Genomic DNA, 144,179 nt, shown 5'->3' on the forward strand with positions numbered 1-144,179 from the left:
AGCTTGCCCGCAACGTCACTCATCAGTCATCATTAGGCGGAGATTAGTGTTGACTGTTGATTCCCGAAAGTAACTTTCACGCAGTGGGAAGGCTAGACGAAGCATTATCGAGACCCCGCACTGCTGTCCGATGTCAGTGTCAAATCATTGTAAAGGCAAATGTTTTATTCCGGCATTCAACATTTTCTAATGGGTACATCAGATAACGAAGACTGCGGATCAAAGTTGTGTTGAGCAGTTTTGTGGAGGATGTTTCTGAAACAAAGTGGTATTTGCGAAGTATGTAGATGCTAACATGACACTCCAGTGTCCACCAGTCTTCATATGGCCTACATTATGCGAGAGGGAAATACTGATTCCGGCTTATTTTAGAAACAGCACATGTGACATGTGCCATCAAACGCGCACTCCTGATGGTGAGCGAGAAATGGACTGCATTTTGCAATTTGGACCTACAAATTCTGGCTCATCTGAAAAAACACTTATTTGCAAAGGGAAACTAATGGCACATACGTTATTTTAAACCGGGCCGGAATTTATAGGTCCAAATTGCAAAATGCAGTCCAAATAGTATAGTTCCTCATCGCAAAATGTAATTCATACATAAAAAAACCCGACGCCGTATGAACATTCGACAGTTGCCAAATTTCCTTCAGTAAAATGTTCATTTTTGAGGAAAGTTATGAATATTTTGCCTTGAAATTTTCAGGAAATTTAGGTAAAATTGCAAACAATATTATTTGAAAAATTGGAAGAAAAATATTCATAAGTTTACCAGGAAATTCGTGTTTTATAAATGGCAATTTGGCAACGCCTGAAGGTTCACACGGCGTTTTTTCTTCGTGCGGCAGTGTTGGAAACTGGACTGTTAAAGAGTGAGAGATATGAGGAGGGGGATGATGAAAAATTTCAAAATCGACAATCACTGTTTTTAAGCGTTTCGTGGCTTCGAGAATGCATCCCCAGAAGTTTCAATACATTTCATGAAATATCGTGAAATTTCACGCGAATAAATTTCACGGAATTTCAAATCCCTACTCTGCCGTGCTAAGGAAAAACGCCGTATGAGCCCTCAGACGTTGCCAAGTTTCCTCCGATAAAAACCGAAATTACAGAAGAAATCGAGAATATTATTTCCCCAATTTTCAGACAATTTTGTACACAATTTAAACTAAAATATCTGAAAATTTCAAGGTTAGATATGCATAATTTTTCCCAAAAAATGCTGGTTTTATCAAGGTAAATTTGGTAACTCCCGAATGTTCATACGGCATTTTTCCTCAGCACGGCAGTGCTCTGGACTCTCTGCAAAAATACCCGAGTTTCGACGGCGAGAGGCAACGTCCGCAGAGGGGGGCTGCCGTTGGGCCTCCTACGCGCGGGAATCGGCCGGGGATCGTGGATCGTGGCCGCAGGGCAGTGGGTCGCATGGTCAGTTTCACCGTACGCCGCGCCGTGGCGTCCGACTAGGAACCCCGACCGGTAGATGTCGGGCAGTAGCACACCTCACACTCCGCGCGCACTCGCATCACACACAGCGCGTCGTCCGGTTGTGAGGACCGCGCTGGAGCGAGCTTTTGCCCCCCCCCCCCTCCTCGTCCCCCGGTGCCCCCTGCCCCCGCCCCTTGGGGCCCCGATTCGTGCGCGGAGTGGGACGCAAGGTGCACCGCACGCGAGAGGAAGGAAGGAAGCGAGCGCAGGAAAGAGGACATGCTTGCCAGATAGTCCTAAAAAATTAGCCCTTTTCCCTAGAGTCCCTTTATACTGAGAGTCAAGACAATGTGAATCCATTTCTGATTGGTTCCTGTATTTTAGGCCCGTCACAAACGGGAATAAAGATTACATTTTCACCGATTGCAAAGATTCTAATCTGGAATGGACCGGGGAATTACGGGTTCGGCAAGGAACAAACGGAATGAGAGAAGGGACGGAGAGAGGAATTTGAGAATGGGCCGATCAAAGATTACAAAAAACCAACAAAAAACGTTCAATCTCTGTAATCTTTATTCCCGTTTGTGACTCCATGAGGGGTGTTGTCTTGACTCTCAGCGTAAAGGGACTCTACTTTTCCCCACATGAACCGATTTAAGCTGTACATATTGTATCGCACAACTTGGCAACCTGGAAAGAGGATGAGACGCCGTCGTCGGAGAAATAGTTCAAGAAACTATGCGCTCGCGTGCCCGTGCCTAAGCTCCCTTACGTTCGCGTTGTCGAACGAGGCGAAAATTTAGAAATTTCGCTGTTTTCCTAACAAAAGAACGTAAGCGCATTCCGACGGTGTGAAAATCCCAATAACAAATTGCATTTTTCCTCGGAAATTGCCGAATGGTTCTAACTAAAAATTTTAGTTATTTTTCCTCCGACTACCTACACAAAAAGTCGGGAAAATTTTCGGTGGAAATTGCATGGTTATATTCTTGTAAAATGTTGCATTATTTTGGTCAGTTTTGAAATCTTGGGATGAAGTTGCTTTTCTTTGTCTGGGAAGGGACTGGTTTGCCGTTGAAATTATGAGTAAATTCGCGGTAGATGAAGTTGGGGAATGGAACAGCTTAAGACGTTGATCGCCATTGAAACGTCATGCAGATCACGGTTGGCATTTTATTCGGATCGTAACGTCACGTCAACCCGTGAGAGAGCGTGATCACTTCGCAGGGTCTTTGTAAAGTTCGGCTAACTTTTGAAGAGATATCCGTCGAAAAATCGGGGTCACATTCCACTAAGAGAAAACTTATAAATCGTGGTCTGAACCAAAATGTAAAAAGACGTCGGTTGAATAAACTGAGGATACAGATGATACGGTCACTCAGATCAAGAGTAGGGTTGTATGAACATGAACCCAGGGTCTGACTGACAAGGGGGAGGGAGGGGGGAGGAGGTAAGTCCAGTCTTTATGAAGTCCACATGATTTAATGTCCAACCATGAATATGTTTAAAATTGTCCAATATATTGTCCATATTGTGGACATGTTATGTCCACATTTTTTGCCTCTCATTTAAATGACAGGAGCCACCTCAAAAATAAATGCATACTACTACCACTACCTTCATTCTTAAAAAACATTTCATTCATGAATCAAGTCATGAAAGAGAACAGACTCTGAGAGCAGATAAAAACATACGTTCATGGTACACTGTACGGATATGATAAGATGGAAACCAAAGCGGGAGCCTAGGAAACGCTCCAATGCCAAATTAAACATTTTTCAGTAACAGATGCAGTCAAAATTGAAAGTTCTCTTTAACTAGTTATTTCGTGCGCCTTCAATCTTGTAGGATACTGTGCAACGCCTCTGACGCGAAATAGTTGCTTAAAGCGTTGCGGCGTGGCGGGCAACCAGCGTGACACGCGCATAGGCGCCTACAAACCTAACGGGATACTTCACGCGTTGCGCAATGCGTGAAGTATCCCGTTAGGTTTGTAGGCGCCAGTGCGCGTTCTGCGCTGCTAACACGCCGCTCCGCTCTGTGTTAGGCTCTAATATTTAAACTCGCGGAGTGGCTGAGGAAACGCTTCAAACTGACGCTTGAATTTGATTTTAGTGGACTTTACATGTGTGGACTTAACTTAGTGGACGTTTAAGTAATGGACTTAACAATAGTGTGGGCTTTAGAACTGTGGACGTAAAAATTGTGGACGAAAAGTCTGTGGACGTAAAAAAAGTGGACATACAGTCCGTGTACCATCGGTACTCGAGCCCTAACGGTATCACTTGAGTTTACCTTCCTCGACGGGAGATTATACCTATGCTGCCGCCGTGCTGAAGAAGAACGCTGTATGAACATTCGAGAGTTGCCAAATTTCCCTTGATAAATCAAGTTTCTGACGCAATTTAAATAAACTTTCCCTCGAAATTTTCAGATATTTTAGATCAAATTGCGTACATAATTGTCTGAACATTTTGGAAAATAATAATCAGAATTTTCCCAGTAAATTCGATTTTCATCGGAAGACATTTGGCAACGTCTGAAGGCTCATACGGCGTTCTTCCTTAGCACGGCAGTATGGACTAGAGTCCCTTTATACTGAGAGTCAAGACAATTCGGCTCATGGATGTCACAAACGGGAATAAAGATTACAGAAATTGAACGTTTTTCGTAATCTTTGATCGGCCCATTCTCAAATGCCTTTCTCCGTTCCTCCTCTCATTCCGTTTGTTCCTTGCCGAACCCGTAATTCCCTGGTCCATTCCAGATTATAATCTTTGCAATTGGTGAAAATGTAATCTTTATTCCCGTTTGTGACACTGTGGAGGCCTAAAATACGGGAACCAATCAGAAATGGATTCAAATTGTCTTGACTCTCGGTATAAAGGGACTCTAGTATGGACTGAGGCATTGTATGCATGGGATGAGCTCACACTGGGAAGTTGCGGGCGGAGTGGAAGTTGTGGAGCTTTCTTCCCCGCGAGGTGCTTTGGTGCTTGCCTCCCCCGCAGCCTGGGGCCTTGCTCTTGTCTTGGGCTCGGCGCTTGGGCCGATGGAGCCGGTGATTGGGCCGATGGGGCGAATGCTCTTGCTATCGATATCGCCATCCGAGCGGGCGGGGGGCGCGGACGCGGGGAAGGAGCGCGGACAAAAGAGCTATGAATGCGGATCTTCCCAGGAGCCCCCGGCCGGACCAGACCCGATCGCCACTCCGGTCCCAGGCGCCGCTGCCTCTTCCACCCGAAATCTATCAATTTTAACGCAAAATCTGCCGTCCTCGGCGAAAACGCCGTAACTCCAGTCTAAATTTTTTCAGCTTTTTACCGAAAAAAATGATTTATTACCGGAAAACTAACGAGCATTCATCCTTCTTAGTTCTAAAATAACTGCGACATGCCACTGAGAATTCAAATTTACAAAATGGAGCATCTTAATGATCAGGTTTTCTCGTAACAGCACAGTATGTCCGGAAGAAAAATGCAGAATGTTAATTGAAGTAACGGCGTTTTTGCTGTGGAAACTTGCTGTATCTAAACAATGGCATTGCCCTCCGCCGATGAAAAAATTATAACCGCACCAGACGCTCTTGTTTCTTAAGAAAATTGTCTAACACCATAATCAGGCCATTGAGTTTGCAAAATATTTTCACTTAGAACATAAAGAAAGTTGTTTTTAAATAATGTGTGTCTGTTTAGCGAAATTCTGAAAGAATGTTGTCAAAAATAGCACTCAGAGGAAAAATTGATAATTTTTCTAAAAATATGATAACCGCGAACCGAAGTTCGAGCCGTGCGACCGAGAACTTTCGTCACCCGGACGAAAAACTTTGGCATTCCAAAAGAAACCAAAGCCCTTTTCTCCTTGTAAAGCCACTCTCATTTGCATGCGCGGCGGTCCGGTCGTCCGGACCGTAAAATCCGGCGCCATCGCTTGCGTCTCGCATCTCGCGGCTCGCCATCTCACTTTCTACACGTTACCGCGGGACCGTGATCTACACCCGTACTACCGTCCGGGACCCCGTGCCCCCCCCCCCCCCCCCCCACGGGGGGCCCGGGGCCCTCGCTCCGCGGAAACGGCCTCAGTCAAACACCGCGCGCGCAACCGCCATCGTCCGAAACCGCGATCCGAACCCGGCTCGCACGTGGGGGACCGGCTTTCGACTCGGAAATCCGAGTTTAATGGTTCCACCTGTTACTCCGCTTAAACTGTTCGCCGACCCGTGCTTGTGATCCCTGCGCTTTCTACGTGTGGACCCGCCCTGGTTTTCGAAATGACGTGTGTGGTGCGTGCAGTGTGAACGGGGCTTGGGTCAAAGTCGGGGTTGATTATGACTTACGTCTATTTTGCTCGGAAAATAACGCTTAAGTCTCTTAAGAGCGGATCCTGAACCCCTGTAGTCGTGAAGTCGACTGAACGGCATTTATCTAAATTTCAGCTTGAAAAACGTGACAAAAGTGTTTACATTGGAATTGAATCGTAAAAAAAGCAAATCTCGTTTGGAGTTTCATCTGCAGTTCAACTTTTTTAAGCAAGATCTGTTTTTTTTTTTTAGAAAAATAGGCATTATATTGGGTAGGATTGATTCGTCCTTGAGTTATACGTACTGTGAGAAAAAAAGTTCGATCACATCAACTGAATGTAACGTGTTCAATATCGGCCGTATTGTTCGGATCATGCGACTGCACTCTTGGTTCTGAGAACCGTATCTTCGGTTCGCGCAACCTAGTTTTTTCGTTACTTTATTCGGTTTGAATGATCGGTTGCATCAAACGAGGATATGGTTTCTACAACCGAGAGTGTGGTCACATGAACCGAACAATAACGGCCGATATTGCACACCGTGGTTCATAAGACCGAAGTTTTTTTCTCATTGTAGCGCTCAAAATTGTCGTGCGAGCATTAAACTTACAAATTATTTCAGTGTGTGTTTATACATAGATAGAATAGGACACTCATGAAAACCCCACATTTTTATTATCTGGAAATGTTCATTTATAAACATTCCGAATGAGGTTTTGCGAAATTAATACTTTTCTACTCGGCCTTTTTCACAAAGAAAAAAAGGGATAAAAGTTCTTTCCGTTTTCAAAATGGCGCAGTTTATTTATGTTTTAAAAAACTTGCTGATTTTGTGACAATGTGTTGATTCAGCATGATTGAAAATTCGATATTTCCCCCCTATAACTATCCACATATTATTGAGATGCAAAATTTCAACATTTTAGAACATGCTTTTGATAAATTGGTTTGCACGAAATTAAGACACGTTCATTTTCAAATGCTATATTTCAATACCAATATACAAAAGAATCCAGCATCGTTTGCATGAATCTTCACAAAACAAAACGTTATAGACCATTTTTGCTTTTCATTAACCATGTATTTGAATGTGGAAGATTTCTAATTTTATCGCTAAAAGTGAACCTATCTTCTTGGAACAAAATCACTGAAAAATATTTGTATTTTTTCAAAACTGAACGAACTTGAAATAATTTAGTGCACGCACATCCGCACGAGCGCAATGATTCAAGTTCACAGAGCATTTCTATTTGTTTTCCAGAAATATGGGTGGTAATGTATCGGAAATAGGCCAGAGCGGAAATGGGTGACCTCGCGGCGATAAAAGAGCACGAGAAAAAGTTACTGGGTTATTTATTTGATAGGCAGTAGTGATAAATTGGTTGCGTAAACCCCAGTAACCTTCAATTGTGGAGTGAGTCATGAACTGACATTTGGACGATAAATTTAATCAACCGATTCAATGATAAACTTAAAAGATGTTCGGTTTGATAATGGTTGTAAAATACTCGTGCCCGTATCTTTACTCGCGAATGGACTTTTGGCAAGTGGAGTGAAAAACATTTCAAGTTTTCGTGGAGCCTTTTACGGAATGAATAAGTTAAAACGCATGTTGATGGATTGAAAGGACTTTACCGAGTTCTGAGCATGATGCATGCACAAACCGGTTGTGTATAAATCGAGAACATCCAGTTCCGAATGGTGTTAAATTCAGCGATGCAGGTGTTCGAATAACAATGATTTGGGAGTCTTAAGGCCATAGCCCCTAGCTACCACAACGAAGAAGATGCTTTGGGATTTGGACCACGGATTTAAGCAGATGAATTGACGACAGTAGTTTTGAAGGTAAGCTTTTTTCTTTTTTATATTTTTTAATGAGACATATTATAGGTACCACTTTTCTTGACAAACAAACACAAAATGAGAGAAAAGATTGCAGGCAAAAAATTTTGGCGGATCGATTGTAAGAGCATTACGTAGTAATGCTAAAAAAAAGTAGACACTATTCTAAGCATGTTATGAGAATTTTTGGTTGTTATTAAGCATAAAACATGTATTTACAAAGAGAAGAACAAAGGAAAAAGGATTTATGATCCTGAAGTGTACTTTAGGATGTTGTTTTGTTTCAAAAACTCCTTTAAACCGCGTGTGCGTCTGCCCTGCTTAATGACGTCACTCTGACAACCATTTAACTAAGTAAGCATGATTGTCTATTCTGACGCTGCGCATACCGTGCTCAGAAAAAAACGCCGTGTGAGCCTTCAAACGTTGCCAAAATCTTCAAAAGCATATTTCCGGGAGAATTTTGATTTGAATTCTGTTTGCAATTGAATCCACTGTGTAAGTGATGCCAAGGAAAAAATTTCAAAATTTGTCAAAAAAATTAAATTTTTATTCATGAAAATTTTGCAGCGTTCGAGTGTGAATAGGGTGTTTTTCCTTAGCAGGGCAGAATTAGGCTATTTATGTTGCGCACGTAACAGCATAACGTCAACCATAACAAGCATTCTCTTGACACCATCGTTTTTTGTTTTGTTTTTTTTTTTTCAATTGGTTTTTTCTAACTCCAGTGACTAACTTTTAGCCGGAGGAGTTGCTTTTCAAAATTTCCCTTGATATGAATGATATTTATACTGTGTTGCGTGAGTGGGGGCTGCTTATGGAAATATTCAGGTTCAAATTTTGTATGCCACCCTTAGCGAGGAATTGAATGCTGTCGATCCATCGTTCCATCGATTCATCGCTCTCGGATTTGCAAATTTCGCTCAACACGTTTAAATGACGCTCGTTGACGATAAATCAACACATTGCCTCGCTGAAATGATTTGGCGCATGCACGCACTAATGAACGGCACATGGTACCTATGACGCAATAGCGCATATCGTTTGAAATTACAAACGCTGAAGCTCCTCTGATAAGCCTCTGATTGTTCTTACTCTTAAAACTTGCAGGAGAAAAATTGTAATTTTCAGGGAATATTGACCCTAGCGGTTCAATGACGCGAAAAAGATGGTTTTAAAACACCTCTAAAAAGGATGAGTAAAGTTCCTCACAAATTTTTCTATGAAACGCGGTTTCTTAGCAAGATTTCTGGCGTACCTTGGGTGGCATGTACCAATAATGGTCCAAATTAGAGACTTTTGAGTTATTTCAGAACTAGCATACTTGACGTTGATTCGGATACACAGAAAAATGTTTATGTAAGTTTGCGAGTAAAGTCTCCTTCCTCATGAACGTTGTCCAATAGCACAAATAATCAGAAATTCGATTTTTTACGTTATTATGAAAAAAGTCTATTATCGATGAAAATCCCATCTAGGTATAGATAGACTCTTTCTTCACATGAATGCATTAAAAAAAAAAATGTATGGAATCTAAAACTACTACAGCCTTTTGGACACCATTTGGACCGAGTTAAGCAGAGAGGAACCAAACCACATCAACTATTGCTAAATTTACTCGGAAAATTTAATTTTTTTACATGGAAACGGTTGTGTGGATTTTTGTGCAAATTTCAGAGAATTTTCTGCACACTACGAAGCAAATTTTACAAAACTTTCAAAGGAATCCGCACAAATGTTCTCTTGTAAACATTTAAATTGCCCAGTTAAATTTAGCAATAACTGGTGTGGTTTGGTTCCTTTCTACAAAACGCGGTCCATTTACGCAGTGAGTTGCCGCTATATCGCACTTAGGCGTTCTGCGACACCTAATCGTCACGTGTGCCACTTTTCGAAAATCTTTTGGGCAACTGCCATCGTAAAATTTTTTCGTCGACACCCTGCCGCCATTCTCTCATTGGGCGTTCCATCGCCTTCTTCCAGGAAGAATCTAATTCAAAATTTGTTAGGGAAATTGCTCATCCGTCTTTCCTTGCACATGCCCATACTAAACAAACCATCTGATCATGACGTCATGCAAGATGTTACTTTTAACCCTCAATATCCCACGAATTCTTCCATTGCGGACACGGTCTCCAGTTATGATACTGGTACAGGGTCGGACTGGCTCACATCTGAGGGCGTAGAACCTTGGCTGGTTAAAGGGGTGTCATGTGATATTTCCTGGAAGGGCATCCCCTACGTGGAGAGGAGCTCAGACAATTTTGGCAAAGCAGCACTAGTTTACGCTATTTTCAAGTTCAAAGTTTATTAATCGTACAGAGTAAAAATTGCAAAATTGAACGTATTGAGGTAACCGACACACTTACTTAATGAAACCATTAAAAATTAAAGGCACTAGACGCATCCAAGCACCTTTGTTCCCAAGAGAACCGAGCCAGTGCTGCGGTTTACACGAGCTTAAGACGTGGGTTTGCAAATCCATCCTGAAAAAGAATCGGACGTGAATCTGAAAAAAGAAGAAAGAATCGTATCAACACAACCGTAGACGGAAAACACGTATTCGGGCCTCTGTTTTAACTTTTCTTCCGAATCTGAGTGACACCTCATTGACAGCATATGGCAGAGCATTGAGAGCTCACTCTTCGCGTCATCGCGCCTTCAATTTTTCAGATGCAGCATGGACGTCCATCAAGTACGAATAGTTGTATCTCTGCGCCGTCGTAAACGCGCATCTTTTCCCTCCCTCTATTTCCATTTTGTGTTTGTATGCGCTTGTCTTATTCGTAATGGTGCTTCAATCTAGTAACATAGAGCAGAGCATTGCGAGTTCACGACTCACGCCATTGCGTCTTACATTTTTCATATGCAATGTGGACATCCATCTTCCGCAAATAGCTGTATCGCGTTTACACTTTAGATTTCTCTTATTTTTGAATTTCGGGATAAATTAAAGTTACACCAAAAACCAAAAAAAAAACCAAAAAACTCCGGCTCTAGGAGCCGTAATTACGGGCTGTATAGCACTACCGTGCGTTGCGGGTTAGGAGGCCGTAAGTTCCGCACTTAGGAGCCAGAGCATCGGCCTTTAAGCCCGGAGCTATCTTTTGCTACGGGTTTGGAGGCCGTTGCTACGGCTTCTGAATGCGAGACTTACGGCCTCCTAACCCGCAACGCACGGTGGTGCTGGTGCTATATAGCCCGTAATTACGGCTCTTGGATTCGGAGTTTTTTTTTTTCAGTGTAAGTTTGCCCGAGATATGCTACGATATGTTCAAATCAATAGTCATTTTGAAAAGAAAGAAATATGTTTAGAGGTCTCCCAAGAGGTCTATAAAGGGTGCGTTTGTCTAATAAGGCTGACTTTGCAGTATTTTTTATAATTTTTTTATGCTATTGGAAATCGCATAAAAATCGATTTAAAATTGAGAAAATGCACCGCTTAGTGAAGTCATCTGGCGGCATTTCCCGTTTAAACACGTATTTTAGCAGGTTAGATCATTTTGTCATATCTCCTCCAATAAGTGTACAATTTATGAACCAATAGTATCCTCGTGTTCAGCTCACTTGGTAGAGTCCACTTAATCACGGAACTCATCAAATTTTCAGACACCTGCAAATTCTCCATTATGCTGATTAAAATAGGTGGTCCAAGAGTTCTTTCTGTGATGGAGATTTTGCGTGCAAATTTTCTTTGCTTCATCTGGAAGTGCTGAGTTCACAGTATTTTTTATAATTTTTTCTGATATGGGAAATAGTATAAAAATAAATTTAAAAGTGAGAAAATGCACCGCCTAGTGGCGTCATCTGGCGGCACTGAAAAAATTGGAAATATTTCTTTTCCCAATTTTTAGAGAACTCTACACGCTATTTTGCCTAAAGTATCAGAAAATTGTAAGGAAAAATATTCATAATTTTCCCGAAAAACGCATACTTTCTCGGGAGAAATTTGCCAACTTTGCAACTTTGGACTTTGCAACTTTGAATGTTCCTACGACGTTTTACCTCGGAACATCGGAATGGGAGTGCTGCGGACACAACTAATCACCACCGCACGAAATATTCCATGTTCCATTCCAATGCTGTTTTCGGGAATCACCCTCAACGGATGCCAAGTCTGGCACTCGCCACCCTCTTGGCGACGAGGGGTAGCCAGGCATCCAGTTCCACCAAATCGCGGTCGCGTTTGGGTTTCCCCGGTGTCGGATTTTTCCGTGCGACGGCGCGGCGGGGCGGCGCGGCGCCTTGGGTCGGTGATGAAAACCTGGCCGCGTTTTGATTGATCATTACCATTGATTTCTTGGCGTTCTGCATTCGAGGGCTACGACATCTACCTCCCGCCAGGCCATGCTCCGCTACCGGCTCCCGCATTCCCATTGTTCCGCTCTTCCGCACTAAGGAAGAACGCCTTATGAGCCACCAGACGTTGCCAAATTCCTTTCGAAAAATCACGAATTTTCAGGAGAATTACCGAATATTCCCCTTGCGTTTTTCGAGAGCGTTCGTTCTTAATTTACTCCAAAAAGTCAGAAAGTTTCAAGGCAAAATACTCATAATTTTCTACTAAACTAACTATTATCTGGGAGGAAATTTGGCAACATTCAAATGCCCATGCGGTGTTTTTCCTCAGCACGGCGGCGCTCCGCTCCGTTCTCCCGCGAGGCGGCAAAATTCCGCTTCCGGAGTTGCCGAATTGTGTGAATAATCCGAAATTTGGCGGAAGAACCAGGAATGGATCATAAGTCAGGGAGAATAAGAGCTCTTGAAGACCCATTTCCTCCTTAAAATTCCATTGAGATGACGTTGAAAGTATGAAAAACGTCCAATATGGACTTATCGAAGAGGCATTAAGGTTTGAAGAATATCTATAAACGTTCCGCTCGCAAAAAAATGACAGCGCAGGCCAAATGAACCTTGAAAAAAACCTGTGCGTCTTGACAAATAAGTCATGCTCGTTTCCACACATTTCATTCCCTCTCTGGTAACCAAAAGTCACCTCTCAGCAATGCTTTTCTACAGTTAAAAATACCGAAATTAGTTTAAACATGTGTTTAATTTAAGGTTTTTGTGGATGGGAAGAAGTGTGAATTGCCGTACACAAATGACGCTACTTTCTCATTTAGGGGTAACATTTAGAAATTGTATCTCACGCTTAAGCCCAATTCACACTATCAAACTTTTCATACGACATAATTGAGCGAAAAGCTGGATGGAAAGTTGAGCGAAAAGTTTAATGTGACGTCACATTCAAGTTTCCATTCAGTTTTTCATCAAATTGTCGTTTTCTCGCGTCAGTATCACACTATCCAACTTTCCATTCGACAAGTTGCATTCAAGAGTTGAATGAAAAGTTTGATAGTGTGAATCAGGTTTTATCGCAGTGCCAACAAAAAACGCAATATGAGCATTCGGAGGTTGCCAGGTTTCTTCTGATATGATATTGATATTTAATTTGGCGAAAATTTATGAGTATCTTTCGTGAAATTTTTGGATACTTCAGATGAAATCGCAAATAAAATCCTCTACAAATTTAAAGAAAAATACTCTCAAATTTCACTGGAAATTTGTGTTTCATCAAGGAAAATCGGGCAACATCCGAAGGTTCATGTCGTCACCTTCCAGGCAAAGTATCACAAGCGCCATGCGATGTTTAAAAATTTCCGCCGCCATTTTATTTCTTTACTGAGAAATTGTTGGTTGAATCTGTTTGGAAATTTCACTAAATATTATCGGCAGCACAAAAAAAATTCAGTGAAATTTTCGGACAGCTTCGTTGAACAATTTCTCTGTAAAAAAATAAGATGGCGGCGAAAATGTTTAAACGTCGCATGGCGCTTGTGATACTTTGCCTGGAAGGTGACGATGTCGCGTTCTCCAATGACATGTTAGCACAGTAGTTTGCTCAGGTCACGATGACACACTGAAGTTAAGCCGAATCACTTTTACTTGAATTTCCGTGTTTTTAACTTGGTTTTCTCCCGCGCTGCGAGGATTCCGCAAAAGCGTAAATGGAAATACGTGTTCCCGAAGCTCCATCGTCAAACCGCGAATCCAAGATTCCCAGGTCGCACAGTGGATCGAGTCAATAGGAGAGCTCGGAAACTATTTGGAAACTTTCAAAACGCATATACTGCCGTGCTAAGGAAGAACGTCGTATGAGCCTTAAGACGTTGCCAAGTTTCTTCCGATAAGAACCGGAATTACTGGGAAAATTGTGAAGATTATTTTTTAAAATTTTTAGACAATTTTGTACGTAATTTAATCTAAAATATCAGAAAATTCCAGGGAACAATTTGAATGAATGTCGTTTACAATACCGTCACCTTCCAGGCAAAGTATCACAAGCGCCATGCGACGTTTAAAAATTTCCGCCGCCATTTTATTTTTTTACAGAGAAATATTGTTCAACGAAGCTGTCCGAAAATTTCTCTAAATTTTCTTTGTGCTGCCGATAAAATTTAGTGAAATTTCCAAACAGATTCAACCAACAATTTCTCAGTAAAGAAATAAAATGGCGGCGGAAATTTTTAAACGTCGCATGGCGCTTGTGAAACTTTGCCTGGAAGGTGACGATACATGTTTTATCAAGGGAATTTTGGAAACTCTCGAATGTTCACATGGCGTTCTTCCTTATCACAGTAGTATAACTCCGTTTACACAAAACCTTGAGGTTTTAAAATTGGTTTCATTAATTTTCTCGTGTGACTGTCCTCTACAAGCACCCCTTATTCAAAATATGACGAAATAAACATCAAAATTTGTAGTTTTAGTCAAAAATGTAATGTCCAACCATCTGATGGAATCGATCCACTGTTGGGCCGTGGCGTTGCACAATCGGAAGCGGCGCCTCATGGATCCAAAAAAAGAAGAACAGCCGTTCCCTCGTTCCCCAGTCTCGGCGAGGAACTCGCAAAAATAACCAAAAGCGGCGGATCTCCAACAAAGTCCATTTTTGTAGAACCAGTAAATAAACGTGTCGCTACGGGCGGAGCAGAGAGGTTACGGGGCCATTCTTTTCTTCGTCGGGAGGGCGGTGTCCCGGGCGGTGATTAAAGCGCCAGTCATCGGCACCTGCAATTAGCCAGGGACAACTGATTCAACCAAATATGTCCTTTACTCGATAAACCCTGGAGTGTATTCAATATTGCAGAGATCACGGCTCACTCGGAAATTGACGTTTGGAGTCAGCGCCCTCTTCTATTAATATTAAAACCAAACATGTCCATTATCGAATGAGCCCTAGAATGTAAGCACTTTTATGGAGATCCTGGTTCATGAAGAATACCGGAGAGCAGCATCTCCATTTGGATGTGGTCCGCGGTGAGCACGTGCTTTTATGTACTTGGTGGCTCAATCCAGGTTGGAGTTACTGCAGCGACGAGGGAACAGGCGGTCGGCTCGTTAAGGTGCCAACTCGTAATCGTGACAAATCGGTTCCGGAGTCGAACCGGGGCCCTCCGATCCGAGAGCCGGGCCAAACTGGAGCAGGATCCGGGGTTCCGGGCGCCGAAGCCGGTCTGATCGTCGCTCGTCGGATGACAGGAGTCGCTCCGATTCCAACTCGGATCGTTGAGTTCAGGGCACGGCCTGTCCTCTGTAGGGCTAAGTAAAAACTCCGTATATGCATTCCAATGTTGCCAAATCGGATGCCCTATGAAATTATTCATTTTTCAAGAAAGTTATGAATACACCGATAAAAACATCACAGGCAGTATAAGATAAATGTATAAACATATACATGTATAAACATGTATAAACATACACAACGATAAACGTATAAACATAGATTTATGATAAATGCTGGTCTGGTTAATCTTATTAAAAATTAGAATAAAAATAATTCAAATTGACAAATTAAAAGTTCAAAATGATAGTTCAACTAGGAACTGCAATTTCTGGTTCGTTAAAGAAACGACATATGTGCCATTAGTTTCCCTATGCAGATAAGTGTTTTTATCAATGAGCTAGAGATTTTGGTTCCTTATTACTAAATGCAGTCCAAATAATCAAGCAATCTTGAACAGTTTTAGCGTACAAGGCTCCAAAAAGCGTTTGGAGAATTCTCTTAGCTTCATGGGGGGGGGGGGGGAGAGGCGGTCCTGAGGAATTCCCCGGAAAATTTTGAAAAACTGAGTCGTCTAAGGAGCAATTTTGAGCTATTCTCACCGAAAAATTGCTCCAATTATAGTTTCCAAGATGAAAGCTATGTCATGCACTTAGTCTCAGCAGAATCCCTCAAAGTTCTTGGAGGAGGCCAATTAGATTTCCGGTGGTGCCAGACCACCCCTTCCCACTCCTCGACCCTCCATTTCCGTCACGGGTCTCCCTAGAGTTTTCCACTCAATAATGTATCACATGAAAACAATCTGACGTAAAAACAGTATTTCTCCATCACATACACAAAATCCGCGTCCGAGAGAGAAATCCAATCGGCTTAATAAGCAGTTTGCCGAGGCGGTTTGTCAAACCACTTCTCCCATCAATCATCATGAAACAGAGATGAGTGTTGAGTGTTGACTGTGGATCCCTAAGGGCAGAGACTAGAGTACCTATATTGAGAGAGTATGGCCACTGGGTCCCATGGAGAGGCTTAGGACCCAAAAATGGCGGTGCTTTGTTTTGGTTTTTGAGGATGGGAGGGGGGTCATTGCCAACTTTTGACGGTTTTCACCTGGTTATCACCAACCGCACTTGCTGCCAACCTTACTACATCTAAGATCATTTTTCTCAAAAATTGCACACGATTAGCCTTAAAAATATGTAAAAAAGTCGCAATAGTGCATTTGGGTAAAGTTCTCGTTACAATAAGCAAAGACAACTACATTTTGAATCATTTTGCATTACATTAACTTTATGGCGTCCGCCATTTTTGGGTCCTAAGGGCTCCATTCAGCCTAAGATGGCTGAGCCAATCAGAGGTGGTAACTCCAGTGGCCATACTCTCTCTTAATATAGGTACTCTAGCAGAGACAAGAGACCCTCCACTGGTATCTTGGCGATGGTGGAAGCTTTTACTTTCGGGACTTCAACAATTAACTGTTGACTTACCTACATGGTTGATGTTTAACAACGTGTTGGCAGTTTCGTTTTGCAAACAAGCCAAAACAAGTCGAAGTTTGGGAAACTTGTTTGGCTAATGATGTCACCCGACGCTCATCATCCACCATGTAGGTCGGTCAACAGCCGGAAAAAGAGTGATGACTGTTGCTGTCTTATAATTGTCCATAAGGAAGCGTTGAATCCCCGAAAGTAAAAGCTTCCACCTGTCGCCAAGACTGCCGTGCTGAGGAAAAACGCCGTATGACCCTTCAGGCGTTGCCAAATTTCCTTTGGTAAATCACGAATATTCGGGAACATTTATAGATATTTTTCTTCCAATTTTTCAGATAATTTCGCTCGCAATTTTACCTAAATTTTCTGAAAATTTTAAGGCAAAATATTCATCAATTTACTCAAAATAAACATTTTATCGTAGGAAATTTGGCAACTCTCGAATGTTCATACGGCGTTTTTCCTTAGTACGGCAGAAGAGGCCAGTGGAGGGTCTCTTGTCTCTGGTCAAACCACTTCTGGCATCAATCATCATGAAACAGAGATGAGTGTTGAGTGTGGATCCCTGAGGGGGACTTGTGTGACGTTGCGGCGGCCCTGTCGGCTACGTAACGACAACTCGGATGGATGCGGGAAGTGGAGTCGAACTGGCTGGAGGTATCGGAGCGTGGTCATTGGCGGTGGCGGTGTATCGGATCGGATCGAGTCGGGAGCCGCGAAATGGGAGTTTGATTGCGAATCGCGAGTGCCGCATTTCACTTTCCGCGTCAAAATAGACGCCAGAGAACGGCGCACAGCGGATCGAGTCAATTAGAGAGGTCGGACATGAAATTTTTGACTAAAATTGCAAATTTTGATGTTTATTTTGTCACATTTTAAATTATAAGGGGTGCTACTGATGGGAAATTCCACGAGAAAACCAATGAAGCCACTTTTGGAACTTCAAAGTTCCATATAAACGGAGTTATAAGCGTTTAAAGTTTCCAAATTTTGTCCGACTTCTCCTATTGACTCGATCCACTGTGCGGCGCCCGCCATCCACGTCGTCATCGTCGCATTGTTCCACTCCATCGTTGCCGGCTACGCAAATCAAAGCAGCACACTGAAAAAACATTCTCGGCGTTTTTACCGAGGTCCGTTGGTGCCTTTAACATCTCACTTTTTTTTACCAATTATTGGTAATTTTACCAAGACAGACTGGCAAGCTTACCTAAAAACCGGCATTTTTACTGTTATTTCCAGGTAAGAATACAACTTTCATTGGTAATCAATTCCCGGTAACTTCGTCATTTTATCTCGGTAATTCTACCACAGTCGATAAAAAATATTGGCGTTTTTATCAAGGTCCAGAAAAATTACCAAGAAAGTTCAATAATTTTACCGAGATTTCTCGGGAAAATTACCAATTCCATAAATGGTAATTTTACCAAGGAAAACTGGGATCAAATAGAACCCTGAATTCTTGGTAATTTTACCCTTTTCGTAGTAAATACACCGAGATTTTTTTTTTCAGTGCAGGCATCCATTTCATTGAAACACTCTCCTCTACGCTAGCTGCCGTGATACCCAAGAGAGCAGTTAGTGCAAAAATCAACTTTTCAGAAAACGGGCTTGGAAGCGTCTTACTGGAAAATTTTATTCCATGAAGCCTCCGTTCTTTATCAAATTGCCACTAATCATCCGAAAGGCTCATAGAAATCGTTTGGATGATTGAAAATCCACTTTAGTTTGCAACTCCCTGCCGAGCTGATTGAAGAAGTTAACCAAATTCACTCGCGGATGTTGTCCTAAACATGGCCAGATTTACCTACTTGCCGCCCTCTTCTCATTCATTTTGAAACATCAATAAAAAACCATCAAGTGAACGTGCCGGAGGGAGAAGGGTGCATAAGCAGCGTTCACTCGTGTTGGAAACATTTTTTGCGTAAGCCCTGTCAACACTCCTAGCAAAAGTTCACGGAACTTCGCGCGAAAGTTCAGTTCCGTAAACCTATCTCTGTGTGGACAAGGCCTTTCATTTGTAAGAAATGAACTAAAAAATTAAGAAAGAACAAACATAAATGTGGTTTAATAATTTTAACTTCCGCCGCCGTACCGCACTGACCACAATGTGTTTGGCGCAATGCGTGAAGTATTCATGTAGACTTGTAGGCACTGTGCGTTTCACGCCGCGCCGACCGCTGTTGACCGTACTGTGTTTGACGCAATGCGTGAAGTATTCGTGCAGTCTCGTAGGCGCTAATATGTGATACATGCCGACCGCCGCGCCGAGGGCTTCTCCTTTTCATCTCAAGTCCTCGTCATCATTTCTCTCTGTGCCGCGCCGCTTCAGGCCAAATTACGTGTTTGGTTTCTCTCTTAACTCAACTAATTAAAGGTGCGCAGTCTTTTGTAAAACCGAAATACGACAAAATTAGAAATTAATGAACTCTCAGGAAATGAGAGATTTGGTCACCTTTTCTTGTATGTAAGCAGTTCAGTGTGAGCATACGTGCGGGTGTGTTAGCTGCTACCGCACAATCGATGGGAGGGGGTAGTCTGCTTGCACTTACGGCAAAACTTACGCGTTATATCTTGTTTTTGTCTCTTTTGACTTTTATACTTTTCTATCATTCACAAGCACCTTACAAACTACTTGCAATTGCTATTGCTTGGGATACATCCATTGATTACTAATTATTAATTGATTAATTTTTTAAGGCCCATGTTGATCGTTGCATCAGAGTACCTTTGTAAGGAGAGTATGGCCTCTGCAGGGTTTATTCCTAATTTGTTCAATTTCGATCAGTTTGGGATCCAGAAAGCTACCGGATAGGTACCGGAAGGACAGTGGAAGTTGCATTGAAATGATTCGGAATGCCAGAGAGGGAGCTTGCGTTTGCTTGTAACATCGTGGATTTTTCTCAATTTATAATATGACCCTGCAAATTCTGCAATGGCCTGAAAACTGTACGATTAGAATGAACAGACACTATACAGTATTGTAATATCCAAATCCGTCCATGCACTGAAAAAAAAAGAATCTTAAATTTGCCGCCAAGAAGTATTTCTTCTTAAATCAAGGGGTTTGCTGGTTAATATAAGCTACTTTTTAGCTTAACCCAAGCATTATTTTTCTTGTATCAAGAGAAAGTCAGCTTAAAGCAAGATGAAAAAAATTCTTGGCGGCAAATTCAAGAATAATCAAGCTTGTTCCAAGCTACTTTTTTTCCAGTGTGGTTAAAGCCCCAAGTTTACTAGCTCGCCATTTGCGCAGAGGCCTGGCAACATCGCGATAGGAAAGTCTGGGGGTACTCTGCAACAGTTCCAATTAAAGTACAAGGTGGTGAGTTCCTTAACGGCATGCCTTTGGTAATTCAAGGAAGCCGTTTTCACTCCCCTAGCGTAATGCAATTCCGCTCGGCAAGTCTAAAATCGATAGGGGACTGATTACAGTCTTATTCTTTCAGCCTATATGCTGCACTCTGTCGATGAGTAGCCGTTGAAAGCATGGGCTGAGTTCACAGAATCTTTAGGAATACTACCGTACCGTGCTAAGGAAAAACGTCATATGAACCTTCAGGCGTTGCCAAATTTGCTTTGATAAAACGCCAATTTCCTGGTAAATTTATGAATATTTTCCTCCAAAATTTTCAGATAATTTAGTTCGCAATTTTACCTAAAGATTCTGAAAATATAAGGGGAACATCTTTGCCATCTTCAGTTTTTCATTTTTTAGTTATTTCATTTTCCCCCTATAGCTTTTAAAATACTTACTAATTTGAAAAAAATATTTATTTGCTGAGAGAATGCCCATGAACCGAGGTTAAATTACGACCCCGGTGATCCCCCCCCCCCCCTTCAACTCGGTAGACGACGAGAAAGCGTGATGCGCCACCCGAAGGAGGGCCAGGATCAAGCGTGAAGCGTCGTGTGCGGCCGATGTTGTCAATTAAATCTTAATTTTAACGATTTTGCAAGAATATATGACGAAACGGATCACTGAGAAAATTGTACCCATAAAAATGCACGTTTACTAGAGTTTCGTGTATCTCCTCATTCCCACAAGAAGGCAGGCCATTTTTCATCAATAAAAACTGTTTCTTTCACATTTTTCGGAACTTTGAAGCCGAGGAAAATATTGTCCGCAAATTGCTGAAAAATACAGCATTTGCAGGTGTCTGAAATTTGATGAATTTCGGGTTTAAGTGGAAACATACTGCGAGTGAACTGATCACGAGGATACCCTTGGTTCATGAATTGAACAATTATTGGAGAAGATATGACAAAATTATCTAATCTGCTAAAGCGTCCAGCCCACCTTCAAGCTAGGGGCTTCAAAGAGGCTCATCGATGGAACTGTTGACTGTTGCCTTTCAAAGATCGTCGGGCCGACGATCTTTGAAGTTAACCGATGTGTTCGAGACACATTACAGATCATATCTTGAAATTTTCGAGGAATTTTGTGCAGAAATGACCGAGAAATTAAAGAAATAATGCTAGTTTGATAGCCCCAGTTTGCACGTGGGCTGGACGCTTTAAATACGTGTGTATAAATGGGTTATGCCGCCAGATGACGTCACCAGGCGGTGGATTTTCTTACTTTTAAATCCATTTTTATACTATTTCCCATATCAGAAAAAAATTCTAAAGAATACCCTGAAATCAGCTCTATAAGCACTTTCAGATGAAGCAATAATAAATTTGAATGCAAATTCTTTGAAGACATGGCAACACTGCGCTTGGGACATGGATCACAGGTATCGGAACCGTGGTTGTATGTACCTTTACTTCCGATCTAGTGTGTGTGTCTGGCGCCGCGACGCGACGGACGCCGACGCCCGCGCAGCTCTAGTCATGACGTCAGCATAAGTCACCGAACTATCAACCAACATTTCCTATCGCCGCACAATCGAACGAGTCAATTTGAGAAGTCAGACAAAATCGAGAAACTTTGAAAGCTTATATTTTCGAAAACTTGAAACAAAAAAGTGGATTTATTCGGGTTTTCGTGAAATTTCCTTTCAGAAACATCCCTTGAAATTGAATTTGTGATAATATAAACATTGAAATTTGAAATTTGAGCCGAAAAATTCATGTCATGACCTCTTCTATTAGTTCGATCCACTGTGCGCCGGCACCGTATACTGCCTTGCAGAGGAAGAACCCCGTATGAGCCTTCAGGCAATGACATATTTCCTTCGATAAGAAGTAATTTTACCGCGGAATTTGTGAATATTTTCTCCTTAATTTTTTCAGACAATTTTGTTCGCAATTTAAGCTAAAATATCCGAAAATTGCAAGTTAAAATATGCATAACTTTACTCTGAAATGCCTCTTTTATCTGGGGAGGTTTGGCAACTCTCGCATGTTCATACGGCGTTTTTCCGTAGCGCGGCAATATTAAGCCTTGATACGGCGAATGGATCTATTCAAAGCCCAAGACAGAAATATTCATTCGCCTAAAAGTTGGTGCACTTTTTGTAATGAGGAACTACTGATTTAGGCTCATCCGGCCCCTGCACCCCCGATCCCTCGCTCCGTAAGTGATTATGGAACTTTCAAGAGCGTATATTGAATGTTTCGGATTTTTGGTAGGTATCATCTGGACATCAACAGCTTTCGTTCGCAACAAAAATCAAGAAAATCGGCCAGGCAGGCGGTTCCTCAGAAGTAAGGATCACAGGGTTTCGACCCTTGCAGTTTTATTTTGGTAGATAAACAATATGAAAATCAAGATTGGTGCATAAGCAAGACTTTTTACTTTTTATTTAAAATCTACTAAAATTTCGGTGAAATGGTGCGATTGTAATGTAAAATCAATATAATTCCCCTCTAACTAATTTCCGTTCTAGAATAGGACAAAGAAGCTGGATATGATTCATTGGCGTTTTTGCAAAACCAACAGAATTCCGGAGGCCACAGGAAACATTGTCCTTGTTTTTCCCAAAGTACTTAATTTTCGTCGAACGAAACAACCTGTTTAAAGTTTTTTCCCTTTTCTTTTTTTATTATATGTCTCAAAAAGCTTCAACGTACCTAAAGTCACAATGCTGATGTGACGAAAGACCCACTAACTGCAAGACCAGCTTCAGCATCGAAATCGCAGGAAATCCGATTTAGCGGCTAAATCCTGTTTTGACTCCGAGCTGCCCTACTAAAAAAATTATTACTTTTTATCCTCAATGCATAAGGCCCCCGGCTCCTGCCCTCCCCACCCCGCCGGCCGTGAGCCCTGATCAAGTGGCACTCCAATTGCTGTCGTCTACAATGCGGCGACGCGACACAGCGGACAATGGGCGAAAGTATTAGTATTGCACACTAAAGATTTATGCACAATTTTGATAAAACTTTTGAGGAAAAAGTTGCTTTCAAAAGTGGGCTACTTTAGGTAAAAAGGACTATGAGAAATACATACGGCGATATTTTTTTTAAATGAATGGAAAAATAAACTTTTGAACTCTGAATAAAATTGATACGAAATGCACAGTTTTTGGATGCCTGTGCGGCGAGATGATACGGCTACGCATAAATTTTATCGGACGGTCTCTGCATATTTTTGAAAGTTAAAAAAAAGAAACGAAATTTGCTGAGTGGAGCACGCATGCAAAATAATCTCAATAGGATGCAGTTTTTTGAGCAAGCGGTATAATATTTCCTTTTAAATTACAAAAGACCACTCTTAATTTTATTATCACCGCATGAGGAAACTGAGGAATCTCAAGATTGAGTTTTTGATCAAATGATTACGACTTCAGCCTCATCCCAGTGATAGAGTGAATACAAGCCAATTACAAGCCAAAAGCACTAAAAATGTCACCATGAATTTTAAAATGCTTTAAATCCAGGCAACTTTAAAAACAAATAAAAAGGATGGGGTAATTTCCTCTAATAAAGCAGCTGTAATCATCGATTGTCCTAAAATTCTGACGCGATTCGCATAAGAAACCTTCCGTCAAAATTTTGGAAATTTTGTGTTTGGCCCCAGTTTTGTAAAAAAAAAAAGACCTTAAAAACAGGAAAAACACAAATGAAAGTCACTCGCCTACTGGACATCACGCTGTAAAAAAATGCGTGATACAACTATTTCAACTCCTGAGCAGATCAAATTGCATCCATAGAATTGAAGGCGAACTTCAAGGCGATTTCTCGTTCCCGTCTGTGAGCGCGAGAGTAGGGCTTAATTCTAGCTTTTCAAACTTATTTCAATTTCTCCATCCAAATATTTTCCTATCGGGAGATCTTAGTAAAAGTTACTGGACTTTTCGCTGCGATGGTCATTAAATTAATAAGTTAAGGCGTGTAAATGCCTGCGAATGGGTTGTTTTTTTTGGAAAAAAGGAAAAAAATATATGGAAAATATGTTTAAAAAGTTAAGAAAATATTGTCAACAGGCGAGGTCCCTTTCCTAATGACTCATAGCAGCTCTGAGCCAACCAGTTGAGTTCGATCTGTTTCAAATGGTCCTCTCTCCAACATGGTAGTGGTCCTCAAGAACAAAAAGAAAAATATTCTTTTGGATCAATAGGCATTCAAACTATTAAGTCTCTTACGAGAATCCTGGTTGAGTCGACAGGTAATCTCCTTGTTTCAAATAAAACGGTATTAACGTTATGTCCAAAGCTCCGTCCTGTCACTTTCATTGGACGTATTTGTGCTAAAAGGAACTATGTTACACGCAAAACCTATGCACATAGTTCCTTTTAGCATAAATACGAATAAATAGGTTACGGTTGACCCAACGAAGATTCTCCTCAACTGGAAAGTGTTTTCAGCGAGCCGATTTTATTTCCTCCGTTCAAAGTAGCGTCAACAGGATGGTTAAAATTTGAAATGTATCGATCCGCATTAAACTGCTGAACCTGCGGGCTGAGTGTTGAAATTGATAGACAAAGCTATATAGAGAAAGGAGACATAAGGAATATGGAGCGATCTTATTAGTTGAAATTAATTGAAATTCTTGTAGACTAAGGAAGATGGACTAACTGAAGACGGACGAGAGAAGATGGACGCCTTTGTCCATCGCAACTACCCGCTTCCACCAATAGGATCCTTACGTATCCTGATCGTCTTCTTTTTCTATCGCTTTGTCTACAAATTCCCACGATCAGCCCGCTGGCGATCTCTCTTAAAATTGTGCTCTCCTCAGATTGAACGCATGAGAAAATAGGTAACCCCGCGGAAAAAATTGAATGTTGATGTAGCGTCTACACTGTTAAAAAAATATGCGACAAGTATCAAATGCTGATTTTAAATTTAAAAGAGATGCTAACTCAACATTGAATTAGTTCATTTAACCGTGGGCGTAGTTAACATAGGCGTTTTCTTATTGTAAAATCAGTATTTTTACTGGTCAAACATTTTTCTGATAATTTAAATGCTTAAAGCAACATTCAATTTTTCCCCATGCCGCCGATAGCCGATCATCTCATTCGCGAGGAGCTGCAGAAGGAGGCTACACACAGACGTGAGTAAATGGCGATACACACGAAGTACAAAACGCTTGCGGCGACGAAACTTCCGCTGTGTGCAGGATCACGATCCTTTTCTACTACACCGTGCGTGAGGTGCTCCGGAACGGAGGAAGGAGAACGGTGTTGGTTTGTTCTTGACTTTCAAAAGCGCCAAAGTCCCCGTCCCCGATCAGGAGGGCGATCAGCTCTGGCCGACCGTCGAGAGCCGAGCTGACGTTAGTGGGCCACGCTGACGGCCAAGTCCCGTCGCAGGGTCCGGACCCAGCGCCAACCAGCCGCATGCGCAGTTGTCACCTCCTCCACAGTGCCCACGTATACTGCCCTGCTAAAGCCCTATTTCCACGATCCAGGTGGAGTTCCAAGGCCTCGATACACGATCAAATTCCTGAGACGATCCCCATCCGAGTGTCATTGGTCATCAGTCCTCAAATCGTTGATTTTGCCGCGATCTCACGTTGAATGTGGGAGCTGAATGTGGAAAGGCCTCGATAGACGATCAAATTCCCGAACCAATTCCGATCAAAGTAGCATCAAAGTGTCGGGAGTCATCAGTCTTAAACTCATTAATTTGCTTCATATTGAAATGAAAACTTGGCAGAAATGTTTCTTGTGCCAGGAAATGATGAATGGTGGCACTCCGTTCTGATCTTACTATGAACAAAAAAGTGCGGCCCGTCAAAATTTGATGGTAGATGGTGACCACCAGTCATCAGTATGTCTACTTTGATCGAAATTTGTTCGGAATTCGATCGTCTATGCAGGGCTGACGTCATCGGCCCTCAGCCAACCATCTCAGCAACCTCAGCAACCATCGGATAATGTCGTATTTGTATGAACTATCTGAATAGTTTTGATACACATCTTGATGAAAATAACTCGAATTTGAGAAATTTCAGCTGTCGAGCGATGACTCTTGACTTCCATATTCAGCTGCCAAATTCAGTATATGATTCCGGCATTTGCTTGATTTTCAAATGAAAACTTGGCAGAAATGATCCGTGCGCCGGGAAATGAAGAATGGAGGCACGCCGTTTTGATCATAATTGGATGGCCGTTCAATTTTGATCAAATAAGATGTTGCATGGTGATCACCAGTCAACAAATGGTCTATTGCGATCGAAATTTTTTCTGCATTTGGTCGTCCGTCGATTGAAAGGCGAGACTGAATACGACATTTCACGGGAAAAGGGCTTCAATCCACAAAAACTCAAAATTGAATTTCACAGTTACTTTGGTCTGGGACTCATTGGGAGATTTTTTGTGGCAAGAAAGAAAAGACTCAATCTGGCACAACTTTCCTCCAGAAAGAAATGCGGATTGTTGGAGCACTAGTTTACATATAGGTACACAGTGCACAATTGCAGGCTTTCTGATACAGAATTGATTGCACGATGGCGGAAACACTACCTTCTCCTCTGATCTCAGGTCAGGTTTAAAATTAGGCCACGTTTGATAAGGTCAAGCACGACCTGAAATAAACTGCTGTGACAGTCAACTTGCTTCGATCTATAAAGATCTATAAAGGCGATATAAAATCTGAAATTACCTCCGATTAATTTTTATCCGTGAAAAATTTAGACATTGAGACAGCAATGCCTTTTTAGTTCAGTCGCGGCATAAAAATCGCTTTGATCGCAGAGACCAAGATAGTTGCAGTCAAAATAGTTATCACTACTGCGGAGTGGAGGTAAAACCTCCTAAGAATAGGTATCCGAATGTTGTCAAATTTCTCGCGATAAAATATTAACTCCCAAGAAAAGTTTTGAATCGTTTCCTTTGAAATTTTCAGCTACCGTACTTCAAATTGCGATGAAAAAAAAACTCCAAAAAAATTTGAGGGAAAATGTCACAAGTTTCTCAGAAAATGTGCGTTTTTTCAGATGAAAATTTAGCAACGTCGGAAGACTCGTACGGTGTGCTTTCTTAGTCTGATAGAATACAATCCATACTGCTTTTTTTTAATCGTACCTAATTATTTGTGACTTCAATTGTTTCATTTTTTGTATGGCAAGAAAAGTCAGTAACTAGTCAATCATCGGGTGGGTAATAAGTATTCCAGCTAATAAGGAATGAATAAGATTAGCTTCCAGTTAGGTACGTAATTGTTTAATTACCAAATTGTCCTATCATCTCATCGGAACAAAAACAAACATGCCTTCTTTCAGCTTCCACCATGACCCATTTTTTTCGATTTAAGTATCAATATTACAGTAACGCTTAAGGTATAATGATCGATCGATCCAGGCCAGATGGTAATTGGTCAGGCTACTGCGTGATGGAATGATTTAGTGACTACGTCATTCGATTTATCGTTATTTTATTGTGCCGCTCTTAAAAGTGGTGATAAGCGATCTACTTCAAAATAATTCATTTCTACCATGTGAAGGAAGAACGCCGTATGAACATTCGAGATTTGCCAAATTTCCCCGGATAAAACATGTATTTTTGACGAAATTTATGTATATTCTTCCTTAAAATTTTTAGATATTTTAGATTACATTGCGGACAAAATAGTCTGAAAAATTAGAGGAAAAAGATCTACAATTTGCTCAATTCTTTCGTATTTTATCAGAGGAAATTTGACAACGCCTGGATGTTCATACGGCATTTTTCCTTAGAACGGCAGATTTGCTCTGGGAGGAACCATCGAATGTATCGAATATATCGAATGGCGGAGTCACGAAATCAATCCATATTCAACGATCGCAGAGCGAAACTTTTCTGAACACGTTACGAACCAGGGAATACATATTATGAAAGGTCCAAGGCATAAACATGACAAGTAGCAGTTTTGGAAAAATTGAGACACCGATTATTTCGATTAGAGCCAAGCCACTTGAACTCATGATAAATATTGAAAGTTGTGACTCATCTTTCATTACTTGGTAACTACGTTAATCTTTTTTTAATGTCATTCAGCCCCATGTAATATTTCAACTTCGAACCTACCTTTCTCGGAATCACAAAAATGTAAATCGACATTTTCATTTCCGGGACCTTTGAATCGCAGGAACGTCAGAGATTTTGAAAACTGACAAGCTTCACTATAGACCAGGAAGTCGCTGTCATTTTGGTGTCCCACTTGGAAATGGACGAAATTTTCAAAAACCGACAGGACTTTTCATCCTGTTTCCGAAAACAAAGTTCTGCCTGGTCGGACCCGCTGCAGTCAGCCAAAATAGGGCTCCGAGGGTGCCAAAAATGCGGGGAAAATGTAGGTATCATCTGGAAATGAGGTAGAACTCTTTTTTCCAATAGAACATTTCATCCTGGTTCTGAAACGAAGTCCGTAAGACCGGAGCTGGGGCATCTTATCCAGAGTTTTAAAATGAAATTTCAACCAAAAACAAAAAGAGTTTTTCGAGATGGCGGTCGGGTGAAGTTCAAATCGGCCGAAAATTGGCACCTCAGTTTTGCCGATGGATTTGCCTGAAACTCGGTATCCGTGGGTTTTCTGGCATTGGAACAACAAATTTTAAAATTTCCTTCGCAAAAGACGTCACTCGCCTCTGACCTTTGTCTGTTTGTGACTTGCTGATAGAAATGCGGCCTCAAAAAACGGGACACATCGGGGATTTTCACGATTGAACACCGTCATGTCACGTCCTGACCCACTGACCTGTCGCGGATGCGACATTTCCATGCGAGGTTACTGATATATACGTCATGTCCGGCAGTAATTAGCTATGATCATGGAGCATACAACTATTGTGACACTCGGGGAGCTGATTTTCCCTATGCAATAAAACGACGGCGCATCCCTAGGAATCTCCAGAATCCACATCTTGGATTTTCTGTGTTAAAGGACTGAGCAGGACCGTTTGGGGAAATGGAACTTGCGTGTATTGTGTTGCTAGATTTTGCAACTTTACCGTTATCATACCTCAAGAAAAATGCTCTTAACCGTGCAAAAAATATCCAGGAATACACATGCTCTTCCTGGTAGGCCTCGCGTCCCGGAAAATTTGAGATCCTCTTGACGACCCATGATGACCTTAAACTCGGAAAATCGGGTTTTATTGGCACAAATAACTATGTTGCGATTTTTTTCCGCGCTGTGAGAGAGCGGATTCTGATCATACACTGAAAAACTAAGGCAGCGAGAAAGTAAAAACCTCCGGCCGTGGAAGCCTTCTTTCAGGGCTATATAGATGTACCGTCCGCGTTCCGGGCTTAATGGCCGGAAGTTCCGGGCGTACCACCCGGAGCAATCGTCGGTACGGCTCCATCACCCGAAAGTTTTGGCCTCTAAGCCCGGAATGGACGGTATGTCTATATAGTCTGTATCTTTATGTTTCGGTGTATATATTCGATGAATCGAATGACTTAGGCATTTAATTAATCAATTTCTGTATTCTTGAGAGCATCGCGGAATTTTTGGCAACGTCCGTCGCTAAATTCAACACACACCGTGCATGTTCTCACCTGTCGTCGTCACCTGACAAAGGCGATTCGTCCTGGCGCCCTCTCCGCCCGTCCCGCCGGTCGCGAAAAAGGGGGAAAAGGGAAAGGTGCGCGTGTGTACAAACGACAAAAAATAAGCTCTCTCACCGGCTTCATGCAGGTATTAATAAAACTAATGACACAATTCCGGGGCGCGAAAAAAAAGGCGGGAAAAATAAAAGTTATTAATTTGTAGAACCTGGCGTAACGTTGTCTCCGGGAGGGGCGCAAAGGGGTTTTCGGAGCGCGTAGAGGCTGTTGCCGATTTTTGCACTAAATCGTTGTATTCCATTCGCTTCAAATTATTGCACCCGACGAAAAATATACATTCACTACACCATGTTGCGTCTGGGCGCATCTCCAGGTGGCTGCACTCAGGGAGTCGTAAGTCTTAGGTGGACGTATTCTTGCTAAAAGGAGCTATGTTCCATGCAAACCCTATGCACATGGTTCCTTTTAGCATAAATACGGCCAAATGAGTGAAGACATTGACGGTAAAATTCGCAGAACACTTATCCTAGTTGCGACGTTGGAAATTGTGTCTTGTCACGTTTTATTTTTCAAAGAAAAACCAATACAATAATTTTTTGGAATTTACCCTGATTTTTCTTTATCTTGCATGAAATATTCTAAAGAAAAATGTTGCATGAAAATATTCATACGTTTTTCTTCATAGAATGAAGCAAAAACGGTGATTTTAAATAGCTGCTGCAATCGAGACACTTGTTTTGTATACCTTCCGTGATCGGTATCGTAGAATTATGACGTTATGGATATTCCTGCTGTGACCTATGATGTCGTTTCTGTGATGCTCTGATAATTGATTTCTCGTGGGTTTTTTCTCTCAAATTTTCGAATAAAAATGATGTAATATAATAAGGATTAATACAGGAACCTTCATGCTCATATTTATTTTTACTTACATAATATAGTACATGCAGAGGTGAGAGCTACAAACGTTTACATCACGTTTACATTTCCCCCGAAATTTCTTTAACTGACTATAACTATTTTTCTTTATCACTTGCAAATTGATGCCATGAAGAAACTGTATACTTAAACAACTCTGAGTCCACATTTGATCCCAGATTTGGCATCAAAGTGAAGGGGCGCATGCTAAGGGCGAAGAGAGGCGTGGTGGTTCAACAGTTTCTGCAATGCGTAATTTTCTATTTTCTCTCTTCACCTTTTATTGCCTTTCATTTCCTTTTTTCGCAAACGTTTCCAGCTGCAGTCTATTTGGATTTTTGTTGACGGTCGGATAGTACTGTTACATGAGGTGTACTTGACCTGACGGATCTCATCGTAAAAATAGATGCAAATTCTAATAATTCCCTTTCGCTGAACTTTTATGCTAAGTTATTTTTGTAAGGATTGGTACAAGAGAAGCCTCTCTTTATACTCATTTGACTTTTGTCAAAAACTATGATGAGTTAAAAAAGGGATTTTGCATTTTTCTGGTATTCAAATGTGACCACCGTGTTTTACACGGATGTCTGATAGGTCGAATAATATGTATTGTCCGATTGCGACGTTACAAATCTCCGCTCATGTTTTATTACTTTAGAAGAAAACTGTACAATGGTGGTTCTTGAAATTTTCTCTGAGATGTTTTGCCGCTTTCAAAAACAGGTATTCACAGATTTTAAAAAAAATACTTTGGTCAACAGCATTATTCTTCACTCACTCCAGAAAATTCTCAAAATTTTCCGAGGATATATTTAGGTTAGGGTTTTGGTAAAAAATAAATAAAGTTAACACAGATTTTGAGACGTTGCAATAAAGATGTATGTATTGTATTACGAGTTAAGCCATTGCTAATGCGCTTTCGTTTTTCCATGGCAATAACATTCCTGCTTCCTCCACACCGCGAGCAGAGAAAATTCTTTCAAGTAATAACAATGCTATATTTCACCATTTAAATCCACAATAGATAATCGATTCTAGGTGTGACATATATCCTACCGCAATGATATTGATCAATTGAATCCCATTTTGAAAGAAGCAACCAGCGCGATTACAGTGTTTTCAAAATCTTGCAACTTCTTATTTCCTTTTAAAAATTCTTAACTTAACGTACAACATTGAAATGCACACACTTATTATCCCTCAAATTGACAATTTTTTGGTGAGAATAAAAAACCATTTGCTTATTCTGAAAGATTTTTTAGATAATTATGAAGAAGCGACATTTTTAAAACACTGTAGGTAATTGTGCTAATTCCTTTTTGCTACATTCGATCCAATTTAGCAACATTTGAATGAACTATACTCTCTCATTCTACCGTGCTTAAGAAGAGCACCGTATGAACATTCTAGAGTTGCCAAATTTTTCCGGATAAAACATGTATTTTTGAGGAAGCTGGTGCATCTTTTTCACTGATATTTTTAGATATTTTAGATAAAATCAAGAACAAAATCGTCTGAAAAATTGGAAGGGAAATATGAACAAACTTTCCCAAAAATTCGTGATTTATCAAAGGAAATTTGGCAACGCCTGAAGACTCATATGGCGTTTTTCCTTAGCACGGCAGCATTGCTGCCAAGATTCCAGAATCGCTGGTCATTTCGAGAATCGAGGGAAAACCAGCAATTGATCGAGCGGCTCCAACGTTGCGTTTCCAAAAGTCTGTCTGTTGAATTACCAGGATCCTTTATATAACAGTGGGATACATTCTCTGCAAATGAAAGCCAAAAGGCCCGCTTGAACCGGGGATTTGTCGTCGCCCAATTATCGAGAACCTGTATTGTATTTACCAGCTCGTAGATTTCAAAAGAGGACCAAAATGCAGTTATTACAGTGTTGTCGAAATGGTGAATGCTCCTTTCAAGGCCCATGCAAGGAGCTTAGAATATAGGGACACGGGTGTTCCATATTTTGCAATTTCATGAAATTTCTTAATTTAAAAAGCGGATTTAATCAGCTAAGATTGCGCGTGGTGTTTCGCAGTCCGCGCACTATAAGAAAAACCCTACATTTTTCCGCTTCGTGGATCTCTTATAATCTTATTCGGCTGCATGTTTTCTTTAATCATCGTTCATATTTTCGTGGCAAGAATTTTTGGATGTCCATTTGATAAAAGAAAAAATTGCTTCATCATAGCAACTGTGATGACGCTTTTCCGAAGGTTTGAATTAGCGCGTTCTTCAATTGCGTGAGGAATTTTTACAAATACTGAAATTTCATCCCTCTTTACCGGCAAACTATATATTGTTTTTATTGTTATGAATGCATGTTTTACACTGTTGTGTAAGTGTGGCTTGCATAAAAACAGTTGTTCAATAACTTCTCTTACAATTTGAAAGGATCAAGATTTAAATAATGAAAGTATGCATGCGCTGAAATCCGAATGCAAACTACTTTTTTAATGTTGAATCAAGATATCTGACATATTTTACTTGAAATTTACTCATCAAACTAAATAAGGTACAGAGAAGACTGTGTACGAAAGTAAAGAGAGGAGTGAAAATTAAGTCCAGCAGGGCTCAGGCGATACCCAAAATTTCACGTGAATTTATACGATTTTTAGGAAATTCACAGGAATGCGTCTAATGAAATTTTACATTCGTTTGAGAACTTGTGCATCTGTGAGAGGTTAGTAGGCGATTGATCGTAATTCATTTGACAACAATGGATTATATTGCCCATAATTGTTTGACGTCCGAGGTCACGTCGGCGCCGCTGCACTTTCTTGGAGAATTTGGCGGGGTCGCTACCTGTCCTCCGAGGTGAGATCATAATTCCAACATAAATCAGAAGAACATACGGTGCTCTTGTTTAACGCTGTAGAACATGCCTTTCATCAATGTTTCTCCTAGGAATTAAACTGGTGGCGGCATAACGATGCTGCGAAAAAAGCACGTCTCTCCATTGTGACGATTCAAGACCTCCACCATTCCTTTTCTTTTTACATCAGTGGCGTGGCGTGCTTTGCGATGTATCGATTGATCTGTTATTTAAACCTATGGAAAAGGATCGATTAGTAATGCGTTCGCGGCGAACACCTTAATAATCGATTCTTCACCACGGATTCAAATGGAGAAATATCGATAATCGATCATTCCCGCCACGCCACTGTTTTACATAGGAAAACAGAAGAACGCTTGTCGTTCGATGCAGAAAAAATAGTAAGAAATCTGAGGAATGTTGTCAATTACTTTCCTTCCGGAAAATTAAAATGTTACGAGAAGTCTGCAACTTTGTAAACCGAGATACGTGTTTTCCGTCTCTCTCTGTTGGTCAGGGAATCAAAAAATGACTTTTTCTGAAGATTTTTTCGTTGAAAAAAGAGAATTTTCCAACAAAAAACTTACTGAAGCTGATAAGCGCGCCGCGCCGCGATGCGTTAACGACACAGTCTAAAACTCCTTCAATTCACCGTGATGCAATTTGCATTAGTCGCAAGATTTTTTATCGTATATTGACCGACGCGACGCCTCATCAACGTCTCACACCATATTGAGATGATTCAAAAGATTAGAAAAGAACCTCCACAGATGCTCTTTTGTATACGGATAATTTCGGCAGATTCTGGAAAACATTGGATTAATCACACAAAAACCGCTCCCAAGAACGGATTGATAAGTTTGCACGGCAACAGTTTATGGGATATTAAAGTTACTTGATGATTTAAGAATTTTGTATACTTCATTTTGGCACATTTACAAGAAGATGATGATTGATCAACAATATGAGCTCATGAGTTTTAATTTGTGGTTACAAATGTTTTTTTTTTTTTATATTTTTACAGATGTTGCAGTACAATCCTGTTTTCACAATGCCCAATCATTGAGGAGGATACATTCTTAAACTTTGCAGTTCTACCTGCTTTCATCAAGTAAGTAAAATATCAAAAAAATCTTTGGGCTGCAGACGTGATCAACTACGTAGTGGCAGTCTTATTTTCATTTATTTAAGAAAAAAAAATTAAATTTTTATGGAAGTATCAAAGATGCACTAAGATGTGTTAAAAACGAGTAGGTTAGCACAGACGGTTTTAAAGTTTATATTTGAAAAGACTGTGCGCTTGATCACTTAATTCGTTAAAGTGATAGACCAATACAATTTACATGCATATTCAAGAGTATTCGCAAAAAATGGATATGATAGGGATGATTGTAGATATTTGACAAAAAAAATCCTGAGAATTGTAGACGAAAACTATGTGTTATGGTCAAAGAATTTACAGATACTGTAAAGAACCTCTCCAAAACTCGTGTACATTTCCCAAAGCAGATTAGATCATTTTATCATATCTTCTCCAATAACTGTTCAATTCATAAACCGAGGGTATCCTCGTGTTCAGTCCACTCAGTAGTTTCCACTTAAATGCGAAATTCATCAAAGTTCAGACACCTGCAAATCCTCTATTTCGATCCCGTATGCTTCAAATATCAAAACAGGATTCTTTGATCGGTGTAACCTACCCCTTGCAACCGCAGTTTCACGAACGGCAACGAAAATCAATTCTCCGGGGCCACGGTGTTCGGTCACACCAAGCTCGTGCTTCACTTTCATTTTTCCGGTGCGTTGATGCCCTCCAAAACTGGGAGGGATGTATTCGGACCCGGGAAATTTTCGACTGCAATTTTTACGACTCCGCTATCTGCTACCGGCGCGGCAGCGTTTCAGCGGCCGAAAACGCGTAAATTCAGCCGAGAGCCCGTCCCCGTCGTCGCTGCCGGGGTCGGGAGAGGGTCATCCCTCTCGGAGGAACGCGGCACCGGGGGGGGGGGGGGGGGCTGAAGTGATGATAAGCAACGATTTATAGGGCTCGCTAAGCCCTTTCCAGTTAAATGAGCACCAGCGCCGAGTGCATATTCACAACTGGCAACAGTCTTGCCGCTTCGAACATGTAAATACGCAATTTCTACCGCGTTCCGCGTATTTCCGCAGCTGGAGTCGGTTCATTTTTTTCGATGAATAAATTTTGTGTCACCGTTAGAATTTGAACCAATCGGAAATCGAGTATTGAATTTTCAACCGGATTCCAAGGAAAATGAACCAAATCCCGGAATAGGTTAAAAAATGCGCGCCAGTTGGACTTATTTCTGTCCAACGGAACTAAGCGCCATCGGGGTAGGAAGGTAGAGGGGGGGCTTTGATTGGCGGCGGAACCGGGCGTCGGGCTCATTCCGTCCTATACTCGCAATGCTTTTCCATGGCGCTTATAGTTCCGTTTGACAGAACGCGCTATCCACATTCTAAATTCCTCAAAAGGAACTTAAATTGGCGCTTAGTTCCGTTTGACAGAAATACGTTCAATTGATCAAGTCTTCGGTCACCGATCATTCATTCGGCAAAAATGATTGTGATGAGCGTTGAATTCCGAAAGTAACTTTTACACTATATGGAAGACAGCAGTGCGGACTGCGGAGTCTTTACATTAGAACGCATTTCTGCCAAACAGAACTATGTGCACTAAGACACGAGCCCTGAGACGCTTTATAACATAGGCATATCAGGGCCCACGTCCTAATACACTTACACGTTCGGCAGAAATACGTCCATTACTGTGACTGAACTCGACGAATACCATTAATAACTCCATCGATGGCAAAAATTAGAGTGACGTCGAAATGACATCATATTCTTTTTGTAGTTACTATCTATTGAATTCTCGATTTCTATTTGGGATTGTAAGTGGCGTTAAATCGGGAACGGTCTTCACTTGCAGTTTCAAGTGAAGTCGGGTGCTTGTTACATGGCCAAAGTATGAACAGATGAATTTGAGGCTGAAACTTTCATTTTCAGCCTTCTACTCGACCAGAGGTGAATTGCAGGTCATCGGTGCATTTCTGGTTTATTCATCCATTAATTATTCATTCAAGTATCCAGCATTTTTTATTTCACATTCGATGACACATGCTGAAAAGTCAGATGAAGCTTCTACCACATATCGATGGTGAAAGTACAGAAGTACGTACCTCGAGTTTTTACAGTTTTGAGTTAGCTGCATAAACATGTGTTGGAGATATCATTCATCTGCCAGCAAGACCTTATATCGAAAAAAATCGGGAAGTCACCTAAAACCGTAGAACTTTTTTCGCGTACTTCGGGGTTAAGTGCAGAAATGCGTATCTCGTTCTAGCCCCTTCATTTGATCCGGCGCGCCTTACGCACGACGCGCGCTCCTCAGCGTATCCCGCCAACAGCATACATCAGCTGATCAGCTGTTCGGGGGTTTTAATCATTTTCAGGAATTTGCTGGTTTTGAAAAGTTGCTAAATGCTTATCATTCGAGGGCCCTCCAGTATTATTTCTTCATAGATGTCTATTCCTAGCGGCGCGCGGCATTCATGTCCATTATTCTTTCTATTGGCCAATACAATCATGAATTGACAGCTCATCAAATAAATCAGTTATATTAGAGTCAATCGAGTCATAAAATGCTTCATTTACCGTATTGGATCAACTGAAGCTTCTAAACAAGTTTGAAGTATGAATAATAAGACTCCATTTTTTATCTTAATGATCAAGAGCAGGTTCAAAACGCTAATTGCAGAAATGCCTATCTCGTGATCAAATGTCATTTACAAATCATACAATGCTTGATTCGGCCGTGCGAGATCAAACTAAAGCTTCTGATAAGAAATTGCAAGAGTGAAACTCTTATTTCTGTCTTTAAGTGATCAAAATCTGCCAACAACAGGTTTAAAACAATAATTGCAAAAATGCGTATCTCATGATAATGTGTCAATTCTTAGTACCGAAAGGCGAATCTCGGCATTTCTGCCATATTTTCTAACAGTTCGAGAAATTATTCAAAATGCTAACGGAGTCTTAAAAAGCATCTTATTCTTGCTATCCTCAGGAATCATTACCCTTCCACTGACAATAAGGAGGAATGTAGACAGTTTTTTTATACTCCTGGAAAATTGTGTTTTCCGAGATATGCACTTTCACCATCGATATGGCTCACGACAGCTTTTGATTTCAACGCTCCTTTGTATCTAGTCGTGGGTGGAATGGCCCGAACTTAATATAAGACTACTTATTTATAAAATTAATTCATTATAAGGATTTCTCACCGCAAGAATTCTTCTTTGATTTTCCTGCATATTGTGGTTGATGTATCAAGTACGTCACAGACCAACGTGAAAGACGGCGCTTTCTGAACCAAGATTCTTGAAGCTCCTCGCAAGTTGCTTGAGAAGGCTGTGAACAGAGACAATATATTTCAGAGATCCTGCACTAGAAATCTAAAGGACCGTTCATAAATTACGTGTAACGCTCCAGAGGCATTCCCGAAAGTATAAAACCAAGGTATACGTATCCATAGCTTCACCCTCTCTATAATTCAAGGGCTCAAAAAGAGACGTGTTACCGGCAAGTCAACCCTGGAAGTTAGGTTGGACTGCACGGCGGCCATGAGACAGACCTTTTAATTTATTAATAAACTTTGCAGGAAAGGTCTATGACTATAGAGATCAACAGATTTAATTGTATACTTTGACTTCATCACTGCAGAAAAATTCAGTTAACGGCCTTTACACACTGAAGCGCCTTCATTTTGTTGGTTAGATTGTCTGACGTACTGCTCGAGTGTCGAAATAGTTGCATGCTCCATGGCTTTACCACATTATGCCCATGATATTATATTAGTCTTTCACTAACCAGACGGACCAGACTACTCTATGACTAAACAGTACTTCTTTTAGAAATTTAGTGAAATAGGTCTCATGGAGGCTGCTTAGGGTCCAAAAACGACAACTATTTTCGATGTATATGGGGGAATTGATAGTTTTACCTGCATTAGGTGCTGACATTGCAAAGAAATAGATGTTTGCAATTGACTACATGTACGGGAAGAGCACGGGCATGTCAAAATGTGGAGCTCCGTGGCCCAAAAGGGCAGCCAACCGTCTAACACAAAAAATGTCACTGCCAATCTTCAGATTCCAATATCAAACCAAGATGAACAAGACTTTTCATTTGTGAGCGTTCTTCCGCAAAAATGAGTAGGTAAATTAAGCCAAAACTAAGTCAAATACGTGCTTTACGAACTACGGGCCGTAACAATTGAAGTAATAAATCACTCTGAATGATTTGAGTTCATAGGTTGGCTGCCCTTTTAGGCAATAAAAAAGCTCCATGACCTGATCTCAAAATTACCCACATGTCAAATAGTTTTCTAAAATGTAACGCTTGGAAGTAGTTTTTAGATGATTTATACATGTTTCATTATGGCATCCAACTAAATTTACACTCAAAAGAAAAAATACATTTACTAGGAACGTCCAACATTTTTTGCCCCTACACAATCTTTCGTAGTTTCCCATGGCTAAATCTAACTGGTTTAGATCTCATTGTGTCCGAACTCTCCCCAAAAAGGAACTCAAATTTAATGAAATCCTAACTTGAGTTATTTTTTTAAAATTACACTAAAAAAAGGTGCTTGGCTCAAGCATGATAATTCTTGAATTTGCCGCCAAGAATTTTTTTTATATTGATTTAAGCTGAATTTTTCTTGATAGAGAAAAAAACAGTGTTTGGGTTAAGCAAGAAAGTAGTTTATATTAAGCAGCAAAAGTCTTGATTTAAGAAAGAAAATTTCTTGGCGGCAAATTCAAGATTCTTTTTTTTCAGTGCAGTTTATATCAAGCGGAATCAGTGGCATCAATGGTTCTTACGAAAAGTTACACGCGAACACCGTTCGAATCTTTCATTTTCCCCGTCTGGCAGGAACTCGATTCGAATTTATTTGTGGGAGAAGCGGCAGCTCTGCGGGTTGCATAGCGAGCCGGAGCGGCGCGGCGGGCAAATCCGACTTCTTCGAACTTTAAGTTCTCGCGAAATTAAATGAGTCGCGCGCATGGCGAGGAATTTATGGGCGCGGGAGCAGCGGACGCAATAGTTGGGTCGTAAATATACCCGCGACTGTCCACTTTTGTCAGGGGCGCGATGCAATAAGCCGCGCAGATGCGCTCCCTACCCGCTCGGACTCCCAGCGAGAGGGAAATCACTTCGCCTCGATTCACCTGAATTTTGCGGGCAAGCTCCATCCAGAAAAAAATCCCAGCACAGATCCCGAGGGACCGTTCATGTTCGTAAATACGTAACGCTCAGGAGGGAGCCGACGTTAGGGGTGTGCTAAGGAGGGGAAGGGGGGATGGTTCAGATTGGTTCGGAGTCGTGTTATTACGTAAACCTTAACGCTGTATTTTTCTTGAAATATTGTTTGAATAAATTCTCTCACATTTTTTTAATTCTCCGTTTTATTTTATTTTTTCATCTCTTTTTTCGGGTTTGTTTCATTATTCTCCTTTTTTCTCTGAATTCAATTATTAAAAATGTTTTAAAAACAAAGAAATGATCTCTTTGAAAAGAATATATGGTTTCCAGCACTCTTGGGTATAATGACCGCAGGATTTGTCCTTCGAAAATTACTAATTGAATTGCATACTTAACGAACAAGTTGATTTTTTTAAATCCCTTGTTCTATGTTCCGCAGACAGAGGACACTTGTCGTCTCGTAATTTTTGAACAATTAAAGCATGAATATCATAAGCGGATCTAGACACTTCGAATGGGGCGGGCCCCGTCTCAGGGGCTTCTTTCAGAAATTTTCGAAAATTTAAAGCATCTACAATATAGTTTGAGTCCATTTTGTCATAAATAATTATCAAAAATAATTGTCGTCCCCTCTTCTTTTTTCCATTACTTCTTCTCTCATCCCTTATCCCTCCTCCTTTTTTCGGGCGATTGGAAAGTGGATTTGGAAGTGGAGGGGCGTATGCCCCCTACGCCCCCCTAGAATTCATCTATAGGAAATATTGCTATTTGGGAGAGTTCACTAAAATTTTCGTAAATAATAATCGCTGCACCGCAGCACCGCAAACGAATTATGTCCAAATATAGATAAGAGTTTCTTGCTACTGCTGGGATTTTCACGCAGAGCTGCTTTATTGAAAACTGTTTTTCATTTGAACAGGCTCCTTGTTTACGAATAGAGCGATGGAAACTATTAATTTCCATGACCTTGATTCTCCGATGAGTTATTGCTCGTTTGTTAACCTCACACTCACGTGCCACGTTTAGCAAACACAAGTTGCGGATTATTATCTTATTTCATGTACCGTTTATCCAACAGTTGCACAATGGTACGGTTCGATCGTTTCACCCGATGAACCTCGTGAGATTTTTATACGAGGCATAATTATATAGTTTCTTTTTGTTTTAAATTTTCCGCAGTTTTCAAGAGTGAGAAAGTAAAGAAGTAAATGTAGATAAAAGTCACTGCACACGTTACCGCAAAAAGCGCCTTCAATTTGAAATGATACAATATATCCTACAGAAACCTATGAATTACTCGCTTGATGCTGAGTAACATAGCACACTCTGTATAGTTCATTTGTCGGAGAGAAAAATGTGAAATATTACATGTGAATTTTTTCTGATTTTGCAGATGGGTGCTAGTTGGTGCAAAGAGTACTCGGAGAGTGCTGGAGCAGAAAGTTCACTTCAGACATTGCTCACAAAATGGTCCAGTAAAGTAAGTTACAAATTCCCTCTTATTTAATCAATGAGAAGATCAAAACAATTCTATCGGGATGACTCTATATGAAATTTCTATTGCTTTTGAATAATTCATGAAGTCTTACTTCAAATTTAAACGGAAGACTCAATGCTTCCAGGACTTTATGTCCACCTACCTTTCGTCCTTTCGTCCATTAAATAAACGTTTACCGCTATTTATGTCCACTAAACGTTAAGTCCAGTCTTTATTAAGTCCACATGATTTAATGTCCAACCATGAATATGTCCAAAATTGTCCAAATTGTGGTTTTGTTATGTGCAAATTTTTTATTTCTCATTTAAATGACAGGAACCACCTCAAGAATAAATGCATACTACTACTAGTTAGTTAGTTAGTATATTTTGAGGCGTTCAACGTCACAGGCTATTAACGGCTTTACAGAGAATTTTGAAAATGGGAGTATATACGAAAATTTAGATTTTTAAATTAAGAGAGGTGAAGAGCTCCTTCATTCTTAAAAACATTTCATTCATGAATCAAGTCATGAAAGAGAACAGACTCTAAGAGCAGATAAAAACATATGTTCATGTGTACACTGTACGGATATGATAAGATGAAAACCTAAGCGGGAGCCTAGGAAACGCTCCAAAGCCAAATTAAACATTTTTCAGTAACAGATGCAGTCAAAATTGAAAGTCCTCTTTAACTAGTTATTTCGTGCGCCTTCAATCTTGTAGGATACTGTGCAACGCCTCTGACGCGAAATAGTTGCTTAAAGCGTTGCGGCGCGGCAGGTAACCAGCGTGACACTCGCATAGGCGCCTACAAACCTAACGGGATACTTCACGCGTTGCGCAATGCGAGAAGTATCCCGTCAGGTTTGTAGGCGCCAGTGCGCGTTCTGCGCTGCTAACACGCCGCCGCTCCGCTCTGTGTTAGGCTCTAATATTTAAACTCGCGGAGTCAGCGTTTTTCAACTCATGATTTTGAAATGTTTGCACTCTCTGCATTGATTGTTTGTTGTGATTTGTTTTTAAAATGAAGTAATCAATTTCATTAAAAAAAAAGAATGTGCATTCAAGGCATATTTTAGATCGGAGATTTCAAGGATAGAAATGAAACCAAGTATTTACCAAAAACAATTTGAAGAGATGAATCAAAAGAAGAAATTAACATTTCATTTAAAATATGAGTTACGATAACAGCACCTCATTCTCTCTTAATTTTCTCATTTCGATATTGTCAATATAATTTTACACGCGGACTAAAATATGACGCTTGAATTTGATTTTAGTGGACTTTACATTTGTGGACTTAACTTAGTGTGGGCTTTAGAACTGTGGACGTAAAAATTGTGGACGAAAAGTCTGTGGACGTAAAAAAAGTGGACATAAAATCCGTGTACCGAGTCAATAAAAATAAAGGAAAAAATTTGAAAGAAATAACTATAAAATTCAACACAAAAAATCATTTGATAAAATATTTGTTCCGAGACCAAAAGATAACTTGAACCGTTCTTCTGAACTCTGACTAAAATTTGGACAGATGAAAGCGTTAAAATTGCTTTAGAAAGAGGTGACTCTTTTGAATGACAATTTTTGTTTGATTTATTTTTCTAGATAAATTGCAGCAACGAGGAAACCAAGTGGAACTGGAAATGGGCAAGACGGCGTCAAACGTAAGTAGAACACACTTGACAGTTATTCAGCAAATTAAAAAAAGAAAAATATATGATAACGATTAGATATACTGTTTATAATTTTTTTCTTTATTTAATCAAATATACAAAACTAACTTTTACTTGAGCGACAATGATACAATTCAGATCTATTAGAGAAAGTAACTTTAGACTTTCCATTATGAGTTTCCAACATCAGAATTTGATGCTAAATATTTAATCCATGAGTTTCCTCTTTGTCTTTTAGTCTTTGTAAATAGTGAGAGGACAGCGAGAGATGGAGAAATTGAGAATACGCACAGATTTTCAAATAAAAGAACCTAAGGACCATCAAAAGCCTCTGGTGACACAGCTCTGTAAATTTTTTTCCTTTAAAAACACTGGGAATTATGAATGAATTAGTTGAATCTGAAGTAAATTTTATTGCTGTGTCTGAAGATGACCTCCGTTTAATTCCTTTGGCCACCCATTTTCCGGAATGGCAATTTATTTTTAAAAACAAAATTGAGGAAAATTAAAGTTTTTGGACAATTAGTGCGTGATAAAGATAAACAAAGGCCATTTTCGGATTCAGCAGCCCTATTAGAAACTTACACAGACGTAAATCGCATGGCTAAAATACTTCCCTCGTTGTCTGATGACGAGGATTCTCAGTAAAATGTCACAATCCCAATCCACCCATCGGTTGGTTGTCACGGTACTGATGAAATAACCCTGATCATACTACCAAAATTCTATCAAAAACATCGCAGTCAGCATGAACCGGAAATGACATAACTACCTGTCCACCGATTCATATACAGCCGCCTGCTAAATATTGACGGAAATAAACGGTTGTGACGTGACGTTGTTTCCGATTTACATTAACTGCCCGACCTTGTGATAACAACAAAATTATGTACAGTTTTTTCAACAAAAAACCATACACCCTTGAGTGTACCGAGAAATACACTTTCAGCGGGCCGATTATTGAAATTGATAGACAAAGCAATAGACAAAGAAGACATAGAGAGTATGGAGCAATCCTATTGGTTGAAATGGGCGGTTCCAATAGACTGAAGGAGAAAATTATAACTAAATATAGGGTTTCTCCTGGGATATTGACACAGTATTGATATTGTGAGGGCTATAATGATAGTGCACTGAAAAAAAAACAAAAAAAAAAAACACATTGGATCTGGAGTCCAGACTCTTGAAAACATTGACAAGAAAAAGGACTCTTGATGCAATCAGATTTAAGCTTAAATCAAAAGGAAATCCGCTCAAATTAAGAGGCTTGGTTCTTGATTTAAGCAAAAATCCGATTGAATCAAGAGTATTTTTTCTTGGCGACGATTTTAAGAGTCTGGACTCTAGATCCAATGTGTTTTTTTCCAGTGTGTAACCACAGCTTTTTTCTCTGCCTTTTCCAGGAAATGGAAGGACCGGCCGGAAATCAGCGCACCGCGGCTCCTTAACCCGTGCTTCCTGGAGGGCGCCAAGTGGGACAACGTCATCCTCTCGGTGCCGGACCCGGAAAAATCCCGGCCGGTGGCCCCGCCCCGCCGGAAACGGAAACGACTCCCGAACCCGGACGCAACCGCCTACCACGGCTCCTTCCCGGATTTCTTGCAGCAGGCCCGGTGCCTGGACCTAGGCACGGACACCTCCATGTCCCTCTCGTCGCTGGACCCCCTCGGACCCCGAACCCCTCGGACCCCCAGGTCCGCCCTTGGACCCCGCAGGCGTCTTTCCTCCGATTTCTCCGACTGCGACTGCTCCATCAGCTCCAGGACCTCACTAGCCTCGATCCCGGTCACCGACGAACTCTACCGGAAACACCATTTTCTGTCCATTTCCGGTTCGAGCTTCAACGTCACGCAAGCCTCCCTCCTCAGCGCATCCACTTCCTCCTTCAAGAGGACCCAGAACCAAAAATACACCATCAAACGCCGCAGCACGCTGCAGAACATCACGAAAAAGTACAACCTAACACTCTCTTTGCCCAACTTGAACCTCATCAGTAAGTTGAGCACGAGGCCCAGTCGCGATTTCACGTCGTTGCCTGATTTGAGATGCGGCGACGTCAGCAAGGAGGCCGTTATGTACGCGGTTATGTACGGGATTAAAAACGAGTTTACAGGGAATTCGAGAGGGAGGGTATCATTGAAGGGGTTGCGGACTAGGACTAGAAGGGACAGCGAAGGGGCACGGAGGGGGTTCCCCACTAGGTCGGCCTCCCAGCTCAGTGTTTCCAGGTTTGGGTCCAACCTCACAGGGACGTTCCGGGAGAGTAGCGCCATCTGCGAGGACCAAGAGGAAGTGACTGACTGCCAAAACGGAAATGAAGATGATCACCTTCGGTGGCCAAAATCCAGGAGCAACTGCTCGTCTGATCAAGACGAAAGTAAAATATGCTCGGATGATAGGGGGAAGCTGTCCGAGGAAAACAGTGTTTGGTCGACTGAAAATGATCTCAATTCACAGTTAGTAGACAACGAACCCTCGCTCAATTTAACCGGATCTACAAATCGCGATTTAGTAGAAAAGTCCGGTGTGCCTCGGACTACGGACCCAACGGAAACCAAAGTTCCTTCAATTTCGTCTCGAGCAACCCTCCAAACAGAGAATTCTGATGCCTCAATCGCCGCTCAAAAAACACTGACGTCACAGTGCCCGGAGGAAACGAAAGATATGTGTTTCGACGGCTCCGATAAAGAGAATTTGGACACGAACCTCTTGCTCAAGTATCGGAACCTAAAAAAGTCGCCGCGGTATCTGAAGACTTTCCGGCGCCTGAGTCAACGCCAGACGGAAAAAGTCGGATGTCCGTTGTTCTTCGACAAGCATCATTCCTGCACATGCCTCCGCCCAAGGGTTAAAGGTCAGAGGTTCCAGAGTATGAGCGCTCTACCCGCTGCGAAGCCCGTGCTGAGGAACGGACTGAAAAAATCGCTTAGTGTTAACCACGCCCAGCCAGTCTGGAAAACGAGCCGTTGTGACGTCACACAAAACTGCTGCGGAACCCGAAGCGATAAAAATAATAACTGCAGAGGAAGCAGCCCTATGATTTTTGAAAATACTTTCGTAACGTCCAACCCTCACAAGCCGATCGTTTCGGGTTGTAATGGGGGTGAGCGCTTTTTAGTCAACGGTTTCACCCCATCGGTCACTAATTTACTGCAAGAAGAGCTTAACTGCAATTCGAAGCAAGCGGAGGTAAATTTTCCATCGCTGGTGAATGGAGGTGAGCGTATTTATTTCAACGGCTTCGCACCTTCCGTGGTTGATTTGATGCAAAAGGAGTCTAACTGCGATTCGAGACGAGCTGCTATGGTTTCTCCATCCTTAATCAATGAATATGCTGCAGTGAATGGTTTTAATGCTAATTTGGTGCAGAGAGAGCTTAACTGTAATTCACGGCAAGCTGAAGCAGATTGCTCATCACGAATCAGTGGAGGTGAGCGTATTTTAATAAACGGTTTTGTACCCTCGGTTGCTGATCTGGCGCAAAAAGAGCTTAATTGTAATTTGAGGCAAGCAGAAAATGACGATCACTCGTCTCTAGTCAAGAAAGAAGCAGATGACCAAAAACTGGATACATCCATCCAAAACAGGTCAAGTGAAAATCGACATGTTTTAGATACCTTAGGGCAACGAGATGCTGATACAAGTACACTGCTGGTTGATCCCTCTGTCAAAAGAGATCAAGTAGTTACGCTGAACAAGTCGCCCAAGGAAGGTTTTATTGATCATGAGTCTGGTGTCATTCAGATTTTGAGAACGAGCTATACTGAGAAAAGGTCTGGAGCCGCTCCAGACGCTCCAGTGGAGCAGGTGACGGATTGTGTGACGTGTGACGATTCGGTGGTGGACTTCGGTGACTCGTTCGTGGATGACGTCGTGAAAATTAACGTCACACCGCCCAGTCGTAGTTCTTCGACCTCCGGATCTCTGTGCGAGCTGGAGGACGATATCTATGACATGCTCGTGATTGCCTCGAACCAGCAGACGGCTGAAGTGAAAAATTGACGTAATTTGCTCCATTATCGTTAAAATGGCATATCTGAAAGAGTATGGCATTTTTGTTGACCTATCTACTCCTCAATGAAATTTTGTGACAAGATTCTCGGTTCGAATACTGATGGCAGCGACAATAATTTTCACGGAATTGACGAGTGGGTCAGGTGAAACATATTTCTCTTGACCTGACCTGGCCTCATAGTTTGAAAAGTCTAGAGCGTGGTTGTGTCTAAACCCTGTGGTGTCCTCTGGTGACATATTTTTGACAGAATTCATGCCAAATCAATAAACAGCAAAAAAGGAAACAATAATTGAAAAAAAAAAAATTCACTTTTTTCCTGCCAGTTTTTTGGCTTCTATTCCGTGAAGAACTAACGGCCATCTACTGACGACATTTAATGTTTGTAGACACCAGGGGAATAGATGCATCCATTTTCTAAGCCTTTGACTGTCAGTAACCAACTGCTAAGCGGGGTCTGCTTCGATTTCGACTGATTCACTGTGAATATGTGATCCAATTTGATTTTTCAAGCCGCAAATATTCTATTAGACATAATTAAAATGTATCAATGAGGTTTCATTCGTTGAATACTATGTCGAAGGGAGGTCGGAAGTGAAACTTCGCAACAACTTATAGGACAATATATGCTCACCATCGTTGTACTGAAGCATGGTTAGCTGTATAAATGTATACGACTCATATAAAGTGTAAAAATGTAAGTAAATGTCTCCGATTTTCTTATTTTCTTAATTTTTCTAAATTTCCTCTTCTTGTATTATTTATCTTGCTTAGAAAAATTCATTTTTAAAAAAGATACACAAATCTAAATTGTTGTTTTGATTTTATTCAATTCCCTATCTCCTGTTTTCAGGCGCAAATGAAATGAAAAAGATCAGGAATAATAAAATAAAAACAATTTTTTCTTTAATTGGAAATGAGAGGATTTGCCTCCTCGCTGCAATTGGTCAACTTTCTCTTTATGTTCATGAAATCTGGCAAAATAACCGTGAAAAAATTTCAAGAAGAAATTTAGAGACTATGAGCTCAAGTTTTTGAAACTCTATTCAACATCAACCAAATTACAGCATTTTAAACATAGTTTTTTTAAGTTTTGGCCCATAAATAGATAGGGAGTAACCTAAAGGTTCTTCACTGGTACTTTTAAGTGGTTATAAAACCCAAAACTTTGGATCTCATACTTGTACAAAAATTGTTTCCTCCCAAATCGCATCGAAATAGATGTTTTAAAATCATTTTTGCACAATTTTATTATTCAATATAATGATCGATCAATAGTAGTGAGGTAAATCGAATAAAATACTAATAAGAGAACAAGCGGGAAAGCTCTAATACGTTGGTATTAGAGAAGCGCTCAGCATTGAGGGTCTGCCTGAAGTGAAGAAATATTCAACTTTTAAACCAATATATATTTACTTTATTTCAGAATTTTTATTAAAAACTAAATTACAGAAACTAAATTAAAGCTTTCTTAAATAGAATTTTTTTTTTCTTAAAATTTGAAAATTCAAATCTATAAGTTTTCGCGCTTTTTTCGAAGAATGCCGTGGTTGGAGCTTCCTATAGTCATACTACTCGACATCAGCTGATAGCAAACAAAGGTTACCAAGGAAACCGTAAACGCGTAACAACTACCTACCGTCGCCAGAGCCAAAGACAAATAAGTCAAAGACACATAACCTAGATGTAAGCGAATTCTACTAAGGTCTCCGAATAAAGTTATCACCGGTGGAAAAGTTTTCGGAAATCAGAACGCGCATCTTGAACTTTCGAAAGTAATTATAGAATAACTATAAACCGCATAGCGAAGAGAGTTTTAGGACTGTTATTTATTTCTCACGCTAATTTGCATTTAATCGTATTCACAGAGCTATTATGAGGTAATCAAAAAATAAATTTTCCTAAATGACGTTCCGTGCATCGATGAGTTGGTGCGCCATTTGACCGCTTGAGCGCCCTACTATACTAGAGCTCTAGTGGCAAATCGAAATCAAAAAGCGCCGCCTATCGGCTGAGCGCTTAATACAGGGTGGGCCAGAAGTTCCAGGACGGTCGGCTAACTTTTTAACGGTTCTAGATAGAAAAATGAAACTTTGGGAATGTTCCTATCTCAAAGGGGACCATCTTTTGGGGGAGTCGAAATTTTTGTCCCCCCCAAGAGAGGGGGCGGGGGGCCCCCAACTTTTTTTTTTTCAAATGGCAACCCCTATCTTGTGATACCTCATTCGAAAGACCATTAAAAACTAAGAATTTTGGCGCAAACCGCAGATCAATATTTTAATTTTTGACCGAGTTATGATAGGATCAAAGGTCAAATTTGACCTATTTTCAAAAAATCACAACTCCGGTTCAAATTATCGTAAAGAAAAAATAAAACGAGAAAATTTACTAAATTGTGTTCGCTTTTTTGTAAAAATTGCAGAAATCACTTCGAACTAATTTTAAGGGGGGGGGGGGTTCGGACCCCCAAATACGTCAATTCAAAGGTCATTCAATTTTCCAGTGAAATAAGCCAATTTCCCCTAGATTTGCCTCCACATTATCTCAGTAAGGTCAAAATCAGTTCAACATTACGTTGGGCAAGTCCCCAAATTTCAGGAAAAGTTAAAAAAACGCAATTTAAGGTAATTAAATTTGACTAATTTTAAGGGGGGGGGGGTCCGAACCCCCCCTTAAAATTAGTTCGAAGTGATTTCTGCAATTTTTACAAAAAAGCGAACACAATTTAGTAAATTTTCTCGTTTTATTTTTTTCTTTACGATAATTTGAACCGGAGTTGTGATTTTTTGAAAATAGGTCAAATTTGACCTTTGATCCTATCATAACTCGGTCAAAAATTAAAATATTGATCTGCGGTTTGCGCCAAAATTCTTAGTTTTTAATGGTCTTTCGAATGAGGTATCACAAGATAGGGGTTGCCATTTGAAAAAAAAAAAGTTGGGGGCCCCCCGCCCCCTCTCTTGGGGGGGACAAAAATTTCGACTCCCCCAAAAGATGGTCCCCTTTGAAATAGGAACATTCCCAAAGTTTCATTTTTCTATCTAGAACCGTTAAAAAGTTAGCCGACCGTCCTGGAACTTCTGGCCCACCCTGTATAATATTCCATTCAGTTTTCCGTCACGCCGAGGGAAAATATTTTCGCAATAAAAGACTGACGTATTACTCTAAGTAAAATGTTAATTGGGTATGAATTAAGACTCGTAATAGGTCAAGATTTTGCTGCTAGTAAAGAGGTTTTTTGATTACATCATAGCCTTTCTCAGCGACGAGGACCATGTCATGGCAGTTTCTTTTTCTGAGTATACTCTCTGTGTAAGCAGATGATTTCACAAAGAGTGCAAGAAATAAATAAAAAAAAAAAAACTATGTAATATGCTAGTTTCATTTAGAAAATAAAAAAATAGATAAAAAAGGGAAAGAAAAAGAAAATAATATAACGCAGGAATCGACTGGACACTTGAAGTATCGGTCAGTGAAGCAGTCAAAGCAGCATTTTAAACGACGAAGAATCAGCGAGAAAGCCCGAATTGTACGGAGGAAAAGAAATAAACCCTCAGGAGAAAGATAAGGGGTATTTACTCGCAACATTAATAAGACGCGCGAGAGATCGTTTACTCGCTGGCAAAACGGAGCGGCAGACGCGAAAAATTATCCTAGAGGCACGCCACTCATTTAACAGTCAAGAAGTGCGGGGAGGTATCTGAGAAATTGAAGGAGCTTATCGCTGTCTGCTCTCATAGAATCGGCGCGAGTTGTAAGTTACAGCGCTCGTTTGCAGACGTCACAGGTGTTCATAAACTTCTTTTCTCCTCCGTCTAAACTGGCTCCTTTACATTTTTACCCGATAACCTCTCCTTTATTTCCCTTATCATCGGGCAATTACTTGTTTTTTAAAACTATTTATTCTAACGGCCTTGAGAGGGCCCCACGGCGCGAATTTACAATATGCTTTCCTCGTTTTCACGGTGCTTCAGCACTTGATCACACTTGTTTGATTTCTTTCGAGGGAAATACGTTAGCATGATTCAGGGGAAACAAAGAAAATCAGAGCAGACTCAATTCATTGAATTGAATCAAATACTCGCACGTATATAAACTAAGCTTGGTGAGATAATTTTTAATATTTCCACATCTCAACACCCATACTATTGCGCCAAGAGAAAACGCCCTACACCGAAGCATGCGAGTAGAACATATTTCAGACACCCTCCGTCTTAGGTTTCTTATAATAGAGCAGGTATTTTTGGGTTTCACGATCACCAAAGAGATGATTGATCAACAACTTGTTGAGTAAACGGTTTGGTGAGCAAGAATCAGTTTGACAAATGCTCGCTCCTCAAATTGTATCGGCGTAAGCGAAAACGTCCGATGTCCAAAACAGTGTTTCAGAATTTGAGTGGACAATTTCGTTGTAACTCAAAGACACATGATGTTTTAACACGTTAGGAGTGTAGAGTAATTTTATAAATAGTCCCTAAGTATATATAATTAAACGTTTACAAAAGAGTTCGATCTTATTCATCAGTGTCATTGGGCAAAAGATACCACTGCAATTTTGAAACCCTGTATTACACAATGGTCGTTTTCGAATCGATTCCATTAATAATGATGGCTGAAGATTTGCCCTGCAAATGGTCGTTGCTCAACAGTCATGATTTCGCAAAAAAATATTGGACTAGTTTTGTGCCTTATTGTTCAAGTATCCAAAGTATTCAGAATTTTTTTTGCTATCTCATCCCATGCTCATTGATTGCTGAAAATTCCACGATTTTCCCCACCTTTCAGGGAACTCGATAGATATACGTTAATGACCCCCACTTTTAGCTCCCGGTAAAGTGTAAAGCGGACCCACTTCTTCGAGACAACATTTATCGGTACTTTTAGGAGAGTCATGAGTATTTATCAATTACAATCAGCCGTAAAATAGTTTAAATAACCGAAATTAATTTTAGCTTTACTCATACACACAAAATTGATAGCTCAGAGCAGGGTTTCTAAAATATTTGTGATGGAGGATGACAAGGTGAGCTTTGATTTAGAAAAAACAACAAAGCAGCTGCGCTAAAGCTAAGAGGGGCTACGGGTGAAATTGAGGAATTTTTCGGTAAAAGATCGTATGGGACTTGCAATGCTGATCAGATTGTGCAATTTTTTATAGCGTTCGCGGCAGATGAAATTAATTCATAGTTGACTTACTTCCCTATGGTAGTGATCTTACGCCTTTATACCGATAAATGTCTCAATTGGACTGCATTTCGCAGTAAAAACAATTCGACATGCTAGGGTTTCAGTAAAGGTTGTGTTACTCCATAGTATAATTTTCCTCAATTGAAACGATTATTTTCCAAACCACGTAAGCGCCAATCTCTATTTTATGTTAGATGGATTGTTTTTTCTTTGTTCTCTCTGGTATTATCAAATCAATCATACCTTCTTTCAAATTAGCCTAGTTTTAAAAGAACATACATTTATTGGAATTCGAAGATTGTCAACAGAGCGAATAAAACGGGGTTTCTTCTTTTTCTGGCGTTTGCGATTTTGGCACTTACATGATTTGGAAAATAATCGATTCAATGGAGAATTTGCACACAAAAATTTTATTGCTTCACCCGAAAGATCTCAATAAACTGAGTTAATAGTATTTTTCATAATTTTTTTCTGAAATGGGAAATTGGAGAAAAATATATTTAAAAGTGAGAAAATGTGCCGCTTTGTGACGTTATCTAGCGGCATTTTCCATTGAAACACATGTATTTTGGCAGATTAGGTTATTCTGTCATATTTTTTCCTACATATAACTCTTCAATTCAGAAGCCAAGGATATCCTCGTGTTCAGTTTTTCTAGCAGTATCATTTTAAAGATGAAATTTACCAAATTTCAAACACCTGTAAATTCTCCATTGCCGAGTCTCGAAAAAATCCTGTCTGGAGCCAAGTGGCATTTTACCTCCAGATTCTGATTTCATCTCGGTCTTTTCCATGCAGGCTAAGGACCGGCGTCGGAGGTGAACGAACGAGGAGCCCTCGCCACGGAGAGGTAAGTTCGAGTTCCGTCGATATCTCCGTTGAATTTCTCCATAAATAATCCGAAGCAGTAAAGAGGCGTGAATGATCTATTATCGATATTTCCCCATTAGAAGCTATGGCAAAGAATCGATTAGTAAGATGTTTGTTGCAAACACCCTGTAAATCGATCCTTTTCCAAAGGTTTAAATGACAGATCAATCGATATATCGCAAAAGACGCCACGTTACTTACCCGCGGTTTGAGGAATATCGAGACTCGGCGGTTGGATTCGATTACCATCGAATTTCGATAGCTCGGCAGGTCTGCGTACGGAGCGGACCGGGGACCTTGGGGCACCCGCAGCCGCGGGCGGATGGAGTGGCGACCGCGCGAACCCGGGTCGGGAAAGCACGAGCCCCGAATTCGATAGCTGCGCCGAGGACGCCCGGTCACGGTCAAACCGCGACTAAAGGTCCACACTGCCCCGCACCCGAAAATTAGCAATGTTTACCGCGCTGATAAGACGCCACCAAAAAATGGCAATTTCCACGAGTTGTCATCGTCCGCTGGAACAAGGACCTTGCTCCACTAAAATTCAAAATAGGGCTGTTCTAAGATCCAGGCGTCGCCTTGAAAATAAATGTTTCCGAAGCCGTTTTAACGAAAAAACCATCTATGAGCTTTTAAAAGCTCACTACTGCACCAAAAAAAAGTGAAGTTTATTAAACATTTTGAATGTAAAAAAATTGTGCGAGATCCTAAAAAATGTTGAATTTCCCGCCGCAGCAGTTAGTTTTGCATCTTAGGATTGCTGAAGTAACTTCTGTAGCGGGTAATTCCATATTTACTAAGTTCTCGCACATTTTTTTCACAACCAGAATGTTAAATCAACTTCACGTTTTTTCGGTGTGCTTTCATGATTGAGAAAGAGGCTCAAAATGAAAGTTATAAGAACAACACGTGTCGGCTAAAAGCTTATGACACGCCGTCATAAGATGAGGCGACGACTTTGAGTTTAAAACACTTTGAATCTAATACAGAATGGCCGCCGTACAATTCAAATAACGATTTCGACAAAAACTCGACAAAGTCGTTCCACTGGAAATTTTCTCTCATTAACGCCTGATGCAGACGCAAAACTTGAAAACTTCCGAATGTGTCTGCTGCACGAAATTATGTAAATTCAAGTGAAGCCCATCGTTACATGTCTTGGTAAAATCACTATGGACACCGAAAAAAAGTGTGAAATTCTTTCTATAGGGAGTAATTTGCGTAGTTTGTTAGACGTTTTTGCAAATTTTCCGAGTCCGCGGGCAGTCGCCAGCGACTAGGTTCTTCCAGAGAGACTCGTAAGAAAACTAAACCTATATAAACAACATTAATAGAAAATAATATTATTAATCTCGCAAACCTTTTCCGCTAGTGCCCTCCTCACGTCTCTGTCTTGAAAGTTGAAAGAACGTAGCTTTGATACAATGGAAATCAGACAAAAAGTTTGTAATAGTTTGCGAATTTGAATGTTTATCTAAATTAGGTTTTTTTTGCATTACTCACCGGGCAAACTTGATTGCTGGCCACCATAAAAAACTGCGAGTTAAGGGTTTTACAGATCATGTGCAATAAAAGGAGCGGATTTCAAACTCTATTGGTGTCATCATCGTGATTTTAGTGCAATTTACTTAAAGAAACTCTATTCACTTAACTGTATCTCTAGCATGCAATAGACCCGTTACATCCGAAGAAATGTGACAGGTAGGTATCTCGTGAAACCTCGAAACGACAAAAATGTCGTTATGACCCTTCTACTCAAGGCTACGGTGTCGTGCTGGGGAGCCACTGCATGAGTCTTCAGATGTTGCCCTAAATTCCCTTTGAAAAAACGCGAGTTTTCTTGGGAGCTTGAGAAATATTTGCCTCCTAGATCATTTGCTGGAGAATTAGACTGGTAATTCGACCCATTCAATCTGAAAATTTCAAGAAAATACATTTGTATTCTCCCTAAAAAAATACACGTTTTATTGAAGGGAATTTTGCATCATTCGAATGTTTTTCTAGCGCGGCAGGCCTGAGGAAAATTTTCGAGATCGGATCTCGTAACCTTCATTTAAAATGAATTGGGCTTTGCAAACAAAACGAATGACATGAGTCGAAGACAGAAAAAGTGTTAGGGGTCACCCCCTAAACTTGTGATACTACCAGGGCTGGATTAAGGGGGTGGCCACATGGGCCGCGGCCCATGGCGCAAATCTAAGGGGCGGCAAAAATTTGCAATTTTTTAAAGTGTAGGTATAAAAAAAAATCGGATTTATAAAAACAAAATTACAAACGAGAAAAGGCGACAAAATCTCTCATTTCCTGAGAGTATAGTAATTTCTAATTTTGTCGTATCTTAAGTGATCAAGAGACAGCACCTTCAATAAGTCGAGTTAAGAGAGACCAAACACGCAATTTGGCCTGGAACGGCGCGACTTAGAGAGAAATGATAACGAGGATTTGAGATGAAAAGGAGAAGCCCCCGGCGCGGCGATCGGCATGTAACACATATTAGTGCCTACAATAATGCATGGATACTTCACGCATTGCGCCAAACACAGTGTGGTCAGCGTGAAACGCATAGCGCCTACAAGACTGCGTGAATACTTTACGCGTTGCGTCCAACACAGTGCGTTCGGCAGCGGTCGTCGGCGTGAAACGCATAGCGCCTACAAGACTGTCGGAATACTTCACGCATTGCGCAAAACACGGTGCGGTCTGCGCGGCGCGGCGCAACGCGACGGCGGAAGTTAAAATCACTGATCCACATTTATGTTTGCTCTTTCATAATTTTTTCGTTCATTTCTTATGAATGGAAGGCCTTGTCCACACAGAAATAGGTTTACGGAACTTAACTTTCGCGCAAAGTTCCGTGAACTTTTGCTAGTAGTGTTGACAGGGCTTTCCCAAAAAATGCACGAGTAAATGCGTCTTATACGCCCCTCCCCCGCTGCCACGTTCATTAGTAATCTTATGAATTGGGGTACTAGTAGTACCACATAATTAATTGAAAAGTTCACGTTGGCACTTAAAACCCTACATCTTTTTTCCGTGCAACAAGACGAATTAAAACTCTCTTCAAGAAACCTCATTTTGAGGGTTGCACAGGTTCGTATTGTCTATTAAAAATAGATAACGAGAATTTGCCTGAGGTGGATACTCAAAATCCTACATAGGGAGAGATCGGACTTGTTGGTAATTTTGAGGTAAGGTCTTGGAGCTTTTGGGGCCCAAAAGGGTAGCCAACCTATGGATTCAAATTATCCAGTGTGATTTATTTTCACAATTGTTGCGACCCGTTGTTAGTTAATCATGTATTTGACCTACTTTTTGTATTTTACTCATTTTTACGAAAGAAGACTTATTTTTGAACCTTCCTGGCCATCTTGGTTTGAAACCGGAATATGCAGGTTGACAAAGACATTTCCTGTGTTAGAGGGTTGGCTGCCTTTTTGTGCTGGCTGTATAAGAGCTACATTTTTTGACATGTTCGGAAACTCCCTTTATAGATACTCCAGTAGAGGCTCGAGCCAGGACGATTAGTGCCGTACTGAGAAAGAACGCCGTATGAACATTCGAGAGTTGCCAAATTTCCTTCGATAAAATGTTTATTTTTGAGGAAAGTTATAAATATTTTTCCGAAAAATCGTTGAGAACTCCAAGTTAAATTTCGAACAAAAGTATCTGAAAAATTAGAGGAAAAATATTCACAAATTTTCCCGAAAATTCATGATTTACCTAGGGAAATTTGCCAAGACCTAAAGGTTCCTACTACGTTCTTCCTTAGCACGGCAGATTACAAAACGACGGTGAAATTACCAGACCACGTATCTCGTTTGCGGTATAGGAACCACGCATGTCAACCAATAGGATCGCTCCATACTCCCTAGTCCTCTTTGCCTATAGCTTTGTCTATCAAGTTCAAGAACGAGCCGACAGTGCTTGGTATCGGCTGAACCCTGAGCGACTGAACGCTTGGTATCCGTAACAAAATATTTACAAATTTTCCCGAAAATTCATGATTTACCTGAGGAAATTGCAAGGCCTAAAGGTTCATACGGCGTTCTTCCTTAGCACGGCAGATTACAAAACGACGGTGAAATTACCAGACCACGTATCTCGTTTGCGGTGTTTAAAAATCTCCACTCACATTTTATTTTTTTGAAGGAGATCAAATCAATATCATTCCTTACAATTTTAACAGATTTTTCTCCGCTTAAAGAGGAAAAATCATGGAAGTTTTCACGAATTGACGTTGAGTCGTTTTCTATTTAAAAAATAAAGTATGACAGGAAGTCTGCGACGTCGCAAACCGAGATACGTGGTTTGGTAGTTTCATCGTCGAAAAGCGGTCTCATGACATGGCAGCGAAAAACGAGAGCACTGATATGACGTCACACGTATGACGTACGGGTCCGAGATCCCCGACCGGGCTCCAGAAGGGGGGGGGGGGGGCTCCCGGGAAGAGGCGGTGCGGTGCAGCGCGGGAAAAGCGGCCGTGAAACGATAAGCCGGAACGACGTATTTAAAGCGTACTGCCGGCGCTAAGTCTCCCAGTAACGAGTGCTGGCTTAATCACGTTTTAGTTGTGTTTTTTCATTGCGCGCGGCTCCCGATCGCGATCGAAATGAGAGCATATCTTGTGTTGACCATATGCAGCGTTACTGGCGCCCTCGCCAGCGTCATCCCACCCCCCGCATTCGTCGGACCAAGTAAGTTTCAAACGAGCTAAGGAAAAACATCCTATCAACTTCCAAACGTTGCCGAATGGTTTTGGCACCAAAAAAAACATTTTTTCGGTGGGACCTAGAGTCCCTTTATACTGAGAGTCAAGACAATTCGGCTCATGGATTTCACAAACGGGAATAAAGATTACAGAAATTGAACGTTTTTCGTAATCTTTGATCGGCCCATTCTCAAATGCCTTTCTCCGTTCCTCCTCTCATTCCGTTTGTTCCTTGCCGAACCCGTAATTCCCTGGTCCATTCCAGATTATAATCTTTGCAATTGGTGAAAATGTAATCTTTATTCCCGTTTGTGACACTGTGGAGGCCTAAAATACGGGAACCAATCAGAAATGGATTCAAATTGTCTTGACTCTCAGTATAAAGGGACTCTATTTCAAACGAGCTAAGGAAAAACATCCTATCAACTTCCAAACGTTGCCAGATGGCTTTGGCGCCAAAAAAAACCATTTTTTCGGTGGGACCAAGACCAATCCACACAGGTCAGTCACTGCGCGGCTTTTTTGAAATCCACTCCCCCGCCCGGCCCTAACTCGCAGCACTCAATGCTACGTCACGATGGGTGCTCCCATAAGAAATACATTGCAGGCACTCAATACTAGGTCACTGCGCAGTAGAGTACCAAAACTCGTCCTCGGGAATGACTGACCTGTGTGGATTGGTCTTGGGTGGGACCCACCATGCTTGAAGGCTTTGTCTTTATAACGACTGGGTATATTACCTACATGTTAAGGCGAAAACAAAAAATTTTATGTGTACTCATTTTTATTAAACCGTTAAAATCTGGGAAAAATTGGAAATTTACGATTTTTACGAATTTTTTTAGGGATCAAATGTGGTGCGGTAAATTTGATTTTTTACCCGAGAATTTGATTGGTCTGATGTGTATTCGGTGCAATTTTGGTGCATTTTCATCGAAAAACGCGGGAGATATGAAATGCAACGTGAAAATACCCCAAAATTCCCCGAAAATAGGTTTTTCGGGGCTGGACGGGGGTGGTTGGGGTCAGAAGTTAAAAATTGCCCAAAATCATGTTTATAGGACCTCCTGATCATGATAAAATCAAGATAAAATAAATTCTTGGCGGCAAACCCAAGAATCATAATGCTTGAGCCAAGCACTGAAGCACCCTCTTGTTCAATGGGTTGATTGTTGTCATTGATAAACAAATCTATAGACATAGAAGACAAGAATGACATGGAGGGATCCTGTTGGTGGAATCGGGTGGCTGAAATGGATAAAGGAGTTATAGGTAACAGACTAACTAATGGTAACCCACCAGAGACCCTATAGTTACTTCTTCATTTCCTCCCTTAATCTACAGGAACCACCCATGTCAACCAATAGGATCGCTCCATACTCCCTGTATTTTCTTTGCCTATCGCTTTGTCTATCAATTATAAGAATGAGCCGGCACACAGTGAATTGAGTCAATCAGAGAGATCGGACATGAATTTTTTGACTAGAACTACAAATTTTGATGTTTAAATCGTTACATTTTAAATTGTGAGAGGTGCATCTGGAAGAAATTTTCACAAGAAAACCTATGGAACCGCTTTGAAAACCCCCAAAATTTTTTACAAACGGAGTTATGAGCTTTTAAAGTTTCCAAATTTTGTCCGACCTCTCCTATTGACTCGATCCAGTGTGCGGCAGTGTTTGGTATCGGCTGAGCCCTGAACGACTGACCGCTTGGCATCCGTAACATTCCTCAAAATGAATTTGAGATATATTTAATAACCGAATAAAAAGGGGATTTGGCAACTCTGAAATGCTCATACGACGTTTTGCCTGAGCGCGGGAGAGACGGCGCCGAGAGTGGGTTGTTTTCATTGTTGGCTTGATTCCGCTTCTTGTCCCATGTCTCCTCATGCATGTCATTGATTTCTCGTTAGGAGGAGCGTCCCATGTTGTGCGCGGCTCATCGAAAAATCATCTCCCTTATTGCGCCCGTCCAGGCTTTTAATGATGACGTCACATTTCGCTATAGTCGAGCACCGCTCCAACCCGGGGCTAACTAAATGCGGGCTGAGGGCTGCCGTCCAGGAACGCGCTAGGTTCTATCGGGGATCATGCTTCAAATTCTGCGAGCTCTATTAAACGTGGATTTTGGAGTTGAGAAAAAACATCACTTGGACGTATTTCTATCAAACGGAACTATGTGCATTGTGACGTGAGCCCTGTAATGCATATATTTTTATGGGCCTCAGGGCTCATGTCCTAATGCACATAGTTCCTTTTGATAGAAATACGTCCAGTTACAGGACTTATTCGCTTCGTGTGGGACACTCAAGATTTAGGTTTATGTCGCCACACAAACCGCACCTCGGCTCAGCTAAACGAGAATTCTCTTTAAATAAGAATCGTACGGCTGCGAAAATTTCGGTTTTCGTGACCGAAAAATTTGGTTACATACCCCGGGAAATTTCATATCCCATACGACTTACGAGCCAACGTTTTTTTCCTCCGTTATAAACGTCAAAAAGTCATGAAAGAGAAGGAAAACAAAAGCTCAAAAATTTTCCCCATGTATTTATTTAAGAAACAAGTCAAAAACATAAAAACAGCTCGTACGTGGTGCGATTTATCGCATTATTCGTCTAGCGTTTGTGCAAATTGGGAAATTTTAACCATGCAACAGCGCCAAATCCTCGTATACGTTTACGTAGTTAAATGACTGAATAAGACATTTTTCTCTCATTTGGTTAAGTCTCAAATTTTATAAGAACGGATGAGCACACATGCTGCCGTGCTAAGAAAAAACGCCGTATGAGCCCTCAGGCGTTGCCAAATTTCCTTTGATAAAACACGAATTTCCTGGGAAAAGGAATATTTTCCTTTTGAATTTTTAGATAATTTTGTCCGCAATTTCACCTAAAGTTCCTGAAAAATTCAAGGGAAAATATTCATAACTTTCCTAAAAAATAAATATTTTATCGAAGAAAATGTGGCAACTCTCAAATGTTCATACGGCGTTCTTCCTTAGCTTTGCAGCATTGATGTGCGCATATTAAAAGAATAAGGTTCCTTTGAATCTCAAAAGGCGCGACAAAATAGTAACAATCCTTTTTAATTGGTGCAGCGATGTAATGTGGCGTCTAATGACGTTCATAAACTCAATTAGGCTTGTCCAAACAAGCCACGATAATTTTTTGGATGTATCCTTAGGTGAATACATGTAGACCTATATTGGAGATAACTATGTATTAGCAATCTATTTGTCCTGGAGTGTTTGATAAAAATTGGTAGATTGGGAGTAGGAGCAGGAACCACACGAATCGTCGCACTTATCTAATTGACGCAACTGCATCAGTAAGCGGTGTTTTATCAACTTGCCGTGAGACTCTTACGAAACTTCATTGCATGCTACATTACATAGATTTCAAGATTTTTACCTTCTTGCAAAAGTTATTAAATTATCATAAAACATGATTAGTTGTGTTCGTAAATTGATTATGTCCCTTCGAAACAAATTCACTGCAACCTCATCTCTGGAAACCACTGAAAAAATTGTACAAGGACGTAAATGGAAAGAAATGATATAATGGGGTATTGGGTCTGGAAATATATAAAACGATTATAGGTACGTTCACACTATACTTTATTAATTTCTTTAATATTTAATCACTGATATTTCAAATCTAATTACTTTCAGTTTAAAACCAATTTCATCAAATCATAAGCCTCTTATGGTTTGATGTTATTTGAATCGATAGTGTTTGAAATTCTACATCATTAGAATTTTTTTTTGATTTCACATTTAAAGGGAAGTGGTCCGTATTATAATAAATGAACAAATATACTGAACAGCTCGATAATTATATCAAATATTTCAACTGAACCATTAAGTTCTTCATCCGTACCCCTCATACAGGGTTATTCAAAAGTTACGCACCACTGGCCATAACTTTAGTTCTAATTATGATATCGATTTGCGGTTTGTGGCGTCCTTCCTCATATCAAGGGGGAAACTTTTTGAGGTACTTTTCAGTTCTTCACCCCCCCCCCCCCCAGGGGGAGGGGGGCGGGGGGCAACTCAAAAATTTCAAATGGCAACCCCCATCATGTGATACATCGTTAGAAAGAGCATGAAAAAAGAAAATTTTTGGCGCAAACCGGAAGTCGATCTGACCCCCCTGTCAAAAGTTAGGGGGGTCCAAAGGTTATTTAGGGGGTCCGTACCTTAATTTTTTAGAGTAGCTTCGGCGGCTCTTGGACATGCCGTTTCTCTTTTCAAAGAGTCCTCGAATACTCCAAGTCTGATACCGAAGTCTTCATATTGCCCCCGGGCCACCACAGCCCCCCCGTAGGGGGGGATGGGCCTGTTACAATGAAACATTGCATTAAAATGCGAAAAGTCACAGAAGAGCTTCAAACTTAGCATCAAATCCGAGTGGAACTTCTTGCCAATGTTAACGCAAACGCAGCCTGCGACTTTAAAGTGAGTTTCCAAAACTCTTAGCCCCCTGCCCCCCCCCCCCTCATTTTTGGTTGCAGAGCGGGTAAAAACCGGGAAATTCACTACAAATAATGCCCGAAACTAATGTCCAACTTGAGGAGGACCCTTGAAACGTTGCGATCAGTCGGAGCTTTGAAATACAAGGACTGACACCCCCTTAAAGTACGGAAACATCCAAAACACCCCCGCCGCACCCCTCACTTTTCCTTGCGGAGCGGATAAAAACCGGGAAAATCGCCAGAAATGATGCCCGAAACCACTGTAGAACTTGACGAGAACCCTTGAAACGTTGCGCTCAGTCGGAGAACTGCAACACAGGAACTGCCGCCCACTTTAAGGACGGAAACATCCATAAAACCCCCGCTGCCCCCCTCTTTTTTCTTCGCAGAGCTGGTAAGAACCGGGGCATCATTGCGGGAAATGCGCCAGAAATGATGCCCCCGTTCTTACTAGCTCTGCAAAGAAAAAAGAGGGGGGCAGCGGGGGTTTTATGGATGTTTCCGTCCTTAATGTGGGTGGCAGTTCCTGTGTTGCAGTTCTCCGACTGAGCGCAACGTTTCAAGGGTTCTCGTCAAGTTCTACAGTGGTTTCGGGCATCATTTCTGGAGATTTTCCCGGTTTTTACCCGCTCCGCAAGAAAAATGAGTGGGGCAGCGGGGGTGTTTTGGATGTTTCCGTACTTTAAGGGGGTGGCAGTCCTTGTATTTTAAAGCTCCGACTGATCGCAACGTTTCAAGGGTCCTCCTCAAGTTGGACATTAGTTTCGGGCATTATTTGTAGTGAATTTCCCGGTTTTTACCTGCTCTGCAACCAAAAATGAGGGGGGGGGGCAGGGGGCTAAGAGTTTTGGAAACTCACTTTAAAGTCGCAGGCTGCGTTTGCGTTAACATTGGCAAGAAGTTCCACTCGGATTTGATGCTAAGTTTGAAGCTCTTCTGTGACTTTTCGCATTTTAATGCAATGTTTCATTGTAACAGGCCCATCCCCCCCTACGGGGGGGCTGTGGTGGCCCGGGGGCAATATGAAGACTTCGGTATCAGACTTGGAGTATTCGAGGACTCTTTGAAAAGAGAAACGGCATGTCCAAGAGCCGCCGAAGCTACTCTAAAAAATTAAGGTACGGACCCCCTAAATAACCTTTGGACCCCCCTAACTTTTGACAGGGGGGTCAGATCGACTTCCGGTTTGCGCCAAAAATTTTCTTTTTTCATGCTCTTTCTAACGATGTATCACATGATGGGGGTTGCCATTTGAAATTTTTGAGTTGCCCCCCGCCCCCCTCCCCCTGGGGGGGGGGGGGGGGGGGGTGAAGAACTGAAAAGTACCTCAAAAAGTTTCCCCCTCGATATGAGGAAGGACACCACAAACCGCAGATCGATATCATAATTAGAACTAAAGTTATGGCCAGTGGTGCGTAACTTTTGAATAACCCTGTATGTCAGTTTGTGCTAAATGCACCTTTACTGATGATTCATCTTTGTATTAGATGGTTTCATAAAAATGTTTCATGCACTATTTTTCCTTTTTGAAAATATAAGAATCAATAAATAAATGAGATAAATAAAATGCTCTTGAATTATAGGTAGAACCATATATTCCATCCGCCCCTGTGGCCTAATGGATAAGGCATCGGTCTCCTAAACCGGGGATTGTGGGTTCGAGTCCCACCAGGGGTACCTTGCATTTTATAAAACATCCATTGTGTTTCCGAATAGAATGATTAAAATAATCACGAGAAATACAAAGAAATAAAATTTGCAATCTAAGACACAATATTCAAACATAAATGAGGCGATTTTTTTAAGCCTCCCTTCTCTTAGATTTCATTTTCGGTTTCTTATTTTAGCCTTTTTTCTCAAAATTGAGAATAGTGAGGACTCGACTCGTATGAGGATTATGAGGGTCAGTTATTTGTGATCATTGTTGAGTCAATGACATGAAAACGATTGATGTAATGTTTATGATGTTGCTGCTGGGATTTAAGTCTCATAAATATAATGGCCTTACTTTAAAAAACAAAAAGAAACAAAACAGAAAAGCAAGATGTTTTAGCAAAATTAACCTTCGAATGTCAGCAAATTAAATTAAGTATTATCTTGCTATGACATTTACATTAAAAGTATGATAAGTCAATCAAAGTCTTAGAAGGGATGCTACGTAAATAATAAAAAATCGAGAAAAGTAAAAATAAGAGTCTCATAAAATAATAGAAAGAACCATATATTACCAACATTTTTCACTTATGAATGTGTACAAATTAAACATTTAAATTTAAAATGTAAGAAAAATTTAATAAAAAAACTGAGAAAATTGAAAAACATATCCGAAAAACAAGCTTATTTAATTCATACAATTATCATAACTGTTGTCTGAAAATATAATACGAGACTTTAATACAATTTTCCAGGGAGAAAATGGCTGCAGCGGAAAGAGCCTCCCTAAAAAAGGGCCTTTTTTGGCCCCTTTTCGGGAACCCGGGGATTTCGTTCGTTTGTGGCTTAAATGAAACCTTATGATGAGGTAAGCCTCCAGTAAAAATTTTAGCTTGAGTATACGTCTAGTTTCCGAGATACAGCGTTGCAAAGTTGGCATATTTGAGCTTTAAAATTCTCATATTCTCAGGTATCTTATTTTCTGAGAACGATTCAATTGGATGTTTTATGATATTTTTTAAAATTTTATCAAATGTTAGTATTATTATCGAATGCATATTTCTATTGAAAAATTAATACTACTAATTCTGTTAAAACAACGTTGCAAAGTTGACGTAAAAAACCTATTAAAAATGTTCATTTTATCAAGTTTCTTAACTTAAAAACGAACTTTGTGACCGCTAAAAATATGTTTTAGGGGTTTAGATGCAATTTCATGATAGATTAAGGCTTTTGTTAAAATTTAACTCAAAATGCAAGTATAGTTTTAACGATACAGGGTTGCAAAGTTTATATATTTGAGCTTTAAAAATGTCTATATTTTTGAGTTCTGTGTTTAAGAAGCTACTTTCGTAGAATTTCATCACGATTTAAGGCAGGAAATCAACCATTTATGTCATCTGTAGATTAATGTTTGTATTTGAAGAAGAATACTTTAATCGGTGGTGATACAGCGTTGCCAATGCTTAAAACTTTGAACTCTGCATGGATTATGATTTTTTCTTGTTGAACACGACTGCAATGGGTATCTTAACTCGTATCAAGGCAAAATATCAAGGGCTGATGTCAGTCCCAGGTAACGATTGGTTTTGGAAAAAATACTGCTGCCAAGTTTATTCATAATTATTTTCAAACAAAAAATAATAAAATGATTTTAAAATAAAGATGCTTCTAATTTATTTTTTTTATTTTTTTTAATTTGTTTAGTCTTTTGTAATTTTTTTATATTTATTTATTAATATCCGTGAAAATATTTTCTTCAATTGATACGTGAGTATAGTCTTGCCTTCAAATATATAGCAAGTACCTCAACATGTTGCCGATTTTTTACTTTTACCAAGTATATCAATTATTTTGGGGCATCTGGATCAAAGATATGTTTTCAACATACTCTATACATATACGAGCTTGACATGATTGGCACTGCCAAGACACTGCACCGTTGCGTATTGAGAATATAATTTTTCCAGATATATTTCACTGCACTGAAAAAAATGTTTCCTAAATACAAGGCGGAGCCGTCTTAGACCAAGTAAACTGGATACTTAAAAAGTATCGACAAGAAACGGAGGTTTGAACTAAGACAACGGAGTTACCTTGGATCAAGAAATAGCGTTTTCTCAATCCAACGCTCCACGTCCCCTTAAAAGAAGAAAGCGTTTACTTAAAAAAAGGAAACATTCCATGCCGTGAAAATATTTCCTAAATTTAAGAAATTATCGTTGGTTTGAAGTGAGTATCCGTCGTATTGATCTAGGTAAACTGTTTTCTTAGAAATAGGAAACAGTTGCGTAACTCCCACGTGCATTTACTGGCTTCAAGTTAATGGTTTGTTTAAAATTAGTAAACGGCGTGTTGGACGGGAATGCGCGTTTATTGTATTGAAACCAACTGTTGTCTTAGAATTAGTAAACGGGGACGCCCGGCATGAATGGATGTTGCCTAACTCCCAGGCGTGTTTACTTATTTCTAGCCAATTGTTGTTTTAAATTTAGTAAATAGTCACTGCAGGTATGCACACTGCACCCATATCATATGTATTATTATTGATCAATAATAGCAAAAAATGGTTTAATTTATCGAATTTTTGATGAAAAAAATTTTCAATTGTATATTTGCAAGTATCGAAGACTCGACATGGCAAGTACCGACTTGCAAATTTTGGCCTACCTATCGGGATTTGAACCTGGGACCTACAGTTTACGAACCTAACACCCTACCTACTTAGCCATCGGGGCTTATGTCTACGTCGGCCGAATTTACACTATATAAGTCATTGACTTAGGCTCACACCATTATTGTGATAGTGAATATGCGTGAGACCTGATGGGTTAAGATTTTTTGAACCCGAAAAGATGAATTTGGAGCAAAAAAGAAATACGCGTGTTACTATTGTCACTTTTTTACGTTTATTTTTGTTTCTTTCCCATCTTATATTAATTTTTAATCTCTTTAAAAAGAATTTAAAGCAATGCGCCTTTTTTAAAATTTTCTCTCTTCATTTTTTCTTGAAGAATCGCTGACTTTAAAAAAATAAGAATAAAGAATGAAACTCTTCGAAAATGTTTGTAACACAATAACTTTTTATTTTTGATGACTGAGATTGTTACATTTTTTAAATATTACTAGTTCTATTCAATTCGATTATAATATTCAAGACTATTCTGGACCATTTATTAGACTTTTCTATTTCAATTAGAATATTAATAGTTCTATTCAATAGTTCTAATAAATTCACATCGGGCGGAAAAGGAAGAATGTGAGCACTATAAAAGAAACATTAATAGTTCTAATTCCTTACTTTAAAAAATAAGATTTGAAAAATAAGCTTTGAGATTTTCTGGATTAAGGCATCTTTTTCCGTGGACAGTCATAATTTATTCATAAAAAAAGTTCAATCTTCGATTACTCTTATATTTTACTCAGTTTACATAATCACACGCGTGACGTTCTAATATTTTATTGTATAGCTGCACTTCATTTTCGTTACACTCTCTAAAGTTGATAGGAAGGTGGTAAAGAAGTGCTGGATCCACCCTATTTTGCAGGGAAACAAGGTAAAAAGGGTCAAATGCTTCAATTACGGTAAAAAATGTTGAGCTCTTATGAGTATTCGTACAAGACTGTGGAGGGAGGGGGGGCGGAAAGATCGGTCCCGACAGGCCCTTCGACCCAAAATTTCCCCGGACACAAATGAATCAAAGTTTTAAATATCAACAATTTTGCACTCGCAAATTCCTTTCGAAAATACAGAAAAAACTGTATTTTGTTTTCGATCCACTCCATCGTTGCGTTCATAAATCAAAGGGACCCGGAAAATCGATATTGAACAGTGTAAACACTACGTAGCAGCAGAGTTATTCGATTATCTTCATCTGTCAACTTGGTGGGTGACATGCTGAAAAGTATGATTCTCTCCACATTTTTTAATTTCTTCCTCGGCCCTTAGCATAAGCATGCATTTTATTTGACCCTTTTTGATTCTATCTGCGAGGGATCTTTCATTCATCAGGACAGGAAAAGTAAGGAAGAAAATAAGTAAAAAAAATTGCGATTTTTTAGTGTGAGGAAATACATTGTCCGATGAAACTGAACTGAGGCAATGCAAAAAACTCCCGGCTTCAATCTACTTAAGTATTTAAGTCCTCTTTATGAGGCCCCCTTCATTTAAAAATAAAAATTAAAACTTCAAATGCACAGTGCCGATCTATTTAAAACAACGCAAATATTTCCTCTTCCTCTCCTTCTTTACTTCTTTATTTATTTAATTTTTTGTCGACGCCGAGCATATGAGTGATTTCTCAAAGGACACATTAAATGAATTTCTCCCCAAAGAACAAATATTTTGTAGACAAATATAATGGGCATCTTGATTTTTTAACTTCCGTCTCCTTTTATTCCGTCATAAATGGTGTTGGTTTAAGCAGATGCTAACGGCATCTGGCAGCAATTGCATGTATCATTCTCATAGGAGGCGTCACCATCCGGTTTACTAATTTTAAGGAAACTGGTTTCTTCTTCGAAGCAAAATGTTATATTGAAAGTAGACAACCGCACATGTCCCATGCCGCATCCGTTCCCCGCGGAAGGGACTCACTCTGTTTACTACTTTTAAGGTAACTGGTTTCTTCTTCTGACGTACCGTGTTTTCTTTCATCAAACAAGCTGTTGGGTTATTAAAAGGCAACAGCGTCCGGCTTATTGCATCCTCCCCCGCTGAGGGCGTTCGCCCCGTTTACTAATTCTAAGGAAACCGTTTTCTTCTTTCGACACAACGTGTTTTCTTCTACCAAGCAAGCTGTTGGGTTAAAAGAAGGCAACAGCGTCTGGTTTATTGCATCCTCCTCCGCTGAGGGCGTTCGTCCCGTTTACTAATTTTGAGGAAACCGGTTTCTTCTTTAAACGCAACGTGTTTCACTGTACCAAGCAAACTGTTGAATTGTAAAAAATCAACGGGCGTATTGCTAATTGCATCCGGTCGCCTCGAAAGGAGTCAGCCCCGTTTACTAATTTTGAGGAAACCGGTTTCTTCTTTCGACACAACGTATTTTCTTCTACCAAGCATGCTGTTGACTTAAAAAGAGGCAACGGCCGGACTCAGAAGGCGTTCACCCCGTTTACTAATTTTAAAGAAACTGGTTTCTTCATTCAAGCAAAAGTTGGCTTATTTTAAAACAACGTTTATTTTATTTAAGAAAACACGATTCGCTTGTCTCAAGCGAATCATGTTGTCTTACATGAATAAAACCGTTGGTTTCTTCCAAGTCAAACCCGTTTTGAAATAAGTAAAAAATCCAAGTAGACGCGTTTACTTAAATTCAGGAAATCTTTTTTTTCCCGTGTGGGAGATGGATGTATTTTTTATCAGAATGGAGGGGTCAGCGAATTCTACCAAGAATTTACATCCAGTGCCGAGATCATAATGTGAATGCTTAAATTCATTTTGAAATACAAGTATGAAATATGACAATAGCCTGGTCCTATTCTCTTCGGAATGCTGTCACTGTGACACAGAGGTCTTAATACTATGGGGACAACCCTCAACAAAAATGGAACTTTAACAACTTATTAATGAAAAAATAGTTTGTAGTCATGCCGAAATAATAATTTTTGACAAATCCATGCAACAATATTTTTATAATTTTAAATATTTTATTCTTTTAATTTCTTTTTTTTTTATAAAATTATCTATTTAATTTATTTTTTTATTTAATTTTCTCATCATTTGTAATTCTTAAGTCGAAGATATTCTATCCTTTAAGGAACAATATATGTATTGTCTGTATCAAGATTTATTTGTACCTAAAAAACTCGAGCGTTTCCATAGTTTATGTTTGTTTTTGCATTCTGCCTAAAAAAAAGGTAAAATTGACATCCAAGGCAAGGTAGAATTTTTTAGATTTTGAAAGCAACACTGACGCTGAGCCATTCATTGTATGCCATAAATTCACTTGGATTACGTTTTAAAATCAGATAATTATTGGAAGTATCCTTATTTTAAACTTATTTTATAATGGAATGTTAAGAGAAACTTAAATAAAATTGGCAACAATGCCATTTTAATACCAATTTTCACCTAGGATTGACAAAAGTCCTCCACATTTCTTTGCTTCACAATATCACTTATCAACGATTTTTCAATCTTGTCTTCAATAAAATAACACAAAATAGACATTTCCCCAGATACAAGTTGAAAACTTTGCAACACTGTATTATTGTACCCTTTTATAAATTATACTATGCATCTACAAGTATCACTAATTGTTGATTTTATGCCCCAAAATACAGTTCGATCTTCAGTAATAGCGGTTTGTGAATGAGAAACTTTAAAAAATGAGCTTTTTAAAGCTGAAAAATGTAAACTTAGCAACGTTGTACTGCCAAGACAAGGCTTACGCACGAGTCAAAACTCTTACTGGAGACTTTTTATATTATAAATTATCGTGTGCGCCTCGTGTAAGTATTGTAAAGTTATTTTTGAAGTTGGTTTTTGGAAGAAAATCCATAAAAATATGAGAATTTTAAAGCTCAAATATGCCAACTTTGCAACGCTGTATCTCGGAAACAAGACATATACTCAAGCTAAAATTTTTACTGGAGGCTTGTCTCATCATAAGGTTTCATTTAAGCCACATACGAATGAAATCCCCGGGTTCCCGAAAAGGGGCCATTTTTAGGGAGGCTCTTTGTTAGTTCTCTTTTATAAAACCTTCAGTCCTTCTGCCGTAAAAAATTTGTAAAATCTGTAACCATCGTGATATTTCTAATTTGAAACGCAATTGACGAAAAGTAAAAGTACGATTACCCCTGGTGGGACTCGAACCCACAATCCCCGGTTTAGGAGACCGATGCCTTATCCATTAGGCCACAGGGGCGGTTGAGCCATGCTACTCTCCCTGAAAAACATGTATTTCTTCTGATTAAAAAGCAACAAAGTGCAGAAATCATATTTATTTAAGCACGTATCATCTGTTTGATAACAAATAGCTGATAGAAAAAATTTTGTTTAAAAAAAAAAAATCAGTAAATTTCCACACACACAGAAAAAAAATTGCCTCAATACATACGTATGTCTCCCCCTGCCGAAATACGAGGGCCTATTCTCCATTTGAACTACACACTGCAATTGGACTACCTTTTGCAATTCGGAACTATAAATTCTAGCCCGGTTCAAAAAGAACGTATGTGGCATTAGATTCCCTATACACATAAGTGTTTTTCCAGAAGAGCCAGAATTTATAGTTCCACTTCTAAATTGCAAAATGCAGTCCAATTAGGAACTACTATCTCAAGCGCACCCACAAAAGCACCTGTCTCCATAAGTTGACTAATTGAACTTATGTTGCTTCATAGTAGTTTCCAATTGCAATATGTAATTAATTTGTATTTAGGTCTTTCCCACACATATTCTAAGACTTGGACGCAAATTATGATACTTTTCTATTATCAGCAACGAATTTGCCGAATTTTGATGCGAACTTCATTCTTTCAGCAAAACAACGACTGAACTTATTAAACTCTACCACCTTGTATTTTAAGACACTTGAGAAAGTTTTTTCGGTGAGGTATCTAAATCTTAAAGTCCAATCCAATATTAAAGAAATCACTGATTAAAAAACCTCCGTTGAATAAGGGTTCTTTACCCTTAGACCGTCACATCCACGCTGCCGTGATACTGAAGATTTTAGTGATGATCGTATTTTCAAAACGAAACAGCATCCTTCAAAATTCAGCTAATGTGATTTCAATGAATTGCCTGATCAAGTCAACACAGAAATCTTCTTCTCATTTGCAAGAAAATGATAAATGGACGTATTTCTGCCAAGCAGAACTATGTGTATGATGACGTGAGCCCTGTTATGCATATATTTTTATGGCTCTCAGTGCTCATGTCTTAATGCACATAGTTCCGATTGGTAGAAATACGTCTAAATATCGATGGCCAAAGTGCGAAACCACGTATTTCCTTTTGCCGCGTTAAAGACTTCCCGCCACACTTTATACAACGGCATTGGAAAACTTCTCAATTTAATGTCTTGAGAACTTCCTTGATTTTTTTTCTCTGTTAAAGAAATATTCTTTTTAAATTTCGAACTGCAAAGATGACATGTTTTCCATCGAAGAAATAAAATAAGAGCGATGTTTTGAAACAGCTAACGGAATTATGTGGTTTTGCACCAAAGCTATCGATATGAGAAAGCAGCTTGTGTTCTTGACGTCATTTCAGACGTATAGGTGTCGTTCCGCACTGTTTAGCGAGAAAGCTGTACTAATGGTGATTTGAGTAAAATGGTGAACTTTTCTGTCAATATTTCAAACTTTAAAGATTTGTTTTTTGTGTCATCCGATTCATGACCACGCAGAACATAGCGCGTGCTGCTAGTTGGCCTAAATTAGATGAAAAAGGCCCATTTCGTCAATTTTTATCACCCGAACAATATCTGAGTATCTTATGGTTACTAACTGACAATTTAACGAAGAATGGAGGATTCGTTCAATAATATTCTCTGATCGAACGCTGCAGGGCGTAACTTAAAAAAAAAAAAAAAAAAAAAAAAAAAAAAAAAAAAACTCAAAACCCCATTTTTTAGCTTACTGCCCTCTTCGATAACCATAACAGTAGAGGTGACAAAGTTGGTCAAGGTAGGGAAGGGGGCCGACCTCTGCGCAAAACCCCTAAAATCCCCTTAGATTTTTCGCAGAATTTCCACTTGACACTGATAGAGTAACGTATGGAGAATACTGCGGGTCTCTGCTCTGGGGCTCAAATTTGAATGAGGGGTGGCGGAATGGGTCAGGGAAGGGGCGCGAACATCACGCGGCGAGGGGGAGGGGGGAGGGGGTGAGGCGATGCGGGGGTGGCGCAACGGTGCGGCAGCGGCAGTTTATCATAATTTTATACCAACAATAATTCGTCCCTCGCGTCGCTTGTCAACAGTCACTTGACTCGAATGTTTCGCGTTTTGCGTTCTCCACTTAGCACCGGCGAAACTTAATTTGAGCAATTGCGTCGGACCCCCCGCTCCTCCCCGTGGATGCCACCCCCTCCCCCGCTACGACCCACCCCGATGCATGCGTCTCGGAGCGATTCGCCGCGGGCATGATGACGCTTTTGTTTTTGCGCCACCGAATAAAAAAGGAATTATAGCTCGTCTACGGATCTTGCATTCCGTGGACGTCACACAGTAGATCGAGTTATTGGGAGAGGTCGGACAAAATTTGGAAACTTTAAAGCTTATAACATCGTTCATTAAAAAAAAAAAAAAAAAAAAAAAACTTTGAGGTTTTAAAAATGGTGCCATCGGTTTCCTCGTGACACTTACCTATAGAAACATCCCTTAAAATTTATAATTTGACGAATTACACATCAATATGTATTTGCAGTTTCAGTCAAAAATTTCATGTTTGACTTCTCTGATTGACTTGATCTACAATTAATGCGTGATGGGCCGGGTTCAACAGAAATTAAACTATAGTCAAATCAAGGTGAGACTGAAAAAAAGGGAATTCAAATTTCATTTTTTCACGCAACTCGGTCTTAGAAATTAAATGTATAGTCTATTTTGACATTCACAATGTTTTTTCTCGATTTTCAATTTTTAAAACGAGAAATTATGCCGCTAGTTAGGCTCAACTGATACTTTGTTATTTTCTCCTTAATTCAGTAATTATATGAAAAACTTAGGCAAATGATGGCATCGTTTATTTTGCCAAATGAGGAGTGTCAGGTGGGCAAAAAATGTTGAGAAAAGATGACATTTGTTGAAGAGGAGGGGTAAACTGAACTTTAAAAATCCCGAAAAATTCCCTACGTATGGGAAGACTAAAAATGTTTGGTAGTTTTCTCATTAAACTGCGACTTCTAAACTAAAAACTTTGAACCTTCTTGGCTTCGGTTCGGTTTAAAATTTTGAATTCTCGTTCTAAATTTTGAACAACAAAAACATCTTATCTCAGTTTTTGGCACTAAATTTTCCTTTTAACTCAACGAACACGTCGACGACGCATTGAAGAGAATACGTGACGCGTGATAATTTTTGCTCCTACTTTAGTTTTAAAAATAAGGTATTAGATATTTTAAATTTTAACTGCACAAAATTTTCAGAAATTTTTTGGAAGAAGCGGAAGGGAACTACTTGAGAGAGAAAGAGTGTGATCAGAATGACTAATCATCACTCTAAACCGTAAAGCGCGCGAGAAAATCTGCAACGTCGCAAACTAAATATAAAGCGTCCTAGTCCCTTCCCCTCTTCAAATATTCCCTAGAGGCTAATCTTGCTTTTAAATTGAAGGCCATCTCCAGTCCCTCCTTGACAACCAGTCTCTGGCAACCGTTGATTGAGACAATCAAACACAGATCGCTTATATATTAGCCAGGAATTGAACCCGGGACTTCCTGATCATTGAACTAGTGCTACAACCGCTACACCACCGAAGTCGACCAATAGGCTTCAACCATAAAAACATGATCTTAAATTGAAGGCCATCTCCAGTCCCTATAATTGACAACCAGTCTCCGGCAACCGTTGGTTGAGGCAATCGAACACAGATCGCTTATATATTAGCCAGGAATTGAACCCGGGACTTCCTGATCATTGAACTAGTGCTACAACCGCTACACCACCGAAGTCGACCAATAGGCTTCAACCATAAAAACATGATCTTGTGACACATTCAGGCGGCGCATAAACGCTCCCGGGAAGATAAGCACAATAATCATAAGACATGACATTGGAGACAAGCGGATCAAAATTGGAAACTCAGTGAGTGGAACGGTAGGCGTGGAGGGGCGGTCGTTACCGGCCGAGGAATTCGCCCCCCGTTTGGTCCTCTGGGCCGGATTAGCGGGTGGCATCGGGCCGCCAGGACGGGGACGGGGGTGAGGTGACCCGAAGGAGGGGGCAGTAATCCAGGAGCTCCAGGAAGCACTTCATTCTGCCCCAAATCCGCACGTAGAAGGCGCGCACGCAAATACTGCCTGCCTTAAGGAAGAACGCCCCAAGAGCTTCCCATTGTTGTCAAATTCCTTCAGATAAAAAAGCTCTGATAAATACTCCATCATTCTCTTGTGCCAGTAACTGACTTGTGAGTTGTTATGGGTCGAGACACTTTTCCCTCGGATACACTGAAAAAAAAATAATCTTAAATTTGCCGCCAAGAAGTATTTTTTCTTAAATCAAGAATGTTGCTCCTGAATATAAATTACTCTTCTGTGCTTACCTGGTAAAAAATTGGCGATAGGAGCTGCGTTTCAAAATACCATAGGAGTTCTTATAGCCGACTAAAGAAGGCTATTGGCAAATCATATAGCCGGGCTATACGAAGCTATAAAAAAGTATACAGTCGGGCTATAGTTCCTATCGCTGGGCTTTAACTTTATCGCCATTGGCTATAAAAGGCTTATAAGAAATTGTGTAGAAATGTCGTGTGCTTTGGAAATCCGCAAGTTTGTACGGAATCACCTTAATATTTACAAAACGACATTTATATTTTCCTTTACTACATATTTGCTTTCATCAAATCTAAAATGAGAATAATCCATACAGAGTGTGCAAAACATTCGAAGCTCATGAGTTGAACAACGCTGACTCCACGAGATTAAATATTAGAGCCTAACACAAAGCGGAGCGGCGACGCACTGGCGCCTACAAACCTAACAGGGATACTTCACGCATTGCGCAATGCGTGAAGTATCCCTGTTAGGTTTGTAGGCGCCAATGCGCGTTTCGCACTCTCGCCGTCTGCCGCGCCGCAGCGTGCCACGGCGCTTGAAGCAACTATTTCACACCAGAGGTATTGCACAGTATCATAAGAAATTGAAGGCTGCTCCAACATATTAAGAATGGCAGGCATCCTTCAAAAGTATGGAGCTTTCCTCGCAAAATAAATCAAGATACTACGGCACAAAAAGAGAGCGGTAGTCCAAAAACTATGTCCTGGTCTAAACTAACTAAGTCTGGTATCGTATTTAGTAACGTTAAGCATAAACTTTATGTCGTGGCTGTTGCTTAATCGCCATCGGCTATAAAAGGCTATAAGAAATTGTACAGCCGGCTACAGAAGCTATTGGAAATCTTACAGCCGGCTTTAGGTCTATGGTATTTTGGAACACAGATTCTACCGCCAATTTTTACGGGGTAACCCATGTATTTATTTTTCTTGTATCGAGATAAATTCAGCTTAAATCAAGATAAAATGATTCTTGGCGACAAATTCAAGATCATCATGCTTCAGCAAAGCACATTTTTTTTTTAGTGTAGTCACTTCATATGCAGAAAAAAAGTCGGTGAAGTTGTACTAGTCACAGAATTGTGTTTTGATGCTTCATTCTTGTAGATCAGCTGAAAATATTAAGATCTGTCCAAACAACAACTTTTTACGTTCAATATTAACGAGAGATAACAGATTCTAGAGAAAATTGGTCTAAATTTGTTACATATATTAAAACAGTCCTCACAAACAAAAAAGAAATAATAGACAAACAAATATATGCCGATGCATGCCAACTGGCGGATCCCGGCGTCGCTAACAATAACCCTTGCTGACTCCAGTAATTTTCATTACTATCTCTCCTTTTATTTATTCAGCAAATTTAGCTGCTAATTTATATTATAGTCCTTAATCATTATTGTTTTTCTTTAATATCTATATTACTCACTTTCACTGTAAGTGTATTTCATAACTATGTAATTTATTGCGACAATAAAAAAAAAAAAAAAAAAAAAAAAAAAAAAAAAAAAACCGAGATAACGCGTTTTGAAAAATCGGCTTATGCGTCATTCACCATGGTTGTGACACTCTTGGTTTCTTCTACTTAGTTTAATCAACCAGGGAAGACACAAATTTGCCTGGTTTCATCAACGTGAAACATGAATGAAAGCATGGTGAGAGGAACCAAGGTGTACTTACTCTGGGGGATGACGTCGTACACCGACTTTTTCAAAGCGCGAATCTCGGTTAATATAGGTATTGAACATAGAAAGTTACGAGTTGTACAGCTCTTATTATTTTCTGCTAATTTACAAGAATCAAGCAACAAAACACGATTCTGGGACCAGCGCATCTGACCATTCCCCAGATACTGTATTTTTCTACGTTCGTGCAGAAAACGCCGCTATTACCTGGTTTACCCGAAACATTTCAAGAAAATCTGTCTGAATTTCCTCCAAATGTCCTATTTTATCATTGGCTTCCTGCACGTACGATAAAAAAACGTAGCAATAGTTAGCTAACCTTTCAGTAAAGTAACCCATTCGATGGTGCATACCGAATAAACTAGTGTTAGTAAAAAATTGGTGTTAGTACACAACTGATCTAATGGTGTGTATCAACTGAACGGGTGCTGTGCATCAATCGCACTATGGTTGTTGGTGAGTGAAAAATTTATTAGTCTGGAACCTGCATCACAAATTGGGCCGGTTTGGTGTACAGCACCTGCAGTCTGATTCTTGAAATTCATCGACAAAGCTGTAGGCAAAGAAGACAAAAGGGATATGGAGGGGGCTATTGGTGGTAGTGAGTGGTTTCAATGGACGAAGGAGGTGAGAGACCCTATAGTTAGTTCACCATTTTCTTCCTTCATATATTGGAACGGATACTATTTCAACCAATAAGATCGCTCCGTACTCCCTATGTCTTCTTTGTCTATAGCTTTGTCTATCAAGTTCACCAATCAGCGTGCAGTTAAGTTAGCTGGCTCGGAATAAGAGCAATTGTTCCCCGTGTAAAATTTCAGTCAGAAAACGTCATTGTTAGATTCAACTAAAAACGGATTCTACTTAGGATCGCATTTAGCAACAAGGAACCAGCGCGATTACAATGTCGTAAAAATGTCGCTTCTTCATAAGTACCTAAGCAATCTCTCAGAATAGCAAATATTAATTGCTTCCCACCGAAAAATTATTAATTTTTAAGGAAAATAACTGTGCAAATTTTCATACTGTAAACACATTAAGATTTTTCTATAAAAAAAAAAGAAGTTGCACAAATTTGAAAACGCTGTAATTACGCTGGTTCCTTTTTGCTGAACGCGATCCATTGATGAAAACAGCATCGCAAGTATCCCGGAGATTTCGAATTTTATCGGACGAAATTTGGCAATTTCCGAGAGGCGATGCGGCGTTTTTCCCGGAGCGCGTCAGAATAGCAACCCCCTTGCACTATGCAACCCGCACCGCGCCGTTCGCCTCACCTGCCTTGGAATGCCGCGCGGGCCGATAAGGACGCGAATCGTCATAACCGGGAAGCCTCGGAATAGGTAATTAGCGCCTAATTGTGTCATATTTCAACCGAATAATTCCCTCCCCGGCCCCGGGGGTAGCGGGGGGGTGCCGAGTGGGAGGGGGTGGTGGGGCGGGGGCGCTAAGAACCCGGTCTCCTCTTCCGATCGCGTGAAGCTCGTGCGGGAGGGGCGCGCTTGGAACCGCGCGAAAACTTTCAGAGGAATTTCTTTCCGTGCAGTCGGCCTGATAACCGTTTTGCACCGCGATCTCCGTTCGAGCAGTTTATCTCTGCCAGATTAGTTTCAGTTTTTACTTTCGAGGCGGGCGGGCGCCCCCGACGAGTGCAAGCGTCCGCAGTTCCGCTGCGCCCGTCAACCTGACTGTCTTGGGCCCTCGCTGTTGCCGATTTTACCTTTGGAATTGATTCAATTTCGCTCGAACTCAGTTCAAAGGAAGTGAAATTGGACCGCGTTGAACAGAAAGGAACCAAGCCACATCAACTAATGCCAAATTTAACATGAAGATTTCATTTTTTACGAGAAAACGTCTGCGCAGATTCCTTTGAAGATTCCAAGGAATTTGCTTTGTATTATGGAGAAAATTCACTGAAATTTGCACAAAAATCCGCACAACCGTTTTGATGTAAGAAACTAAATTGCCCGATTACATTTGGCAATAGCTGATGTGGCTTGGTTCCTTTCTGTTTAACGCGGTCCAATTAATCATACCGAGTCTTCTCTGAAAGCACAAACATGGGAGAAAAACGGGAAACAAGGCTAAAAATTACACATAAAAATCCGGGACGTTTTGGCCCAAAACTGAGCCATTTTCAGTTGGAAGAATAAAAATTCCGAATAGCAACCTGCAGACTCCACGATAGCCGAGAAAATCAAAACAAAGAGAAGAGAGGAAAAGACTGATAACACGAGGATCATCTTCTCTGAAACAGATACAATTTTTTACGAAGTAGCCCGAGACAATGGTACATGAAAAAAAACAAGGGGGAAAACGGGAAACAAGGCTGAAAATACAACACTGAAAACCTGAGACGTTTCGACTCAGAACTGAGTCATTTTCGGTCGGAGAATAAATTGAAAATTAAAAAACAAGCAGGAAGCTCCAACGCATTGGCGTCGGAGAGCGGCTCTGGGGGCAGTAGTTGTAGTCAAGAATGAGGGCCTGGACACATTTTGTCATTGATGTACAATCCGACAACTGTCGATTCATGTTTTGTAACTTAGCAGATTTACGTAGCCGGTGTATAAATGTGTATTGGGCTTTGATATGGCGAATACATGGCATTATCACTTGTTGTATACTTTTAATTTTGAAAGCTCTTTGGAGGTCCGCTTCCTAAAAAATCTCTGGTTGATAAGTCGTTTAGCGAGGCTGCAAAAAATTTGCATTTTTATATCTGAAAGTGTAGGTATTGGTTTTTTGTATAATTGTTTTTTTGGATTGCTGGAAAAGTAACGCATACTTCTATAATTTAGGACTGAGTCAGGGAAATATAAGGTTCGTTAAATAGTAAATATTCCTAGTACCGTGTGACACTATTGTTAACGAAAAGTTTTTGCAACTTGTCAAAGAGGTTGTTGAATGATCTTCGAATAACTTTTGATGAGCTAGAGGTAATGGTTCTATCTGCAGCTCGTGGACTTCTGTACGATATTGTCCAGAATCATCTAAATTTTCAAAAAGTGTCCGCTTGTTCGATACCCAATTTGCTCATTCATGCATACAAGGAGAAGCGCATGAAAGCTTTAGCAGACATTTTGGAGATGAATCAAGAATTAGATGAAGAATTTATGACTTAAATCACGGCACCTTAATCACGGGATGACCTTAATTACGGCAACTATTTATTGTCCATGAGATGCAGATGGTTCCATTTCCCTAGCTCATCAAAAGGTATTCGAAGATCAATTTCATCAGCCACCCGTACGAACCACGTTTCTAGTGACCCGTACTTGCTTCGCACGTATGAAACATACAATCAGAGAAAACAGAATTCATCTTACAATAATCAATAATCAGTAGGACATGAATCGTTGCGATGTATAATACGACATTATAATGCGGCATTACTATTGTAATTCATTTTAATGGATTAGGGGCATTATAAATCATTATTGCCACGTCGGAATGAAATGTTGTAGACTGAATTGAAAAGCATGTTGGCAAAATTTATTATAAAAATAGTATAACATGTAGGTACATAACATAAAGGTAATACAAATTAAATGATTAGAGCGTGTATATTTCATTACATTATAGGTATATTACAATCATTTTTGTCATTGTTGGAAATTTTGATAGTTGATAGTTGATAGTTTGAGAGTTGAAAATTTGGTTATTTTATTTAGTTAAGGTGATTCGATAGACGCCATATTTTGTGTCAGAATGGCATGCGACATATCCCACCAATTGGTTCCATTTTTTCATTTACTCATCATTTTTCTCCAATTTTAAGTTTCGCAATTCTGTTTTCAGGAGACTAAAGCACTCACTTATCAATTTGTATATTTATATTGAGTTAAGGGTAAAGACGTATTCCTCACCGGAATTGAGGAATGGAGGTGTTACAGTAAGTCCGGCATTAGGTTCCATTTCGACATCAGCGACGATCAACGCTACGATACTGGAAGCCAGTCTTCCGATATTAAATCCCTAGCGGGGAAGAAAAAAAATGCCTAGATTTCGCTAAAAATCCCTAAATCCCCAGATTTGCTCAAATATACTTAAAAAATCCCTAGATTTTGCAAAAAGCGCCATTTTTTTATGAAGAATCATGATGTCATTCGATGTAGCGATTTGCAATATTTAAATCTGATTGGCTCGTTTGAATTTTGGCGCTCTCTGAAAGCAGTGCTAATCCAGACCAATAAAATGAAAGAATATTAGTTGATTTCTTATTATTAACAGGTTGAATGCAGTTGAATGTCAAGTACATCGAAGGACACAATCGTTTTAATTTCCGGCTTATTTGCGGGGAAAATAGTGTTGCCAAAAAGGCCTACAAAATATAGATGAAAAAATGTTTTCGATTGTCGAAGCTATAATTGAGGTTAAAAAGTTGATTTTTGGTAACTTTACCTCATCAAAAAAAAATCCCTAGATTTCCTGAAAAATCCCTAAATCCCTGGAAATTCCGGAAAATCCCTAAATCTAGGAATAAGCCCTTAGACATCGGATGGCTGTTGGAAGCATTAGAGTCAACATTTGAAACGCTGCTGCAGAATTTGCCGGGAGTATAATCGAGTGTTGAAAGTCAGTAGAATTGAACAATGTAATAATTGCTTTCCGAAATAAGCGTTATAATAAAAAAACAACGAATCTGAACCGTTAATACTGGAACACACCTTCTGTAAATGTACCTTGCGAGAGATAAGTAAAAAAATAGATGTACTGGAGGAGAAGTGCTTCTCCACAGAGTTTGAAGAAGGAAAAAAAATGCCCAAATTTACTTACTTCAGCATTTTCGGCAAAATCACTGCAATTTCCGAACCTTTTTCTGGCCAGGGGCCAAAATTAAATGATTATGAAGGGCCACTTAGATGTTGTAGATAAAAATAGGACTGTTGAAAAAGTCGCCGTTTTCAATAAATATGTACCCGGAATGGAAGACATCTAGGGGAAAATTGTTACGATTTTCCGATGCAAATATTTTCCTACAATCTATTTTCCTGCGTTTTGGGATTATACGTACTAAGCAGGCTAAGGGCCCGTTCGCCAAAACTAATCGGAACTGTATGAATGAATTGCTCCTTTTAAAAATCAAAACAATATCGAATTGCGATATATTACACAGTTAAGATAGGGCTATGTCCTGTCGTAAGCGGCGACATAAAGTCGATATCATTTCAATAATCGCCCCAATGGCCACGATAGTTGTTAGACGTTTACGGTTTCCCTGGTAACCTTTGTTTGCTATCAGCTGATATCGAGTAAATGACTAGGAGGCTCCAACCCAGTGGTTAAAGCTTCCTTAACCGCGAAAACTTTAAAATTCAAATTTTCAAATTTTGAACGTAAAGTACATTTTTTCCATCACGAGATAAAAGCACAAACAAGTTTTGAATTGTTGACTGTATCACCATGATTCCAAAAATACAATACACAACATAGCATTGACTAACAATAAAACAGTATGCAATAAAATAAAGTCATGACAAGGAACATAGCCGAAAATGGCGCCGATTCCCATCAACCAACGCGCGGTCTCTACAATGTAACATGCTGCATTGATACTCCCCAGCTGGGACCGTCCGGAATAGCAGCTCTAGTGCAAGCACCAGAGCCGCTAATATCTGTGAAAACACCAGAGACCTAAATGTTGGCGGCCGAGATTCGAGAAAAACCAAACATGGTCTTCTCTGAAATATTTTTTGGAGAACATAATAACGAGAAAATATAAAATTGAGAGACTTTCATGCGTAAAAAACCGACCTAAAAAAAATCAACCTCTGCAGTATGTACTTTCTCGGATTTTGTTTTTTTTATTGGTTATTACTCGGAAAGTAAGTAAATGAAATGTTGAAAAGTCCTTGAGTATGATATTGATTTTTTCAAAGCGATTCACCATTTTCCTCGATAATTAACTGGAAAGTACATCGAATACAGCCAAAAGTTCGACCTTTTGCAAGATTTGAGTTTAATCGTTAACATTTCAGTAAAACAGGAAACGGGGCTTCTTTCTGAGAAGTGACAATATGAGTTGGCTTCTATTCATGTAACCCTGAGAATATAGTCTGAAAGTTGATCACAAAGGTTAAATGCGTGCAATTGCACATTTTCTACCTCTGTGGTCATCTATTTAGACATTAAAGGAATGAGCAATGCAATCCATCCGATATATTGAGAAAACTCATTGAAATATGTCTCCTTATAGATCACATTAAATGTTTCAGGAAAACTTGGAAACCATGAGCGTATTCCATGGCATTTCATTTACGGGTGGCTATTTCATCCTGTTTCATCAATTTTCTCATGCAACACTTGGCAGACTTCAGCTTTTGCACTAACAGTCATTTTGCACTTTTTCATGGCTCTTTCATAGCTCGTCTCCAAATTTAATTTTTTGTGCTCCTATTGATCTCTATATTCTGAGGTATCAATTGCATATGTATTGTTAAATCACCTAATAAGTCCATTAAGCAACCACCCAACCCGACCTGAAAATGTACATCGAAGGTGAAACTGCAAAAATGTGTAAAAAGTACGTCAAATAGCGCGCTCACTGGAAACACACGAAAAATAGCTGTTCGTCGGACGGAAAGAGGCGACTTTAACGCCTCGTCAGCTCGCCTTCAATTTTTAGAGTAGGCAACATTGGCTCCTTCGTGGTCGAATAGTGGTATCATCGGAATCATCGGCAAAATCTCTGTTCCTATTTAATTTTTCAAAAGAACACCAAAACAACATCGTGGCTTGTCACAGAATATTCTTCATATAGAGGAGAAATATCAACCAAGTTTTTAAAAAAAACAGAGGTTGATCATTTTCCGTAAAGAGAAAATAAAATATATCAGGAAGTTTGCAAGGCATTAAAACGAAAATACGCATTTCTGCAGTATCTCCATCGATTTATATACTGAAGAACGCAAAAGCGAAACTATACCGATAGTCTAGTTCATTCTTTAAAAAAAAAACATATCTGGATAGCATTTAGCGAAAAGGAACCAGCGCGACTACAGTGTTTTCAAAATCGTGCAACTTCTTCTTTACTTTTACAAATACTCAATATATGTGCAATATTAAAACTTGCACAATAATTGAGGGGCTTGAGGGACAAGGCGCATAAGCGCGTTTTTGCTATTTCAAGAAAGGCGTGTTTGGAGTTTCGAAATTACACGGATCCCTATGGCGGAAGGAAAGTTCAAACTGACGTTTTGATGCCTAAAAATTGAAATTTGGGAACGAATTTCTCACAGAGGATGCATTGAGACTAGTTTTACATGAACTCATTAATATCTCAATTTTTTCAAAAACTGCACTTACGCGCCTTGTCTTCCAAGCCCCTCAATTTTCCTTTAAAATTAACAATTTTTTGGTGGAAATGAAAAACTGTTTGCTACTCAGAGAGATTTTTCAAATAGTTACGAAGCAGCAACATTTTTACAACACTGTAATCGCGCTGGTTATTCCATTTCGCCAAATGCGATCCATTTAATGATCGTGCAAATGGAATATTTCTAAGAAAAAATATAATTAACTGCAAAATTCGGAGCAGTCACGCATCCTAACATTCTGTCTTCGACCAGCTGCTTACGATTCAGGAATGGTGTTTCAGGGACGAACGCACTCGAGGTCAAGATCGGACAGCAGTCGACTGACGTGCCAGTGTTGGACCTGAATCAGTTTTGCGAGCTCCTGGAGTCGGACGAGCAGCGGACACAATGCCTCGACTACGTCAGTAAGCACGTGATCGTCGGACCTCAGACTCCTGAGGGCCTCAAAACTGACGACAAGAAGGAGAAAAATCAAAAGGAGAATCCATGGAAGCTTCGTGGCGAATTCGATAGAATCCCGCTCGATCTGCAGGTTGGCCCGAGAGACTATGTACTCAACACGAAAAACATGAAATTGCTGATTTAACAATTTTGTAGTTAAAAAAAAGTGTCCGACGTGTTTCAATGTAGATTTTACAAGAAAAAAATGCTAATTAACCACCCCCGTGCTCAAATTAGCTACCCTTGTAAAATATACATTTGAAACATGTAGAACAAATTGTTTTAACATTTAATTATTAAATTAGGAATTCATTTTTTTCCGTGAAGTATCACCTAACCAGAGACAATATATGGAACCGATTCTTTTCCAAATCACGCAAGCGCCAAAATTGCGAATGCAAAAAAAAAAGAGAAAAATTTCGTTTTTTTTTCGCTCTATTGACAATCTTCAAATTCCAAAAAATGTATGTTCTTTTATAGAGGGCTCTTTTGAAATCATACATGATTGATTATACCAGAGAATACAAAGAAAAACAACCCCTCTTCTACCAAAATAGAGATTGGCCCTTACGTGATTTGGAAAATAGTCGGTTCAGATTTGGACTGCATTTTAAGGAACTACAATTTCTGGCTCATACATAAAAAAACCTATCTGCGTAGAAAAACTAAAGACACATATGTTGTTTCGAATATGAGCCAGAAATTGAAGTTCCTGATTGTCAAATGCAGTTCATCTGTACAAGTTCAAACTTTCTACGAAAAATTTTGTTGGTTTTATGAATATTTCACATAAGTTATTGCTGTTTTTCACCAAGGAATTTCCGTTTACAGCTGGAATAATTCAATAATCAAATAAAGGTCGTAAAAAATGTGTGTTAAATCCCAAAAGATCCTTTGGTCCTGGTTGATATTGCTTAACGTGAGCGTTTGTTTCCAGGTCTTTGTCCCGTCGGAAAACAGCTGGTACCTTCAAGACTCACACAATCACAAGTTCCTTGGAAAGCCCCTTATCAGGGATGATAAGAAGCCAGTGAGTAATACAGATGGATCCGATGGAAAGCGCGAAACCCTGGTCCGACTTTGACATCCCTTCTGGAGGATCAAGATTGAGTGAAGTAATACCGTCCAGCTGCTGAACAAAACTCTCCATTTTTCGGAATACTTCATACGTAAACTTAACGGGTATGCCAAAGTTTCGTCTGAAGTGTGTCGATTTTTATTCTTGTGATTAATGCCCTCTCAGTCCAGCGAATATATTTCAACTGAAAAGTTCACCCGGTATCGTCCTAATGCACTTGTTCGTATACTTGCACATAATCCTGACATGACCATGAAATACATAAATGAAGATGCAAAAGTTTCTAGCTTAAGCTACATCTTGAATTGAGTCTACGGGTTTCATTTGCACGCATTTCCGCCAAACGGAACCATGTGCATTATGAAGTGAGCCCTGTTATGCATATATTATTATGGGTCTCAGAGCTCATGTTTTATGCACATAGTTCCGTTTGGCCGAAGTAGGTTCATTTAAACTGTAAAAAGGTCTCTTGGTTATAAAAAACAATCCTGGATTTGGTCCCACGAAACTTCATCAACAAAACGATCAACTACTCTCGTTGAAACTTGTGCTTAAAGAGACATTTTGAGTATCCTTGTTTATGCATTTTTCAATATTCAAAATTATTAAATCCTTGACCATAGGCAACATAATTGAAAATCTGTCCACACAACTAACTGCGAGGCTAAAATTTCAGCAAAATTCGTCATGTTCTCCATCGTTGGATTCTGTTAGTCTAAAAATGTCAAAGAATGATATCATAATGAATAATAAATGAGCACATAAAAAACTCTGAGGCAAAATACTCAAATTGTTTGTGTTATGTTAAATAAATTGTTGTTTTAATTCAAATTGTATTTTTTTTTCTCTACCAGATTCGAATCGAAAAGATATTTTCATTACGTACTTTATTATTACCTCTACGGAAGCAGGAAATAATATTATTTACAACTGAATACGTGGTTTGTAATTGCTGGCTTCGTGCCTATATCTATGAGAAATGAAGTCTTCCTCGAAAAGTCAGATGACTTCATTCGTCAGACGTCACAGGAGCGTATTTTGACGGTAAATTCTGAGAGATTAGGGATGCAAGTGCAAACCTCATTCTACTATATGTCTACAATTTGCGATGTAACAAAAATGCAACTTATTTAAATTTTGTTGAAAAAACTATCAACAAGAGGATCTGGACTCTGGAGCCCCTTCAAATAGTGAATGGACAACATGCACAACATGCTGATACATTAGCAATAATTTAATCAGTAAATGCAATTATTGTTCATCGCAACCTGTGCGACTGGAGTTGGATGGCAGTTCATATTTTATGAATGGTTTCAAAACGCAAGATTGATGGGCGAACGACCGCACGGTTACGTTGGATGAAATCAGTCAGCTGTGCTGGATCATGAGCGGACATTAACTCCATATTTTCGACCGACGAATGCGTTGAAATGAAGGTCAGGTGAGATGCGGGCACCATGATCTCGAGATCAGCTTTGAGGTCATAGGCCAAAATTCGATCGTTAGACGTCAATGTTTCACGGTGGAAATTGTTGCAATTATCGAAATTATGTTTTCACTTACGAACGGAGGAGTCACACAGGCGCGATCTTCAACTGGACGTATTTCTGTCAAACGGATTATGACGTGAGCCCGGTTATGCATATATTCGTATGGGTCTCGGGGCTCATGTCTATACATAGTTTCGTTTGGCATTAATACGTATAGTTAACATCAAAACGGTGGGAAAAATTCTCATCGTGGTTCTAGAAGCTGCACTACTGCAGTTATCTCGTCAAAAGCAGGACGCTAAAGTCTATTTGCAGTGCAATTATTATTGCATCTTAACGAATGCTTTTAAAATCAACTGAATCTTTTAGACAGGCTTCGGAACCGCGAGAGCAATATTTCTCATTTTCCAAGATGTAAAATTATTTATTTCTTTTTAAAATTTTATTTTATTCCACGTTTTTGGTGCAAAACATTCAGGAATGTATACTAAAAAATTGGAATCGTTTTTAGTTACTAGGGGAATTTAGGTTGTAGAGAGTGCTGTTGGGAGAGGTTGTTCATAATCCACTCTCCAGGCGTTCAAATTTTCAAGGATTAAAACCAAATGGAATCTTGTTGTATCGGTGTTATTAAGTCCAATGGATGCTAGTCACCACTCACAAGAATCGAATGCAAGACTCATTGTCAGATCACAAGGCAGATCAATCGAGAGCAACATTGAATGAGTTTGAACTTGTGTGATAATATAGTTGAAGTCGTTACACTCAGAAGAGCTACGTCGCGACGTGGCAAAGTTTTGCCAGACAGTTAATTTATGTATTCATTAAGTAGTGGGGGCATACATCATGTTGAACACACCAGGGATTTTTTTTCGAACCACAAAAAAGGTCTCCAGCAATTTTTAAAAAGTAATGTGAAACCATTTTTGAGTTGCATATTGATGAATTATCGAGAGAAATTCAGCAACGTTGCCTTATGCTGAAAGTCTCTCTGGCTCTGATCCTCTCGGCTACTGAAGTATTAGCTGTGTCGCGTGGGTATCCTCAAGAATGCTTAATTGAGAGTTTAACGATATGAAAAAATATGCAACGTGCAAAGTCTCTGTTGTACTGCTTCTACTGAAAAAGATAGGGATGTTGAATGCACAATGTTTATAAATTTATAGGTATGGTATACCAAGTATCTGGTAAGAGTGTAAGTATGTATGTTCACCAAATGCTACTGTTCTGTACATCGATTTTTGTGAAGATAAATCTATTCTTCATTAAAATAAAATGAGACGTAAGGTTGCAACGTTGCAAACATCTGTACATGAAATAATGGCTCTTACATCGTTATGTAATTTTTGAGTGCACAATGAAAAAGTCCCATATTAATCCAAGCTTCCATTAGATATTTCCCTCAAGAATATTTCGTGTGTTCAAAGGTATCAAGAGAAGCTCAGATATTGTAAAAGGAATGTCGGTTAATGTGAAAGAAGTCCCATTTAAAATTATTGGAATTTCTTTTTTGGGATTTTTCTGCGAAAAATCCTCGATGGTACTTACTTTTCCTATGATGGGAATTTTCCTCGGTGTAATTAAATTGAGGTTAATAGGAGATCCAACGAAGAAATGAAAAAGTCGAGCAAAATGGAAACCAGCAAGAAAAGACGAAAAAATAAGATCTGGAAGAATCGGAATACGGCTAATTGAAGTCCCTCTAAATTCAGCTGAAAGTCATTAAAAGAAACGTATTGAAACTTTCCCCGTAAACCCCACTCGCCCCCCCCCCCCCACCGCCACCGCTCTCCTCGTTGATTAATTCACGTATTTATTTACCCATAACTTTTTTATCAGCCTTGGTTGAAATATTCTCAATTGAATTGGAAGTAAATAAAATTATGAGTCGCTAATACATAACGATTGCCACAGAATTTTCACTTTCAATTTCCGAAAGATAAAAGAGTCAAAGTTGCCAGAGTTCTTTGGGTGAATGGGTTTTTCCTTCTTCTTTTTCTCTTATTTTCATTTTAATTTTACAGAGAAAATTTAAAGTCCCGTTGGTATTGGGCATTTAAAAGTCTGAAGACGAATCTATGGGGCTCAAATTGATGTTTCGCTCCTTTTAGTGTCTTCTTGAGTTGATTTTTTAGCCGGAGAGCCGTCAAAAAGATTCGCCTATGATGATTTCCCAAGGATTTCTATCCTCCCAGAGGAAAGTGTATGCAACATTTTCAAGATGATCATAAAGAGGGAAAAGTCAAGTCAAGGATTGAAAGAGACTTAGGCTTCATGGACAACCCCCGCCCAAACCCCCCTCGACTACATCATTAGTCGATTCTGAAATTAATAAACACAAGAGGATATATCCAACTTGAATATGTTGGAAAAGCGTGCCGATGATTATAGCGTGGAGACACGCTGTTTTCATGTCATTTCTACGTCATTTTCATACTATTTTCATTGTATTATTTGGTACTTTTTTCTAAATTTAAGAGAACATATTTATTCGTAATAGTTGAATAAAAATTAACTTTACAGAAAAAAGAAAATAACATAATTAATGTGGATGAACTTATGGCTGACCATTATCCCTTATGAGTATAACGGTTCAAACACGAAAAAACGGATCAGATGAAAATGAAAATTGGACCGCCCATTGGTTGGCCGCATTGGTTGATCGGTGTGCTGCACTACGATGCACATCCGAGTGATTTCAAAGAGTGAGCCCTACTGGCACGCTTGAAACCCAAAGAGGTGTTTCGGTGGGCCTCTTTGTAGAAAATATGGAAACCATGCCTCATGAAGACCCGTAAGACCCAGAAAAATGGCGATGACTTCAGATGGGACAGTCTTGTTGTTTTGTTGTGGCGTACACTATTGTCGCCTAAGTGCGGCATATATTGGCAATGCTGCAGTTGTGGAGGCTAAGTTGAGAAGATTCTTTTCGCATGCTGCTCGAAATCGGTTTCAAAACTGCCTAAACATGTCTAACGATGTAACTTGAGTATAATGCAGGACACCGCAAAAAATTAAATCACACTTTCCGTATTTGTGAGTCATCTACTTGCAACGTCTGATTTTCTGTGGGTCCTAGCCCAGCCGGACCGGCGCCACGGATCCCCAAATACCCACTCTCTCTGTATGAAGCTTCTCAAAGGATTCGATTTCTTTAATTATAAAACCAACGCTCTGTGCACAACCCGTTAGATTTGAAACATCACTCTTGTTAGGTCACGAAATCAAATTCCAGCACCCCTTGCCCTTCCCTTACCCTCCCTCTCCCCTTCTCCTGCATCCCTATGCCCTCCCCCTGCCCTCCCCTTTGCCCACCTCCCTGCAGGCTGATTGTTGAAAGAGATAGATGAAGCTATAGACACAGGATACAAAAATGATATGGAGGGATACTACTGGTGGAAGCGGGTGGTTGCAATGGACAAAGTTTGTAGGCAATAAACTAACGAAAGGCAACTCACGAGAGACCCTTTCTTTAGTCCACAATTTACCCCCTTAGTCTATAAGAACCACCCACACGAACCGACAGGATCGCTCCATACTCATTATGTCCTCTTTGTCCATAGCTTTATCCATCAGTCTTAACAATCAGCCCTCTGCCCCCCCCCGTCCTCCCCCCTCGGATGAGCCCCAACCCGGCATACTTTCGGGATGACAACGCAACGGCGCGAAGCAAAGTTTGAAAGCTGAATGGTGAATGGGCCTGCTGGAAAAGGCGAGTTAATTTTCGGCCGGACTCCTCATTACCGGGACGGATAAATTTAGTTTAATTGCATCATGAATGGGTTGAGACCCAAACATTAGGTTGATGGGTTTGCGGGCGCGGGAAGAGAGACATGTTCAACTGGTGTGGAAGAGAGGAGGAGAGACGTCCCGAAAAAAGGACATCGTTGCCGATGTTGAAATGTTGAATGCATCGAAAGATTCACACAACTCATCCGGTGAAATGCTCTGAATCTGTTATTGAGCATGAAATGGTTTAGCAGAAATGATCTAAGCCACATCATATATGGCCAAAAACTGGGCAGTTTAATTTTTTACAAGAGAACGTTTGTGCGGATTCCATTGGACGTTTCAAGGAATTTGCTCTGCATTATGCAGAAAATTCACTGGAATTTACACAAAAATCCGCACAACCGTTTTCTTGTAAAAAATTAAATTGTCCAATTAAATTTTGCAATAGTTGAAGTGGCCTGGTTCTTTTCTGCAGAACGCGGTCCAAATATCTTCTGAATATCTGCGGTTTGTCAGCGGTGCTATAATAGTCTCTGGGCAATGAAGTCGGCACTAAACAAAGTATTCTTGTGATGAAGGAAAAAGCTTGTGAGAATCATGAGAACATTATGAACATATTCGGTTTAGTACTCAATTTAACGTTCCATCGATAGCGTCTCGTCTCTCTCTTTATGAGAGAAAGGTTTAGCGGAAAGGAGCCGAATGACATGAACCTGGAGCAAAAAAAAAAAAATAATTATCGTTTTTACGAATGAGAAGTCTGACTTCGTATTTTTAGTACAGCGAAATAAGCTTCTGGGTGAGCTTAAAACTATCTTTAACTAATTTTTTTTTTTTTTTTTACAACTGTTAATTGACTCCTCTCTTTTAACCCTCTGTCAAAATTATATTGTTGAAGCAAATACGTAGCAGTTTTAGTACTTTACGAACGAGACTTCATCGATGAAATGATTTTATTCAATTTCTTTTAACAGTAAAACCGACGAATGCATTCATTAAACAATTTCGGACAATCTTCACCTTCTTTTTATGTCATAATCATATATTTCGACAAATTTTCAGTGAAAGCGTCTTTTCAGTTTTCTACATTCAAAAATTTCGCAGTTTTAGTGCAAGAGAAAGTACCGAGATATGTCGCGATATGGCTCTGCCGGGTTTTTTTTACCAGCAAAGCTTCTAATTATCAGTTAATTACTCATCAACAAGAATGTGATAAAGTTAAAAAAATGAGAGACTTTTCCTCGAAATATATACAATAACAATATATTGAAATGAAGAAATGAATGGAATGTGTGGTGCTGAGGCCTTTTTTTTTTCATGGAACGGCAATCCTGTGAAATATCGAACAAGAATAGAGAGGCTGAGAGGGGGCCGGTACTCATCTAATTATCGTCTGGTTCAGAGCAGAATGCACACTCACTTGCAGCAGTTATTTCATTTTGTCGCTCTTTTTGGCCCAATAAATTGTAGCCGTGCCCTCCAAAAGCTGCTAACGTTTCGAGCACAAATGAAATTACGCCTCACTATTTCACCTCATCTCTGTGTCGTGATATGCCTCTCTCACTTCTAGTTTCTCCTTAGAACTACACCCATAGTCGTTCCGTAAGCATCCGTTGACTTAAGAAATATATCCGATAGAGTTCGCTGCAAGACTAATGCATGCAGTAAAATGCAGAATAATGCAGTTTCAGTAGCAAGTCAGTTCCGATAGCCACAGAATTGTATTTTGATTAGAGAAAATTCTTTATCAGCGAAAAATGGTACGATCCATCTAAATGCCAAATTTCTTCATTCCAATGTTTCGAAAATGTTGCTCTATGTGAGAACCTTCAAAAGTGACGTCATCTACCACTGTGGAGCATGCCATGGTTCTTTTCCACCATGGCGTCCACGGCTGTGTAAATAATTTATGAGGAACAACCACTGCAAAGGAAAAATTTACCGATTGATAAATGCACGATGCTCTCCTGGATGGTCAAGTCCTCTGAGTAATTTTAGCTATGTAAAGAAATATGAGCTGTTCGTTTTTAAAATCATTTTATGAATAAATTCTAACTCTTAAAATTATCATAAAAATGTACGATGATATAAATTGTGCGGCGTGCGCAACTGCGCATGGTGGATGCCATCATCATGCAAAGCGTGATTTCCGAAGTCCGCAAGATTTTCCAGTATGCCTTTTTCATGACAATACCACTATTCGACCATGTGGGAGGTGTTGCCTACCCTGAAATTGTAGGCGAACTGATATGGAGTTAATGTGATCTTTTCATCTTTGAAAAATAGCAAGTTTATTTTCTCGTTTCTTCCTACTCTTTCTATCTTCTCATTTTTCCGTTTCCCTTCTTCTTTTTCTAAATTTTTCTCTTTCCTTCTTATTATTTCTCTTTTCTCTCTCTTTTTCTTTTTTCTTTCTCTTACCTTCTTTGTTTCCAATTCTGTATTTAAATTGCAAAAGTTTAAATGACCGAAGTTGCTTAGGCACCTTTATAACAAGGTGGAGAAATGGTGCTGGGTCCACACCATTTCGTGGGGAAAACAAAGCCAAGAAGTTCCAAAAATTAAAATTAGAGTCAAAAATAATTTTTTGAACTCTAATGCGCACCATTACGAAACTGAGGAGGGAGAGTGTTCAGCTCAGGTAGTTTGCAATGGAATATTAAGTTGGAGTCACGTCGAGAGATCTATACCGGTTTGGGCCTTTTTAGACCTCATCAGTAGATCACACTCGGCAGTGAACCCAACTTAACATGCCGCAAAATCCAAGACGGCATTAAAACGCCGTCATGGATATTTCTCCACCTTGTTACATACAGGTTTCGGGCCACTTCTCAGTGTTTTTTTCTTCATTGGCACCTTTATATAAGTATTCAACTATTAAAACTACTACAGACCTCCTTTTTTTCTCATTTGATCGTTCGGAAGTACATAATCAACGTTCATAATCTTTACATCATAGACACAAAAGTGCAAAAGCGAGCTGTTGATAACACTAACAGTGATTACATGTCAGTTTCTTTTGGCGCTTTTCGACTCTTCTGGCCTGTTTACCTCAAAGATTTTAAATCTCGGATCCCCTTTTGTTCCATCGTGTGTTCTTACTCATACTCATTTTCGTCTGTTTAAAGAAAGCATACAAATAGAATTAAATGAAACTCGAAAATAATATTTTTCATCACATCTCGGAAAAATCACAGCAGATTTAAAAGTTTTCTTATCTGTTCACCCGCGCATAAAATAGGCATTGAAAAACTTGCAACGTCGCAAATCCAATTCAATATACATTCACGAACAAGTGTGATCTGCTGATGAATTCTAAAAAGACACAAACCGGTATTGATCTCTCGCCGTGACTCCAACTTAATATTCCAATGCAAACTGCCTGAGCTGAACACTCTCCTCCCCTCAGTTTTGTACTGGTACTGATTAGAGTTTAAAAATCATTTTTGACTCTAATTATAATGTTTGAAATTTCTTGGCTTTGATTTTCCCGCGAAATGGTGTGGACCCAGCACCATTTCTCCACCTTGTTACATAGATTATTCGGGCCACTTCTTGGTGTTTTTTTTCTCGATTGCAAAGTTGGATAGTTTCGAAGGTGCCAAGATAGCCTTAAAGGCCACTTTCGGTGTCTCTGATTTTTGAATTTTAAAATTTTGACTGGCAATTCGAATTTCACACAAAAATATATCCCCTAACACCAAATTTCACAAAAATCGATCGAACACGAGCCATGATAGCATTTTAGGCCATATCCACCATCTTCGCACTGGAAAAAAAGTGAAGTTGATTCGACATTCTGGATGTAAAAAAAAGTGTGCGAGGACTTACAAAATGCTGAATTACCCGCTACAGGAATTACTTTAGTAATGCCAAGATGTAAAACTAACTGCTGTGCCATGTAATTTAACATATATAAGTCTTTACACACTTTTTCTACATCCAGAATGTTGAATCAACATCATTTTTTTTCGGTGCGAATTTCGAATTTTGAATAATGGAGTTGAAATTCAATTTTCCCGTTATAAAATGCCACCAAGTGCCAAGTTTCGCAAAAATTGATCGAACAGGAGCCGCATATTGTAGGATCAACCTCTCACCGGTAGAAATCAACGATACCGGTCAATTTGCAGACGTTAGTGTGCCTGCATTTTCGTCTAATATGCAATACCTCTGTGACGGAATAGTTGCTCGGAGCGCCTTCAAGGGTATCTCTGCATCTTGATGGAAGACGACGAATCGGTTAAGAACTGACTCCTCTCCTTGTTATAGACTTTTGAATCCGAGCCATGTTCGGATGGATTCCAACCGGTATGAACCACTAAACAAGGTACCAAGTTAAGCATCCTTAGACATGTATCTTAATCAAAATTCCACGTAAAACACGATTCTTGCAACAAAAATTACTGAAATTAACTCCTCAGTAAGATACCAACGTTTCTATTTTACATTGGTTACGACGAGAAATTTGAATTGCCCGGCCACGCAATACACTATGTGAGTCTAATCGCGTACTACCACGGCTTCGGCACGCTTCTCAATCAAGCAATGTGCAATGTACAATAGGTCCAGCAATTCAAAATCAGTCAACGAGCACCAGAACGAAACTGAGAGGGTTTCCAATGCAAACTGTCTGAGCTGAACACTCTCCTCCCCTCACTGGTGCTCATTGACTGATTTTGAATTGCTTGACCTATTGTACATTGCACATTGCTTGAGTGAGAAGCGTGCCGAAGCCGTGGTCGTACGCAAATAGACTCACATGGTGTATTGCCGTAACGGTTTCTATACTCATCTTGAAATTTTTTCGTGAGTTCTCTGTTATTATAAGCTTCCACTTAAACCTTGGTTCGATGGTCGAATCGAATACCGAAGAAGGGGCGACATTTTGGGAGGCTCTTTTGCTAACGGTTCATGTCTGAGGATGCTTAACTTGGGACCTTGTCCGGTGGTCCATACCGTTGGGAATCCATTCGAATACGGCTCGGATTCAAAAGTCTATAAGAAGGAGTGGAGTCAGTTCTTAGCCGATGCGTCGCGGCCTCGGAGTCGAGACAGAGTTCTAGTCACGGGGCGGGGCGGGGGCGCTCGAGAGATTAGCGGGAGGGGCGCCGGGGGAGGGCGGGGGCTGGGAGGGGCGGCAAGGTCATAAAAACGGGGGTTAATGGCTTGCAGTCGAGCCTCGGCGTATTAGGGTTGCGATCTTGTTTGTCTGAAACCGATCGGAACTCGGAACAGCGGGACGCTCAACCGGGCCTAAGACCAGTTTTTCTTGAGCCTCGCCAGTTCACGCCCACTTTTTCTTGCCCGGGAGCGTTTCAGCGTGCCTCAGTGGCGTGGCGTGCTTTGCGATATATCGATTGTTATGCCATTTAAACCTATGGAAAAGGATCGATAAACAGGGTGTTCGCAGCGAATATCTTAATAATCGATTCTTTACCATAGGTTTAAATGGCAGAACAATCGATACATCGCAATTCACGCCACGCCACTGGTTTCAGCGTGCTTATTCTTACAACAGCTGCATCATTTGCCCATTATCGTCCAACAAACTTTAATTTTAAATTTTTCTAGGTATATGATAGCAACGTATTGCTTATCATAGGCTCTCTGACCCCCCAAATTTTCATTTTTGATAACTGTTCGTTCAACCGTTCTATTCATAGGCGGATCCAGACGCCTCGGACGAAAGGAATGTCCCAAGTAGCAGTGAATAAGCGCTTTTATCGGTTGGTTATCGCGATTACATCGGTGGCAATGTATCGAGATTTTATCGCATTAAAAATTGCCATGTATGGCGATTAAATCGCTACGAATCGCAATTTTTGGTTCGATAAAATCGATATTAAATCGCCATTTATTGCGATTTTTATTTTGAACATATCGCGATAAATTGTTGGGCGATGGAGGCGCGATTTTATCGCGAATGAAATCGAGGAAAATTGCCTAGACGTCGATAATCCTGGCAATTTTATCGCCGATAAAATGGCAATTCACAGCAATTTTTACGTTGAGAAATGCTACTTGGATGTAAAGGAAGTCCGCGGGCCTCTTTTTTTGAAGCCTTTCATATTCAGTTTGAGTCAATTTCATCATAAATATACCTCATTCCTTCTTTTTTCCTCCACTCCTTCCGTCTTCTTTCCCTTTCCTTTTTTTCCTCCTTTTTTTCGAGCAAACGGGGGGGGGGGGTGCGCCTCTACTTACACCCTCTTCTCCCCCTCAGATCAGCCTCTGGTTCTATTATATGGATATCCATCATTTTCGTGGCTATCGATAGCGGATGTCTCCTAGATGAGCCTGCTCTATTCAGATTTTAGAGATAGGACCCAAGTTTTTGTATATTACGTGATAAAGTTGTGAATTTTCCCATTTAAACAATAATGTATAAATTTTCTCTCTTTGTCACAGTCCATTCTTGTGTTCTGCGAAAATTTCCACACTTTTTGCGCTAATTCAATACACGGAGAGAAAAACTTCGTGCATGAGACCCGAAGTTGAGTTCATATGGATCGCTGAAGTTTTCTGATCACGCATTCGAAAACTTGAGGTCCAGCTGCCGAAGTTCGGGTCAGACATCTAAGTACTTCGTTATGTACCGGAGTACTTCAGATGTGTGACCCGAACCCTTCGATATATATCGAAGCACTTCAGATGTCTGACCCGAACTTCGGCAGCTGGACCTCAAGTTTTCAGATACTTGTGATCCGAAAACTTCAGAGATCTATATGACCTCAACTTCGGGTCCCACGCACGAAGTTTTTTTCTCCGTGGAGGAGATGGTATCTGGATGAACCACCAAACTTCAGTAAGGGTATCCGAGGGTTTTATTAGCCGAACTATAGGACTCGCATTTTTTTACAGGATATTTCGGTAGTCTGAACAAAAGATTGGTTCCTAGGACTGAAAACTTCAGTTACCTGGAATAAAAACTTCAGTTACCTGGACTGCAAATTTCAGTGTTCCATATGAACTGCAGTTCAGTCCTTATGGCCGAAGTTTTATCCAATGTGCAAAACCGGGCCTCGTGTGGATCGAACTTCGGAACGGCGACAAGAGCAAGCCTGAGGCGGAGGGGTGAGGGGTGGGGGAAGGGCGAGGGGGTTGAATTTTGAATCGGCAGCCGTGTGACGAGTCGGACGAGCGGGAATAAAACCGAATGGGAGAAAAATTAGGTGGGAGACAGGGCTTTGGGTTTCCCGTCACGTAACTCATTATAAACGTCGCGAAGTTGGCGCGGCGCGGCGGCGTCGACGGGCTCGGGCGCACAGTGGAACCAGCTTATCGAAGAGGTCGGACACAAAATTTTCGGCAAAAATTTCCAATTTTTATGTTTATTTCGTCACAGATTCGATTTCAATGGGTGTTCCTGCGAGGAAATTTCACGAAAAAACCGACGGAACCACTCTCGAACACTTCAGTTTCATATTTTTGAAAGTGTGAGCTTTCCAAGTTTCCAGATTTTGTCCGAGTCCTTTCATCGACTCGGTCCAGTGTGCGGCGGAGACCGAATTGACACGGTAGTTGTGGGCTCCAGCCAGTTAGTCGTTAACACGTGCCGGAGACCCGTTGATGGTCGCGGCTCCACGCTCCTGCCGGCCGCCTCAAAACATCCTAATTCCTTGTCTTTAACATATTAATTACTCCGCCACCCCACTCCGCGTTTCACTGTCTCCGCCCTCGGAGCAATGCGAGATAGGAGGTCGTCCCTGAAGGCGTCGGTGCTCCGGCGTAAAGGCGTAACTCGATTTCTCATGAGCCCCAGGGAGCATGATTCCGTATGTAAAACAGAGCTCACGTGGACATTGAGATACACCCAGAGGGGCGACGAAGTACGTAACGCTCGAGGAGGTGGGCGCGGGGCCCTCTGCCAATGTTGCGCGGCTTTGTAAAGCGGAAATTGGTAGTCGGGAAATTTTGTCGGAAAATGTGTCTTCAACCCCTCCTTCGCGGGCTCAATTTTTAAATTTAATCTTATCTCATACCGGGTTTAGCTTGACTCCTTTATCTCGCACCTCTTGGATACCTCTAGACCCCTCCCCCTACGTGCCTGACATCACTTGGACCGCGTTTAGCAGAAAGGAACCAAGCCACACCAGCTATTGCCAAATTCGACGAGCAATTTCATTTTTTACAAGCGAGCGTTTGTGCGGATTTTTTCGGAAAATTTTGAGGAATTTGCCTCGTACTATGCAGAAAAACTACTATAATATGCACACAAAAATTAGTAAATTAATGCAAAAGCTGAGTCGAATACGTGCTTTACAAACGACGGGTCGCAACAATTAACGCATTTCTCGGTACAAGGGCGTATAGGTATGCTACTTCCAATGCTGCTAGGATTTTGCAACGTAGTTCTGTAGTTGTAAGTAACTTATTCGATAGCTCTGCTATGAATTTTTCCCTGAATCTGCTTCAAGTTTCTCCTCACAATTGGACATATTTCTGTCAAACGGAACTAAGCGCCAATTTTAGTTCCTTTTGAGGAATTTAGAATGCCGGATAGCGTTCTGTCAAAAGGAACTAAGTCCCATAGAAAAGCATTGCGAGTATTGGATGGAATGAACCCGACGTTCGGTTCCGCCGCCAATCGAAGCCCCCTCTACCTTCCTCCCCATTTGGCGCTTAGTTCCGTTTGACAGAAACACGTCCAGTTGTGAGAGCGTAAGTCGACTGTGAATGAATTTCGTCCGCTGCAAACGCTAAAAAATATTGCACAATCTTAGCATAAATTCAAGCCTTATACGCCCTTTTACCGAAAAATACCTCAATTGTAATAAAATCACTCTGGATAATTCGAATTCATAGGTTGATCGCCCTTTCGGGCCCTGAAAGCTCCAAATCGCTGTCTCCACTCGTCAAAATGTAAGCCCAAAGTGAATCGATCTCAACGATAAAAGGCTCAAAGTCGGGACTTGATGCGATTGATGAGTGTTGCAACTTAAAATAGAGCGGCCCGACTCTTTCTTGATCAACAACTGCGAACGGATCGAATTTATCGATTCCTTTTGAGCTTTCATTTTGACGAGTGGACACAGGGCTCTTGAACTAACCTCTAAATTATCGACTAAAGGTTCGTAACTCCCTCCGTAACTCCGTACGCTCCCTATTCAGGCACTCTAGGTGAGGCCAGGTTCTTCGCACTGGTATTCCTTGCTCCAGATATACGGCGAGATTTGACAAACGAGGCGGATTGCTCATTATCGTAAAGCGTCCTTCCGCGTGTAATTACCGTGGAGCTTCGGTGACGTCGCTCCTTCCTCGTTGCTCGCCAACAATCCGTCTGTAAACGCTGCCCTATTGTCCGACCCCTCTTCCTCACCAGCCCCCCCCCCTCCCTTCGCCCTCGCAGAGTGCATCTTCCCTACCCGGCTTCAGCTCCTGTAGATTAGTCAAATCGTCCCTGCGCTCCCAACTAAGGACCTAACTCCTCTTTTAAACGAGGCCTTCCCTCCGTTTGCATCCCTGCTTTCCGGGCCTCACTTGAAAATGGACTTATGTCTTTATGCCAAAATGTCATCGTCGGGGCTTCCGCTGTGTAATGACAATCAACTCAGGAGATCCTCATCGAGCGGGCTTGCGCGGCATTTTTGGCTCTCATTCCTGCCCCGTGGCTTCTAATCCTTAATCTTTGCACCTTTTCTTTATTTCAGCCGTGTGACGTGCATCCATGGCAGCTTCTTGAACTACCCGGGAAAATATGGGATAGTTGCTTGTACGGCCGGGGTTAAACGTATATTCGCGCCTGCAAGACTCTGGGAATACTTCACGCATTGCGCCATACGCAGTGCAGTCACCCGGTCGCCGAACACGGTGCGGCCGGAGCGGCGTTGAACGTATATTAGCGCCTGCAAGACTTTCGGAATACTTCACGTATTGCGCCAAACAGTGCGGTCGGCTTGACGCCCATATTAGCGCCTACAAGACTGCATGAATGCTTCTCGCATTGCGCCAAACGCAGTGCAGTCAGTTGTTGCCGTAAAACGCACATTAGCGCCTACAAGACTGTAGGAATGCCAATGCTGTAGGACTGCGTGTCATCATTCTTGACTTTCTACTCCAGTTTTTGCCATACATAATTAGATGGAAAATATGTCTCCTCATTGTAACGATTCAGAAACTCTGATGATACTTAACTTTTTTTGAACTTTAAAGGAAAATATAACGGACGAAAATATCTCGTCGAAATTTTCGGAACTTTTATTTGAGATCATTTAGGTAAATTCGCGGAACTTGTCAGAAAAACTGCGTGTAGCTTTTTAAAAATACTTATTAAAAATAAAACATAAAAGTGGTGCATAACGTTGCAATCAGAGATAAACATACGCTTTCTTTTAGCTGCACCCGTCGGATTTTGAATCCCTCCATAGTAGATTTCGGGGAAAAGCAGTGGCACTATCGTGTTTCCCGCGAACTTTTACGTAAGAATCAGTCAAATCGCAAATTCCTCACACATACAACACCTTCACTTAGAGAAAGGTCGAAATCGAAAAGCGTTTTCTATTGGCCGAGCGCTTTAAAGATAAAAACGAATCTGGTATTTATGAAAAAAGGTCGAGCATGATGCGAAGAAACCAAATTATATATTCATAATCAGAATTACTGAGAAAATATGAGAGAGGGCCAAAAACTGAGCGCCGAAAGCCGAAAATGAATATTCAGCGCAATGCCCCGTGCAAAGCGCAAAGCTCGAGTCTACATGCGGGGGTCTTGAGCCAGCGACTCATTTTCCGGTCGGATCACCGGAACATTACAGGGGCGATGTACGACCGGTTGCATAGGGGTCCGGACAGCAGGAGCCTCGAATTCTGGTCTGCTCTGAGACAGGGCGGGGGAGGACCGGAGGGAGGGGGGCGGGCTTATAAATCCCACGAGGAGTGAATTATGCGCATAATAATAATTCGGTCAGCTTGTAGCACAGCTGCGATAACAGGTCATTCGTGCTAATGGCCACTTCGGTCTCGTTATTGTTTTGCGACTCTAATCGGACGACCATCCCGGCTCCCTAATTTTCAGACCGCTGACTTAAGACACCATTATGAGGCCGCCTTCTCATTGATTGATTTCGACGTGACGTCACTATTTGAAGTCTACATTTAAAATCGCATACACTCAATGAAGCATACCCTGGTAAAAATTGGCAGTAGAATCTGTGTCCCAAAATACCATAGACCTACAGCCAACTGTAAGATTTCCAATAGCTTCTACAGCCGGCAACACAATTTCTTATAGCCTTTTTTAGCCGATGGCGATTAAGCAACAGCCTGACGATAAAGTGTATGCTAAACGTTACTAATTATGGATGCTAGGACTTAGTGAGTTTTTGGACTACTGCTCTCTTTTTGGGCCGTAGTATCTTGATTTATTTTGCGAGGAAAGCTCCGTACTTTTGAAGGATGCCTGCCATTCCTAATATGTTGGAGCGCCTTCAATTTCGTACGATACTGTGCAATACCTCTGGTGTGAAATAGTTGCTTCAAGCGCCGTGGTACGCTGCGGCGCAGCGCGGCGTGCGGGCAGCCAGCGCGAAACGCGCATTGGCGCCTACAAACCTAACAGGGATACTTCACGCATTGCGCAATGCGTGAAGTATCCCTGTTAGGTTTGTAGGCGCCAGATCGCCGCCGCTCCGCTTTGTGTTAGGCTCTAATATTTAATCTCGTGGAGTTAGCGTTGTTCAGCTCATGACTTTAAAATGTTTGCACACTCTGTATGGATTATTTTCATTTTAATTGATGAAAACAAATATGTAGTAAAGGAACATATAATGTGCGTTTTGTAAATATTATGGTGATTCCGTACAAACTTAAGGATTTACAAAGCACACGAATTTCTACACAATTTCTTATAGCCTTTTATAGCCGATGGCGAAAAAGCAACAGCCAGGCGATAAAGTGTAAAGCCCGGCAACAGGAATTATAGCCCGGCTGTTTAATTTTTTATCGCTTCGTGTAGCCCGGCCGTATGATTTTTTTCCACTTTCTACAGCCGGCTATATGATTTTCTATCGCCTTCTTCAGTCGGCTATAAGAACTCCTATGGTATTTTGAAACGCTGCACCTATCGCCAATTTTTACCAGGGTATTTCGATACACTAAACATAGGGCTGGATCATATCAACTCAGCTAACCCAAATTCCTCTTCCACACAAAATTATTTTGGTACCAGTACATTAAACCTATTGGAATTCTGCCGTGCTAAGGAAAAACACCGCATTAACCTACAGGTGTTGCCAAATTTCCTTTGCTATAACACAAATCTCCCGATAAGTTCATGAATATCTTCCTTCAATTTTTTTTTACATCATTTTTGTTATTATAAAAATAATAATAATATTCATTATAATTTCGTATTAAATAGTATATAATAGTGATTGTATATAATAAAATGGCATGTTACACTATTATTGCAAATAGGTCATAATTTTTAATAATAAATGGGAATCCTCCGTCTTTACTTCCATAAAATTCCCCCTTTTTTCTCCATGAACAACTTCTGGTTAGGCCACAGTGCATCATAAGATAACTTTTGATTACTTTGAGCTTAGGTCCAAGTACTAAAGTTCCAATCGTATTTACAAGGAGAAAAAAACCTCGTGCGTGGGACCCGAAGTTGAGGTCATATGGATCTCTAAAGTTTTCGGATCACACACAGACATCTGAAGTACTCCGATACCTACCGAAGTCCTTCGATGTCCGACCCGAAATTCGGCAGCTCGATCTGAAGTTTTCGGATGTGTGATCAGAAAACTTTAGAGGTCCAAATGACCTCAACTTCGGGTCCCATGCACGAAGTTTTTTTCTCCATGTATATACTGACATTGACATAAAAGCAAAAGGAAGGTGAGGTACATGAAAATTTAATATTTTGAAATATTCTCATCGTATAAAGAGGCGAAAACTAATTTAACTGCCTTCGAGGATGATTTTCTTATTTCTGAAGAAATTGAGGCTGTTGCAGGCAAATGTTCAGGTGGCAAAATTAGACTTGCGGGATTGCAAAAAAAGCTCGAGCGGCGCTGCCACACTGCACACAAAACTCGCCTCTAGGGTGTGCAAATCAGAGACAGTCGATGCGATATAGCATCCTCGGATTTACGACATTTCCGAGGCGAAGGATGTAACAACTGCAGCGAATTCATCCAACGGATCTCATAACTGTACAGACGGTATTCTTGCAGCGCTAGTGTATAATAATGCAAAGGAATGACAACTTTGACGCTCTTATCCCTCCTTCATGAGACTCTCTCCCTTTGAGCCAACTTTCTCAATTGGCACGGTACAACAATTACGACATTTATCACTCACTGATTCAAGGGATGTCGTAACAGGGTAACCTCGTAAATGTCCTATCTGTGATAGGATGAAAGACAAGAGCAATTTAGTCTTGTTCAGAATTGTAATAAAATCTCAAGTTGGAAAAGACAGATATAAATCCTTACAGGGTGCGTTGTTGAAGTCTACTGAAGTCAGCATAGGCATGCGTAGGAGTGGGCCCTGATGTCGAGGAAAGCGCTCGTCAATTTTTATCAGACTTTAGAACGTGCCCATCAAAAATCTTCCATTTAACATCAAGAGAATATTCATTACACGCAAACTCAAAGTTTAAAATCAGGTATCGTGACTTTGCAAAAATGCTGAATAATTCATTCGTATACTCATGAAGCTATGAGGTTGATGAGTTTTTAGGCTCATTGCTGAGCATTTCTGATGAATAACGATTCCTGATTGTAGAGTAATAGTGTGACTTTGAGAGCATGGTCCCAAAGTCAAATGTTCTTTCGAATCATGTTCCCACAGTCAAACTATTACCCTTCTTCTGATATTACATTTAAGCAGCGTGTGCTGAAATCACTTGGCTAATAATTGGATAGCATTTTGCAATTCGGAACTATAGGCAGAACGGTAGGTTTTCAGGAGAGCAACTTTTGCAAAAACCATTGGCGTTTTTCATCAAAACGATCAATGTTGCGGTTTGATGGTTCATTTTATAGCTATGGAGTTCCTTTAACACCCTGTGTTGACAGATTTGTCAAAAACATCACACTGTTGCCAATAATTACAAAAAAAAGGCTATAGTTCCTTATTGCAAAATGAAGAATCCGGGGAAGCTCATTTTGCAATTAGGAACTATAGATTGTTTTAGCACTGACTGCATAGGGGAGACGACCCTGGTGTCACTATTACAAACTGGAGGGTTTACCCCAACAGAGAAAACACCCCTTCCTTCCATCATACGAGGAAGGGGGGAGGTGCATTGTCCCTGCGGAAAGATATTCTACAAAAAACAGGGTGTGCCAAAAATATGGATACCTACCGACTTGCTAATATTTCGAGAATGGTGGCAAATATTAACATGCAATTTGGACGGGAGGGTTTATAGATTTGATTGACATGGAATCGATCAAAAAATGAAAGCATGAATCGATCAACACCGACTCGATCGACAAATTATTGAAAAACCAGTGTCATGATTCCGACATGACCGACATGAATCGATCGAAAAGTTAGAACATGAACCGATTGACGTGATTTGATCGGCACTGATTCGATTGACGACCGTGAATCGATCAAAAACCAGCGAATCGATCCGCAAATCCGTGAATCGATTGACAACCCCGTGATTCGTTCGAAAAATCCGTGAATCGATAGATAAACCCTTGAATAGGTCAACAAACCCGTGAATCGTGAAATTTTGAAAATTCGAAAATCCAAGATTAAGGATGTGGCCTATAATGCTATCTCGGCTCCTGTTCGATCGATCATGCTGATTTTCGGGGTAATGGGTTTTTTTGGACGGGAAACTCGAATTTCTGGTCAAATTTTGAAAATTCAAAAATCCAAGATGGCGGATGTGGCCTAAAATGCTATCCCGGCTAGTGCTCCATCTATCGCGGTAAATCTTGGTACCAGGTAATATTTTTGGATGGGAAACTCGAATTTCTGATCGAATTTTGAAAATTCGAAAATCCAAGATGGTGGATGTGGCCGAAAATGACCTTACTTGAGTAAGTATCCCCTGGGGGATATTTCATTCCTCGGACACACATTTAAAGGGGAGCTCAGAAGACGCAACCTCAAACTTGTTTTTCGTGGATTGAAATGCGAAAAATATCGGAGAAATTATTTGTGGCTTATGCGTAGTAAATACTTCAAAAAACGCAAAAATCAAAAATCACTGAACGAGCTCAATGTCAAAATTTGAAAAATTTCAATTTTTCGAAACTCGGCTAGGAATTTGAGTTTCCCGGCCAGAAATACCCCCTATACAACCAAGATTCACCACGATAGGTCGAGCAGCCCGAGATAGCATTTTAGGCCACATCCGCCATCTCGGATTTTCAAATTTTCAAAATTTGACCAGAAATTCAAGTTTCCCGTTCAAAATCCCTAATAGCACAGTTACACAATGGAATGTTTTTAAAATGTTTCAAATTATGTCAATCTCGGATTAGTCATTGACACATGTTTCCAACAAATTTTCAAAACGAATACATGAAATGGGCAAGTTGGCCGTGTCTTTGAAACGTATTGAAAACAAATCGAAAATGTTTCTAATTGCGGTCATTCAAACTTTTTTAAAAATAAGTTGGAAACGTTTCAAACTTATTTCAAAAAGGCATAAATAACCCACCCAAAAAATGTGTGAGAAACGTGTCAGCTATGTGTTGTCAATATATTGCAGTCCGTTCAATAAACTATAGCAGAAAGGTTTCAAAAACATTTCAAAACCATTGTCACAGCTAAGCCTATGATTGAAACATATTTACGGAACATTTCTGCCACAATTTATGTGAAAATCAATGAACCTTTATTGACATCCATCGGAAAAAATTTGTAATTGTGTCAATTTTTTTTTTAACGACCCAGGCACAGATTCATATTAGATTTGTGTACGATATGTTGGGAAAGGAGATCAACTAAATATTTTGGAAACATTTCTAAAACATATTTAAAACGTTGCTGCAGAAATTCTTGGAAGTTCGAAGTTTGTGAGAAATAAACCTGACATATTTCTGACACAATTTAGCAACGTTTCCAAGATCCTTCAAAAACATGTTTCAGAAACAACTGGCAGATATTTCGTATTTTTAATCTGATAAGGTACAGCTAAATGTTGAATCTATGTATGAAACGTGACGGAATGGTATTTGAAACGCCTTCAGATTTTCGTGTAAGAATTTCCCTCATTGCTCGACTCTAGTTGAAATACTCGTATCACTCTCATTTAATTGATCCGCGGCGATCGTACGTCATAACCATTTATAAAATTAATTTAAACGCATAAGGGTAAGGAAATTTATTTCAGAAATGTGTCAGGAATATATCAGTTAAACAAAACAATGCCTTGATTTTCATTTAAACCTGGTGAACACAAGTTGAAAACATTTCTCAGACCTTTCTAAAAATTTTCCTAGATCAAACTGAACCTACCAGAGAGCGTTGACGTTTCATTTTCCAATTTTACCAAATTTTGGTTTATTTTTTTGTCTAATGTTTACTTTTTGGCTATTTAATTATGCAGAGTTAAAAATAGTTTTAAATTCTTGGTATGCATCGCATTTATCTCCATAAGAGCTTATAAGTTATGGATTATCTAAAATATTGAAACCGTACATCATGCTTTGCGTATACTTTTCTAAAGAGAGGACTTCCTAATCCCTCTGATAGTTTAATACTGATGGCGTGAACCCATAGTTCCATACTCTCCTTAGGCATAGTCTGTAATCAGGCCGCCCAGGTACTTGATTTGATAGCTATAATGCCTCCACGACATTTGCTAAAACAGATGTCTGAAAATTTTTTTACGGTTAAGAAGTGTGACATGCGGATGTATTCAACACAGAGTGGGCTCGTGTTTAACACTACATGGACTGTAGTGATTATACCGAAAATGTGTCATAAACATTTAGAAAATCAGAGGAAAATCTGAGTTAAAGGCTCATTGTTTTACAAATGTGTCAGAAATGTGTCAAAAATGCACTGCCAACGGAGACCTTTGCCCATTGTGTCATTGAAATATGTAAAAAATGAATTCGAAACATTTCGGTGACACAATCTGCAAATGTTTCACAGACACATAAAATGTGGTGACATGGGAATGTGTTGAACACAGAGTGGCTTCGTGTTTGACACTTCATTCGGGTTTTTAAAGTATCACGTGAAACATTTCAGAAATGAGGCTTGGTGTCATTGACACGTTTTAAAAACATCTCTAAGACTAGGTGTGCTATTACGGTACCTCCTGGTACCAAAAATCAGCAAGATCGATCAAACAAGAGCCGGGATAGCATTTTAGGCCACATCCGCCATCTTGGATTTTTGAATTTTCAAAATTTGACCAGAAATTCGAGTTTCCCGTCGAAAAATACCCCCGGATACCAAAAATCAGCAAGATCCATCGAACAGGAGCCGAGATAGCATTTTAGGCCATATCCGCCATCTTGGATTTTTGAATTTTCAAAATTTGACCAGAAATTCGAGTTTCCCGTCGAAAAATACCCTCAGATACCAAAAATCAGCAAGATCCATCGAACAGGAGCCGAGATAGCATTTTAGGCCACATCCGCCATCTTGGATTTTTGAATTTTCAAAATTTGACCAGAAATTCGAGTTTCCCGTCGAAAAATACCCCCCGGTACCAAAAATCAGCAAGATCGGTCGAACAGGAGCCGAGAATGCCGAGAAAGCATTATGCCGTCCTGTCTAGTTCCGAATTGCAAAATGGGAAATCCGAGTTTCGCATTACGCAATAGGGAACCATAGTATAGGTCCCAATTGCAAAATGAACTTCGCGTGATCCTGCGACGGCAAATTTTTGCGGGGTCGCTGAAGCGGGATAAAAATTGTTTTTGAGGATTTTCTTTTTCTCAATAGTAAGTAAATCCCCTCCTGATACGGAATTCATCATAAAAAAAAAAATCGAAAATTTGACCCTAGTTCCTTATTGCATAAAGCTGTCCAATTGGTAGGCATCTAAATTCTTCATATTTATATTCTAAAATCCGATGAAACTTGATTATTTACTGCTGTGAGCTTTCATCGATTGAGCCTATATTGTTGACTTTAACGACGCATCTAAACTTGTCTGTGTTTACTGAAATAGTGAACGTTTATTTTTGGCGAAACGTTCCATGCAGGGCCGGATTAAGGGGGTGGCCACATGGGCCGCGGCCCATGGCGGCAAATTTTGCAATTTTTTTAAATGCAGGTACAAAACAATCGGATTCAGAAAAAAATTTACAAACAAGAAAAGGTGACAAAATCTCTCATTTCCTGAGAGTTTATTTCTTTCTAATTATGTCGTATTTCGGTGATACAAAAGACTGCGCACCTTTAATTAGTTGAGTTAAGAGAGAAACCAAACACGTAATTTGGCCTGGAGCGACGCGAGAAGAGAAAGAGAAATGATGACGAGGTGGGATGAAAAGGAGAAGCTCATGACGCAGCGGTCGGCATGTAACACATATTGGTGCCTACGAGACTGCATGAATACTTCACGCATTGCGTCAAACACAGTACGGTCAACAGCGGTCGGCGCGGCGTGAAGCGTACAGTGCCTACAAGACTACATGAATACTTCACGCATTGCGCCAAACACAGTGTGGTCAGCGCGGCACGGCGGCGGAAGTTAAAATTATTAAGCCACATTTGTTTGTTCTTTCTTAATTTTTTAGTTCATTTCTTACAAATGAAAGGCCTTGTCACCACAGAGATAGGTTTACGGAACTAAACTTTCGCGCGAAATTCCGTGAACTTTTGTTAGTAGTGTTGACAGGGCTTACGCAAAAAATGTGTCCAATACGAGTGAATGCGTCTTATGCACCCTTCTCCCTCCGGCACGTTCACTTGATGGTTTTCATTGATGTTTCAAAATGAATATGAATAGGGCGGCAAAATTCAGGCGGCCCATGGGCGGCAAGTAGGTAAATTCGGCCATGGTTCCATGCTCTGTTCTTGTTAGAAAATGACTTGTTATCTAGAGTATTAGGGACATGAGAGGTCATCAAAGAAAATTGCGTAGCTAAAAAGTAAAATTCACAGGACATCATTAAATTTGTTTGTCTTTTGATGGGTAATGAAAAGCCTAAGATCTTATTATCAACTTAATTTAACTTCCACGTCCAAGACATCAGCAGAATCAAGCAAAAGGACCATTCAAGTATGACTGTGACATCCTTCGACAGATTACACGAATATTTCGCTAAGTCTTACTCTCCCAAACAACTTTTGAAAGACTCTGGGATGATTCTCGGCAGCTTTATGAAAAATGGGGAGACTGGTTAGTAAAACTATTCGCTCAAATAACCCCAGGTCGATTTTCTCAAAACTTCATTAATTTAGTTACTGCTGAATGAAGATTTGCTAATCTACGATTACAGAAAATGGAAATATGATTCGGTACCTAATGCAACCAGGGACAATATATTTTATAGACACTCACAATTTAAGCAACGTAATCAAGTGAGGTTAAACGAAATCGGTGCGATGCGGTAACGAATTCGGAGGTTGATGCTGTGTTTCGCCTGATGATGGTTGATGGGTAACTTATTTTTGAGCAGTCATGCCGGAATCACACGCTGAAATGGAAGTCAACAGCCATCAATCGACGGCTGAAATTCCGCAAATTCGAGTTAAATTCATCCAGATTTGAATCAAATCTATTCGAATGGTTCAGATAATTCCGACGTTATCCGATGGTCGCTGAGCCTCGTTGCTGAATTTTGCGCGACACACGCAAAAGTCAAGCATCGGGCCGATGACTTCCACATTCATTCCACATTCTGTGTTTGATTCCGGCTAAAGTCACATAGGAGCCATTTGCCATAGTCTAATAACGATGGCAGATGAATGTCGAGCATTTTGCTAGGCAAGTTTTCGCAAATTAGGTTAGAATTGTCAGACCATTTACTCAACTCATTAGTCATGAGTCATCATTGGTATGGACATGTCAGTAATTTTAGAGCTAAGGTCATGGAGCTTTTCAGGGCCCAAGAGGTAGCCAATCAGGGTAGGAAAAGGGTGACCTATGAATTCAAATTATCCAGAGTAATTTGTTATTACAATTGGTACGACGCGACCCGTCTTTTGTACAGCACGCATTTGACTTAAGTTTGGCATACATTCACTCATTTTTGCGAAAAAACGCTTATTTGTGAACATTTTTGGTCGTCCCGGTTTGATATCGGAATCTGAAGATTGGCTGCGGCGTTTGTCAGGTGATTCTCGTGTTAGAAGGATGGCTGCCCTTTTGGGCCCTATGAGCTCCATATTTCGACGTGTCCTTACTCTCTTTATATAGGTACTTATTATGGAAGATAGCATTGCGGGGTTTCTGAATTAGATTGTCTTCAAGTGTGATTGACGCCCAGGGGCATGAAACCTAAGAGAGAAATGAGAGATTGGACTAATTTCAGTGAAATATTTTATAAAATTTCACGAGTCTGAAATATTTCACACTTTTCAGGGGCTAGGGTACACTGGAAAAAATTTGCTTGGATCTAGAATCTAGACTCATAAAGATATTGGCAATAAAAAATACTTTGGATTCAATGGGAATTCAAAGAGGCTAGGCTCTTTGATTCAAGGAAAAATCGAGTTGAATCAAGAGTATTTTTTCTTGTCAATGTCATTAAGAGTCTGGACTTTAGATCCAAGTGACTAATTTTTTTTGTCAGTGAATGCAACCCACATTCAAACACACAAAAATAGAAGAAATTCACAATATTGACATTTTGGGAAGCATGAAAAAAACCGGTATTTTTCAATCATAAATTTCTGAAATTTCATAAAATATTTCAAGTTTTTCTTTTTCATGAAATTTTGCCATCACTGTAAAAAAAAACCACATTGGATCTAGAGTCAAGACTCTTGAAAACATTGACAAGAAAAAATACTCTTGATTCAATCGGATTTTTGCTTGAATCAAAACGAAATCCGCTTAAATTCAGAGGCTTGGTTCTTGATTTAAGCTAGATTCTGATTGAATCAAGAGTCCTTTTCTTGTCGATGTTTTTAAGAGTCTGGACTCTAGATCCAATGTGTTTTTTTTCCAGTGCATCGTGGATTGACTCACTGGCTGGCATAGAGAAAAAAAAGGAGGTGTTTGCATCTTGAGGTTTGTTTACCCTGTGACGTAGGTCGTCACAACCTGGCCAGCGAAATCCGGAATTCGAAATATGAAAAACGGACCACAATGTACGATTGTTTTACTTAAATCAACACATTATATAATTTCAAGCACTTTTTATAGAATGACTTTTTTCCTTAAATAACACCATTTCCAAGAAAATCGACAGGATAAACGTCGCTGTACCGACCTACGTCATCAAATTATCAAAAAATGTCCAAGATGCCCGAAATGCAAACACCTCCTTTTTTTCTCTATGACTGGCTGGTGGTCCCCATTTATAAATGACGTCACCGGTTGGACCGAATAAAAGCGACCCGTATGATGTCACCCGGATCCGGTCCTCGGGAGCGGGCACGTTGAACCCGAGGTCGGCGGCCGGGCCTGGCGAGTCCGGGTCCGGGCCCGGGTGGAAGCTTGCGCGGTGGCGCGGCGGGTGGCGCCTGCGGATGGCGCGGCGGCCGCCCGCAAGGCAGCGGAGCATCGCCGGTCGCCGAGGCCGAGCGCTCCCAGTCGAGCAGTCGCCCGCCCGCCGCCCGGATCCCTTGCAACCCCGATCGCGAACGGGATCCCCCCGAGATTGGATTAGTTCCCGCGCCGGATTAGACGCTCCTCCCGCGGATTCAATTTTCGGTTGTTTTTCCCGACCGCTCCCCTCCTGCCCTCCAACTTTGGTAAGTCACTTTTCCAATTCCGAGTCTTATGTTTTCCTTACAAAAGTTTAATTTTACGTTATCATTTTTAAAAATTACACTCTCGTCTCACTCTCAATTTTTCCGATTTTTTTTTTTTTTTTTTTTTTTTTTTTTTTTTTTTTTTTTTTTGTGTGTGTGTGAAAAATGTAGAGATTATTTTGCCCTCGATTTTTGGTAAATGACTTTTAGAATTCGAAGTCTTACGTTTTCCTCACGAAAATTTTATTTTACGTTGTAATTTTTAAGAACTATACTCTTGTCTAACTCAATTTTCCTTTTTTTTTTTTGAAAAATGTAGAAATTATTTTGATCTAGAACTTTGGTAAGTGACTTTTGAAATTCGGAGTCCTATGTTTCCCTCACAAAAATGTTATTTTACGTTGTAATTTTTAAAAACTATACGCTCGTCTGATTCAATTTTCCGATTTCTTTTTTTTGGAAAAAGTAGAGATTTTTTTAGATTTTTGCTGCAAATTTTTTTTATTCTCAATTTCCGGTAAATTACGATTTGAAATCGGGAATTTTCTGATTTTCTAATTGAAATTCTTCTTTCCGTGTTGTATCATTGTTAAATTAAGCTTTCTGTCCGCGATATACTGATTTTTTAGGAGAGGAGGGAGATTCCCTGATAATTCCCCCAATTTTTTGTTACTTGATAAAATATTACTGATTCTTACTTACCTCGGTGATAAATTACGATTGGAATTTGAAATTGTACTTTACAATTGCCAAAATGTGAATTTTATAACAAAAAATTTGTTAAAACTAGTTTTTTGTCGTTTGTTTTGATTTTTTCCGGGAAAATTGCTATTTCTCTGAATTTCCTGCTCCCTTTTAAAAATCGAAGATTCTTGCTTGCTCTTCAACGCCAGTGAATATCAATTTGAAATGAGGAATTTCACGTCATCTCCGTTCAAATTTAAACTTTATGTCTTAATTTTCTGAAACTTATTTTTCGTCTATAATATCTTATATTTCCGGAAAAACTTCTGCTTTTTTTAATTTTTTAGATTTACTCCTTGAAAATATCTATACTTCTTAATTTTGCAGAATTTTGCTCATGATCCGATCCGATTTTTTTTTCTTCCGATAAGTTCCTTACCTTTATTTCCATCTTCGAATGAAAACCTCTGATTTTACTCTCCAACTGAGGAAATCAAATTTTGAGAGGATTTTTTATTGTAATAAGATATTCTCACAAATACTGAAATATTATGCTACAGTTCATAAATCTAATATATATTCCGGTTTCTCGATTTCTTCTGGTCAATTTCTTTTTTCCCCATTCTTCCTGATAATTTTCTAGAATATACTGATTTTCCACTTACTTTTTATGCGTTCACGCAGGAATTTTGAAAACGCGTGTTAGAAACCACGCAGATTGCGCGATAAGGAATGGATTTCAGACTTTTTTGACGTGCCAATCGTGTTTTCAGGCGATTATACCCGTGTAAGAGTATATTTAATTGGCTGCATCTCTTGCATGGGACAGAACCATTACTTAATTTTCATGAAATTCCCATTAAGTTTCTGTAAAAAAAAATCTTTAGGTATGATTCTGAATGTTTAAAGTCAGTTCCTAAAAACTAAGTCACGGTAATCCCCTCCTCCTCCTCCTCTCTCTCTACAACGAATCAAGAACAGGCGATTGACGATTGACGATTTTTAGTTACAGACAAATTTTCGTTATGATAAGCGGCAATACGTTTACGTTTTACATAACGTAAGAAGTTTAAAGGACCGGACAATTCTTTTGGTATAAAGAAATTTTCGTTATAGCTCACGTGTGGTTTTATAAAGAGAGAGCACTGTATTTATAAGTTCCTTTTCTTTAATGGTATTGAGTGGCCTTTGATTAAAGTGACGTGAGATTAAGTCTAATATCTTGGTAGGGATTATTTAAAAGTATTTCCTCCTACTTTTTCGTCATACGATAACTTCTGAAATATCGTCGCCGATACAGACCTGCTGCTATGCGAAGATTTAAAAAAGCGTTTACGGAACGAGGTAGAAATCTCGTGAGGGATGACCATGTCTTACATTTCAATTTTGAATGATACTCTCTCATTGTGAAACTAGAATTTTAAATATCTTCCAATTTTTGCGGGAAAAAATCTCATCACTAGCATTTGAACGAGCTTACACAATGATTTAAAGAATTTGAAAAAAAATTAGAGCGAAGCTGATGGAGTTCACAGCGATTTCAAAATTAGGGAAAAGATGATCAGTGTCTGCCCCGGGCCTGATAAATAATTTTGTTATCATTTGTGACATTGATCAGGGAGCATTTGCGCAATTTTTTTTGTGCTCGTCGACGCAAGGCAACAGAAAATTTAAAAAATGACATGAATGACAGTGATTGAACATGGAATGCTAAACTGCCGAAAGATGAAACAGAAAACGGCTTTCCATGGAAATCGGATAAGTCAATATGAGAGCTCGTCTACGTTCCAGACGTCCTCTTTCATTGTTTTAGACGGAATGAAATGGCGATAGTTTGCTGACAATTTTCCCCGAGCTACTAAAAATACCGTGTTATATCAGGATCCGCATTGTTCCCTGGCATGGTATAGAAAGAATGGCGGAAACTTGAAAATAAACGGGGAAATTACCAGGAGTGGAAGGGAAAGCTCCTTCTGTGCACTTTCGCGATTGCTTCTAGGGGAAACTTGAGAGAACGCGAATCAAACCGAGGAATAAAACCAAGCTCTCGGACTTGCTCTACTCGTGCTAGTCACAGTTAACTTTTTTCCCCCTGTAACTTGGAGCTGCTTTTTTTCTTGTCTCAAGGTTCCAGTTGTCATGATAGTTGTTGAAGTGTTGTCTTTGCAAGCATTTAAAAGTTGAAAAATCACTAATTTTTAACTTCTTGTCACTCGCGGAAACTTGGTCTTAAAATAAGTCGGAAGTACGTGTCACAGGTTTGCGTTTAGATGGTTGACTAAATAATCTGGCGAGAAGAATTAGAGTCACAGGAGATTAATTGCATCGCGACGTTGCAGTGTTTCACCTGATAACTTACTTCTTTTATTAATTTACAAGCGCCTGTAAACATCCCAAATTTTAAGGAATTATCATACCATGACCATAGAAGTTGACCCCCCCCCCCCCAAAAAAAAAAAAAAACTTTGAAGAGCATTTTTAATCGCTTCTGAGTTTGTACATTCCTCGGCAAGTGAAATTTGGCAAAGTTGAAATGCAGTTTAGCTCCTGTGGGTCTAATCTTACACTGAAAAAAGTTCATAGGGACAAAAAGTTTGAATACTTGTCAAAAGTTCTTTAAATTCATCGAAATCAATCCCGAATGGTTTAAATAGTGCAGACAAAAAAAGGGCTGAAAAGCTCAGATTTTAACAGAAAAAGACCCTCTTGATCCCTCCGTTTGCTATAGTATAGATAAAGGATTTTTTGAGAATGCATAGGAGGATCGCAAGTGTTTTTTTTTTAAACTTTCGTGATTGATTTTGTAGAATTTGTGTATATTTAAACAGAAGTTATTCTCGTCGTATCAGTGCTGCGGTGAAATAAAACAACTAAGCCTCAATTCATATCAGGGCCGGATTAAGGGGATGGCCACATGGGCCGCGGCCCATGGCGGCGAATCTATAGGGGGCGGCTTTGCATTTTTTCAAAGGTAGGTATCAAAAAAAATCGGATTTAGAAAAAAAAATTACAATCGAGAAAAGGCGAAAAAATCTTTAATTTTCTGAGAGTATAGTAATTTCTACTTTTGTCGTCTTTCAGTGATACAAGAGGCAGCACTTTTAATTAGTCGAGTTAAGAGAGAAACCAAACACGCAATTTGGCCTGGAACGGCGCGACTTACCCAGAGAGAAATGATGACGAGGACTTGAGATGAAAAGGAGAAGCCCTCGGCGCGGCGATCGGCATGTGACACATATTAGCGCCTACAAGACTGCACGAATACTTCTCGCATTGCATGAAACACGGTGCGGTCGTTGCGGACAGCGTGAAACGAATAGCGCCTACAAGAATGCATGAATACCTCACGCATTGCGGCAAACACAGTGCGATCAGCGGGAGACGCATAGCGCCTACAAGACCGCGTGAATACTTCACGCATTGCGTCAAACACAGTGCGGTCTGCAAGACGCGGTGGCGGAAGTTCAAATCATTAATCCACATTTATGTTTGTTCTTTCATAATTTTTTCGTTCATTTCTCATTAATGGAGGGCCTTGTCCACACAGAGATAGGTTTACGAAACTTAACTTTCGCACAAAGTTCCGTGAACTTTTGCTAGCAGTGTTGACAGAGCTTTCCCAAAAAATGTGTTCAACACCAGTAAACGTGTCTTATGCACCCCTCCCCCTCTGGCACGTTCATTTGGTGGTTTTCATTGATGTTTCAAAACGAATGAGAAGGGGGCGGCGAAATACTAGTGACCCATGGGCGGCAAGTAGGTAAATCAGGCCCTGATTCATATGCGACCCGCCTAAAGTTTCCGATTCAGAAAACACAACTTTTCACTCACAGAAACCAAACCTCATCCTTGCAAAACAACGGATAAATTTCTGTTGCCATATTAAGTTGCACCAATGTTTTTATTTTATATCAGAGACCTGAAGTACTCTCACCGAGCCTGGGTTTTAGAGACTCAAAACCTTCTTTATCTGAACCAAAAAATTGGATTTGATTTAAGCAGATGTGTTCTTATATGTTTGTCTCCAAGAAAGTAACAACTTGAATCAAGAATTTAATTGCTTATTGAATCAAGCAGATTTCTGCTTGATATACAGGGCTTTTTTCTAATGGAGAATTTTCAAGGGTCTGAAGTTTGATGAATTTCGTGTCTAAGTGAAGTCTACTGAGTGAACTTAACACAGAGATACCCTTCATTCATAAATTGAGCAATTATTAGAGGAAATATGACAAAATAACCGATTCTGCTAAAGTACATGTGATTAAATGAGAAATGCCGACAGATGATGTCACTCGTAGATGCATTTTCTCACTTTTAAATTTATTTTTAAAGCGTTTCCCATGCCAGATGAAAATTATAAAAAATACTGTGAAATCAGCTCTTTAAGCACTTTCAGATGAGGCAATAAAAAGTTTGCATGCAAATTTTCCATGACAAGCATCTCTATTTCTCGATCCGAAAGGAAATATTCTTGGCGACAAAACCAAAAATATTTCTGTCTAAATCAAGTCACTATTTCCCGACGAAGACTCTTTTCTCCGTGCAGTGCGGGGCTGGACCAAAATTCCGGAAGGTGCCTCTGAAGGGTAGAAATTTTATCAGCGCAAACGCGAAGGAACCCGCGGTGAAAGTATGCGCGCGAATGGGGATGAATTTTGGCTGAATCAGTCGCTAGCTCGGCTCTTTTAGAACCGGTGGCGGGGGACGGGGAGGGAGGGGGAGGGTGGCTTGAAACGCAAGCGCTGAACAATTTGTTATCGGCGCGGCTTTAATAACATCCCTTGTTTACACGCTTGGGGAAGGCAAACAAGGTGCGCTTTCACTAATTAAGTGCAGGTTGTTTTGGATCTACCCCAGATTGCAATTCGAAATGATGAGCGCGCCAAATCCGATGAGCTGGGGTTAATCTTGAGGAGCCCAGATCCACCCACCTCATTTGTTCGACGGTGTGCATTGCGGGTTGCGGGAGCCCCCGCCGCAAAGTTCTTGATCATTTCACTTGAGTTTTGGGTTCTTCCCGAATGACGTAAGCAATTATTCCCTTCTCCTAATGCACCCATGACGGAAGCCCGATTCTTTCTTGTTGGAAACGCGAGGCTAAAAAGTCGAAGAGGAAGAAAAAATGAGTCAAATACAAAAAATGAGTTTCCCCTGACCTCGTTTTGACTACTTGCGTGCATCAATAATGTACGACTGAAAGGGAGCACATACAATCATACTGTATAACGTTGTTTTAACGTTGTTAACGTTGTTTGTTAATAATATTATTTAATATTTTTTTTTTTTCAAAAAATAAAATAAATCTGAAAAATAAAACATCTCGATCCCTCTGTTAGATGACGTCTCTTTCCTGGCCCTGCGGGCTGACTACAATACTGCCGTGCTGAGGAAGAGCGCCGTATGAACCTTGAGGCGTTGCCAAATTTCCCTTGGTAAATCACTAATTTTCGGAAGAGTTTTTGAATATTGTCTACCAATGTCTCAGAAAATTTTGTTTGTAATTTGATCTAAAACGTCTGAAAGTTTCAAGGAAAAACATTTATAATTTTTCTCATTAATAAACATTTTATATAAGGAAATTTGGCAACTCTTGAATGTTCATGCGGCGTTCTTCCTTAGCACGGCAGAATAGCTCAATGGTACAATATTGACATTTAAGGATAACCATGAAATGCTCTAGCCAGGGTTTGAGCGCAGAAATATTCCATAATTGCAAAAGAAGCATTTGGCAACACTAAAACAGCCTAAACGGCTTAAATTGGAATATGTTTTGGAAGTTTGCCAGGTCTTTAAGCCACTATTAAGGTAAATTTCACTGACCGGCTCCAAAATTAATAAGGGCAATTTTTCCAGAGGTACCTCGGGCAAATCGTTTTTTTCTTCGGAAAAATGCATGGGAATTTTTTTAAAGTCGATTCGTCAAGAATCACATGAAAAAGATGCAACGTGGTCGTAGATACATTGTGTCACGTTGAAACTTAGAATTTCTCCTCCTCGTTACGTGGGTTCTACACCTTCCCGAAAAATCACTTCACGCTTTGCCAGACCATATCTCTCCACGTAAAAAGTCGACATCTGAATGTCAACATGTTCCACTGGAAAAAAAAGTTGCTCGGATCTAGAGTCCAGACTCTTCAAAACTTTGACAAGAAAAAATATCGTTGATTCAAGCAAACTTTTGCTTGAATCGAAAAGGGAATCCGCTTAAATCAAGAGACCTCGCTTTTCGATTCAAGGAAAATCCGCATAAATCAAAAGTATTTTTACTTGTCAATGTTTTTATGAGTCTGGACTCAAGTTTTTTCCAGTAATATGAACACATTTTCAAAAAAAATCAGTAGCGTCACGAGGTGTGAGGCGTCGCATTTCCTCTTCTCTCCCAACATCACTCACACTAACGCAAGCTCAGAACCCCTCCCCCCTCTCAGAGTGTATCTCAAATTACGGACGGCCTCTTGTAAATTAGCGAATGGGATATTAGTGAAACACAGAAACGGCTTGATACTGTCAACCCTAATTAAAACTTTCATCAGAGCATCTTGAAAGTCTCCTTTGCGAGGAGCTGACGAACCACAGACTGCGACAAGACCGCAGCAAACGAAGGCGGATCCTCCCGGCATCGCAGCACAAATTATGATAATTCCCGACAGTCTGAGAAGATTAATCATGTCTTCGGACGCCGAGGAACGCCACTATTTTGTCTCCGCACTCCTGAGTGATTTTTGATTCGTTTTCGGCCGCGCCTGTCGTAATCCGTCTCACACACACTGTCGCACCTGTATCAACTCACCGCCACCCCTACTTCAACATCCGGGAATTGCGATGCGGTGCCCGAAATGAAGGATATTCGGTGTTGCTGTGAGCGCAAAGGAGCGCCCCTGCGACGTAGGCAACAATGCGTACTCCCGAGCATCCATCATCCGGAAAACACGGCGCTGAGTATTGGATCTCGGGGAAGTAACAAAACGTAAATTTGTCGTGCTCCGTGGAAAATATTTTTAGAGATTCTACCAGTGAAAATAATAAACACAGCCTAAACATGGAGATGTGTACTGGAAACGGCATTCTTGACTTTTTTTAAGAACTGATATAAATTCTCTCAAGTGGAAACCACAAGTATGATCAATAGTTTTCACCTTAAAAAAAAATAAATAAATAAAACAAAAAAAGGTTTTCACCTAAAAAATACAAGTCGGCTAGATTTAGGGTAAAAATTTCTTAATGGTCGGAAAATTATGGTGGTATATAAGTGGTAATGATCTTAAAAATTGATGTGAAAAATAGGACGCACAATAGGCAGAAGGGGCCAAGTATATCAGAGGCGTGGCGACCTTTGCGATACATTGATTGTTATACCATTTAAACCTATGGAAAATGGTGGATAAACAGGGTGTTCGCAGCGAACACCTTAATAATCGAGTCTTCACCATAGGTCTAAATGGCGGAACAATCGATACATCGCAATTTTCGCCACGCCACTGAAGTATATTGGCACGTGCATGGGAATGAAGGTGCCCAATCGCATAATATACCGCATCTTAAACAGTCTAGGAGGTTGGTTTGGTTCTCCTATACTTGGTCCATGGGTATTAATCACAAGTAAGTCAGTTGAATTTAAAACACTTCAAATTCTCTATATGAAACCCGGAAAATGCATTGATGAAAAAATATTTTAATCATTTCATCATGAATATTAAAAATATAATTTAAGGAATATACATTATTGTTCCTTTATTGTAAAATAACCTTTTAGTTTTTATGATCGAAATCGAGAACAGTCGGATAAGTTAATACAAGCAATGCTTTACCATTAAGTATTCAAAATATCGAAAAATAGTGTAGGTATAGATTTTCTAAAAAAGCAAGGAGATCTAATCACGATTTTAATGCGTGGGTCCTTTTTCAACGTTACGGGGGATAATGTAAAGGAAAGAATAGAAAATAGGAGGGATAGGAATAGATGCTGCGGTTAAAACGCCTATCTTTGATTTTTTGTTTCGTAATTACAATAATGCGATTTAGTACTTAGGTGATTTACCAGAAAACGAGTTGATTTTTCAAAACTATTTTTGAAACGAAAATACCTCGCAAAATGTGTGCAAAAGCAACTTCCTCTTTGGGCTGGATAACTAGCCTTAGGAGCTAAGGAGGCAACGAAGATGTGGCGAGGAATGTTGGAAGCGAACTTGATGATGGACCACGTGTGCTGAATGGGAAAAGGCTCCCTCGGTTTTGTTTCACACGCGACGTGACGCCGACGTGTTAGACTGTCAACATCTTCCCGACCAGACGGAGGCGCTGTTAACGTCCCGACAAGGAAAAACAGAGCGCCAATGTTGCCTACACAGAGAAAAATCCTGACTGTAAGAGCTTGCCAGTTTAGAAAAACAACACCGAAAAAAAAAAAGGAAGTTAAATTAACATTCTGAATGTAAAAAAAGTGTGCGAGAACTTATAAATGCTGAATTACCCGCCACAGCACTTAATTTTACATCTTGGCATTGCTGAAGTAACTGCTGTGGCAGGTATTTTAGCATTTTGTAAGTTCTCGCACACTTTTTCACATCCAGAATGTTAAATTAACTTCAATTTTTTTTCGGCGAAAGATTGGGTATCAAAGCACCAAAAGATTTTGACGAGAGGATACAGGACCTCATGTTTCAGATAAAAATGTCACGAACTTTACAAAGATGATGAAAACGTTGTTTTGGAGGAGATATTTTCCACACTCCTACTGGCATATTCATTCGAAATGACTCTTGCACTGAAAAATTCATCTCTCACAAACTGTAATTACCTTCACGAATCCGCCATGCAACTATTTGCACTCCGGAGAGTTCACAAGTATCATGCGTGATTGAAGGCGCTTTTTACCTGCCGGGTCTTCAAAATATCGATGGCCAAAGTATGAAACCATGTATCTCCGTTTGCGACGTTGCAGACTTCCTGTCATACTGAATTTTTTCTTCCGAAAACTAGTCAACGTAATTTCTTGATAAGTTTCTTAATTTTTCTTCCCCGTTCAGAGAAGTTTCTGCAAAAATTTCAATCTATAAAGTTGGCTCATTCCTCTCTGAAAAAACAAAAAAGAAGCGCCGGAAATTTCGGAACATAGCAATGGAGATACGCTATTTCACATTTCAGCCATTGATATAATGTCTCTGGTTGGATTTTCCTCGGGGTTCGTAAAAATGAAACCGTTTATGATGCTTTATTAGAGGCATCCTTCAGCCTCCTTTAATTACAATGTAAACCACATGGAGCGTTAATAAGTAAAGTGACTGATTAAGGAACGACTACGATTATATCCCTGCGAGATAATGGTTGAAATTGATAGTCGAAGCTATAGACAAAGAAGACATAGTCTGTATGTAGGAACCCTTTCGGTTGAAACGGTTGGTTCCTATAGACTAAGGGAGAAAATGATGGACTAACTATAGGGTCTCTCCGTTAGTTAGTCTATTATCAAACTACTTTGTCCATTGAAATCACCCGCTTCGACCAATAGGATCCCTCCATATCCCTTTTGTCTTTTTTGTCTATAGCTTTGCAGGCACGTGGCCGGGATTTTGTTCCAAGGGGGGCTTGGTCGGGTGAGCGGAGTTCTTCCCCACCCCCTTCCAACTAAGGAGAAGTTTGGGGGGCATGGAATATCTCCCAATTCAGAGGGGGGAGGGGGGTCCGGGGGACTTACTCCGGCAAATCTTTGAGATTTTAAATCTATTTGGACGCATTTTGAGGCTTCAGGGACGCAGATTTTCCATAATTTTCTGCAGAAAAGTTACGTTTTTTTTTACTTTCGGTCTAAAATACCTTAAAATTGTTGCATTCAATATAACTGCAAATTTTTTGAACTTTTATTTCTATTTGGACACATTTTGAAAGGTCCAACTTCCCATTTTCTCGCATTTTCTTATGTTCTGTCTCTTCTTTTCTTCATTCTTTTCCTGCTTTTTTGGCTTTCGAAGGAGGCTTGAGCCCCCCAAGTCCCCCTCCGGATACCTGCCTGTAGCTTTGTCTATCAATTTCAATAATCAGCCGGCAGGAGAAAGGGTGTCAGCGCGTGTCTGCGTCGGAATGGCGGCAACCGCCGGGGCGGGGCGGGGCGTCAAGAGAAACGGAGAAAGTGTGCGGAGGAGAAAGGAAAACCTCTTTGAGGCACCGATTCGGACTCAACATCAAAGTTCGTCGCCTCCGACACCGAAAAGACACAACTCCGCCCCCGCTTAAACCCCGAAAAGCACAGGATCTCACCGACTAGGAGTCTCATACCGAGGCGCGGTCTCGCCGCTAAGTCGTCACGGCCGCGCGGCAAGACGGGGGATTTCGAAACGGGAAATCAAATCAGGTTTCTTTTGAAGCCTTTCGAAACCTTTCGGGGAGTAATGAGACGGAGCTGGAGGGGAGCGGGGGTGGAGGGGGGGAGTCGGCAGCAAGTTCATCGAGAACTTAGTCCGGTCAAGTTATTCGGAGACGAGAGAGAGGCGAACTTGCTTACGTTGCTCTTCGTCGTCCGGGAAATATTAAATTTATTTTCCGCGAGTGAGGGGGAGGGAGGGGTGCAGGGTTGGGGGACCGGAGGGGGGGGGGGCTGGGACCGCGGGCGAGTGCACTTGAGCCGAGCGTGAATGGGCGCTTAATTGTTCGCCTCCCGGAATCCCGGACCGCGACGCGCCGATCGGATTTCGGATTTCACGGCGCCACTCCTGGGTTTACCGTGTTGGAAGGATGTGATGCTAACGTTAACGCATCATCTTGCGGTTCGGCTATTACTGTAGTGAAGTGATGCGGGGAGTCGGTTACTGCCGTGTTAAGGAAAAACGCCGTATGAGCCTTCAGGCGTTGCCAAATTTCATCTGGCAAATCACTAATTTTCAGGAAAATTTTTGAATATTTTTCTGCCAATAATTTCGTTTGTAATTTGATTTAAAGTTTTTGAAAGTTTTAAGAGAAAATATTCACGACTTTCCTCAAAAATAGACATTTAATTGAAGGAACAATGGCTACTCTCGAATGTTCATACGGTGTTCTTCCTCAGCACGGCAGAATATAGACGTATTTCTACCGAACTGAACCGTTAACGATTGATGAAGATAAAGTGTGCTCAAAGGAGGTGGATAAGATACAATGTTAAAGTGGGCTTGATACCTGCTGGAGAAATGGGAATGTAGGATTTTACATTCTGTCAAACGGAACTATGTGCCAACTGAATGTGGCACTCATGAGCCACGGGCATGTGACAAGAGCGTTGTGGACAGGGCTCATTGGCTCCCAAAGTCGAGATCCTCGTCCCCGTCGCCGCCGCTGACGTCACTGGCGCTTTATAATTCCAATTTATTCTTACGGCCCTCGACTAACGAGCACACCTCTTCTTTCCTACCAATCGCTTGCTCCGTTCGGCAGAAATACGTCCAAATAATCTGAGTTTCACTGCGGCCTACCAAAGCGCATTTTAGAAAAAAATGAGCTGGGAGTAGTTTTGAATTCGACTGGTCAGAAATTTTCGCCTGATAAAAATTCAAAGTCAAGATTACATATTTTGAACAAGAAAATAATCGTTTATCTTTTAGTCTTAAGAGGCATAAAACTTCAAACCTCTGTTTCTCGATTCAAACTCACAGGAAACAGCGATGGTCACGATCGATCGTGATTTCGCTCGTTTTCGCCGATCATCTTCATTTCCTTTATCTTCATGATTAGAGCAAATGTTTCTTTTTTCAATTCGACTAAAAACTCAAACTACTCTTTCTTCATGTAACTCCCATGTATGAATGCAACCAGTGACACATTTGGGTGTCGCGATCGAAAAAACTTGCATGCAATCCGTCTTTTTCAATGGCTAGGTCTGGATACAACTATTCGTGTTCTCGGGATGTCCGTGTTGCATACACGAATGATTACGGGCGCTTCAGTTTTCTTCGGCACTAAGTTTGGTAATTCTCGAGGATTTTCTGCATTGTACTTACAATCGTGCTTACCATGAAAATTCTCGAGGTATGTATGGCGGCCAAAAAACATCGGTTTTTTGTTTGAAATTTTAGCCTAGTTTCCCATTGTCGTGTATTTTTTTCCAAACTTTTGACGTCAAAGCGGTCGAAAGTTTATCTACACAACCCCGCAACGACGCACAGTGGATCGAGCCAATGGGAGAGATCGCACAAAATTTGGAAACTTTAAAAGCTCATAGACTCGGTTTACACAAAACTTTGAGGTTTCAAAAGTGGCTCCATTGGTTTCCTCGTGGAATTTTCCTATAGCAACACCCCTTGAAATTTAAAATGTGACGATTTAAACATCAAAACTTAAGAGTTCGTACAAAATTTCATGTCCGACCTCTCTAATTGACTCGGTCCACTGTGCGACGCTACGCGACGGCCGACGCGGAACTCTCCTTCGCTTCGTCGGGAGTAAATATCAAAGTGACAGAGGTGCGTTTTCGTTTTTTCCTTGTCCTCAGCTCCGGGCACCGTGGCGGCTGAGGGGGGGGGGGAGGGATTGCCGGCGGGGGAAGGAGGAGAATGAGAATGAGAATGTTGACACGGCTCCATGGTCGGATGCCGGGAACCGGTATCTTTTTGAAAGTTGTCACCGGCAGAAAAGTGGGAAACAAGGAGTCACTCGCCCGCCACGACAGCCGCGATGCCGTTCCCCGCGGGAGCTTTTCCCACCCTCGAGGCCCGTCGAAGGGAATTAAATTCGGGGGATTTTCGGGGGCTGGTGCAACGCCGCGCCGTATTACGCACTGCCACCCGGCCCGCGTTCCGGCCTCGGTTTCTGGCCCCGCGTTCCGTGAGTTATGAGTCCGGAAACCGGGGTTGCCGCTTTTATGAGCGGAGAATTTAATTGAACCGCCCGATTTGGAGGGCTCATCCAGAGACAAGAGACCCTCACTGGCCTCCTAGCGATAGGTGGAAGCTTTTAATTTCGGGGTCTCAACAACTCCTTATGGACAGTTATTAGGGAGCAACAGTCATCACCTTAGTTTCGGCTGTTGGCTTACCTACACGGTCGATGATGAGTTTCGGACGACGTCATGAGCCAAACAAGTTTCCCAAACATCGGCCATTTTCGGCTTGTTGGCAAAACGAAACTGCCAACGCGTTGTTGAACGTCAGCCATGTAGGTAAGTTAACAGTTAATTTTTGAGGTCCCGAAAGTAAAAGCTTCCACAATGGCCAAGATACTAGTGGAAGGTCTCTTGTCTCTGGGCTCATCCGCCGAAATCTCATGAGTTGGAGAGGTTGTTGGAGGTGGAAAAAATCCTAAAGCTTAAAGAAGAGTGAGGCTCGGGCAAAATTGTATTTTGCTGATGAATAATGACTCAGTGTTGCTTCTGGAGCCTAAATTTTCAACGTTTCCATGGGCGGGATGGAGGGGGTGGGGGCAGAAATGAGGAGAGTCTCTTGCCGCTATCACACGCTGAATGTGGCTTGAATGTGGAAGTCATCGGCCCGATGCCCGAATTTTGCGCGTGACGCGCAAAATTCAGCAACGATTCTCAGCAACCATCGGACTAATGTTGAATTTGTCTGAACTATTCGAGTAGATTTGATCCACATCTGGATGAAAATAACTCAAATTTGCTAAATTTCAGCCATTGGGCGATGACTGTTGACTTCCACATTCAACTACTAAATTCAGCGTGTGATTGCGGCATTTCTCGAACGATCTGCTCCGTTCGTTCTGTTTCGTTTCAGTCTTGGCGGGAAGTTTGAAATAAATGCCGATTTTTTTATTCGATTCTTATTGGTCAAATCGCTCCTGGCTAAAGGGAGATTGGACAAATGAGAGACGGCTATGAAAATTATTTCATTTTTTTTGGGTCGTTTTTTTAGTCAAAATGGACCTTAGATAGCGCGTTAAATTATAAAGCGTTATTTAGCGTATTACCAACGAAAATTATGAATATTTTATTGAGAGAATTAAAAACTATAGAAAGGACTAGCTAGATATAAAGATAACTGTCTCGCACTGAAAATTAGTTTAGCAGCTGTCAGTCGATACAATTATGCTTTAACATAGCGCGAAGCGCCCTCTGTGGGTTGGGCCGCGTAGAGGCCAGGGAGCATACCCCCTAGTATCCCTGACCTTTCAGGTTCAGTCACAACATGCCTTCCTACAAAAATCATAACATTCTATCATATGTAAAAACAAAGCTAACCACAACATAGCCTAAGTCATCGAGTGAAAGAAATCTGAACGTAATTGGCGATAGAGGCTCAATTGATTGGAAAAAGAAACAAAACTTTCGAGGTGATAAAATGATTTTATCGAACAGTGAATCTACTAAATCATAAGCAAATACATTCTTATCGAAGCCTTAAACGTGGGAAGTTAAGATACCGGGAAATATGTTTTTGGTAGTAGGATTTGAACCGAGAGGTAGGAAGATAAATGGAAACCATATTTGAACGATCTCAACACTTTATATTTCGCGGATGTAATGGAATGATTTAAGCATCGCTTGCGCGTATCAAATGATCGATAAAAAGAGCTCTGAGCATTCAAATATAAATAACCGTCAATAAAACTGACTGACTTTCATTCCACCATCGAAGCAGCCCCAGCGCATTCAATCTCGCATTGTCAGAATCGCATGTGTGGAAGTAATGCAGTTTGCGTCAATACTCGACAAAACTTCATGTTTTCACGCCTTTGCTATTTTTCAAGCCTTTGCAAAGTCCGTTGGACGATCGTCAACCTTTCGCTCGGTTTTATTTTTTTTCAATGGCTCAACGATATTTTCCATTCAGTCTCCTAAACTTGGGCTGCATTCGACGAAAAATTGCTCACAGTTAAATGATGCAATAATTTTGTTGAATAAAACTATACGCCACGATGATACGTTACACTTGATTGAAAATAAGTTTTATAACATGAAAGGGCGAATCGGTCGTCCTACGTATCTGAAATGTCTCTCTTTATTGCTTAAGAATGACATTCCATCGGGAACTAATTGTGAAAAATGTTGCGCATGTCATGATCGTCGGCTAGCAGGGCCGGATTAAGGGGGTGGCCACATGGGCCGCGGCTCATGGCGGCAAATCTATAGGGGCCGGCAAATTTTGCAATGTTTTCAAATGTAGGTATAAAAAAAAATTCGAATTAAGAAAAAAAAATTACAAACGAGAAAAGGCGACAACATCTCTAATTCTCTGAGAGTATAGTAATTTCTACTTTCGTCGTCTTTCAGTGATACAAGAGACAGCACCTTTAATTAGTAGAGTTAAAGAGAAACCAAACACGCGATTTGGCCTGGAGAGAAATGATGACGAGGACTTGAGATGAAAAGGAGAAGCCCTTGGTGCGGCGATCGGCATGTAACACATATTAGCGCCTACAAGACTGCACGAATACTTCACGCATTGCATCAAACACAGTGTGGTCATTGCGGAGTGCGGACAGCGTGAAACGGATAGCGCCTACAAGAATGCATGAATACCTCACGCATTGCGGCAAACACAGTGCGATCAGCGTGAGACGCATAGCGCCTACAAGACTACGTCAATACTTCACGCATTGCGTCAAACACAGTGCGGTGTGCGGTCTGTGAGGCGCGGCGGCGGAAATTAAAATCATTAATCCACATTTATGTTTGTTCTTTCAAAATTTTTCGTTCATTTCTTATGAATGGAAGGCCTTGTCCACACAGAGATAGGTTTACGAAACTTAACTTTCGCGCAAAGTTCCGTGAACTTTTGCTAGTAGTGTTGACAGGCCTCTCCCAAAAAAATGTGCTCAACACCAGTAAACGCGTCTTATGCACCCCTTACCCGCTGGTACGTTCATTTGATGGTTTTAATGATGTTTCAAAACGAATGAGAAGGGGGCGGCAAAATACTAGCGGCCCATGGGCGGCAAGTAGGTAAATCCGGCCCTGTCGGCTAGGCAAGTATAAGGCCTTGTCTCTACGGGACGTTCCACGAGATTTTTGCCAAGTTCGAGTCGCAGGAATGAAGCTTCTGGGATTTTCTCCCCATTAAACAACACAAAAGAATTTCTTCTTCTTCTTTTTAAGTCGTTCCTGGGACTTCACAAGGACTCTTAGTTGGTACTGTGATTAGTATTGGCCAGCCCAATGTTTTTCTCAACTTCGTAAGTGAGATTTTTCCTGGGTAAGATCCCATGAAACGTCCCGTGGAGACAAGGCCTTAGAAGTAGAACTGCTGCGGATTCATGAAAATATTCATTTCCAGTGTTAGGTAACTTCGCATATTTCAGGTTTTGGTTTTGGAACAACATGATTTGAAGCATATGAAATGTTTACGTTAATTTTCAAATCTTGCGAATAATCATTGAATCCGACAGAAAACTATAAGAGTGTGGCCAAGTAAGATCAAATAAAATGCGATCTTTAAATGTGATATCAATACGTTTGTGAAAGCGAGTTAATAAATTTTGGAAGATTATGAGGACCAGGTCTTCACACAACACAGGTATAAACCGAAAATGATAACAGCCTTTGATTGTACCACTAAATAGAAATACATGTTTTAATAGTGATAGGAGCTCCGTGAGAATCGATTGATTCAAAAGAACCTACGTACATAGAATTTGCGTGCATCAAAGTTCCTTTGGATTTTATTCGATTCCGCATAATTTTTCAGAGCATAAATACGTGCAAATAATTTCAAACTTTGAGCAGGACCACGTAAATTTAAAATTTAAAAAAAGGCAAAAAATTACATGGGGTACTTAGAAAAAGTTTTCGCTGAAATCTATTGGAAGCAAAACTGATCGTCGAAGTGAATAGTTGCTGTTTTCAAACTTGAATGCATGAAACGCTTACAGCTCTCCTCGCCAGCGCTGCCGTGATAAGGAAAAACGCCGTATGAGCCCTCAGACGTTGCCAAATTCCCCCTGGTAAATCACTAATTTTCGGAAGAATTTTGGATTATTTTTCTACCAATTTCTCAGATAATTTGTTTTGTAATTTGATCTAAAACGTCTGAAAATTCCGAGGAAAAATATTCATAATTTTCTTTTTGAATAAACATTTTATCAAAGGAATGTTCGCAACTGTGGAATGTTCATACGGCGTTGTTCCTTAGCACGGCAGAGCAGCGGCCGTTAGTTATGAGGTGTGGAGCGATAAAGCGTGACACGCATACGACTGGGGCGAAGTTTTTAATTCCGCCCTAATCGAATGGTTATTTCGGATACGTGGACGGCCACGGCTCTCGACCGCCGCGGCCGGCCCTATCCTCACCGCACACTTGACTGGCCCTCACGGCTGGCTGCGTCCGTGCGCCTTCCACGCCCGAGATACCTCCCGCCGCGCCCGGCCGCCGCGCTTTTTGCGGTCTCCTATCTTTCCGGACCATTCCGAGTTCATTTGATTGCTCTGTCTTCCGCGCCGTCCCTCGCCTCAAATCTCGACGCGGGGTTCTTTGCGGTCATAGCTCCTCATGTCCTCCCACCAACGAGTGCTTCCTCAGAAGCCTTTTCGAGGTGCATCTAGGATTTCGTTCGTTGTGCTGATGGTGCCTCTAATCTGCCGTGCTTAGGAACAACGCCGTATGACTTATGAGCCATAAGGCGTTGCCATATTTCCTTCGATAAAAAACGAATGTACTGGGAAAATTATGAGTATTCTGTTCCAAATTTTGCAAAAAATATTTCGTACGCAATTTCATCTAAAATATCTAAAAATTTCTTTCATTGCGCTGATGGTGGCTCTGATCTGCCGTGCTAAGGAAGATCGCCGTCTGAGCCATAAGGCGTTGCTACATTTCCTTCAATAAAAAATGGATGTACTGGGTAAATAATGATAGTATTCTGTTCCAAATTGTTTAAAAAATTTCGTACGCATTTTCATCTAAAATATCTAAAAATTTCAAGGAGAAATATGCATAACTTTCATCAAAAATACATTTTTTATCCGGGTAAATTTGGCAACTCTCGAATGTTCATTGGGCCGTGAGTCACGTAAATTTTGACAAAGACTGACAACTACTGAATATTACACAAAATTCCGTCTGATTTTTTCGTTACGTTTGAGATTATTGTCCGAGTTATTCGTTAAAAATATTCTAGTCTTATCCGCTTATGATTGTAATAGTGGGGCGAACATTTTGAAATGGAGCCACCGGGATACGTGTTTTTGTAGTTATACTGTCAGTACAAAAACTGAGTTTATTAATGACGATTCTTGTTATTTATCTTGATTCTTTTTTTTAAAAAAAAAAAAGATCAACAGTGATATCGTTTTGATAAATAATTGTCTGCGTTTATAAATAATTTCGATATGACACCATCATAATCGAGGAAGTGACCCCATTACGATAATCAGAAAGGAGTTACGCCGTTGACTGGAATCCAGTTTGACACAGATTGATTTGTGCGCACGACTTGAAAATAATATTTATTCCATGGAAGAAACTACGATTACCTTAACCGTTATCATTGACGCATCTTAGACTGTTGAGGGGTAAAACTTGGTGAAACTAGGAAAATGCGTGCCTCAGTTTTTGGCGTTGCGCTTAAATATTAATATTGAAAATAACGGACAGCCGTCACGATTCTAAAAAAAATCTTGCAATTTGATTTCTATCTTTCCAAGATTTTGTTTCAGATTTACAAAAATAACAGTAGGTAATACTTCCTTAAAACATGAAATACAAACGAAACTTTTGAAACGCCATAACGTGGTGTGTTATGAGATATCCAAATTATCTCTAACTCATTCAGATTTTATGCTTTTCGGTCAGCTTCACGGTTTCCCCCAACAAACTGGAGCGTGGTAGACGACAGACGTATTGACAACGTTTGTCTAATGTCATGCGTGTAGCCGAGAGGGAATGTCGAAGGCGCGAGAAACGGCAAGGGTGGCGGAATGAGTGTTAAACAGGGATTTGTAATTGGTGTTTGTTTGCTTAACGAGATTATGCTCACCATTCACCGGTCGCAATTCCATGTAAACCATTCAGCGTATCAATCTTCGTCACCTTGGATAATGATCCGACCGTATGGTCTTTCCCACAGATCGCACACTTCCACCGCACGGTGGTCCACAAATTTACGAAGGAACCACAATTTCTACCATTATCTACCATAAGCAGCACGAGGGCTCATGATAGCTTTGCGAGACCAAAATCAAGGATTCTTCACGAGGTTCTACTTAGCAAAATCAAGGAGTTTCAGGGATCTTTTAGGGACTTACGATAAAAATATTTTTACACTTTCCGGGATGTAAAAAATATTTTAAAGACTTTGAAAACTGCGTCCTGAAAGCAGAGATTTTCTCCTCTTACATCTGGATATCCTGCACAAAATACATAAAATATGACGTACTAACATAACTTCAGCACAACAAAACTGGACACCGAAACAACCGCTGTACATGAACCGTAACAACGAAGGTTCCAACGCCAAATTTTCGCGACTTCAAATAGAGGAATATGAATACTTTAAAATTGAGACTCCAACGGGCTGATTGTTGAAATTAGTAGACAAAGCGCTGGACAAAGAAGACTTAGGGATTATGGAGCGATCCTATTGGTTGAAATGGGTGGTTCCTACAGACTAAGGGAGAAAATGGGGACCAACTATCGGGTCTCCATTAGGTTGTCGTTAGTTAGTCTATCACCTACCTCCTTTGTTCATTGCAACCACCCGCTTCCATCAATGGGATCCCTCCATATCCCTGTTATGTTTATTGTCTATAGCTTTGTCTACCAATTTCAACAACCTACCTCCTATGTCCATTTGCAACCACCCGCTTCCACCAATGGAGTCCCTGCGTACCCCTGTATTGTCTTCTTTGTCTAAAGCTTTGTCTATGAATTTCAACAATCAGCTTGCTGACCGTCCGTAGAGAGTGTCCTTTCTCAGGCAGGGTGTTGTCCCTTACTTCGGTCTAGAGTGCCCGGCCCGCCCTCCCACTTGACGCGATTCTTTTTTTTATTTTTTATCGAATCAAGCGCGTTCCTAAATTGGCTTCATTTCAAGACTGGCGCCGAGCCTTTGAAGATAAATCGCCTGTGAGGGCCGGTGGTGGAAAGGAACTGTCGGGAGGGGGATTATGATTGATGCAACGAACGGGCTGCCCCCCCCCCCCTTTGCCGTCCCCTCCGTGGTGGAGAAAAGAAACAAAGGGGTAATTGAGAAAACAGAGGTGCAGCTAATAGGTTAATGGGCGATCTTGCTCTGGAGCTGCCAAATGGTCCTACTTCAGTGTCAAAGAGCTAGGAGGACTGGAATTGAACGGCTTATTTGTAGAAAGGCGTATGTCCAGTTAAGTTCCAACAAACGTGAAACAATTTGATTTCTTTCACAATTCTGCATATTTTTATTCGAGAAAATCAACCAATGGTCTATATTCCATCTTTAATAAGACGATACGGTCACACGGTGAAGGTTGGAAAAATTGGGCAAGAAATAAAAAAAATTACACTTTTTATGGATACGCCTTCCTTTCACAAAACCACTCAGCACTGCCATTTTTAGCAGCATTGTGACTGTCAAGTACCATGCATGCTCGACGACAGTATCAAAAATCATAGTATGTGCTTTTGGTTTTTATCACCCTGCACTGGGAGATATGTCTTGGAAATTACGTATTTTTTCGACTGGAGTATAGATGTATATTCGAGTCTAAAAAAATACGCTTAGAGATCAATTTGGATAGAATCGTTGTAAACACTGAACTCTTGCACGAGAATTGATTTCCAGACCTCCAGTTGTGAGATTCTCGAAATTCGAGATATTCCTTGTGAACATTTGAAAAGGAAACATGTTGCTTAGTGATACGATGCATATCTTGTTTAGAAACCCATTTGCCAAATGATGACTGGTGCAAGTCGTGGCAAGCACTTTACGAGGCAAGATACCACAAGTTATGTTACATTTGCTAAACTGATCGCTCATCACTTCAGTTATCAATTCATCAGCGGGGTTATCGTTGAAATTGGTAGACAAAGCAATAGACAAAGGAGACAAAAAGAATATGGAGGGATCCTGTTGGTGGAAGCGGGTGGTTGCAATGGACAAAGAAGGTAGGTAACAGACTAACTAACCGCAACCCACGGAGGACCCTTTGGTTGGTCCATCATTTTCTCCCTTAGTCTATAGGAACCACCCATTCATCCAATAGGATCGCTTCATACTCCTTACAGGATTACAGGGTTGCCACAGCATTTGGAAAATGAAATCCCTTGACATTTCTCTGATTTCCCTGACACATTTTGGTGAAATTCCCTGGCAATTGAAGATTCAGTAAATGGTTAAGTAGACATAATTGAAAATAGTTTTCAGGCAAAATTTGTAGATCAAAGCCTCAAAATCATTTTAGAAAGCAAATAAAGGAGATTTAACAAATTTTCCCCGACATTTTCGACATTTTCGTCATTTTACCTGACACTTCCCGGTTTTCCCTGACTTTTTAAAATTCCCTGCCATTTCCTGGTATGCTCAGTATTCCCTGACTGTGGCAACCCTATCCTTACGTCTACTCTGTTTACAAGCTTTGTCTGTAAATTCCAATTATCAGCCTGCGAGCGAATCTGAGCGCTGCCTTTCGAAAGAAACGATCGAACGAAGGACGAAACCGACTTCCTTCATTCCAGCGCGAGCGGAACGTCGTCCGCGAATCCCAAAGCAAATGGATCGCCATCACCTGGTAACCTGAAAATCCAGTGCACGACGGAGGGCCTCATCCGCTTTATTAACCCGTGTTCTGGGGGCACGACGATCGACAAAAGAATGTCTGGCGACGATCCGGGAGGAAACAGCCGCAGACACCGAAAAGCAGAATGCGGAAGTCACGCGGGAAAACGGAGATAACCCGGGGGATGGCGGGGTTGGGGGGAGGGCGGGGATGGAAAAGCGCAGCCGAGGCAAGAGCCATCGGGCGGGGACGAGGGGTGGGGGATGGGGAAGGGTTGAAATCAAGGGGAGCTCAAGATGCGTGGACGGGGCTGTCGGATGAAATTGTGGGGGAGGGGGGAGTCGTTGGAGGCGCGCACGCCGGAAGGAGCCGGTCTGGCAAGCGCGATATGATGCACGAATCGATTGCCAGAGCACTCCAGCGGCCGATAATCCTACTTGCAACCTATACTCGCTCCCATCTAGCACGGTCTCCCGCGAAATTCGGCCCCGCTGGCATATCGCGAGTAGAAAAAGACATGTCATATACTGCCGTGCTGAGAAAAAACGCCGTAAGAACCTTCAGGCGTTGCCAAATTTCCTTCGACAAATCACGAGTTTTCAGGAAAATTTGTGAATATTTTTTCTCCAATTTTTAAGAGGATTTTGTCCGTAATTTTATCTAGAAAGTCTGAAAATTTCAAGGAGAAATATGCATAACTTTCTTCAAACATACATGTTTTATTCGGGGTTTGGCAAATCTCCAATGTTCATTCGGCGTTCTTCCTTAGTATGGCAGTATACGAACCGTTGAGCTGAATCTGCACTGACGAAAAACATTTCAGTCGTATGAACCGAAGTTCGGTGTTCCATATCAGTGGCGAGGTTTGCGATCCATCGATATTCCCCATTTGAAGCTGTGCGGTAAATAATCGATTATTAAGGTGTTCGCTGCGAACACCCTGTTTATCGATACTTTTCCATAGGTTTAAATGGCCGATCAATCGATATATCACAAAGCACGCCACGCCACTATTCCATATCATCCCAACTAATTAGGTTTGTCAAACCAAATATTTGATTCGTCAAACCGAACTTCAAAGGTAAAGTGGACTGATGAACAAAGTTTGGTCATATGAACCGAATGTTTCAATGTTCAATGTTTCATATGAATCGGAAGTTCAGTTTGACAGACCAAATAGTTGGGATGTCATGGAACATGAAATTCCGCTGGAAAAATCGTTTACTTGTATGTTTGAATGTCATAGAGAGTTTTGAAGGTTATTTCGTGTGTAAGAATCGAGTTTACAAAAAAAACTTCCGAATATGTAAAGGCCGGTTGCTTGCGTAACGCCCTAAAGTATTAAATCAAAGAGATTGACGAAACTAGGTTGCACGAAAAAAGAGAAAGGCTGAGTCCTCGAGCACTCATTCTTTAACTCGTTAAACTTCCTTTAACCCGCGTCTTTCTGAATTTGAACACTCGTGGATACTTCAAGCGTACCAAGGGTCGGTTTGATACAAAAAGGGCTGTTCTTGGGTACCCGCAATTCACCGTTACCTCTCTCTTCCACATGTATTTGGCTGCAAAGCGTGGCTCGCATTCAAATGAAAGATTCGGCAAAAACACGTCCACGAGTCGAAATAAGCACGGTCGATTTTCTTGGACAGATTTCAAACTTTAGATCTTCATGATACCAATACTTACAGCAAGAGATAATGCCAGATGTGACCGTCTACGAGAAGAGAGACCAGGAACCTTCAAAATTCAAACTTGGTGAGTTTTGGTACCACATAAACTCAACTGAGGCCATAGCCGTACGATGTCTGTATTTCAACAAAAGCAGTGAAATCAGTTTTAAGATCACTTTGAGAAAGACCCCTGGTAAACATTGTCAGTAGACTCTGTGTTCCAAAATACCATGGATCTACGGCCAGCCGTAAGATTTCCAATAGCTTCTATAGCCGGCAATACAATTTCTTACAGCCTTTTATAGCTGATGGCGATTAAGCAACAGCCTGGCGATAAAGTGTATGCTAAACGTTACTAATTACGGATGCTACAAGTTAGTGAGTTTTTGGTCTACCGCTCTCTTTTTGGGCCGCAGTATCTTGATTTATTTTGCGAGGAAAGCTCCGTACTTTTGAAGGATGCCTGCCATTCCTAATATGTTGGAGCGCCTTCAATTTCGTATGATACATGTGCAATACCTCTGGTGTGGAATAGTTGCTTCAAGCACCGTGGTACGCTGTGGCGCGGCACGGCGCGGCAGGCGGGCAGCCAGCGCGAAACGCGCATTGGCGCCTACAAACCTAACAGGGATACTTCACGCATTGCGCAATGCGTGAAGTATCCCTGTTAAGTTTGTAGGCGCCAGTGCGCCGCCGCGCCGCTCCGCTTTGTGTTAGGCTCTAATATTTAATCTCGCGGAGTCAGCGTTTTTCAACTCATGACTTTGAAATGTTTGCACACTCTGTATGGATTTTGCACACTCTAATTTTAATTGATGAAAAAACATATGTAGCAAAGGAAAATATAATGTGCGTTTTGTAAATATTAAAGTGATTCCGTACAAACGTAAGGATTTATAAAGCACACGAATTTCTACACGATTTCTTATAGACTTTTATCGCCGATAGCGAAAAAGCAACAGCCAGGCGATAAAGTGTAAAGGCCGGCGATAGGAACTATAGCCCGGCCGTATAATTTTTTATCGCTTCGTGTAGCCCGGCCGTATGATTTTTTCCACTTTCTACAGCCAGCTATATGATTTTCTATCGCCTTCTTTGGTCAGCTATAAGAACTCCTATGGCATTTTGAAACGCAGCTCCTATCGCCAATTTTTACCAGGGACACAATCTAACTGTTTTCATTCACATCAATGTTGAGAAAATTAAATTAAAACTCGCGCTTAGCATGTTGCCAAGGTCTCTGAAGAGTGTTTCCTATTGACATCGACAATTTTGACATGTCCCCTAAGTTCAGCTCTCTTGGAAAATTTTCCCTTTAGGATAAGGTCCTTTTCCACAAATTCTGCCACATATTTTAATTGTTCACATTTTTAAACTATGCACCTTTTTATGACATTCTGTAATAAACTTTGAAATAAATACTCGTTTAAAGACTAGAAATAATTTATTCACCATCATGAATAGATGCAAATTTTTATAGAGAATTCTTCCCAAAATAAGTAAAACATTATTTTCTCCAACATCATTGATAGAATCACAAATTCAATCCTAGGAAGTAAGGATACTTGACTATTTGCCTGAATATTTGCCTGCAAAATGCCTGATTTGACTTTTTGCCTGCGCCACACACATCACGTCCATTGTGCGTCGAATTTTTCCGGTCGGGTCCGTCCTCACAAGCACAACGGCTCATTCATTCGCTCGCCACGGAAAAATGCTGAGCAAATACGACTGCAATTTAAAGAAGCTCAGCCCCCCTTCCCCCCTCCCTTCGCCCCGCCACGCTGTGTCTTTCATTCGCTTCTTACTTCCAGAGAGCACTCATCACTCACCCCATCAAAAAGTTCTAAGGTTACCTGTTGTAAATTAAACTTTCAAAACCACGAGGAGAGCGCGGGCGGGGTGGGGCGGGGCGCGGGGGGTGCCGAGACTCCTTTTATATTTACAATCAGAAATTAACTTCATTAGCGGAAACTACAAGAAGTTAAATTGAATTTGCGGGAGAGCCGCCCGGCAAAGGGAATCCGAGGTGGAAGCGGAATAAATTATGAACGTTAAAAATGGAGAGTGAAGATAGCGAATGATAATGCCAACTAATCTGCGGAAGTAGAGAGGGCACGCCGACGCCGCGCGGCCCTCGAAACTTGTCCCTTTTTTTGTTTTTCTCCCACTCTTTTTGTGTCGCCTTTTTCGCGGACCGATACCTTTCGGAGATGCGAAATTTCATAAACGTTATTACATGAAACATGGAATTTGTAAAACTTCTGCCGTTGACTCACTGTGCCACGAAACGCTTGAATACGAATTTCGTTTTGAAAAAAAGAAGAAAAAAAGGAGTTAAACCAAGTCTCTCATCAAATTCTCGGATAACTCTTGCGGGTTGCATATCCAGCCCCTGTAAAATCTTTGAATATTCACGGAAATGAAATTTCACCCTCCAGCAACAAGAAATTTCAAGAATTTTTGGTTCGCGAAATTCCATTTTGCATCCCTAGGAACAGGCAACCTGAAGGACAGATCCTCTGTTCAAATCTGTAAAAAGACCCGAGCTACGTGTTCAATAACTCTCATCAGAGATTTTTTTTAAAAGATCTAATTGAACCTTAAGTTTTAATAATTTTCCTCTCTTGTACACACATTCCTGAGATTCTGCGAATTGTCCTACAAATATATTTACGACTATTGTTCCATTATTCACTTGCATTTTTCTCCTGTAATGTAGATTAACTTTTGTTCCAATCGGCTTAAAATGCCATGTAAAGCAGTTTTCCAGTTTGTTGCAGGTTTCGAGGAGACTCGCTCGTAAAGTGCCAAAATAATATCATCTAAATAGCCCACTTTAGGCTTACTTAAGTAGTCGGATTGGTTAGGTTAAGTATTCGTAAGGTCAAAATGAGATTAGCTTGGTTAGTTTCAGGTTGAGAAGTGTTTATGGATTTTTAGTTAAGCTAGGATAAGGATGGATGAATAGAATCTGATTTCCACGAGACAAAATTTAAATGAAATGTAGATCCATTTTGGCGTGAGATGATGAGGCGAGTTTTCGAGAAATTTGGCAGCTAATTGAAAATTCAACTTGAATTACAGAAGATAAAAGTGAGAAAAGGAGAGAAGAGGGGGAGAATGAAAAGGTGGCTTGCAGGAAAAGGCGCGTAAGTTGAGGTTTCCGCTTGGGCTTGAGTCGATTGACTCCGCCACTCCCGTGTCACTTCACCCAGAAAATATAAAGGAGCCCGTTCCGTTGAGGGTGTAAAGCACAGCAAGCGCTTAAAATCATTTTAAATTCAACCATCCATCAAGTCTTTTAAAATAACACTTGAACCACTCCATCGAAAACGGGGTCACATATGGATGCAGGAAAAAATCTCCCAACTCTAAAATGAAGAGGAAAACTTACGCTTCAACGATGCAACTACGGGGACTGGATTCCTCGATTAACTCGCTCAAATTTTCTCTCCCTCTAAATTCTTATTTTAAAGCGATTATAGGAAATTTTTGAACGAAATTTTGGGCTGAAATGTAACGTAAAACATGAACTCATGCGTGCACATACGTCGTAACACAACGTAATGAGACATGGCATTTCATGCAAATATTACTAATTGGTGGATAGAAATTGATACTAGTTGTTAGTAAAATATAAAAATAAATTATAAAATATAATTCGAAACAAAGTGTATGATAAAAATAATTATATAATAGCATCTGTAATTTTTAAAGTTATTCCTTAGATGCCCAAGATGGGTTAAAAAGATCCAAGACTTGCTAAAAATATGTGGCTCGTGCTCGTGGGCCATGGGTTGTGTGAGGCGGGTTCATAGGAGCTTTAGAGATAGGTCTACAAAAACATCATAAGAGGAGAATCGGACATCAAACCGGAAAAAGAGAAAAAGTCGAGTATCAAGTGTCAACACAGACGATAGTGACATAATCAGAATTCGTTTTCTAACTTTTCTCTCGAATCTGAGGGGCATCTCATTGACAACTACAGCGGAGCATCGGCAGTCACGGATCGCGCTGTCGCGCCTTCAATTTTGCAGATGCAGCACGGACACCCATCAAGTACGAATAGTTGTATCTCTGCGCCGTCATGAACGCGCGTCGTGTACTGTCGTGCTGCGGGCCGATTATTGAAATTTAAACCAGCCCGATAAGACATCGAATTGCGATATAATGCATGGTTAAGATAGAGCTATGTCTTGTCGTGTCGGGCTGACATAGTTTCAATAATCGGGCTGCAGGGGAGGAACGCCTCATGAATCATCAGTTGTTGTTACATTTCCTTCAATATAAAACGAATTTCTTGGAATTTTCGAATATTTTTCTTCACATTTTTTCAGACAATTTTGTTTGCAGTTTGATCTAAAATATCTGAAAATTTCAAAGAAAAATACGCATAACTTTCCTCGAAAATACATGTTTTATCCGGGGAAATTTGGCAACTCTCGAATGTTCACACGGCGTTTATCCTTAGCATGGTATTAATTATACCGTGTGAATATTTGCTGCGATGTTTTCATTAAGATATTCTCGATGAAGGATTGTTCAAACATATGATGGTGTCATTTAGTAGGGATTCAAACACTCTTCCGGAGCAAACACTTTCAAAAAGGTTATCAAATACTATAAGAATACGTGCGCCAATCTGTTGAAGCTACTTTTTTTAACATAATTTATTTTTGTTAGCATGTCAATCGTCAATGTGCGAGACCAGAAAAAATAGATGGTGCAGACGATAGAGCCTTCTGTTCACAGGGCTCCTGCAGTTTCTTCGTAACACTTACAGAATTTTTCTGTCGTGAGAACAGAACTTCGGTCGTGGGGACAGAGCACTATATTCTCATAACGGAAGCTTCTGTGACTGTTGCAAAAGAAGTGCAGGAGCCCTGTGAACAGAACTATTTTTTTTCAGTATTTGTCCGTTGCGGTGTTTCAAAATGTACGCTCCTATATTATTTTCTCGAAGGTAAACAAGCCATCATAACAGTTTGATATTCATATACCGAATATTTTGCCGACAGAGAGAGAAAGTGACGGAACTTTTCATCGAATTCAGTTGACTAGCTTCCGAGAAAAAAATAAAATATGACAGGAAGTGTGCAACATCACGAGAGGAGATACGTGGTTTCGCACTTTAGTCATCGATACATGCGTCCAATTTTTAAAAGCGTTTGAAGAATATTTCAGCTCTCACCGCAAACCCTGAGGCGCGATCCGCGAAAAGCACACATCTTCGATCGTGACCCAGCGACCCGCTCATCGGCCCTACGACCCGTCTCCTCCGGGCCCAGACCCCGAATCCACGGCGTCTGCGGGTTTTGTTCCGACCGGGCGTTTTTGCCGCGGATCTTTTGTCGGCGTCCTGGGCGTCGCGGCGCTGCGCGTCGTGCCGTCAACCGCAGCAGGACGTCTTTTTCCGCCTTTGCCCGGGAACCGAGGGGTGGAGGGGGCTACTCTCCGCGCTGCAAATATTTACTCACTTGTGACAAAAGCTCGTCCCCCTCCCCCGCCCGCCCGCCGATGAATTGAGGAAGTTTGCCAATTAATAGCGCCATCCATCTTTTTTTTCGGCTCGGATCCTACCCCTCCGCTACGCCCTCACCCCCGGGCGGAGGTCCGTCTCGTTGACCCGTCACGAATCGATAAAGAAGCTACCCACTTCTTCTGTCCTGCGGCGTGAGAAGCGCGTAATTTCAGTTGAAAACGAGTGAGGATACGTTGTTTTTGTTGGATAGTCTTGGCGGCACAGTGCCACGCCGCTGAAAAATCCTCGCCGACGACTCAACGACTCCGTAGTAGTCTTTCAATGGATGGCCGACTAAGTTGCCCGTTGTTACATCTTTCGTTCACTAAATTTCCGTCGCGAAAAGGAAACAAGAATAACAATGGAGAATTTGCACACAAAAATGTTATTGCTTCATCTGAGAGCGCTCAATGAGTCGAATTCGCAGTATTTTTCATAATTTTTTTCTGACATGAGAAATTGGTGAAAAATTGATTGAAAAGTGAAAAAATGTGCCACTTTATGGCGTCATCTGGCGGCATTTTCCATTTAAATACATGTAATTTAGCAGATTAGGTTATTTTGTCATATTTCCTCCAATAATTGTTCCATGTAGAAACCAAGCCTGTCTTCGTGCTCGGTTTTCCTAGCTGTATCATTTTAAAGATGAAATTCACAAAATTTAAGATACCTGCAAATTCTTCATTGCCGAGGTTGAAAACTGCACATCTTCATTGCAACGTTTTAAAACCTTAGATAAAGTTTATTGTGTTTGTGTATGTGGGGGGGGGGGGGGGGAGAATCCACACAACCAAACTAAGTTCTTGAAATTTTCTGGGAATATTTTTGAATGAGAGGAAAAAATCGTGTAAGTAAAGTACGCATTTTCTACTTAGGGCCATTGATGAGAGGTTCTACGTGTGGTTATCTCACTCATTAGTGAAGAAAGAGAAGGAGAAAGAAAAGGGGAAGAGGGATTGGACGACGAGGCGAAAGAGAAAATGGAAAAGGAAGAGGAAACAGAAGAATGAATAAAGGGAAGAGGGTTTAATCATCACTAAGCTTGGACTCCTTATGTGCAGAAAACATAATTTTGCATACCCCTGGCGATGATAATTGAGGGAAAATTCAAAGAAAAGAGTACACATGTGTTTGACGCTGCTAAAATTGTACAGAACCATAAAAGGCACCAACTTTTGAACTCTCGGAAGCGGTGAATGAAAAGTACGCAAATCTCATACTTTTAGTGGCATGATTCCAGAGGCAGTATACTAAATAGCAGCAAATTGAATTAAATAATGCTTATTTTGTTATAATTTCTTGTATACACTAGTGATAAAAACAATAGAGAAAATTGTCCCCTCAATCAGCTTATTGCCTCTCTTACCCTTGAGTTTATTACGTCTAGACAGGATCTGGAATCGCCCTTGAATTTAAAACTGTTCATTTCAGCGAATTTATTATTTTCCCCTCTGCGGAAACAATGTGCAAGCTTCAGAGGCCCTAATATGGGCTTGACCATAAATCGCTGATGTATTCTGCCTTGCTAAGAATAAACGCCGTATGAACATTCGAGAGTTGCCAAATTTTCTTCGATAAAATGTACATTTTCAGGGACAATTATGGATCATTTTCCTTGAACTTTTCAGAAGTTTTAGACCGAATCACAAAAAAAATTGTCAGAGAAATTGGCAGAAAAATATTCACAAATAATCCCGAAAATCCGTGATTTACCAAAAGGGAATTTGGCAATTCCTGAAGGTTCATACGGCGTTTTTCCTTAGCACGGCAGTATTCCTCGCCGAGGTCTGTGCAGTGGCGTTGATAACGGCCGACATGAACCCAGCGAAATTTACAGTTCGTTGCTATTCTCCATAAATCCCTTCTCTCATCTCTACCGCAGCAGTCACTTTTCAGCTTTTGTTCAACCAGCGGTGTGTCAAAACGTCCGAAATTTCTAATTTTTCCTTTTTTCCAGGGAAAGAACCCGGTAACAATTTGAAGAGAAAATGAGTTGAAAATAACAATAACCTGATATTTTCTCTTGTAATATGTCGAATGGGGCGATCAGCTGTCTTTATGGAGAACAATAACTTTAAACCTCATTTTGGTTCGATCCTGGCGGAACTTGGTTCCCCTTTATCGGACTGGAACTATTTTGGGTATGGATTCCATAAGTTTTTAATCCCCCCCACCGTTTGGATTTTAGCAAATACTATGCAATATTGTTTACAAAAAATCTAAACCTAAAAGTACCTGACTAAGTTGCAGACATTTTGAAAAATCAAAAGTGCACAGGTCACGTTGATTTTGAATGTAAACCGCAAATTTCTAAACTCTATAA

At 40.5% G+C, this 144,179-nt stretch overlaps 2 protein-coding genes and 2 non-coding genes across 5 annotated transcripts; 3 read left to right on the forward strand and 1 right to left on the reverse strand.

Annotated features, from left to right (window-relative positions):
- Positions 1–5,499: 5,499 nt before the first annotated feature.
- Positions 5,500–47,508, forward strand: LOC109033077 (uncharacterized). 2 transcript variants are annotated; one of them, XM_019045507.2, is made up of 6 exons: positions 5,500–6,003; positions 6,992–7,575; positions 34,271–34,357; positions 40,928–41,014; positions 42,619–42,677; positions 44,090–47,508. In XM_019045507.2, exons 4-6 carry the CDS (start codon positions 40,928–40,930, stop codon positions 46,686–46,688), a joined length of 2,745 nt encoding a protein of 914 aa, XP_018901052.2. In that variant the 5' UTR covers positions 5,500–6,003; positions 6,992–7,575; positions 34,271–34,357; the 3' UTR covers positions 46,689–47,508. The 2 variants fall into 2 exon arrangements, with proteins under 2 accessions (XP_018901052.2, XP_072154961.1); XM_072298860.1 differs by lacking the exon at positions 5,500–6,003 and having other exon boundaries at positions 6,920–7,575.
- A 9,787-nt stretch (positions 47,509–57,295) lies between these two features.
- LOC109033013 (uncharacterized) lies at positions 57,296–86,177 on the forward strand. Its single transcript, XM_019045408.2, has 3 exons — positions 57,296–57,449; positions 84,109–84,359; positions 85,206–86,177. The coding sequence occupies exons 1-3, from the start codon at positions 57,365–57,367 to the stop codon at positions 85,350–85,352; spliced, it is 483 nt and encodes a 160-aa protein (XP_018900953.2). The 5' UTR covers positions 57,296–57,364; the 3' UTR covers positions 85,353–86,177.
- On the forward strand, positions 63,546–63,618 carry TRNAR-CCU (transfer RNA arginine (anticodon CCU)). Its single transcript has one exon. It is a non-coding gene; the product is annotated as a tRNA-Arg (tRNA).
- On the reverse strand, positions 70,397–70,469 carry TRNAR-CCU (transfer RNA arginine (anticodon CCU)). The gene has a single exon. It is a non-coding gene; the product is annotated as a tRNA-Arg (tRNA).
- Positions 86,178–144,179: the final 58,002 nt, after the last annotated feature.

This window comes from Bemisia tabaci, chromosome 3 (genome assembly GCF_918797505.1).
Source record: "Bemisia tabaci chromosome 3, PGI_BMITA_v3".
Lineage (NCBI taxonomy): Eukaryota > Metazoa > Arthropoda > Insecta > Hemiptera > Aleyrodidae > Bemisia > Bemisia tabaci.

Excerpts from the sequence above, each read along its gene's own strand:
- LOC109033077 (XM_019045507.2), top strand. The coding sequence starts at position 40,928 with ATGGGTGCTAGTTGGTGCAAAGAGTACTCGGAGAGTGCTGGAGCAGAA. Across the intron at positions 41,015-42,618 it reads TCACAAAATGGTCCAGTAAA|ATAAATTGCAGCAACGAGGA; the intron begins GTAAGTTACAAA and ends TTATTTTTCTAG. Across the intron at positions 42,678-44,089 it reads TGGGCAAGACGGCGTCAAAC|GAAATGGAAGGACCGGCCGG; the intron begins GTAAGTAGAACA and ends TGCCTTTTCCAG.
- LOC109033013 (XM_019045408.2), top strand. The coding sequence starts at position 57,365 with ATGAGAGCATATCTTGTGTTGACCATATGCAGCGTTACTGGCGCCCTC. Across the intron at positions 57,450-84,108 it reads CCCCGCATTCGTCGGACCAA|GGACGAACGCACTCGAGGTC; the intron begins GTAAGTTTCAAA and ends ATGGTGTTTCAG. Across the intron at positions 84,360-85,205 it reads GAATCCCGCTCGATCTGCAG|GTCTTTGTCCCGTCGGAAAA; the intron begins GTTGGCCCGAGA and ends GTTTGTTTCCAG.